The 144,179-nt window shown below is 40.3% G+C and overlaps 1 protein-coding gene across 1 annotated transcript; it reads right to left on the bottom strand.

Moving 5' to 3' along the window:
- Window positions 1-75,727: 75,727 nt before the first annotated feature.
- Window positions 75,728-127,813, bottom strand: LRIG3 (leucine rich repeats and immunoglobulin like domains 3). The gene is made up of 19 exons (XM_073327962.1): window positions 127,455-127,813; window positions 120,846-120,917; window positions 120,560-120,634; window positions 102,060-102,194; window positions 101,219-101,362; window positions 98,517-98,660; window positions 98,062-98,205; window positions 97,521-97,664; window positions 95,659-95,739; window positions 94,862-94,933; window positions 94,428-94,499; window positions 91,419-91,582; window positions 83,749-84,069; window positions 82,794-83,075; window positions 80,915-81,367; window positions 80,530-80,688; window positions 79,363-79,506; window positions 78,990-79,280; window positions 75,728-76,440 (listed from the first exon to the last, which is right to left on the bottom strand). Exons 1-19 carry the CDS (start codon window positions 127,670-127,672, stop codon window positions 76,193-76,195), a joined length of 3,363 nt encoding a protein of 1,120 aa, XP_073184063.1. The 5' UTR covers window positions 127,673-127,813; the 3' UTR covers window positions 75,728-76,192.
- Between the last annotated feature and the right edge of the window lie 16,366 nt (window positions 127,814-144,179).

The raw sequence follows: 144,179 nt of genomic DNA, 5'->3' as shown, positions 1-144,179 counted from the left end.
CCTCAGTGGTTAAGGAGAATAATTTATCACCCTTCTCTTTATAACAACCTTTTACATACTTGAAGACTGTTATGTCTTCCCCAGACTGAACAAACCCACTTTTTTCAATCTTTCCTCCTAGGTCATGTTTTCTAGACTCAATCATTGTTGTTGCTCTCCTGTGGACTTTCTCCAATTTGTCTACATCTTTCCTAAAGTATGGTGCCCAGAACGGGACACAATACTTCAGCTGAGGCCTTATCAGCACTGAGTAGAGTGGAAGAATTACTTCTTGCTTATAACACTCATGATAATACCTCCCACAATGATATTAGGTTTTTTTTGCAACAGTATTATATTGTTGACTCATATTTAGTTTGGGATCCATTATAACCCCCAGATCCTTTTCTGTGGTATTTTTTCCTATGCAGTCATTTCCCATTTTTTATTTTGCAATTGATTATTCCTTCCTAAGTGTACTACTTTGCATTTGTCCTTATTGAATTGCATTCTATTTATTTCAGACCATTTCTACAATTTATCAAGATCACTTTGAATTTTAATCCTGTTCTCCAAAGCACTTGCAACCCCTCCCAGCTTGGTATTATCCACAAACTTTATGAATGTACTCTCTATGCCATTATACGCATCATTTATGAAGCTGTTGGATAGAACTGGACCAAGGACAGATTCCTGTGTGATCGCACTCAATATGCCCTTTAAGCTTGATTGTGAAACATTGATAACTACTCTTTGAGTGTGCTTTTGTGCATCCAAACCAGTTGTGCATCCACCTTCTAGTAGGTACATCGAGGCTATATTTGTCTAGTTTGTTTACAAGTAGGTCATGTGAGAAGGTATCAAAAACCTTACTAAAGTCAAGATATATCACATCTCCTGCTTCCCCCATATCACAAGATTTGTTGCCCTGTCAAAGAAGGATATTAGGTTGGTTTGACATGATTTGTTCTTGACAAATCCATGTTGACAGTTACTTATTGTCTTCTAAGTGCTTACCCTATCTTTGGTCTTCCTCTTGCTTCTCATGTAATTAAATATATAATTTAATACTATTTCTACATTTGTTATAAGATTTGACCAAACATTCCTAATATTAGTACATTTCCAAATGATGCATGTGAAATTGCCATACTATTTCCATACAGCCAATGTACCTCATTGTGCAACAGACTACATTGAATAAGACTGCAGGAATCCAATACATTATTTTTATATTGTTTTTCTTAGATTATACAAACAAAGCTACGCTATCTGTTCCGAACACATCATACTGTTGGCCATACTTTCAAGCCCACTGTTGGCTGATAAAGGCAAAATAGAAATGAACAGAAATAGATAGATAGGACATAATTACTATTAAAAATATCAAAAATGTTATTAAATAAACCACAGCAATGGAGAAAAAGTAGTTTCCCAATAGATTTGTAGATTTAAAAAAACAAACAAAACAAAAAAAAACCTGCCAAAAATGTAACATGACACTTCACACATAATTCTTCCCCTGGGGAAAGGGTGAGAGAAGGAATGAACCACACATGTGACTATCCATTAGTCACATAGCTTAATGCACTACTGAAGGTGCTCAGATATTACGGTAATGACATGACAGAAGAACCTATTTAGAATAGAATAGAACCAACAAGCTTCCATTAGCAGGTCCTATTTTAGCCTCCTATAACTTTCACTGGGAAATTTAGCTTTGAATCACTCATTTAACTGAATATCTGATAACCCCATCTGATTCCATTTACTTACAAAATGGTATCTGTTTACTTGAAAAAAAGAGGACACAGAGTTCTCTTGCCTTCTTATTTAAATTTAGGTGGAAGAGTGACCTTCCCCTGAACGGTTTCAGAGTAGCAGCTGTGTTAGTCTGTATCCGCAAAAAGAAAAGGAGTACTTGTGGCAAAGTAAAAGAGAGAACCTGTTCATCACAGTTACTCTACTCACTGCTTCATCCCTAGAAATATTTTTAATGGGGGAGTGGAGGGGATTGTTTTTACAATATGAATTTTCCCCATTGGTGGGAAGCAACCACACTACAGGATCAGCGCAGAGCAAATAGATTTCTTTCCCCTCATCAAAAATATAATATATTATACACACACACACACACACACACACACACAGAGTGCCTCAATCCTCTATTGAGTGAATTTTCCAGCGCAGTCTCATACTGTCCTTAGGAAGTAAAGAGCAATCATTTTACAGTGCAATTATTACAGTTAATAAAAACACAGTGAGAAAGTACAATGTGATAAATATTTTAAACTCACTATATTTCCTGCAGGGTATTGAGCATTACATTATTTATAGGATATTTGTTTTAGAAAAAACAAACATCTAAATTACGGCTAGGAAAATCCCAGTCATTTAGTGTGCTGAGAGGTTTTCTTTTTACATTATTGCTTGAAAATGTACTAAAGTTCCTTTCTTGAATCTCTTGTAATGAACACCTGCTTCCAAGATTCCACAAGATATATTTTAACTTTGCAGCTGCCAGACAATCTGAATAGGTGACAATCAACATGTGGGTAAAATTCTACCTTACCTTGTTTGAGGGCAGCAATAGCTGAGTCAGGATGTTTGCGTACACTGGGGAGAATTCTCCAGTAATTCTAACCAGCTTTAAAACTCGTCTCACTAAACCAGTCTTAAAACTAGTGGGAGCCAAAGTCTAGATCAGGATTAGTGTAAGGACCAGGCCATGGGCCGTCTGGCCTAGTGCTCAGAACCAGGACCAAAGCCAGAGCTGGAGTGAATCAGCATCGTGCTATACACTAGGGCTGGAGTTGGTGTACCATTGGTTTGAGACTGGAGTCTAAGTCAGATAGCTGTGCCAACGGTCAAGCTGGCATCAGGAATCAGGGAAAGGTTCCAGGGATCAAGCTGCAGTCAGAATCAGATAGCAGTATCAAGGGTCAAGCAGGAGTCAGGGAATCAAGGTCCAGTAGAGCAGCAGCTCAGAAGTTCACTCAGTTTCTCAGACAATTCCTGTGCCTCTTTCTGGCTTAAGTAGTTTATCTGGGCCTACCAGTGGGGCTTTGTGGGCAAAGCCTCTTGTGGACCAGAGTTGCACCATCCCCCTCGCCTGCTGGTTCCAGAGAGCTGTTGAGTGGTGGTTGTAGTCTGGGTACTGGCTGGGGAGTTGTGATCCCTCCCAATTAGGCAGCCAGAACTGTTCCTACAGAACCAGTTACAAAAACAGACAGCAGAATCTAAGCCACTGTTGTTGGGTTTATTCATAAATAGATGAATAAAAAAACCTTTAATATATGTACAATGCATCATCATCTCTCATTTCAGAGGCCTGAGAATTGGGCGACTTACATGGCCTAGTCAACATTACAGGTCCTTTTCTCTCACACTTCGCTGACACAGGCCTCTTTTTTCACTCAAGCAACGTTCCCTCATTGACGACCACACGAGAACTAATTGTCTAACCAAAGAAACTACACTAAACTCTGAGCGCAATTTAACTCAAGAATTAGAATAAAGGAAAACTCCTGGCTCCCGAAGAAATATATGTCAGGGTACATTCATAATAATTAAGATCACACTACCTTCCTAAATTAAACAATAAACCAGTCACGGTAAACAATCCAGGCAGAAAACCAAAAAACAGTTTGGTGCTGCTCAGCACAATAAGCAATCTCTGCTCAAGAGAGATAGGGAAATGCAAAAGTGCAACAGGAACAGCTTTGGAACAGCTTTCACTTGATTTCATTTATTTATTTGTTTATTTATTTATGATTATAACAATTATTTTATAGAATCCTCAAGCATGGTAGTTGCTTTGCAGTACAAACGGGACATGGTCTTGCAGTCTTAATCTAGTATCAAAATCACCCTCCACAATTTAATTAATTCAGTGTAAAACTATTACGTCCGTGGAATCATGGCCTCTGCATTAGATTGTGTGGTAGATGCTTTTTGTTGTGTAGGCAAGCACCATGAAATGGAATGAAAACCTTCTATTCAGGAGCACCAGGCACCATTTCAAATTGTAATAGATCAGTTGTTATTTTCTTTGGGATATACAAAAAAATCAATATTACTATTATTTGTATTACAACAGAGCTGGCCTTAGAGACCCAGAGATCATACCTCTGTTGCACTAGGCACGCTACCTATACATTGTAAGAGACAGGCCCTGACACAAAGAGTTTATAATCTAAACAGATAAATCAGACAAAGTGTTGGCGAGATGAAGTATCATTATCCACATCTTGCAAGTGAAAAGACAAACGGGTTAAGGGACTTGCCCAACCAGTTCACACAGCAAGTCACAGCCACAGCTGTGGTCCTAACCCAGTGACGGGTAGTGCATTCTCATTTGAATGTAAGCTCCTTGGGGCCAAGGCTGTGAGCCAGGTTCTGCAGCTGCGTTTTGGAGCCCACTGCATTGCATTTGTGGCATAAAAGGGCTGTAATGTATCTGCATTGCTCAGATAGCAGAAAGAAACGTAATCCATCTGCCTAGATAGTTATGTGGCCCTTCTTACTGTAGTAGCAGAGCAACTGAATCATTAATGGATATTATTCTTACTTCGCACACCAGGAATCTGTCACTCATCTGGAAATGAGTCCCCATCTATTACCCTAAAACATTCCCACCCCTCTAATCCAACTGCAAATGCCTACCAGAAAACAGGTGAACTCCCTGCTGGTGTATCTGCATCACAGCTGTGCCATGTCTCCATCTTCTCCTCTCTCAACACAGTAGGATTGTTGGAGAAGGGAAGGGGGTGCGTCAGAGTGCCATTTCACTAGGGCAATCCTTCATTAGAGTAGGATTCATTAAAGACTCTTTGTTAGAGCTGTCCACAAGCAGCTCTCTGTCAAAGAAGCAGAGGGGCTGGCCCCATCAGAAAACCAGAACCAGCTCCCTGATTGCTCCTTTTCCAACCCCACCACTGCCCTGAGCAGATCTTTGGTGAAGAAGAGAATCAGTGTGTGTTCTGTATGGTTCTGAGCATGTTACTGGGGCCTAATAAATCACTGAAGAGTTGGGCTCAAATGTAAATGATTGTGCCTGTCTCATTTATGCACATCACAGAATCACCATATAGCTCAGTACAATTCGCGGCCTATGCTAAAAAAAAGAAAGATGCCCAGGATCTACAAGGTGACCTGCAATAGAGAAATTTGTACAGAACATGCCTACACTGCTCCTAGTATTAGCCAATACCATATTTCTGAGTTCTAAGAGCTAAATCCTCTTGCAACTGAAGTCAACGGGTGTTTCGCTACTGACTTCCGAAGGAACAGTGTGTCCCTAAAGGCATTTACAGATATGGAACAATAAAATAAAAGAACAAAACCACTAACCCACCAAGGACTAATAAGTAAGTGCCAAGCATCCAAAATAATTTTAAAAGAAGCTATTTTAGTTAAGCAGGACAAAACATTCGAAACTATGACAATATTATTGTTGATAGCTCTAGAAATAGAAGCAGCATAGCCAGCTGAACTCCTTTGTTATTCAGAGAAAACATTCGTCTGGGCTGCCAAACCATGGAAGAGGTTTCAGTGACATGGCCATAAAAATTAATCTCCCTAAGACCTCCTGAATCTGAGTTGTTTTTCCTTGGCATTTGTATTTGAACACTTTTCAGTATGGGCATGAAACAAGCAGATACAAATTCATCCAATACTATAATTTCTGATTCTACCATTGATAAAATATTTAAGCAGCTCCCTGTAGAGCAATAGGTTTGAGTACTCTGATTTTTAAGGAAATAAAACCTACTACTATACAGTACCCATGCAGAATGTTTGCCAAGACATACGAATCATTTCAAAGTGCTTAAATTAACCACCTTTTACTTTTTGTTATAATCACTCTATGTGTATTGTATCTGCTATGTACCCATTTTCAAGGAGTTTTTATAGTCAATGAAGCAAAGTTGTTCTTCCTATCACTGTGATGTCTGTAGGATGGCTGTCCTTGGTAAGCTCTCTAATGGGACAAAACAACAACAACAACAACAAAGGCCATCTGCCTTCGACAGCCCTTCTGATGACAGTTCTGGTGAAGTATGTTGTTACCATTTGCAGCCAGCTGGCCACTTGCATCATTATATGTTACAAATGCTTCATAGCAAGACAATGTAACATAAAATGACATTAAAAAAAAATCACAGGACGCTCATACTCTCAAAAGCACCAATATAGAGTACCATTGGCTGTGGTTCTCAAGCCATCTTGTCCAGTTTCATATTTGCTCATAAGTCTTCATAATCCTAAATTTGGAGAGATTTTCCAAAATGTAATGGTTCATTTCATGCATAGAATGACTGTGATGAAGAAAAGAATGGTCTAGCAGGACTTTACATTTTGGCTTTAAATACAAATCAAAGGACTATTACTCTTAGATCCTGGCTCTATGTTTCTGAGTTTCCTGTCTCTACATGCATCTTAGTTCCTTGTGTTTCCACGTTGCTGTTATAAAAAAAGGCAATATTGAATGAATAGAGGTTATGAACCTGTGCATAGCAAAGGAGAAGAGATCCTTAAAAACTAAGGGCTAAGGGACACTGTCTTAGACCTCCTTGTTATTACAAACATAAAGCAAAGAACAGGAAATATTGTATATGGGTATATTTAGTTTTCCTAGTCATCTCTTTGGGACACCACCAGACAAAACTAATAGAAATAGCAAAGAAATCCATGCCAAAATGTGATTTTTACATTAGTCTGAACATTGTCAGCTAAACAGGGAACAGTGAAGACCTAGGGATTTCCGTAGGAAAATTTCACGTATAGAAGGAAACCAAAGGAAACTGTAAGCAAGAGAATAGGGTAGAGTGTGTTGATTTGGAAGAAAAAAATTCAGTAAATCTTTTGTTAACTTTTTGTTACCTTGCTAACATTGCATCTTAAATCCTAGGTTAGACAAGGCTTTGGATGCTAATGGTGCTTGCCACGGTTCAAATCCTTTGATCTGAGGAACATACCATCCACATTAAAACAGGCAATTGTGCATCCGGCACTAAAGAAACTATTATCAATCCTAGAGAAAACACATATGTCCCTTTCCTAAGCAAACATATCAAGAATACAGCAAAACCCAGCCTCCAGAACCTCCTATAAGCTGCAAGTTGCAGGTGGAAGTGAATATTTTTGTCCCAAGAACTATTCGAACAACCAATAACACTGAGGACTTTGGTCCAATTTAACAATCTGAGGACAAAAGTCTGAGGAAAAAATCCCATTGACTTCAGCAGGACAAGGATCTGGCTTGAGCAAAATTCCCTTTGAAAACAACTGACTCACAACTACAGCAATGAACTTTAAGAAAATGAAGCTCAGTAAAAACAGCCTCTCAAAAGTAGATTTTTTTTCCCCAAGGAAGTTGTGGGTGGAGCACAGGAAATTAACAGGTGAGTCTGCATTCTGATCACTCCAACACCAATTAGCTTGCCTCTTCCCTACCTGGAAAAAACTGATTGGGGTAATCAGCTAATCAGGCTTGTGGGCTGGATAAGCTAACCAGCCAATTAGCCCATCAGCTTGTGTCTGATAAAGAGGCACAGGAAGGAAGCCTAAAGGATAGGGGAATAGGGCTGGCTGAGCATGCAGAGGGGATCTTGTAAATAGTACAGTTGTATGGGACTATGAATGTGTTGGTAGAGGGATCCCAAATAAATAGCATGGTGGATACACTACTAGCAGAGTCTGAGACAGTTTCTGTGGTGCAAAAGAGGCAGGAGCGGAGTGCATCCTGCTACAGAGAGTTATGTGGAAAAGGGTTTTAAATCCTTTTGGAAAAGGGTGAAAGTGAAGTTTGGAAACAGACATTCCCTTAGAGCTATGAATCTACTGCACAAAGGGGAAAGGAAAAGGATCTTTCAAGGATCTAAAGAGGATAATGCAACTATTAGTATCAAAACTATTAGAAAGAGTAATGAGAGTCTGTTTTGTTCCAGAAATAAGAATTTCTGAATGGGAAGCAAAGAGAGATTTTTCTGAATAATCCAAAGGATTTTTCTGAATTAAAAGGATGTTTAAATAGAACTGAAATGGGAGATGTACCCAGTACTCTGGCCTAGCTGCAGTCCTGTTTTGAATATGTGGCTAACCATCAGTTTCTGAGCAGTACCACTTTTGAACAGAGGGACGTACACTGGTGACTGACTACCCAACCAGTCAAACTACCCCTATGAGTGTCCGATGAATACCTGATTCATTAGTAAATATATTGATTGTGGTGGGTATATCAACTTGCTGTTCTTTCTGAACAGAAGCTATGTACCTTGAGGAGCAATATCACTTCATTAGTTATTACTATTATAATTATAATTCAACATTAATCTCATTCAATCAGAACAGTAGCAGCAACATCGCCATGGAGTAATCAATTTTACATGTCATCATCATTTATTTCTTTTTAGAAGCATCCCTCAGTGGGATAGGTGCTTTTCAAACATAAAAGAAGCACATTCCCTGTTCTTTTACATTCAAACAACGTCTATGGCTATCTCTGCGAGTAATGGCAGATGTAATGATGCTGGCTGCTCACTGAAAAATAGCTTGGCTAGGCAGAGATCTACTTTATTGTTATTTTTGTTTTGTTATTTATACAGTGCTGTCATTGCTAGTGGACGTAGGAAGAAAAAAGTAAGAGATTAGAAACCTCAGATAATAAAGAAAATAAGAACACACCATGTCAAGGAAATATCCAATGATCCAGACTCCGCTTGGAAAATATCCAAAAATATATTTAAAGGGGCACAGAAAAATAAACCAGTGGAAGTCACAAAAGCCTTTCAAATAAAAGAATTTTGGAAATACTATGATATTATGGCAGACTCTTTTACATTTTTATTGCTAGTAAAATTTGTAAGGAATGCAGAGCTCTCCCCGGGATGCCCCCAAACAACAAATTCCCCTGAAAAACATTCAGCATGAGATATTGGACATTATCAGATCACAGACCTGGACTCTCCACCATGTATATTCACTGAGGCTCCACTGTAATTTTCTGAATGACCTTTTCAACTGAAAGTTCACCAGGAATCTATGCTGGAAGCTGGCCTTTCGGGATTTCCTTTGCATGAAGCAGCAAGCAAATGTATGGTTGGTTTGCAATGCAGATGGAAGGTACAAAATAGCAGTGGAACTGTTACGGTTGCATGGATGTGCTGGAACTATAATCATTTCTGGCCCTTGCCTGGGCTGCACAGGGTAGTGGTGGGTAGCACAGAGGCTCCTTGTGCTAGGGTCAGGGACAATATGGCCCATATTCACTGTCCGTCAAATTCTGTATTATGTTCACAACTGTAAATAACCATTTATCGTTTGTATTACAGTACTAGTGCCAAGAGGCCCCAACTGAAATAGGGGCCCCATTGTGCTACATGTATACACATACATACACACAGTAAGAAACAGTCCCTGCCCCAAGGAGCTTATAATCATAACACAGGCAATCTAAGAATTTACAGCCAGTTTAGACACAATCTGAATAGTCACACTTCTTGTCTATAGCTGAACCAGAGCCATAACTAGGCATTTTAGCACCCAGGGCAAGCGAGCATATTTGCATCCCCTACCAGAGGCATGGGGAGCCATGTGGAATCATGTCCCCACCCCCCAGATTTTTTGGTTGTGCCTGCCCCCCCCAACCCAGATAGGCTGGGTGGCCCACTGAGGTGAGTCAGGGGATAGAGTGGTGCTCCTTAGAATCATAGAATCATAGAATATCAGGGTTGGAAGGGACCCCAGAAGGTCATCTAGTCCAACCCCCTGCTCAAAGCAGGACCAATTCCCAGTTAAATCATCCCAGCCAGGGCTTTGTCAAGCCTGACCTTAAAAACCTCTAAGGAAGGAGATTCTACCACCTCCCTAGGTAACGCATTCCAGTGTTTCACCACCCTCCTAGTGAAAAAGTTTTTCCTAATATCCAATCTAAACCTCCCCCACTGCAACTTGAGACCATTACTCCTCGTTCTGTCATCTGCTACCATTGAGAACAGTCTAGAGCCATCCTCTTTGGAACCCCCTTTCAGGTAGTTGAAAGCAGCTATCAAATCCCCCCTCATTCTTCTCTTCTGCAGGCTAAACAATCCCAGCTCCCTCAGCCTCTCCTCATAAGTCATGTGTTCCAGTCCCCTAATCATTTTTGTTGCCCTTCGCTGGACTCTCTCCAATTTATCCACATCCTTCTTGAAGTGTGGGGCCCAAAACTGGACACAGTACTCCAGATGAGGCCTCACCAATGTCGAATAGAGGGGAACGATCACGTCCCTCGATCTGCTCGCTATGCCCCTACTTATACATCCCAAAATGCCATTGGCCTTCTTGGCAACAAGGGCACACTGCTGACTCATATCCAGCTTCTCGTCCACTGTCACCCCTAGGTCCTTTTCTGCAGAACTGCTGCCTAGCCATTCGGTCCCTAGTCTGTAGCTGTGCATTGGGTTCTTCCGTCCTAAGTGCAGGACCCTGCACTTATCCTTATTGAACCTCATCAGATTCCTTTTGGCCCAATCTTCCAATTGGTCTAGGTCCTTCTGTATCCTATCCCTCCCCTCCAGCGTATCTACCACTCCTCCCAGTTTAGTATCATCCGCAAATTTGCTGAGAGTGCAATCCACACCATCCTCCAGATCATTTATGAAGATATTGAATAAAACCGGCCCCAGGACCGACCCTTGGGGCACTCCACTTGATACCGGCTGCCAACTAGACATGGAGCCATTGATCACTACCCGTTGAGCCCGACAATTTAGCCAGCTTTCTACCCACCTTATAGTGCATTCATCCAGCCCATACTTCCTTAACTTGCTGACAAGAATACTATGGGAGACCGTGTCAAAAGCTTTGCTAAAGTCAAGAAACAATACATCCACTGCTTTCCCTTCATCCACAGAACCAGTAATCTCATCATAAAAGGCGATTAGATTAGTCAGGCATGACCTTCCCTTGGTGAATCCATGCTGGCTGTTCCTGATCACTTTCCTCTCATGCAAGTGCTTCAGGATTGATTCTTTGAGGACCTGCTCCATGATTTTTCCAGGGACTGAGGTGAGGCTGACTGGCCTGTAGTTCCCAGGATCTTCCTTCTTCCCTTTTTTAAAGATTGGCACTACATTAGCCTTTTTCCAGTCATCCGGGACTTCCCCAGTTCGCCACGAGTTTTCAAAGATAATGGCCAGTGGCTCTGCAATCACAGCCGCCAATTCCTTCAGCACTCTCGGATGCAACTCGTCCGGCCCCATGGACTTGTGCACGTCCAGCTTTTCTAAATAGTCCCTAACCGCCTCTATCTCCACAGAGGGCTGGCCATCTCTTCCGCATTTTGTGATGCCCAGCGCAGCAGTCTGGGAGCTGACCTTGTTAGTGAAAACAGAGGCAAAAAAAGCATTGAGTACATTAGCTTTTTCCACATCCTCTGTCACTAGGTTGCCTCCCTCATTCAGTAAGGGGCCCACACTTTCCTTGGCTTTCTTCTTGTTGCCAACATACCTGAAGAAACCCTTCTTGTTACTCTTGACATCTCTGGCTAGCTGCAGCTCCAGGTGCGATTTGGCCCTCCTGATAACATTCCTACATGCCTGAGCAATATTTTTATACTCTTCCCTGGTCATATGTCCAACCTTCCACTTCTTGTAAGCTTCTTTTTTATGTTTAAGATCTGCTAGGATTTCACCATTAAGCCAAGTTGGTCGCCTGCCATATTTACTATTCTTTCGACTCATCGGGATGGTTTGTCCCTGTAACCTCAACAGGGATTCCTTGAAATACAGCCAGCTCTCCTGGACTCCTTTCCCCTTCAAGTTAGTCCCCCAGGGGATCCTGGCCATCCGTTCCCTAAGGGAGTCGAAGTCTGCTTTCCTGAAGTCCAGGGTCCGTATCCTGCTGCTTACCTTTGTTCCCTGCGTCAGGATCCTGAACTCAACCAACTCATGGTCACTGCCTCCCAGATTCCCATCCACTTTTGCTTCCCCCACTAATTCTACCCGGTTTGTGAGCAGCAGGTCAAGAAAAGCACCCCCCCTAGTTGGCTCCTCTAGCACTTGCGCCAGGAAATTGTCCCCTACGCTTTCCAAAAACTTCCTTCCCCGAACCCCACTGTGCGGGGCTATCCCCACCAAGCCCCGCTGCCCTGAGCTGCCTGGCATCATTGGCCTGAGCCACCCCCATGTCTTTGCCCCCTGGGTGGCTGCCCTGCTCACCCTGCCCTGGGAACAGCCCTGGCTTGAATCAGTAAAAGAACCCAGATCTCTGTCCTGAGGCTCAGTGCAGCCCCTTAACTACAAGAATGTCATCCTTCTCCATTTATCTCCATCATCTCTTATTTCTATTTTTGCATTTCTGATATTCTTCCTAAATACACATCTTAACTGATACTAAAATAGGTTTTGCTCATCTGGTAGGTTTTCCCAAAAATCTCATGACTATGGTATGGCTGAAAAAGTTCCTGACTCCCATTCAGCTTTCTCATTACTCTGCATAGATTTTTAAGTTTCATAGGAAATCAAAGGCTGTGAACACATGAATTACAAGCAGGGCTGTGTTTTTTATTCACAGTCATTATTATCATTATTATCACTATAGCACATCTTTCAGAAAGACATCACCTTCTGATTTGAAGACGTCAAATGATGGAGAACCCACCCCCATCTTTAGGTAAGTTGTTCCAATGGTTAATTATCCTCATTGTTAAACATTTGTAGTCTGAATTTCTAGTCTGAATTTATCTAGTTTCTGCTTCCAGCACTGGACTTCATTATGGTTTCTGTCTGCTGGATTAAAGAGACCACTACTATCAGAAATCTTTTCCCCATGTATATACATACATATCAACTCACCTTCTTTTGGATAACCTAAATAGACTGTCCTCCTTGAGTCTCACACTGTAGAGTCATTCTAGACCTTGAGTCATTCTCATGCTTTTTCCCCAAACCCTTTTCAGTTAGTTAGCAACCTTTTTGAAATGTGGACACTAGAACTGGGACACAGTATTCCAGTACTGGTCTTAATACCATATACAGAGGTAATATCACCTCCCCACTTCTATTTGATATTTCCCTATTTATTCATCCAGCTTGACACTAAGAATTCATGTTCACATGTTTCAGAGTAACAGCGGTGTTCGTCTGTATTCGCAAAAAGAAAAGGAGTACTTGTGGCACCTTAGAGACTAACCAATTTATTTGAGCATGTTCACATGGTTATCCACCAGGGTCACTAAGTCTTTCAGAGTCTTTGCTTTCTAGAATATAGTCCCCTATCCTGCCAGTGACCTAAATTGTTTGTTCCTTGTTGTATGACCTTGAATTTAACTGTACTAAAATGCATGTTGTTCACATGAGGTCAGATAACCAAGTGATTTGGATGACTGTAAAATCAACTTGTCTTTACCATTATTTACCACCCCACAATTTTTGTGACATTTGCAAGTTGTAGTAGCAATGATGTTATATTTTCTTAAAGATTATTGATACAGATATTGAATAGCAGGAACTAAGAACATTTCCAAGTGGGACCACATAAGTAAGACCACTATTGGATAATAATTCCTCATTTTACACTTACTTTTTGAGATCTATCAGTTAGCCAGTTTTTAATTCATTTCAATATGTGTTCCATCAATTTTGTGTACTGCTAGGTTTTTTTAATCAGAATGTTTGCAGTATGAAGCCAAATGACGTACAGAAATCTAAGTATATTATTTCAACACAATTACCTTTGTCAATCAAACATTATTCTTCAAAAAAAAAGGGCTGTCATTTAGACACAAAGGGGACGACAAAGCACTACACTGCCAACTATGTGATATACTCGTGAGGGGAAATAATCATTTTTTGTTCCTATGACAACACATATCCCATTCTTATCCACAAACATCCAAAAAGGTGGCCTTTAAGTTAGCAGAAATATTTACTTTCAAAATTGATTGATGTATCCAAGGCGATAATAATGAGCATTAATTTTGAGTATAACCCTGCTCACAACTTATGCGTTTGCAGCCTTTTGTTCCCATGAAACTAAAAACCTTGAAAATAGTGAATACAAGATATCACAAAAAGCTCCAGAGTAGATCAGAATACACGTTTGTATCATTCAAGATAATACACCCCTGCCATATCCATACTCAAAGTATTTGGAAAAAAACAACTTTAAAAAGCCACTCTCCTTATAACTAACTGTAGCTTGAACTCAAGTATCAGGGGGTAGCCATGTTAGTCTGTATCCACAAAAACAACAAGGAGTCCAGTGGCACCTTAAAGAAGAACAGATTTATTTGGGCATAAGCTTTCATGGGTAAAAAACCCACTTTTTCAGATGGCTGGAGTGAAAATTACAGATGCAGGCATTGTTATACTGACACATGAAGAGAAGGGAGTTACCTCACAAGTGGAGAACCAGTGTTGAAAGGGCCAATACGATCAGGGTGGATGTAGTTCACTCCCAATAATTGATGAGGAGGTGTCAATTCCAGAAGAGGAAAAGTCGTTTCTGTAATGAGCCAGCCACTCCGAGTCCCTATTCAAGCCCAAATTAATGGTGTTAATTTGCAAATGAATTTTAGTTCTGCAGTTTCTCTTTGAAGTCTGTTTCTGAAGTTTTTTGTTCAAGTATGGTTACTTTTAAATCTGTTATAGAAAGTCAAGAAAGATTGAAGTGTTCTTCTACTGGCTTTTGTATGTTACCATTCCTGATGTCCAATTTGTGTCCATTTATTTTTTTACATAGAGACTGTCCGGTCTGGCCAATGTACATGGCAGTGGGCCATTGCTGGCACATGATGGCATATATCACATAGGTAGATGTGCAGGTGAACGAGCCTCTGATAGTGTGGCTGATGTGGTTGGACCCTCTGATGGTGTCTCTAGAGTAGATATGAGGACAGAGTAGGCAATGAGGATTGTTACAGGATTTGGTTTCTGGGTTAGTGTTTCTGTGGAGTGGTGTGTAGTTGTGGTGAGAATTTGCTTCAGTTTCGGGGGCTGTCTGTAAGCGAGGACTGGCCTGCCTCCCAAGGTCTTTGAGAGTGAGGGATTGTTTTCCAGGATAGGTTGTAGATTGTTGATGATGTGCTGGAGAGATTTTAGCTGGGGGCTGTATGTGATGGCCAGTGGTGTTCTGTTGTTTTCCTTGTTGGGCCTGTCCTGTAGTAGGTGACTTCTGGGTTCCCATCTCGCTCTTTCAGTTTGTTTCCTCACTTCCCTAGGTGGGTACTGTAGAATGCTTGATAAAGATCTTGTAGGTGTTTGTCTCTGTCTGAGGGATTGGAGCAAATTCGGTTATATCTTAGGGTTTGGCTGTAGACAATGGATCGTGTGATGTGTCCTGAATGGAAGCTGGAGGCATGTAAGTAAGTGTAAGTGGTCAGTAGGTTTCTGGTATAGGGTGGTGTTTATGTGACCATCGCTTATTTGCACTGTAGTGGCCAAGAAGTGGATCTCTTGTGTGGATTGGTCCAGGCTGAGGTTGATGGTAGGGTGGAAATTCTTGAAATGCTTGAACTGTGTTTTTGAGGAAATCTATGCTTTTTTGTCATGTTTTCAATTATATATTTTGTAGTCTAAGACACATACATTTTTCTTGCACTCATATTGTTTTATGCCATATAATAGACCAGACTGACACAGTTTAACACACATTTCACCTGACATTTTTAATTTCAATAAACCTTGGTGCTAACAAAATGCACTAAAAAAGATTCACATCACGATCCGGTCAAAGTTCTGGATTGGTTGTACACTAGCTGAAACATTCTGATGTGAAGCAACTTTAGCTTTGTTTTTTCTCCACTAGTCATCGGTCCATCACAATCCTGGCACATCCATACTTAACACAGCTTTCAAGAGAAGAAATAGATCACTTCATTATTAGGGCCACATACATTAAGGCAGAGTCACTGAAATGGATGCATTGTCAAAAGAATGCCCTTAGCTGGATATGTGTACTTTATGACAGGATAAACATAGAATTAAGATTGTATTCTAATTGTGCTGAGTTTCTATATAGATGGAACAATTCTTTCTGAAAGACACACAAACTCTGCAAAGCGTACCGTAGGGTAAATATTACAATACCACTACTGATAGAAAGCATTTCATATTCCTATTGGGAGAGGATGATTTTTCTTACCAAATGTGATTCCAAATCACTCAAATGCCTTTTTCAGAACTAACTGAAATCAGGTTAATCCTTCCAACTAGATTAGCTGAAGGTGAGAGAATATAGCCAGGGAGGAGAAAAGGAGCGAAGGGCAAGAGAGGGGAAAGCAGCCAAATGGAGGGATGGAAAAGAGAGGTGGAGAAGCAGCCATGAAGGAAAGTATGCTGAAGGAGAATAAATGGTGGGAGAACAATGAGCCATGAGATCTTAGTGGGAACAATATGAGGGCTAGGAGGAGCAACAGAGACAGAAGGAAGCAATATTTTTATAAGCATGGTTTTCAAAAAATAGCAGGGCATTTGGGAGCTGCCAGATGGTTTCTTTTGCATTCTGCACATTTTAAGTTATTTTGCTCTCACTTTCAAAGAAAATATTACCTACAATTCACCAGAATGGAAACATCTCCATCCTCAAGTCTTTGGAAAGCTCTCCCTGTCAGATTTCTTCATACGTTGACAACGATGAATCCATTCCAAGCCATACGTTATTCTTTTCAGATTCCTACACCGCATGTGTCGCTATGATGTTTGAGCACCTCCCATTCCTAGAAGCCATGTCAAGGAATTGTTAATGGAAAATACCACTTTTATGTGATCACTTATGATAAATAGGTACAAATCCAGCTGGATGGTCAGTGAGCACAGGAACTACCCTGGACAGGTTGACAGCATTGGCATTTCTGACAAAAAAAAGTATCTAGCTATTATATATTTACATGTGTGTTTATTTTGATTTAAATAAGAACTAAACATTATGTGTATCCAAGCCTCTAACACACCATTAACATCACAATTAAATCTCAGCAGCACAGAAATAATTATTTCAGTGGGAACTCAGCCAGCCACCTGCAGGATACCCTCAGCCCTCTCAAAACCCCTCTCAAACTGGTGTCTTTTGCAGGATGCCGGAAAGATCACCAGATTCAGGCTACTTGAGACCAAGGTGGGGGCAAGTTCCAGAGTCTCAAGCTCTCACAGAGAATGCCCTCTGAGTCACTTCCACTCTTTTATAATGAGGGGTAATCAGCTTCAGCACTCTTAGGGTATGTCTACACTGCAATGTAAGCTCAGGCTCAGACTCAGGCTTGAGGCCCAATGCCGTTCCATCTATCCCCAAATCTCTCATACTCGGCCCTGGATCCAGGGTCCTAGAACCCTACAGGAGTGGAGGGTTCAAGCCCGAGTCAAGTTGGGATCCAGGGTTCAAGCCCTATTGCTTTGCAGTGTGGACATAGCCTTTCTGAGTTGGGTCCTGGGAGTCCACCAATGGTATCCCACAATCACATGGGCCAACTTCCTTTGTCCTCTCTAGCCCAAGAATCGCCAATCAACTCCAGGGAAATGGAAGCAACTCCCCTTGTTGTAGTGCAATAGGTCAGCAGTTCAGCGTTTAACGCTTCCATTGTTTTCTGACTGCCGAGCTGCAAACACACCATCAGAGAGCTTTCTGCATTTGTAGTGGAGACTGACTGGAAGAAGTCCTTGGCAAAGTGTGCTGCTTAATCTCTGGTGTGAGCCCAGAAGTACTGTGGACTTCAGTAATACTACTAGGAATGGCCACGCATACCAGCAAATAGCAAAGAAGGTGGCAGTATTGGAAATCTATCAGACCTGTGACTAGTGCAGGGAGCAAATTAAATGGCTAAAGAGCAAGTATGGAAAACCAGGGACCAGAATCAAATCTCGGGCAACTCATAGACATCATACCAGTTTTATGAAGAGTTGACCCAGTGCTCGGTACTGTGCTAAGCACAGAGCCAAGAATAGTGCACAATGACCTGGTCAGCAAACGTTCTGGCTCACTGCTGGTCATCCAGGTCTGCATGATGATGTAATCCCACCAGTCTGTGCTTGTGGCTCTGCACCGGGAGTGCTGGTCCACTAGGAGGAGTCAGCAGCCATACTGAGTGTCATAAGCTGTATCAGTCAATTCAAATCTGCCATGTCTGTGTCCTCCTCCTCCTCTTCCTATTCCCATGCCACCTTCTGCTCCATCATAAGCTCTGTCAGGTGCCTTTGGTGGTTCATAAAATACCACCAAAATGTCCACCACTGTCTCGTGGAAGCTCTGCCCGTTTCCTGAAACAGGAGTAAAAGTGCAGGTGAGATAAGCTCTTCAAATGGTGACTCTTCCACATTGCTGGCTCCAGGTGCTGAGAGCCTGAAATGACTGCTTGGCACGATATGATGGCAGGTTGTTCAAACTTCCTGTAACATTCAGGGTGGACAGTTAAGTTTTCCCACACTGTGCCATGGTCAAAAGGCTAGAGCAGGTTATGGGAGGGTGTGAGGAAGTCTGGGATATGGTTTGCTTGACTTAGGTCTGCATGCTGCAGCGTGGACCCCCAAAGTGCTGGGTTCACGCCTGATTTAGAACATTCTTAACCTAGGGCTGACAATCAGTGTAGATGCTCAAGCCCTGGGTTCCCTAACCCAATTTTAGCTGACTCAAGCCCGCTAACCGTGGGCATACATTGCAGTGTAGGCATGCCCTTGCTGACTGAAGCTGTGCCAACATGGCATGGGAGAAAGGCAGTCTCTGAGGTCGGCCCATCCCAGGCTATAGGGTATGTATAAAGTATATAAATTAATAGGTTTAAATGTATTATTTTTATTTGAGAAGTTCACACTTCTTTCAATGGTACCTTGATTCTTTCTGCTATGCTCTCCTTGAATTGCAATGTAAAATGAGCTCTCTATTATCCAACATAGCCTAAATCAGTAATGGAATTATCACAGAGCATATAATGGGATACTGAACTGAGATACTTCAAGGAACATGCCCAGTATCTGTCATGATGAGAGATAAAACACTGGCAAACTGAGGTCTCTCTCTCTCTCTCGATTGCCCCCCCTCCTCCCCCAAAACCCAAGTTTTGGCAGATTAATTCAAATAGTGGCTGAAATATTGGAAAAATAGTGAAATATCACCTGGGGAATTCTAGTTTTTATAAGTACATTTCCTGATTATGTATTTAGATTTTAACTCACTGAGAACACAAAGTTCTGCTTTATTGCTACATTTAACATTACCAGATAAGAAAACCTCAGTGATAAATATTCCTGAGCCTGTTTGTGTGTCGCTTCAAGGAAGTGGAATAATTTGTCACAGTATGTGACGCTTCAGCCTGATTTGATGGTTTTTATATCAATTTGCTAAATAATCTGATTAAATCCTTAGTCTATATGCATTGTGATATTTAATGGCATGTCTTGGTCAAAGCAGAATGCCACCTGAGAAAATTGTTATTAGGATTTTTGGTTCATTCTGGGTGGAAAATCTTGAAGTGTATTAGGTTATGCACTAATTAAATGAAGAACCATTATTTCAAATGCCATAGCTCATGGATAATGATAATCAAATAATTTGATATGTGTGTATGTTGTTATAACTATGAAGAGCTAAAGACACAGTTTTTCTAAAATATGTCATTTTAAAGGCAATGAATTCCAGAGTGGAAATGAAAGTTTCACCAACAAAACAGATACTACTACTAATAATCATAATAATTAATAAAAAGAAATACAAAGGGACAAATTCTGTTCTTACCTACACCCTGTGAGCCAGATCCACGAGCCCATTCCAGTGCCTTTTGTCAATGATGCAGCACAAATGGATTAAGAAGCTGCCTTAATAGCTACAGGAGAATCTCCAGAGATAGTAGAGTAGAGCTGGTCAGGGATTTTTTGACAAAAATGTTTTTTTCACTGGAAAATGCCAATTCATCAAAACCGAAACTGTTTGCGGGAAAGGGTAAGTCTTAATGAATTTCTCATTTAAACAAAAAATGTTGTTGAAGTTGTCTAAATGTCCCATTTTGGAATTTTTGAAACAAAATATTCTGGGTTTTTTTTTTTTTCAATTTGAATGACTCTGTTTTAAAATTTAAAGTAATGATAGTACACAATTTTAAAAACATTTTTAAAAGGTAGAAATTGAAATAAAGTGTTTCAAAATTATATAAACAAAACATTTTGACTGACATGAATTTTTTTCTTTTTTGGTTCACAATTTTTATTTATTTATTTTTTGAGATTTCAACTGTTTGTCCTGGTTCAGGATGGGAACACTTTCTGAAATCTCAAACATTTTCCTGGGATGGGAAAACTATTTCCCACCCAGCTTTAACACAGAGCAAATTAGAGACAAGAAGGGTACTTCCACAGCAATTGCACTCCAGCAATCCCCATCAGCCTAATGGCCCTAGGGGACTGTTAAAAGCCAGCACAGTGCTGGTCACTATCAGAAACAGGACAGTCGATTAGATGGTCTGAGCCAACATGGTAATTCCTACATGACTTTAATTAGAGCAGCCATGAGGCTGCTCCTGCTTCTAGCAGTACTGAAACTTTTGTGGAATTTTTAAAACATTGGCATCTTCCACCAGGAAACCTGTTCTCTGGGACCCAAAATATATTGTCCAATCCTGCAACACAGCTCTGTTGAAGCTAACGGTTATACTCAAAGACTTCCCATAAGTGTCCAATAAGCTCCAGGGGCAGTTACAGCATATGAAAATACTTGTCTGATCAAATTCTGTCTTGAATTAAAGCCTAAGCAACACAACTGAAATTACAGGCCCAGGTCTTTAGCTGATGTAATCCACTAGATCACATTACAGCTCTTCCCCTCCTATTTCCATGCCTGTACCAGACAGAAAATCCCCCCAAATGCTTTAGGGAAACTCACTGTGCTCGTTTCCTAATTTAACATGAATAGAAGTGTACAATGGTTTTCAATTTGTGAGCCTCCGTTTATTAAATAAGGATAGTGACATAGTACAAAGAGAATACAGCTTGAGGAAACAAAAGTTAAACAGTATAATTGTTTTCCCAAGGAAAAGTGATAGCAGCCCTTTTCTGAGATTGCTGAATGCAATAGAAACACCTCCAATACACAGTGAGAATGAAGAGAGGCAGGTTTGGACATTCTGCTTTCAGTAGTAATAATAATATTTAACATTTTTCTGGTACAAAATCATTAACTCTTTTAACCCTTGCAACACCAAGATAAGTATTATCATCTCCATTTTACAGTTGGTAAAATGGAGACAGAGAGAATTGCTCCAGGCCTCCAGAGTAAGAACCTGGATTAGAACTTGTTCACGGACTAGTGCTTTGAATCAGTGTGCCATGCTATGTCACATGATAATAAAATGTAAGTTCCACAGCTGATAAGTCTTAGACCTTAATATATACTCTGTAGTTTGTCTGTGCTTTTTTCAAAGGGAAAATTTTTACATTCTCACAAGAAATGGGAAATCAAAGAAAATTCAGCAGTATAATCTTCAATGTGCTTTGTTAAAAATGCTGATTAATAGAGATTTATAATAATAATCTTAACATTTATTTCTTAAACTAGTCTTTTGGAGCGGGGAGAGCAAAATTCTAGCTTCGTTTTCTCCATTTCTGGTTTCACTGAGTTGCTGCTATGCTTAGCTCTAATACTCAGGGGGCTTATTTTGGTGTGATCCTGTATCAGGTAACTGCCTCAAAGCAAATTGTAAAGGAAAGAAAACCTGAAACTTCCTGCAAAGAACCAATCTGTTAACATCTTAAACAGCTGCTGTGCTGTACTGGGTGTACTTATGTGGCCCAGATCCAGCATGCACAATATGGAAGATTTCATTGAAAAGAAAAGCCTCCCAAACACAAGACAAATGTAATGGATGCCGTGAGTCTTTCATGAGTCTGAAAACAGCCTGAAACAATGACTCAGAGTGGTGAATTCCTCCTCAGTTGCGTGATTGCTAGAGCTACTTAGACATTTTCTGATGGAACATTTTGCTCCTGGAAAATGCTGATTCATGAAACCAAAATGTTCAATAAGAAAATGTTGATATTGATGGAACAAGGCAGATTTCTGACAGAAGCCTGCCTGCCTGCCTGCCTCCCTGCTAGCTCACCCACCACCATGGTTCCTCAGCAGCTCACCTGGCAGCTGATGAGGATCTGACCCCCAGGGCTTCCCACCTCCTGAACAACTTATCTGGAAGCCTTTGGACCCTCAGCTCTTAGGCAGATTGCCAGGCAAGCTGCCATAGAGTTCAGGCTCCCAGGCTCCCAGCTCTACAATGGCCTGTCTGCCAGCAAGCTAGGCCTGGAGTTTTTAGAAAAATTTCATTTCATTTTTTCTATAGTGGATTTTTTTTTTAAATGTCCTGTTCCACCAGAAATTTTGCATTTCCAATTTTTTTTCCTGAACCAGAATGAGAATTTTTTTTTGAAATGTGAAATTTCCCATGGGATGGAAATTCCAGTTCCCACCCAGCTCTAGTGCTAACCCTGATGTGTAACGACAGCACTTTAATAGATGCATTAACTTTATTGCTGGTTGGCAGATTAAATGGGTGAGGAGGTGGGAGTAAAGCCCACAGAGTTTGGACTTGCTGCAACGAAGAAAATGCAGATGGATGAATAGAGAAGACAAACAGGGATGGGAGAGAGCAACAGAGAAAGGAGTATGTAGAAGGAAGAGAAACAAAGGGCAGAAATACTGATGATCCTAAAGGGCATATTTTTCCAGAGTTGATTGAATTATTTTAATTTTTCAAAAATTTCATTATTTAAAAAAAATCAATAAATTGTGTTGAGATTCCCCTTCTCCCATTATATAGAACTGGTAGAAATTTTGTGTTTTTCAAAAAAACATCAAAATGCTGAATAAACAGTCAAGATATTTGAAAAATATTCACTTTGCTTTTTACTTGTTTATTCAAACAATACTCCTGAGGGCATTCTGCGCCAAAAAAAAAAAATTCTGCACCAAAAAATTAAAAATTCTGCACACAATATTTTAAAGCTCTGCAAAATTCTGCAAGTTTTATTTGTCAATAAATAAATGCAGAGGCTCCAGCATGGCAGTGGGGAGCACAGGCCACTGGCTGCATGAAGGTGGGTGATCACCCTGCAGCCTCTCAACCCTCACTCCTGGGTTGAGACTGCACCCAACCCTGACATGGCACAAGGCCTGGGCCTGACCCAGAAACACCCTGGGGCCCTGCCCCTCTGCACTAGGTGAGGGGCAGGCAGGCAGGCTTAACCAGGCAGGATCCAATTGTGAAGGGACTCAGTGTGGGGGGGATCCAGGTGTGGGGTGAGTGGGTTCTGTGTGGGACAATCTGGGTGCAGGCGGATTGGGAGATCTGGATGCACAGAGGCTCATTGGGGGCGGTTCCAGGTGCAGGGGCAATGGGATTCTGCAGGGGCTTCCAGGTGAAGGTGGTGGGAGCTCAGCAGAGGAGTCTGGGTGCTGGAGGAGTGGGGCTTGGTGTGGTGGGGCGCTGGGTGCAGTTAGTTGGGGATCAGTGGTGTGAGTGTCTGGATGTGGGGGCTCAGGGTGGTGCAGGGATGGGGCTCATAAGGATGAGGGTTTGAGTGCAGGGAGCTCAGTGGGGGTGGTCTGAGGTGCAGGGGGTCCTGAGGCAAGGGGTCTGGGTGCAGGGGGACTCGAGATGCAGGGGTTGAGATTCAGTGGGGTGGGGTTCCAGTACGGAGTGCTAGAGGGTTTCTGGGTGTATGGGGTGAGGCTTGGCAGAGGTGTCTGGGTATGGAAGGTCCAGCTGCATGGGGGTTGGGAGGATGGGGGAGCAGCTCTCCATACAGTGACCCCTCCCCTCACAGTTGAGGAGTGATGGGGGCAGGAAGCAGGGGAGGATGTTGAGCTTCCTGCAGCTGGGGGAGGTTTCTGGAATTGGGTCTGACACAGAAAGCCACTCCTTGCTGGGGAAGAGGAAGTGCTGTCCTCTCTTGCCTCCAGCCCAGGAGGGACTAGCAGCTGATCCCAGCTCAGGGTAGGGGCCACTGGCTGGGGTATCCCCAGCATCGCAGTGATCTACCTCTCTGTTGATTGCTCCGGGTACCTGAAATGATTTACCTGCACAGCTAGGGAGTGGTGTGTGACTGCTCTTGTAGCTTCCCTTTGCTTCCATCAAAAAGTCGTTTTTCTGCAGAGAAGCAAAGAAATCTGCAGGGAGACATGAATTCTGCACATGCGCAGTGGCGCAGAATTCCCTGAGGAGTAAATCAACTCTAATGACTTTACCAGGGTCATTTTGCAGCATGCAAAAACTAACATACTGAATAAATAAATAAAAAAACTAAAAGTTTAGTTACTGCACAAAGGCTATAACCTTCATTTTTTGTACAAGTTGCATCTTGATATCTGTGGGAATTCTGATGTGGACTGAAGTTATTACAAAGTGTTAAATTTATACACTGACTCATAGGCCATAAATAAAAATGGAATTCTGTTGTCTCAAAAGAATAAGTTGACACCTCTGACAAAGAAAAGCAGGTGCAGCCAGTCTGTTAAACATCTAAGTGACATTGTCTGTGCCTGCAGATTGCGAATACATAAAAGGAGGTCATATTGTACAAATCTGACCTTGTGTAGTCTCTGGGCCAAAGTCTGAGCTCATTTATACCCTGTGGAACCCCTGGGCTGCCCACTGGCATGAAACAGCTCAGAATCTGATCAGCAAAAAGACTCCCCTCCCACCCTCAACCCCCAGTGAATTGCTGGTTTCAGCCTCTTGTGATTTCTTAATCCTAGTTTTCCAGCTGTCTACAGAGTTCCAGGGAGAAAATAAGTAGATTTTAAATAAATGTTCAGGCTTTCTTCAAACATCATAAAGGAGAAAAAAAAGGCACAACCCTATTTTTTCCTTTGCTAGTCAAAAAATTCTTTGTAATATTTTTATGCCATGTCTTTTGGTACATTCCAAGTTATTTTTGCATTTGCAGAACTCTGTGCACAACCAAGCATTGAATATCATGCAGTTATGGCATTATTCTGAACCAGTAAATGAATTTGGCCAGTACATTTTTTGATAGTGGGAGCTCTCTCTCTCTCTCTTAGGCAGAAGTTTAAAAATGGGCCAGATCCTCAGCCTGCAAGAATGGACATGGCTTGAATGACATCAAAGGAGCTGCAAACATTTACACCAGCTGAGGATCTGGCCCAGGGTTCTTAATATTTTTCTTAAAAAGCTTTGCAGAGAGAGTTTCTGTACTTCTCAAAGAATGTGACTCTGTTCCCTTGACTTGGCTTAATGTTACACACATGTTTTCTCACTTAAACTTTGCCTCACTTGGCTCTGTTTTTTTATGTAGCCTTTGAAACCATTTCTAATGGAAAAATGCAGCTGTTAGCAAGATTTCCTAAAATGTACATGGAACTAATTTTCCAGGCATTTCTCTCAAGGACTCTGATGTATCGAGAGAAGATATTATGCCAAAAGATTTTTAATGTAACCAAATGAAAAACAAAAGGACTGAGAGAAATCAGCCACTTGTAAGGCAAACATGAAGGAAAAATGGACTCTGAGCAGTTCACGTTTACACGTTTGCAATAAATTTATCCTTTATCAAATTTTTCATGAGATTCAGTCAGCAGCAAAATTATTTTGCATTAAATCAGTGATTTTTGCAGTCTGTGAATTTAAATGAACTAATCACAGACAAAAGTGCATATTAGTGGGAAAGAACATTGTTTTCATATGCAGCCTCTCAGAGTTGTGTTTTTTTATAGACACGACATGATTAAAACTATTGGACCCACAGTATATGAAATCACTAATGCGCAGTAGCCAATCATTATACATGTAGGGCTATTAAGATACAGGGCCAGGCCCCCAGCTGCTATACATCAGCACAGCTCCATAGAAGGCAAAGGAGTTATGGAGATTTATACCAGCTGATGATCTGGCCCACAAAATGGTGCCACCTCAGACACAGGTAAAGATTTATTTTCTTGATTCTTCCTGTCACACTCAAGTGATCCACACAAGTAGACCCTTGCACTGACACAGAGTCTCACTGAAGTCAGGGGGCATTGGCCTGCACAGAGCAGCTTGCAGAATTGGGGCCTTTTTTTACACGTGGCCAGATTCTAATACCCTTACTCAGACTGAGTAACACCTTACTTCATAAGTAGCTCCATGAATTTCAGTAAAACTATTCACGGACTAGCAGTGTCAGAATCTGGACCTTAATTAACAAGAGAGATGCCCCAATCCAGAATCCATAGGAGAAACAAAGGAGTGTTCAAGTTATCCCCTTCAAGGAGGCAGTGTGATCTAATTAAGGCCCAGGCCTGGTTTCAGGTTGAAAGAGCTTGGTTCTGTTCTTAACTCAGAAACTTTAAGGGGCTTTCCCAAGGTGACCCCTCAAGTCAGTTCAAACACTGTTGATATTGTGCATAGTAATTTACAGCTGTGAAAAGTAAATGCAAATGACTGTGAAAAGCTACTACAACCTAACAGTAGACTCTTACACTTATTTTGGACTAGGGTAAATGACTACCCAAAATGCAAAGCAGTGGAGAAGCATTCCCTCTGTGCTCCATTTTCCTTATTAGTATAATCTTATATGGCTCCCATCACAGTAATATAGGGTGACCAGACAGCAAGCGTAAAAAATTGGGACGGGGGTGGGGGGTAATAGGTGCCTATATAAGAAAAAGCCCCCAAAATCGGGACTGTCTCCATAAAATTGAGACGTCTGATCACCCTACTGTAATAGCTGAGCACCTTACAACTTTAACATATTTATCCTCACAATGCCCCCGTGAGGTAGGGCAGTGCTATTATCTCCATTTCACAGAGGGTAAACTGAGGCATGGGAAGGCTAATTTACTTGTGTAGGATCAAACAGGAAGTCTGTGAGAGCAGGAAATAAAATCAGGACTGGCTGGATCTCAAATGAGGGCCCTAACCACAGGGTTTTATCTTCTCTCTACTATGCCTACTTTGGGGATGCCATGATGGTTGATCAGTTAGGGTGAGATCCTGATGCCATTTTACAATGGTGAAACTCCCATTGACTTCTATGAAGGTGGGATTTATCCCTGTTGGAAAAACATGTGGTCTGTTAGAAGCAGGAGTAACACCGCTGAAGTCAAAGGAGTTACACCCATTTACACCAGGGCACATTTTGGCTATAACAGTTTTTTAAGTCCTTTTAGATACTTGGATGCCTTGATAGAGTAAAAATCCTATGTAGGACACATACTATAAGTGTGTATTTTTAATAATAAAACAGTACTGTTGGTAATACTGATGGTTATTGCCAGAAAAATGTACAAATAAAATATATGCAAAATATATTTAACAGTAAACAATTAAAATAATTATAGTTACATAAATTAACAAATGAAGTAGACAGGAGCCAGATAATATTTACTGGAACATATTGTGATATGCTTATAATATTTTCCCTATCATATGCTATTAAATGTATTCTTTCCAAATGGCAAAAGTTGCATAATTCCTACGGTACAACACACAGTAATTAAAACTTGCAAGTCATTATGAAAATTATAAGAATAAAATAAATGCTGCATTTAAATTGCCATTACATATTTATATTTGGGGTACATAATTTGTACTAATTTTCTTCATGAAAATGATTTTAAAAGATGATAGTGATACACAGTATATGCACAAGGATAGATGAACACAGATTAGTGAGTTGTGTTAAAAATATACTACTAAAAATCATAAAATTATCAAATGCCACTGAGTTGACCTGCATATTAAAAAGGTACAAACTTTTCAAAATACAATTTATGAACATTTATTTTGAACATGTTTTAATATCCTTTTGCATAATGTAAGTAAAAAAATAAAAGAAGAATACGTTTCCTTGCTATTTTAGAAGTTACAGTAAACTAGAGTTGGTTATACTGTATGGATCATTTACAGAAAGGGTTAGGTTATTTATGGTGAGGCCAAGAGGAGGCAGATATTCAGATTCTGAAGGGAGTAATTTGCAAAAAAGCTGTGTTTGCAGTGTGTGTTCTCCTTGGTATTAACTACTGAGAACCCACATGTTCCTGTGCGGCTCTCATCTATTGGTGAACAGAAACTATGTTCTCTATTTAATTTTCACAAAGAGATTTAGACATTATGGGGTCTGATTTATCATTGTGCTGCTCACTTTTTATCCTGGTGTAATTCCATTGATTTTGATGAGTTATACTGGTGTAAAAGTGGAGTAATGCAGTAGTAAATCAGTTCTGTGAAAACAAAGATATTCCCCCATCTATCCTTGATGAGTGAATCATAGACTTGTAGGAATGGAAGGAATTGCAGCTGGTCATCAAGTGCGGACCCCTGCACTTGTGGCAGGACTAAGTATTATCTAGCCCAGTGGTTCTCAACCCACGGCCCGTGGGCCACTTGCGGCCCAATCAACACACAGCTGTGGCCCATGCGACATCCTCAGGGCTATAAAACTATTATATATGTTGTGTGGATGTGGCCCGCATAACACACAGAGAGCTGCATATGCAGCCTACAATAGTAAATAGGTTGAGAACCGCTGATCTAGACCATCCCTGACAGGTGCTTGTCTAACCTGCTTTGAAAAACCTCCAATGATGGAGATTCCACAACCTCCCTAGGCAATTTAACAATTTATTCCAGTGCTTAACCACTCTGACAGGAAGTTTTTTCTAATGTCCAAATTAAACGACCCTTGCTGCAATTTAAGGCCCTTGCTTCTGGTACTGTCTTCAGAGGTTATGGAGAACAATTTTTCTCCCTCCTCCTTATAACAACCTTTTATGTACTTGAAAACTGTTATCATGTCTCCTCTCAGTCTTCTCTTTTCCAGACTAAACAAACCCAATTTTTTCAATCTTCCCTCATAGGTCAAGTTTTTTAGACCTTTAATCATTTTTGTTGTTCTTCTCTGGACTTGTTCCAATTTGTCCACATCTTTCCTGAAATGTGGCGCCCAGAACTGGACACAATGCTCCAGCTGAGGCCTAATCAGTGTGGAGTAGTGCAGAAGAATTACTTCTCATGTCTTGCTTACAACACTCCTGCTAATACATCCCAGAATGATGTTCCCTTTTTTTGCAATAGTGTTACACTGTTGACTCATATTTAGCTTGTGATCCACTATGCAGTACTCCTTCCTAGGCAATCATTTCCCATTTTGTATATGTTTCCCATTTTGTAAGGAACTGATTGTTCCTTCCTCAGTGGAGTACTTTGCATTTCTTCTTATTGAATTTCATCCTGTTTACTTGAGACCATTTCTCCAGTTTGTCCAGATGATTTTGAATTTTAATCCTATCCTCCAAAGCATTTGCAACCCCTCCCAGCTTGGTATCATCTGCAAACTTATAAGTGTACTCTCTATGCCATTATCTAAATCATTGATGAAGATATGGAACAGAACCAGACCCAGAACTGATCCCTGTAGGACCCCACTTGATATGTCCTTCCAGTTTGACTGATAACTATTTTCTAGGACTGGTTTTCCAATCAGTTACGCACCCACCTTATAGTAGCTCCATCTAGGTTGTATTTCCCTAATTTGTTTATGAGAAGGTCATATGAGACAGTATAAAAAGACATACTAAAGTCAATGAATATATATCACAGAATATATATCACATCTACAGGTCTCCCCCCCTCACCACCCCTGGCCCACAAGGCTTGTTACCCTGTCAAATAAAGCTATTCGGTTGGTTTGCAATGATTTGTTCTTGACAAATCCATGCTGACTGTTACCTATCACCTTATTATCTTTTGGGTGTCTGCAAATTGATTGCTTAATTATTTGCTCCATTATCTTTCCTGGTACTGCCATTAAGCTGACTGGTCTGTAACTCCCCGGGTTGTCCTTATTACCCTTTTTATAGAGGTAGGGCCTTTATTACCTTTATACCCTTTTTATGGCACAATATTTTCCCTTTTCCAGTCTTCTACAATCTCTCCCATCTTCCATGGATAACTTTGTTTCTTAATCCCTCACTCTCACTCCTTTCCCCCCCCAACCTAATCACACAGGGGTGATGAGGAGAAATGCATTCATGATTGTGAGGCTTTCAGATACTGCAATCATGGGGGCCACATAAGTAGACAGAAGGTAGACAGATTTTGTCCTATCAAAGAAAGAATTAATATTGTATCTTTTATCTTCTGAATCTAAATGTAATAACCGTGCAAGTTGCAACTGAAGTTTACATACTTTAGTTAACAAAACTAAGAGAATCTGTACTCGTGAACCCAGTAAAAAAAAACAAAAACAGTTGTTGACATTGGACCAAAACCTGTTCAACTTACCAATGTAGGCAAAAAGCAAAAGAGCAGCTATCATGCTGATGGCAGTGATAATAAATAGCAATGGACCATATAACGCTTCCCCTGAAAAAACAAACACGAATGTAATGGAGGGGACAGAACTCTCTATGAGGCTCATTCCCCTCACACTAGTTGTGTTTTGGAGCCTTTGGCGTAGGCAGAGTTGAACCCTGCCCCCACCCCCAACTTTATGGATCCTTACATTTACGTGGAAGCAAGCCGTAGCTCTGTGGATGCTGCAGGAATGTTGTCCCGCTCTCCCCCAGGTTGGGCTGCAGGCCTCTTTCACCACACTAATAAAAGCAGCCAGATTGACTTCACAGCCCAGACATAACTGAATTCAATTTACCACCCAGCAAAGAAATATCTGAATTCAATTCAAGACAAAAATGACGAGAGAGAAGAAAATCAGATGAAAGGCAGAATTTCTTTTTAAAAGAGAAACACTATTAGTAAAAAAAAGTAGAGAAAAGAACAGTAGAATTCTATACTATTTGATGAACACCAATAACATCCTTGATCTTGTGCATGACACAAAATACAGTCTCTGATCTGAAAAATTTACAGCGTAAAAGAGATGGATGCAGAATAGAAAGGATGCAGTGGGAAGAGGAGGAACCAGCTAGGATTTTACTGCATTAAAGAGATTGAAGTCAACAGAGCTACCCCAATTTATACCAGTTGAGGCCCTATCTCTATATTAATAATATTAAATTGGTGACTCTTCTTGTCAGTGTCATAGAAGATGCAAGTCTTTAAACAAAGATTTGAATGAAGACAGGAGTGGTGGCTTGATGGCCCAGAATACATTTTCACGTATAGGAAGAGCGTCATCCACAGTTGCATTAGGGCAGAGGTCAGCAATCCGCTGGCGGGCTGCAAGACATTTTGTTTACGTTGACGGTCTGCAGGCACGGCCCCCCACAATTCCCAGTGGCCGCGGTTTGCCGTGCCTGGCCACTGGGAGATGCGGGGGGCCATGCCTGCGGATGGTCAAGGGAAACAAAATGTCTCGTGGCCTGCAAGTGGATTACCCTGATGGGCCACGTGCCGAAGGTTGCCAACCCATGCGTTAGGGAGCATAAAACTATAGAAAGGCATCAAGCCTCAGTTAACCAACTGAGATGAGATGGGATGAGAAAAAAATTCCCTATTGAAAAATTGTCAATTATAAAGGTAGTTGGGGTTACCCCTTCCTTCAGAAACATCCAGTCAGAGTAAGAGACAGAATTCTCTCCTGGACTAGAGGGACCACCATCTTGAGCCAATATGGAAATTACTGTGTAGATGTTTTTAAAAGATTGTCTTCTATTTCTTAAAAGAAAGTGAACGTAAAGAAGACAAGGGAAAAGAGAGGTGTTGATCAGTTTCAAACACTTTACTGAAATGTTGGAATTAAAACACAGAAAACTTGGAACCAGATGATAGTATTATCTTTTTTAAAAATTGGATACACTCCTTTGACCTTAGTGAGTGACATTCTCCAGCATTGTTTTTAAGCTGACATCTGCATTTTTTGGCTCAAGTAATATAATTCAATAACTTTATTTTTAAAAACTATTTTCAGATTATTTCCATTCTACTCCAACCGATCACAATCCTCACCAGGCTTTTAAATAGTCTATAAACATGTGCAACATGATACCAAGTCTGTGGCCCAGGCCTCTAGCCATAGGCATATCCACTGTAACAATAGAAGTTAACTCTCCCTCCATCGGAAATATCATTTACCAGTGGCATTTCTCCAAAGGCAGAATCTGCTATCTGTGTTTGCACCAAGTGGGTTTTGCTCTTATCTACTAACCCCCATATGCAATGGTAATTCAGGGAATAAAATTCTGCTCCAAAATAAGTGTTCATATGGGGCTGGCTTGGCACCTTGCAATCCAGCCCAATGGACAAAATATAGCTGCACATTCCCAGGCAGGGCCCAAACTGTGACTCAGTCCTGCTTCTTCTGTGCTCCATGAGAGAGGTAAGCTACACTCGCCTTTTTCCAGGCACAGTCTATTTCCCTCTTTGCCCCAGCACAGCTGTGCCAGCCAGTACGTTGGGGACATGCCCATGTGGTGTATTAAGAACCGTATTGGAATCGCAAGCTAACACTTTAAGAGCAAGGGAGTGGGTGGGTGCGCGGGAGGTTTCCTGGTCCTGCTTCCAAGTTTGGGTGCTCTATCCTGCAGGGAAGCATGCAATCAGAATCAGTCTGCAAAGAACCAACCTAGAACAAGGTGGGGTGAGTTGTGCTTCTCTGCCTTAGAACAGCTTGCTTTGTCTCTTTGGATAACTGGCTTATTGTTCTGGATTCTAAGAAATAAAGTCATGTTATGTTGCAACCTTCCAGTAAGATTATTTGATGTTTTTTATTTAACTAATCATAGGAGCTGACTCCCTGGGTGCTTCGGGGCTGGAGCACCCATGGGGAGAAATTAGTCAGTGCTCTGCACCCACTGGCAGCCAAGCTCCCTGCCCCGCCCCACCCCACCCCACCCCACCCCACCTCACCTACTCCTCCACCTGTGCCTCTGCCTCCTCCCCTGAGCACGCCGCGTCCCTGCTTCTCCACCTGTCTCGCAGTGCTTGCCACTGCCAAACAGCTGTAGCAAGCTCCAGGAGGGAGGGGAGAGGAGCGGGAATGTGGTGCACTCAGGGGAGGAGGTGGGGAAGAGGCGGGGACGGGATTTGGGGAAGGAATCGAATAGGGGCAGGGAGGGGGTGGAGTTGGGGCAGGGACTTTGGGGAAGGGGTTGGAAAACCATCCTGGCTACCCTCTTGTGAGCCCAATGCACTGTGGAGTGCCTACAAATCCAGATATTGCATATGCTCTATGTAGAGCACATTGGGTTAGTTACGTTTTGGCATTTCCTGCTATCTTTTCTTTGGTGCAGACATAAGTTGTGTCACATCTTAATTTCCAGCATCCAGCTGCCTGCACCTGCTATGGGCCAAAGACAGAGCAGTCACCGACGTCGCTGCTCCCAGCCTGAAAAAATAAGCACTACATTTTAAGCCCATGGGATTTGCAAACACCTAAACACTTGAAAGCTCAGGTCTTGTGGGATTTTTTGGTGGGTGTTTGCTCTATAAAGTTTGCCACTGTGTATTCCACAGCAATTCTGACCTCCAACAGATCTAGGAAGAGAACCTTAGGCAAGGGATCTCTCCTTTTTCTTTTTCTTTTTCTTCCCTGGAATGAAAGTTGATTGGTGGGAAGGGTGAATATTTTATTCTATGTTTTAAATTTAAACTGAGTCATGGGTTAACCACATTTCTGCGCATGAGATTTGTTTTCACTGGATGTATCTGATACCTTTGATAAGTGTCAGAGTTACAGTCTTAAGCAAATAGTTTCCAGTTTTACTATTTTTATGTTGTTATGCTAAACTTAGTTTCAAGTTTTTAAGTCAATTTTGTTTGCTTAACATGTTCCTTTGAAAAGAAAAACTACAGTACCAACGCTGGGATATTTCCTCCCATCTTATTAAGTCTGATGGAAATGAATGAATTCACATGAGGTGGTGACAGAAGGTAACCAAATCCTGAGGTCTATTTTTAATGTGGGACAGAATGGTGTTCCTTCTGCTCTGCACTTGCCAGGGCAGAGAGAGATCATATAATGGTGTGGATAAGATCCCCCTTCCCACGTGTGCCACCCATGCTCAGCCACGAAAAACACATCCTTTGTTCAAAACACACAGCACAATGAAATCATGTTTCTGCTATTTGGGCAACTACTGGAATTGGCTCAAAAATAGTGATAAGGAATACGGGGGGTTGTTTGGTTCAAACATCCCCTAAAAAAAGTTGGGATTTTTATCCAAAGTTTCACTTGTAAACACATGGAAGTTCCACCAGAACTGCACAGCTCCCCCACTTCCCAGCAGTTCCGAGCCAGGCACTCTCCTTGCCCATTCCTCTTTTATAGAGGCGTAGACCACCTATTTTTATTCTGTCCTACTGCAGGATTGTTCCCTACCATTCATACATTTCAAAGTGTTGTGTCCGGTTTAGTTTTAATTGTGCTAAACACTAAGACTTCTACCACCTCCACTGGGAGATTACTTTGCAATATAGGTTTTCCTGATAGCTCAGCCTAAAGTGTTACCTTTCTTACTTTGATCACATTAATTCTGTTTATACCCATTAGTTATGCCAATTCTTGTCTCTCATTGGTATTTGCACCTTGCAGCTATTTATAGCTTCTTATCAGACCCAAGTATTGCAGTTGTAATGAAGAAGCTCATAGGTGTTAGACATGGAGGAATAATGGGGAAGAAATATTCCAAACAAATTTTAATTTGCTATGTTCACACCTTGTTTCCAGACACTTTTCATTACCATTCAGGTGAGCTAAGATTTGTTTAGATGAGTGGAAATGATTTTGGAGCTTATGGGCAAGACTCATTTCGGGTGGCTACAGATGCCTTGCAGGATTAGTGGCGGAGGAGCATAAGCAGCAGTGCAGAAGGAGTTGGGGGATGATATGAAGGATGATAAATAAAAGGAGAAAGTGGAGTAGGAGACAGAGATGGGCCGATGACACTCATCTATGTGAGTTCACAAAAGTTGCAGAGACAAATCACCCTCCCTGGGCCTCCTCTGAAAAGGCCCGGCCTGCCAAGAGGCCAAGGAAGATAGAGTGGGTCCGTCTGCTCTGCAGGCTCACTATCTACTCTCACCACATTTTCTATTTTACAGCATGGGAATTGGCAGATTGCATAAATCACAGAGCATGGTCACAAACGTACGTGGCATTGTTACCATTGCATTTGCCCAGGCTTGCTGCCAGGGCCCTGTTTACATTCTAGTGCATGATGCTGGGCACACCGATATAAGTGAACTCACTGCTCCCAATCGGCTTGCTAAATCTAGGAAATTGTCTTGTCGGTCCTGTGCAAATCTCTTTTGAGTCTCTGATGGAAGCTTGGCAGCTTCGGAGAGGAATCGGCAAAGGAGTTAGGAGAACAAAAACGAACCAGTACCAGCACTCGGGAGAAGGAGGAGACTTGGCAGCCAGGAAAGGGGGATTGATTGTGCCAGCAATAAAGGCTTTGCTCTGCCTGCCAGTGCTCTCTCTCTAAATCCCCGTTGGCACTTTGTCATTGGACTTTGCTTCCAGAAGCATTGCCCCACTTAGTCACCCTGAGTGCAGAGACGTGTCTAGGAGCCACAGTCTTGCACTTAATTAAATGCACATAACCCAAAAGGGCAAAAGAGAGTTGCTATTAGCTTGATTTCAAGTTTTATGCTTTTGCCTAAAGGAAAAGAGTAATATATTCAATAGAGAACCATCAGCTTAACTCTTCAGCAATCAGAAAAATTAGAATAAATGCTGCATTTTGAAACTTGAAATAACATGTGTAACTGCACATTCACTTTGAATTCTTCCCTAAATATGGGAAGAAGGGGTTGGAGGGAGTTAATCAAAGGATATTACTCCAATGTGAATCTGTCTAGGTTCTTATACTGAAACATCATCTATCAAGCAAAAGTTTGTTTTAGAATATTAGAAAAAAATAATTCTGAACAGTGCAATGAAAAACAGTTTCTGCATGAAATGTGCGGGCCAAAGCACCTGCATGATGAGCTGATCGTTGCCTAAGCACTACTGGGAGAATTATGAGCCCTTTAAATACAGCTTTGCTCCAGGCCTTTAATTAACACACAGTTCTGGTTGAAAGTATAACTGAAAGCTAATTAAAATTCAGATTGAAACTGAGATTACATTAAAAGCACTGAGCAATACCAAGAGTAATGCAATGTGTGTTTCCCTTGCAGGTACCTTAAGCAGCTGGTAAATGGTCAAAATGAACAACTTGCATTCTGTTCCTTTGTGAAATAGTTCTTGCATCCTTACTACTGAATGCCAGTGAAAGAGGCCCATTCAGGCTTAGGGGCGATCTGCACTGTAAGTACAACTGTGTTTTTATAATGAGACAGTGGCAGGCTCATCTGACTTGAGACCTCAAACATGATAGTTGTGTCTGCACAGCTGATTTTTTTTTTGTGTGCATCTGTACATTGTTGGACAATTTGGGTAGCAACTCATTACTGATCAAATCTGATTGAAAGTTGTAGCATAGACCAGTCTTAGATCAGTCAGCTTCCCACTGCTATTACTATTGTTTATTATTATTTGTATCACTGTAGCGCCTTGGAGCCCTAGTTATGGACCAAAACCCCAGTGTACCAGGCACTGTACAAACACAGACAGCTAGTACTGCCCATTAGAAATACTAGACCCAAACCACTCTTCTGCAGTTCCTAGTAACTAGGGTGGCCAGAGCTGTGGCAGCATCTGCATATGAGGATTACAAGCTTGAGTGGTAGCATGTGAGTTTAGATTTAAAGGATGGGATGAATGCTCAGGGTGTTTCAGGGCTGGTGGGGAAGGAAGAAGAGGAAAAAAGCATGTCAGTGTGCATGTGCACACTTGAGTGACTGTTTTGAAGGGGAAATAGATCAGCAATATGTTGGTGGGATGGAGGAAGTGTGCAGGCAGGAGACCAGTCTGCTGTCTGTCCCCAAGAGATAGTGGATGCACTAGTGCGGTGCAGTGTCCTTTGTGGAAGAGAATGAACGCGACCCAGCTGTGTTGAATACAAAGGGGACCGGGCACCACTGGTCAGGACCCTGTAGTTCTCTCTGGCTCTCTAGCTCATTAACTAAATCCTGCCTATGCTACCTAGTGGAATCTCACAGAGCCTGTCTAAATCCTAGCCTGAACCAGGTAGTCATGGAAGGTGCTACTGATTACAGCACACATAGAAAGAGAATCAAATATCAGGTTTCCTCTTTCCCCTGCCCCAAAGCACAAAACAAGGAACGGCTGGTGGAGCATTGCTTGAGCAGGAGCACGTATCGCCACAAAGCTAGCTCTGTTCATTGCATCCTTTATAAACAAACGTATAATTCAGTTCTGCCGTGATATAAGTCAATGGCAAAATACCCACCGTCTTCAATGGGAAAAGGAAGCTCAAGAAATCTCACAATAACTGTTAGGGATAGAAAAAGGAAATTGCAAAACAAGACAGAGACATATGGTCCAAATTGTACAAGGTGGGCTTAGATAGCAATATAAAATAATAACCTTCAAAATACATGGGATATAGTTTTCCAGTGGTAAAAAATGTATCCAGATCATTTCCCATGTAACATGTACAGACTTTAGCACAGTTTTCCAAGCATGGGATAGTTTTACTTCTAACTGAAAAAGTACCCCCGGAATAAGTTCTTTATTTGCAGCAATTTGCTTCCTGTAATAAATATCTTACGTCCTCACCCAGAGAAAGCATTTTCATTACATTATTTGATCACTAGGTTTGTATATATTTATTTCTCCAAAATCCCTTACACTGCTATATAAATCAATACAGTAATAATAGATACAGACACATTAAGGTGATATCACTCTCTATTACATGACCGCAACTCCCACTATACCTTGACACACAAACACACTTTTTAAATCTTCTTAGAAAAATCTTGTAGCTAGCATGCAGTGGGGTAGCTTATGTTTCAAAACTATTGTTTTCCAACACCTAAAGCTGGCTGGGGGACGACAATTCAATTTTGTGGCAACTGTCAAGGTTTCAAAATTTGTTTTCATTCTCCACTGGAAGAAAAATAAAACCTTTCCAATGTTTTCATGAAACAGAACTGTGCCAAAACAGCTGGTTTCTGATCAAAAAAGGTCAGATTTTTTTATTCAAGTATCTTTCTCTTCTCTCTGGTCAGAAGTGACCAGAGAGCCCAGGATCTCAGAAACCTTTCCATTGAAAACTTCGCCAAAATTGATACTTCTCCATAAAACATTTCAGGTTCAGTGAAATAGCACATTCTGATGACAATATATTTTATTGAAAGTATTCTGACCAGCTCTACAGACAACACAAATGGGCAGAAGAGACACTTTTTGCTAATCATTCACCCAGAAGAAAGATCACCTTGTGGTTAAGGTCATGGTATGAGACTAAGAAGATCTGACGTTCAATTTCCAACCCTGCCCTAGACTTCTTATGTGTCCTTAGGCCATGATTTTTGAAAGGTACTTAGGTGTTGCTCTATTCAGTGTTTCCCACCCTAAGATTTTCAATGATCTTAGGCCTGGGCTACATGGGGGGCGGGGGGGGCGGGGGGTTCGAACTAAGATACGCAACTTCAGCTACGCTATTTGCGTAGCTGAAGTCAAAGTATCTTAGTTCGACTTACCTGGCCATCCCCATGGCGGTGAGTCGACCGTGGCGGCTCCCCTGTTGACTCTGCTTACTTCTCCTGCCGAGGTGGAGTACAGGCATCTATTCGGGGATCGATTTATCGCGTCTAGACGAGAAGAGATAAGTCGATCCCCAATAGATCGATCCCCAAGAGACCGATCCGGCGGGTAGTGAAGACATTCCCTAAGGCTCCTTGGCCATTTAAATCACTTAGGCTTTACAACCTTGAGGGAAACAATGGCTAAATGCCTTTAAACATCTGTGCCTTAATCTGTCTGTGGCCAAGTTCCTGATCTGTGAAATGAGAATAATAATACCTGTCTCTTCTGCCTATTTAAACTTAAGCTCCTTGGGGCAAGGACTGTGTCTGACTATGTGTACACACAGCCTAATGCAAAGGGGCCACGATCTTGGCTGGGGCTTCTGGGAACTGCCATAATACAAATAATATCCCTTCCTTTTCTTTTTGCCCACCTTTTGCCCTGCCCCATCAGTCAGGACCCCACAACACATACACTTCTCAGACATGGAGGAGGGGATGTTGCACAGGACTGCAGCTCTCAAAGCCTTCATGTATTCACATTGAATGGCATAGAAGCCCTATGAATCTGTTCTGGAAACATGGACATATTGGGAATGCAGCTTTACCCAACCACCCTCTTTCAGTTTCAACATTATATTTATTTATTTATAACAGTGTAACAGGGAAAATGCCAAGACATTATCTAATACACAGATGGTGCCGCAACAGCTTTTCATCTTAGTCTGGGAACCATTAAGATAGTTTGCTACATAAATAACACAGTGGATTAAATATTCGTCTTGTATCAGCACCATATGTTAATAACAAACTTCTTTATAATGTTTATTTAAATAGCTTCAAAAAGGGATGTTCCAATAGATCAGTTGTACTGTAAATATTATTAAAAATACTTTAGAAACTTTATCAGAAGGGCCTTTTAATATATGGGAAACAACATTGGTAAGAAATTCTCTTCAGAAAGTACTGAAGAAAATATAACATCTCTAAAGCCTGGACATACATAAACTTTGAATTTCTAAATAACTTCAGTCGGTATGTAAATTGATCAATCTCACTAAAGTTTATGCATTGAATTTCTCTCTAAGACAAATAACAATAAATGCCAGACTGTATTACTAGTCAGTGGTCTTCCATCATTAAATAAAAACCTTCTGTATTGCAGCGAGCTGCAATTTAGCATTTACAAGTTTCTGTGTGATGAGTAAGGAAACCCATAAATACAGTTGATAGTGGAAGTTGATAGTTGAAGTGCAAATTAGACTAGTAAATCAAAAGTAAATATGCAAGTATTTCTTTTGAGGAAAAAACAGCAAATAAGCACATTATTTTATGCAACTTAACATTTCACAGAGAGATGTGAAATTCAAACTCATTTCTTCTGGTTCTCCTGTGTGTTAGAAACATTTCCATGAGCATTAGTGATGATGGGTCATAGAGTCATTAAGCAACTCATTGCACATTTCTGAAACAAACATAAAACAGGTCAGTTATACACTTATGTTCATTATTTTCTTCCAGATAGTTTTATGTATTAGCCTCAGTGGCTGTTCAGTCATTTAGGGCACTACTCTGTAGGAAAGAATCTGTGGCCTTCTAAAACACAGAAAGATGTTGATTTTGTGTCTGGATCCAGCAGGTTCAACAGCAGAAAACTTGGCTGTGACAGGGAAGTATCTTCAGGAGTTTTTAAAATGGGGTAGATATAAATAGATTGATGCATCCTCAACCTATAAAGTTAATGCAGTGAACTTTTTGATTGAATGTAAATCTCTTCGTAAGCTAGAAAAATGTAATGTGCCATGGCAAACATCTGCCTTCCGGTAGTTACATATAGTTAACCCTTATGTCCATAACCTTTCCTTCTGCTCACACTCTGCAGAAAAGGGTCCTGGAGTTTGGGTCCTCTTGGGTCTACTTCCCATACAGCTCTCTTCTTCGGTCTGAGTGTTTAGTCAGGTCATTGAAGTTGGATTCTTGTTCGATGACCTCTTACAGGCCATGTATTTGATTGGTTCAGTCCTCTTTCTCCCCCACTCTTGTTTGTGGCTAACAAAGCAAATAGTCTCTCATCCTAGAACTGAGCTCCAGGGATAGGTTTAGGGGCTGAGTGTCTGTCTGAGGAATTGAACTCATTGGGCCCATTTCTCCATTACTTCAACCCAGTGTTGTACCAGTGTAACTCAGAGTCACCAATACAGTGTACTTGTGAAATACAGTGCATTACAGTGAAACTGGTGTAGCTGGTTGGAGGATTGGGCCTATTATATTCGGACTGAGTTTGAAAGATGATGCAAATATAGTTTGTACTTGTATTTCTATCCAGAGCATTCAGCCATTCATGATTGGGAGGGAAAAATTAATCGGGTTTTCAAATCATCTAAATTTTATGGACCTGACGCAGTATGTTCTGTGGACTTGGTCCGCCTCTTACTTTCAGTAGCGTCACTCAGAAGTGACTCCTTTGATGTCAATGAAGTTATATTCTAGTGTAAAACCAGAGTAAGTGGGAGGACATCTAGGCCTTACATATTTTAGTTATGTACAAACAAACTGTATTAAAAGAATGTTAATGCTGCAAAATCAAGCTCTAGAAATTAGGAAATGCCAGGATTAGAACTGCCCATACCCTCTTAATTTCCTCCACTTATGTGTACACTTTATGACATATTATGTGATCATGTAATTAAAGACCATCTTTCTCCCACGGGACCCCTCCTCATTCAGTGCACAGGATGGCAGCAGATGTTATAGGGTAAAAAGGAATACTGAATGCTACTCATTTAGAGTGCAGCTTCCTCCCTGTGCACTGAATGAAGTAGATGAAAAAAGGCCTTTTTATGCTCTGCTTGTTTACTATATCTCCCTAAACTAGTCCTTTAACTCTTGGAACTGGTTTATTGTGTGCTTTTTGTCAAAGTTTTTTTAAAATACATGATATATGTTCCTGATATCACTGGTTTAGAGCAGGAAAAGCTAGCACCTGAAGCACCGTGATTACCCTAAAATCTCATTTGGCCTTTTGTCCACATCAGTGTTTGTTGTGTGAATATGATGCTATCCATAATGTTTCAGATCTTGTATGTATGGCTCCATATCACTGGTTGAGCTGCAGCTTTTGAGCATAATATTTGAGGTGGAACTTGGCAACATGAAACTGAGGGACTTGTGAATCTGATGCTAGAAACATCCATCAATATCAACACAATATATTGCTACTAAATCTGTAGAGATGAGTGATTAGCTTCCCATAGCCACTGTTTCATGCAGTTTAACTTGCCTTTCACTAGAAACTCATGCTACTTCAAAAGACTGCCATATTGCACCTAAAACCTGATTGTCCAAACTCTTGCTCCAGTGAGTAAGCCCAAAGATTTATTCCTCTCTGAATACAGTTCTGAGGGAAGCAAAACTGCCCAGAAAATCTGCCCAGTATCAGTGATCCTTGGGCTACGTGGAAAAAGCTAGCACAAGAAGTGGAACTGCAAGCTGCTCTGTAGAACACTTTGAAAGCTAATGACAAGCTAGTGACTCTCCACCAGTTTCCCATAGTGCAGCAGAGATCCATCCACTAATGGCAGCGTTGTTTTAGCTGCAAGGCCAACCACCACAAGAGTACCCACATGGCACTGACTGAGATCCATAAAGGTTGGGGTCCAGGACTCCACAGAGTATGGGAGAAAATAGGCAGATTCTGAGATGCTTTTGCAGCCCTGGGATTTTGATTCTAATTTGTTTGCCCCTCCCCTGCACTTTTGAACAGGGGAGCACATAGGCCATGACTGCAATGGGCTTACTCATTGGAGGAGTAGTTTGCAGGTTCAAGCTATTATTTTGCTGGCCCTCTTAGAAGTGCTACGAAGCACACAGGAGGGAAGGAATAGCAGAAAGGAGTCCTCTCACAGTCCTCTCAGGATTAGAAATGACATCACTCTGGCTTTCCATTACTTGATTCGGAAAATGGGACCAAGTATGTCTGAGTGCTTCATGAGACTGAAGCAAGTTCAAGTACCTTAGGGAAGCCCAAATTGTACATGGCCAACCCCTACAGAAGCAGAGTTTATAATGAATACAGCCCTGAAATATGATATTTTAATATTTTCCCATTATATTGTTTGAAGTGGAGCCACTCAGTCTGCCTCATACAGCCTGCCAATTTTTAATTATGAACTGAAATTTGAAATATTAATTTTATTAGAACAAAAAAGAACAACTGAAAACATAATTATTAATAAAAAATAATGTTTTAGTTACTTAACCTCAAAGAATGCAGTAAAGTCTTCAGCTCATAAATCTGGAAAGATTAAATGTATGCAACTTATTTGTTTTTGATTGTTTTGTTCAGTATGTAAGAAGTGGGTATTTGTAATAAAATCTTGGAAATTAAAGACAGAGTATATAGACAAACAGGCTATAACTACAAACACAGTGGATCTATGTATTATCCATTCTATGTTAACCTATTGCTTGGAAATATTTAAAGATTATTTGATCTTCATTTGTTGCTCTTCATAAAACCTACAGGACAATATTTCCTCCTTATAAATTCCTAGTTATCCAGGCATTTTCAGTACCCCCTTTTCTTCCTGTCCTTTTAAAAATTACTCCTTTTTCCAGTAATTGTTGATGTTTGGTAGCAGGCAAGCCAGTGAATGACCTCATTGCTTGATTTTGGCTTCACTATACATCTATATTCAGGCTTGAGACAAAAAACAAGTGAGAGGAGCTCAACTAATTTATCTTCAGGTCATAGTAACATTAGAAGTTATATTTTTCCCCTCCCTTTATCCACCACCCCTATTTTTCATGAAAATAGTCTGCTCCAATGACTTGTCTTTTTGTTCAGCTCCAATTGCTGAGTAAAATATCTGACTTGGTTTGCCCCACTGTCAAGCTTCCCAGCTTGCCAAATGTCTACTGGTGTGATGCCACTACCCACATTTCTTCAGTAAATGCTAAAAAACCTTGCAATTCCATGACAATTTAGACCATTCATTGGGGAGGCATGTGTTCCTACGGAAATATTGTAATGAGTCTTACAAAACTTTGCAACCACCTGAAAACCATCATCTGTCCAATAACAGGGTATGTATTTTCACCATGAATACTCAAAGTTCCAGCTTATTGTGTGAATTCTGCTCTTAAGGTTAGGTGAAGCACTATTACTTCAACACACTGCTGTTCATAATGGATTTCTTTATACAATTTCTTCCTAGCTTTCCAATCCTCTGCAAGAGAAAAACAAAAACAGGAAGTCTTTGACAGTTGGCATGGGAGAGGCAGAGTAAGAAGAGTTTATAAAAAGCTTACGAAACAGATTAACACCCTTTATGACAAAGGGTAATATATTCAACAGCATCCAAGTGATTTAGGAGCTTAAATCCCATTCACTTTCAATTTGATTAGGCTTCTAAGTGGCTAAGTCACCTCTGAAAATGGGAATCAGATGAAATGGTAGCATGCCCACATGATTTAGGGACTTCAGACCCATTCTCAAAATTACCTAGGCACCTGAGACCCTAAAACACTTAAAGTAATATTTTCCAAAGAGTCTAGGGGCTACATTTTTTTAAATCCCACTAGGCGGTCATCTTCATTCCTAGGTGCCTAAATACCTTTAAAATCTGGCCCTAGTAGCTCAGGGTACATGTATCTTAAGGTACATTTTTCACAAGTTTCTAAATTCCAAGTCACATGGACATTTTAAATGATTCAATGATTCCGAGAAGGTCAACTGCTCAAATAAAAGCAATATGATGCATCTATCCAGTATATGGAATATTAAAGGCAACATGGACTTCAAAAGCACATTTAATTTATGCAGCTTCTTAGAGATAATACTGTATCATAATACTGAATTCTACCAAATAGCATGCATATATTACATGTAACATACATACTTTCAAGGGTCTTTACACAGTCCTCACATGGTTAGTGCCACATTCATGGGCAACGAAGGATACATAATCAAAGCTAGTGTGGGCTTTTAACAAGAAATGAAGCCAGTTTTGTAAATCAAAATTGCATTCTTGTCCATGAACTAAACTAAATACAGAGCTGTCAGATTGATTTTTGAGTTTTGAGTCAAAAATTTGAAAAAAAGTAAAATATGAGAATTTTTGTCCTCTTCTAACGATGAATGTTTGGTTTGTTATATACTGTAGTGTTTCACTTTGGTTTTGTTTTTAGGGAGGGGGAAGGGATAGAGGTGATTTTTTTGTTTTGTTTTTTTGTTTCTCAAAGGATTGATTCTCTCCTTTCCATTCCAGATGTCATTTTATAGACACATGTTCTGCCTTTCCTTCCCCTTCTATTTCCCATTTTAAAAGAAAATAGAAACATATTTGTTCTAAATTAATAGAATGTTATGGTATGAGTTAGGTCTTACTTTCTGCCTCCTCTTAGCTTGTGAAAAACAACTCTTCATCAAAATTGTACCCATTACATTACAATACCATAAGAAGACCTTTCATTTACAGAGATGAAACAGTAGGCCTTCAAACTTATGTCTGATATTGTGGAAAAACTCCAAAAATCAGATCTTTGTGGTCTCAAGTCTAAGGGCATGTCCACACTAGAAACTTAAGTCAGCCTATATTAGATTGACTTACAACCACTTCAGTGGTTCATATCCACACTACCCTCCTTCTGTTGGTGGTGCGCTGCCACTGACTTGAGATGGGCAGTGTGGGAGGCTGAGAATCCAGGATCTCAGCTCCACATGCAGCTCCCTGCCACCGGGAGCCCAGCTGCCCCCCCAGGCTCTTGGCTTCCTGCTTCCCACTGCCAGGAGCCCAGCTGCCCTCCTGGGCTCCTGGTGGGGAACTCTGTGCCTGGAGTCCAGACTGCTCCCGGACTCCCCACGGAGCTCCCAGCGAGGAGTCGGGAGCCCAGGGCACAGCCTGCCTGGGAGAGCAGGGAGCATGGTGGGTGCAGCCCAGCTGGGAGTGGGGAGCCCAAGCAGCACCCAGGTTGGGAGAGCAGGGACGCGGGTGACAGCCAGCTCCAAGCAGGGTGGGTGGAATCTGGCTGGGAGTTGGGAGCTCAGGGATCAGCTGGGCTCTAGCTGGAGTCCCTGCCCACCCTGGGATGACAAGAATGACTGCCAACAGCCAATATAGGTAATACAGTGTCTACACGGACACCATGTTGCCCTAATGACAGCGACATAAGCCTTATGCCTCTCATGGAGGTGGAGGTATGATGTTGGTGTAGTAGGGCACTTATATCAGTGGGAGCTAGGCTGAAGTGTGTACCCTGACATAATTAGGTCGACATAAAGTAGCTTATGTCGACCTAACTCTGTCGTGTAGATCAAGCCTAAGAAAGTATGAATCCCACTCCAGATAACACCTTGGTACTTGACTGGCATGGTTATACTCATATAAGCAATCCAGACGGCTTCTTGTTGTTCTAGCAATAAATTGTTGTCAGACCCTGGAAATCTTCTGATGTGCCCTGTCTCCATAGTAATCTGAAATCAGGTATTTCTGAATCAGCAAAGCTAATCTGTGTGCAGGACAAGTGAAAAAAATACTCGCAATCAGCACTGTCTGAAGAAGCTGTCAACAGCATCTGTTCAGAAAGGTTAATAAGTTTCTTACTGATCGCAGTTCCTTAAGAAATTACCTTACTGTATCCTGCTGGAATAGTGGGGGACATTTTTAACCTTTCATCATCTGTAACACACAGAACTGTACTTTGTCAGAGTGAAATTCACCCCATGCAGACAGGCTACAAGAGTCTTTATTCCCTAACGCACCATTTTATCCCAGTGAAGGATAATTTCAGCCACAAAGGAAACAGTACAGAAAGTACAGAATCATAGCTGGAGTCCATTTCACTTGGAATAAAGAACTGTGGTAGACTCACTCTCTGCTACTTAAACTTCTGTGGGAAGGGCTTAAGAGCTGCAGATTAACTTCTACTGGCCCTCTGCCTGGTGGTGAATTTCACCATAGAGAAGAGAACACTCTAAATACAGCCATGTAGCTGCAAGCCATTTTATATGAACAAAAACTATGGTGTTTCTGATTCCCCTCTTCTATATACTGCATAAATAAAATCGGTGGAGCAATTGGTAAATTTAAGGGCAATACAGCTTTGACTACCAAAGCCCAGATTCAGGAAAGTAGTTAAGCACGTGTGACTGGGGTTCCCAGGGGCCACACTGCAATTGCTCAGTTAGGACAAACTGCAAAGAATGGGCAAGAAAATCCCCAAAATGGTGGTTATTCCAGTACTTGGATTTACCAAGCCAGAAACCTAAACAGTTTCTACCTTCTGGTTACACAGAAGCCAAAACGCAGTTCCCTTAAAGCAACCCAGCATTTGGGCTCCCTCCCAGACAGCCAAGTCAAATATGATGAAGATTATTGAAAATCTTGTTCATCATATAACAGATTCTACCAATCCCAAAGGATCGGACACATTAACGACCAAGCTAATCAGTATTTCAGATTTTACCCAAATACATGCTTACAGCCAAGCCTTTAGTATCTAACATCTAAAGGTTTATTTATAAAAAGAAAGACGTGAGAGTTAAAACTGGTTAAAGGAATCAAATACATACAATAATTGCAAAGTTTTTGGGATCAGGCTTAAAGCAGTGATGGCATAAACTGCTTACTGGTTAAGACTCTGGTTGCTCCCAATTAATTAGAAGGTCCTCAGTCCCTTGGTTAGAATCCTCCCATTAGTATAAGTCCATAGTCCAGAAATCAGAGCAGGAAAGAGGCCAAATGGAGATATTTCCAGGGCCTTTTATAACTTCTGCCATATGGAAGGAAACATATTGTCCCAAGCAAAGCCCTTAGCATAGTTTGTGGGAAAGTACAGGCACACACGATGCAGCTTAGTGTCACATGGTCTAATCACATGCCCTCGCATGCTTTGGTGAGTCAGGGCAGCCATTACCCATACTCTAGCTAAAACGTCCTCAAGAAGAGCCATCAGGTGTGGATAGGCTTATTTCATGCCCCATTGTGAGTTAAGTGTTCTTTGATGGGCCATTCAACTTGAATAATCCCTTCACCATGTGCGGGCTTGTTACATGTAAGTACCTTGTGGGTGTTACCACAGGAACAAACACATTTGAAATACAGGTATATAGTCAATATTCATAATTTAAGATACAAAAATGATGCATGCATACAAACAGGATAATCATATTGAGCAAATCATAACTTTTCCATAGACACCTTATATGACTGTCATAAATATAAAGGGAAGGGTAAACACCTTTAAATCCCTCCTGGCCAGAGGAAAAAGCCTTTCACCTGTAAAGGGTTAAGAAGCTAAGATAACCTCGCTGGCACCTGACTAAAATGACCAATGAGGAGACAAGATACTTTCAAAGCTGGGGGGGGGGGGGAGACAAAGGGTTTTCTCTGTGTGTGTGATGCTTTTGCCTGGACCAGAGCAGGAATGCAGGTCAGAATTCCTGTAAAAAGTCAGTAAGCAATCTAGTTAGATATGCGTTAGATTATGTTTTGTTTAAATGGATGATAAAATAAGCTGTGCTGAATGGAATGTATATTCCTTTTTTTGTATCTTTTTGTAACTTAAGGTTTTGCCTAGAGGGATTCTCTATGTTTTGAATCTGATTACCCTGTAAGGTATTTACCATCCTGATTTTACAGAGGTGATTCTTTTACTTTTTCTTTAATTAAAATTCTTCTTTTAAGAACCTGATTGCTTTTCATTGTTCTTAAGATCCAAGGGTTTGGATCTGTGTACACCTATGCAAATTAGTGAGGATTTTTATCAAGCCTTCACCAGGAAAGGGGATGTAGTGCTTGGGGGGACATTTTGGGGGGGAGGGGGGGACATTTCCAAGTGGGCACTTCCCCTGTTCTTTGTGTAGCACTTTGGTGGTGGCAGTGTTTAACCTAAGCTGGTAAGAATAAGCTTAGGGGGTCTTTCATGCAGGTCCCCACATCCGTACCCTAGAGTTCAGAGTGGGGAAGGAACCTTGACAATGACATACTTTGTACAAGATTTGTTGTGTTTATATAATAGTGATAGGAACAGTGATCTACATGGTCATATTTTAATCAGATAACATCACACATGTGTTTAAACTCCTTTGATATCAACAGGATTTAAGTGTTTTGTCAAATAGGAAAATTTGTTTCAAGTTATGCTTGTTCTTAAATGCTTTGCTGAATGGTGGCCCCAATATACAAATCTTCCAAAATATTTAGTCAGTGTCATGTTTTGCCTCCAAACCAGCTCTTTTTAATATTGGGGAAATCCCTCAGTGAGAATAACAACTCAAATATTGAAAGGAAACTAAAATAAAGGAACATATAATGTGATTAGAGCTGAGTGAATCATTTGTAATAAATATTTTATTTATTCACTGAATTTTGCATCTTTCTGTTAAGAGACTCCAGTTCTCAACATTATTAATTATTAAGAATGATTTAATCCTGAGACTATGGTTTATCCACCGCAGTTTATTGCAAGTAGTCAATTTTAAAAATATAAACTGTTTTGACTGGATCCAGAACTCTTGAATTTGAGCTGTACATAAGAACATCCTTCTCTTCCATCCTTGAAGTACTGTTCCATGCAATCGTTCAAGAAATACCTCTACTGCTCAAGCAAAAGCACTAAGTCCATTAGCTGAAGGAAGTAGTAGGCTAAAAGAACACACACAAAAACATTTACATGGTCCATCCAGTACAGGGGAACAAAGATCCATACTGGGGTAATATAGACTACGTTATCATGGGCATCAATATAATATGTAGTTTTGTTGTGTGGCAATAGGTATTGTAACACCACAGAATTTATACTAGTGTAGCACTCAATGAAATTGTTGTGGTTTAACATAATTGGACCTAAATAAAGTCACAACTAATACTGCAGCCACATTTACTTCACCTCTTTTATTTCTACAGCTCTAAGAAAAACAAGTCAGGGTACATTTCTGCTATAAAAGTACATTCAGTCCTCATCAGAGGCTCCTACATAGCATAGGCGCCAACTCCGTGGGTGCTCTGGGGCTCAAGCACCCACCAAAAAAAAAAAAAAAGGGTGTGTGCGCGCAGGGCTCGAATAATTTTTTGTGGGCCCTGTCACCTGGAGCATGGTCCCACCCTCTGCTCTGCCCGTGCTCCACCCTGAAAGCCCGCCCCCACTCAGCCTCTTCTCCCTGAGGGTCTGCCCACCACTCACACAGGGTGGCAGAGAGGAGCGAGCAGGGAGAAGGGAGAGGAGAGGAGAGGAATGGGTACGGCCTCATGGGGAAGCAGCTGAGAAGGGGCCGGGAAACGGGGCCATGGTCCAGGTGCTGGGGCCCCTTTTGCCTGTGAGCCTGTCGCAATGGCTCCATCATGAACCCTGTACTGAGCACCCACGAGCCTGGACAATGTTGCTGACAGTTTCACCAAGAAAGCTACAGTAAGACATAATGTCTTTAAATGGAGACATTAGTGAAGACAGCTTGTAGGTGAGTACAATGATTTTAATATACTGTCATCATGGTAAGGTCATTATGTAGTTCATTCCTATTTTAATAATGATTAAATTGTTAAGATACAAGTGATAGACACATTCAATAACTAGAATATGAAAAAAGTGTACAACTATACTGAAAATTGCCTCCCACCAAAACTGGCAGAGCTACTGCCCAAACACACACTGCTTCAAAAGTACCCATGGACAAAAACAAAAATTAGCGCCAGTGTACAATAGTGTTACTATTCTTGTACTCTGAACAATATTTGTAGTGCCCAAGTCACTCTACCAGTCAAATAGGCTCTTGAGAATAATTCTTTTATGTGGGTGGTGTGCTCTGTGAAATTAACACATGGTGTTTGTCACAGTGCTGTTGTAATAGAAATCTATTTTTCTGGTGTTGCCTGTGTAGACACAGTAAATCATTTCCCCCGGCTACTATTGCTTTTGTGAGAATGAAGCCAAGGGAAAACTTAAAGTTGTTATGGGGGTGACAGCTGCTGGCAAAGATAAGTTATAGTGCAGTAAACAGAGCCAAAGAGCAAGTTTTGGACTGCTCCTACTAGTGATGGATATTCTGCTCTAAGTCACATTTAGGGAATCTCTGAAGAGATGTAACTTTTTACCATTCCCCCCTTTTACTCCGTCCTCATTTGAAATCTCCTCTAAATTAAAACACACACACCCACCATATAATTAGTATGTATGGTATATGCATCAGTAAATATGTAATATAAAGCATCTGACACACAGTAAATATTAGTTTTATGTCTTTTCTTCTCTTTTGTCAGTTGAATATTTCCTAGTTTGCGTGTGATGTGGGACCGTATCATTTTTGTCTTACAATATTAGAAAAAGATAAGTCCCACTGTTATAGCTCTCTTCTTTTCAATGGTGAGCTCCCAGATGAAAACCAGTTGCTGCTGTTCAATCATCTCTCTCTGAGTGGTTATTTCCAGATGCCACCCATCTTACCTTGTACTTGGCAAAAAGAAGACAGACAGCGAGCAAACAATTCACCCAGCAGGGAGTGAAAAGGGTGATTAAAAGTCCTCTTAGAGACTTCAACCTCTTGAAGCAATTTAGCAGTCCTTGTACAAACTGACTGTAAGCCATCACTTGCAGATTACATTACACAGATAAATTTAACTTTGCATCACATGCACCCTCGATTTTTACCTGGGACAGTTTAAAAAAAAATTCAATCCTTTCTATCTGATTTCAGAAAATGGTACTGACCCACCTGAGCGCTGAAACTGTTGTAAAATCACAGACAGGAAGTGAAGTGATCAGATAATGTTTAAAACTACATGCTGTGCCATTTCATTACTACTGACGTAAAGGAAAACACATTACTTTGTCACAAAAATCACAATTTGCCCAAACAGTGTGCTCTAGACTCTTCTATGAGCCTTAAACTTTTTTTTTTTTAGTAGATATAAGACCACGGGAAAACCTTGGACACAAATACTATCCAAAATTTGGATCCAGATTCTGATCAGAATTCGACTGCTTTGACCCATCTCTAATTCTTAACATTCTTTCATTTTTAGGCTTTTTAAAAATTATTTTTCTGATATGAGTTAGAAAATCCAGATATTGGTTTTATCACTCTGCCTTCATACCAACTTATTTTTAACTTCCCAATGTACTTTAATTAAACTCTTGTTATACTTACAAGTTTGGAGAACTGTTATTCTCCAGCACATCATTAAGGATCTACAACCTATCCAGAAGGATGATCCCTCTCTCTCACAGATCTTGGGAGACAGGCCAGTCCTCACTTACAGACAGCCGCCCGAACCTGAAGCAAATACTCACCAGTAACTACACACCACACAACAAAAACACTAATCCAAGAACCAATCCCTGCAACAAATCCCGTTGCCAGCTCTATCCGCATATCTATTCAAGGGATACCATCATAGGACCAACCACACCACCAGGGTCTCGTTCACTTGCACATCTACCAATGTGATATATGCCATCATGTGCCAACAATGCCGCTCTGTCATGTACATTGGCCAGACCGGACAGTCTCTATGTAAAAGAATAAATGGACACAAATCAGACATCAAGAATTGTAACATTCAAAAACCGGTAGGAGAGCACTTCTACCTCCCTGGACACTCAATAACAGACTTAAAAGTGGCCATTCTTTAATAAAAAAAAATTCAAAAACAGACTTCAGAAAGAAACTGCAGAACTGGAATTAACTTGCAAACTTGACACCATCAAATTAGGCCTGAATAAAGACTGGAAGTGGCTAGGTCACTACAAAAAGTAATTTTCCCTCTGTTGATACTCACACCTTCTTGTTAACTGTTTGGGAATAGGCCACTTCCACCTTGATTGAATTGGCCTTGTTAGCACTGATCCCCCACTTGGTAAGGCAACTCCCATCTTTTCATGTGCTGTAATATATATATACACACCTGCCTACTGTATTTTTCACTCCATGCATCTGATGAAGTGGGTTTTAGCCCATGAAAGCTTATGCCCAAATAAATTGTTAGTCTCTAAGGTGCCACAAGGATTCCTCATTGTTTTTGCTGTTACAAGGGAGTTTACCACCAACTCAGTTGTTATTTTTGTTTGTTTCACTTACTCACAGCTCTTGTTTTATCATACTTCCTGGGGCAGTTAACATTCATAGAAAAATTTGTTTTTTCTAGAACTTTTATGAGATTAAATATACCTGCTTATAAATATCAAACATCCTCATAACACCCTCTTTTCAACCATTCTTTAACCAGGTTATGCTCAATTTGCACCTATTAGTGTCAATTGCCACCAGCATCAATGGAAGCAGGACTGAACCTATGGTTAGCTTATAATTTCCTCCAGAGAAAGACCAAATATGAATTCTGCTTCTCTGTGTCTTCCTTATGCTGTCAGACAACAGACTCTTGCAAAGTGAATCAGAGCTATCGTAAATGACCATTTCCTAATCTCAAACAGCCCTAGCACGCAGTTCCCCATGTTTTTCAATACGTAGATCATTATTAGCATAATTATAGACCAAATGCCAGCATGCACAACATTAACATGTGGAAGAAAACAGTCCTCACTCCAAAAAGCATCTCATATTTTTTCCCCAAATGCCTGGTTCTGTAACACTTATACATCTGAGTAGTCCTTTGAAGTCAATGGAATCACTAGAGTGACCACAGATAAATAAAATTTGCAGAATCAGGCCCTAAGTTAGACAAACAGTACAGTTCTATTATGCATCTGATAACTGCTGGATCTCATGGTGATATAATTTAGGCACTTTTTTTTTTGGTGTTGTCTCAGAAGAAGTGTATTTCAACAGACTAGTTGCTTGCTATACTAGGGAAAAGAGGGAGTTAAAAGTATGAGTGGCGGCATGAAGGAAAACCAATACAGATGAGAGTGGTAGAAGGATATAAAATGAGCATACAAGTGCCCACAGTGGAAGAGCAGACAATCAAACCATATAGAATTGTTCTGGGCTTTGAGGTTTGTATTCGAAGTCTAAACTTGATATAGAAGGCTAGAGGAATGCTGCAAAAAATTGAAAGTAGGAAGTAACATGGTCAGAGGGGCCAGAGAAAATGATTATTTTAGAAGAAAATTGTGGGTTCAGTAGGATGATATAGTTAGACCCTTAGGAAGGAATTGGTGGCAGTTGTCAAAGCAAGAGATGACCAAGAAGTGGACAAGGTTTTTTGTAGTGGGAACAGAGAAGAAAGGACAGAATTCAACTACGTTGTAAAGGAAGAACCAATAGGATTTGGTTGCAGTTGGAATTCAATGGGACTACTGGCTTGAAGAAAGCCTACTACTATGAATGTGGATTGCAGGATTGTGCCCGTAATCATAGGGTTTACTCTCAAGATTACAGTGTATAAACTGATTCTCCAAATCAGTCTTGCATTTATGTGGTCATGTTTGTTTTGGAACAGCCATATGCATACTGCATATTGCTGTCTTTAAGACCTCTCTGCAAATATATTATTGATGGCTTCTCTGCAATATTATTGTAAATGAGTCTAATTCTTTATTATAGTGTGCATTTCTTTATTATAACAATTTCTAGTTCTGTGATTTATCCATGCTATAAATTATGTTAATTAGTAGCAAAGGACACTGAAATTTCCATCTTGAAATAATTGATTCCTTTTATTCCTTTAGGCATTTTATTCAGTCACATGATTTTGTTGTCTATTTATAGAGCTGATGTATTCCATACTTATGGTCTATGTGTAAAACTGTTACTTTTAAAATCCTTGCTAAATTAAATCATATTTCTTGTAGCTTTATTGCATGTAATTGGGGATAAGAAGTGTTAGTGTCTTTTAAACTCATAACTAATGATCACAGAAGAAAACAGGGTTAACTTTCTAATTTAGTATCCAACTTGGGGTTTGTTTTAAAGTGTAAATCCAATCTGTAACAGTTTTATATAGTTAGTAAATGATACAGTTTGCTTTTAAAACATGCTACTGTTATTAGTTATACTGATAGTTTAGGCTTCCCTTTCCCTCAGCTGCTCAGATAAAAATCTGAAATATTTTGATATTAAAATACATTGATGTGTATTCAGTGAAATGTATTAATCTACTGCTGTAATTGCACAAGCCACAAACATGCAGGGTGAACTCTAAAACATGAAAATGCAGGTGAAAGCTCCCATACCTTTCAATGGCTCCCGAATTTCACTCAGCGTCTTTTGAATAACTTTTTCAGCAGTATACAGATTAGATATGATCCAAACATGACCACCAATCTATAACAATGTTAATAGGAGTCTTCTACCTACTCTAGAACTAAAAAATGGTTATTAATAAATGCTAATACTTTACAATCATGGCTTACATCTAAAGAAACTGAGGAACTCAAAGCTCTTTACAAACTTTTGTGAATTATTTTTATACTAATCATTTACATCTAAACACCCAGGATCTTGTGGGTATAACTCACCTAATCCTTCATACTATAATGAACTATGAATTGTACAGCACAAAAAAAATCTCATACTAAGCATCATATATACACTATTTGTCGTCTGTTATTTCAAACCAAATATAGTCTGAAATTTGTCTGTTCCTTGCAGGAATAGGGACTTATGTGAGATAAACTGTCAAAAACTCTGATTGCTCAAAAAAGATTATAAAAATAGACTTCCCAAAAAAATCTACTCTTGACTGAGATATGACTTATCTGAGAAGAAATGACAACTGAAGGATTAGCTAGGTTGCAAAAAGAATTATGCATATTACTTCACATCAGAACTTCAAATTGATATTTAATAAAAATCCTAGTATGAGCACTTGTCAGAAAATAGAGAAATCATCATCAAAGGTTTCAAATGTTCATTTCTGCTTTTCATCAACTTTTCATTTTAAATAAGTTTCCAAACCAGATCTAGCCAATACATTTTGTTTAAAGATAGTTAGAGATGAGCAAAATGGTTCAGTTAAAATAATAAACATATGAAGCTCTTATCCAAAAATATATTTAAAAGTCAGCTAGCTAGAACTTCATCCCCATATCCCAGTTAACAAGAAGACCACTATAATAATTTCTGTAGCACCAGAAGGTTAGAATACAAAACAAAACAATGATCTCTGCTCCAAAAAACTTTACCATCTAATTTTAAGGAAAGATATGAAGACAATTACAAACATCAGAGGGAACAGGTTGAGGAAGACCAGTATTTACAGTAACAAGATCACTTTTTGGTCAAATATACTGTAGTTACTTAGTTTATAGCGCGTGCACATCTCTGCCCAATGATAAGTTAACTCCTTGCAGGTAACAAGGAATATGTGTTTTTGCTTAGAAGTGAGCCCTTTAAGAGAAGTGTTAAGCCATGAGTCACTCTCATAGTTAGTCTCAGTTCTTCATGAACTTTTTCTTCCAAATGGCTGACCTGTATGAGTGGAGAACCAGTCAGAGATAGTTCCTGAGGAAATGTCACATCGATAGCGAGCTGCTGATTAGTTTGGGCTCTCTCGTAGGTGGGGAGAGACTAGAGGAAGAAGAAGGAGCAGATAAGTATTCAAACTTTTGAATACTTATCCAAGCCTCACTGGCCTGGAAGGAAGACTGGAAATAACTCAGAGGGTTTCTTGAAAGATTTCCAATACATATTGGTTTTGGCTGAGGGCAGTAATACAGCAAGAATAGCCTTTCTTGGGATATTTCATTATTGCTATTTCCTGTCACAGACAACACCAAAATCTTCAATCTTTTTCTTTACTTCTTTTCCTTGTCTTTTACTTATTTTATTTTAAATTTAACAAACTATTGTCATGTTTCTGAAAAGTTCAGGCTCGGGTTCAGTTCAAGGTTGGGGCAAAGGCTTGGTGCCATCCTTACTTGGTCAGAATGGGTTCACCCTAGGCACTGGGTGGCCTACAATTTTCGAGAACATTGCTGTACGCTAGTATTTCCAAAACTCCACACACAAACACTGGAAGAAGAAGAATGTTTGGTTCAACTGGAAGTAGGAAGCTAAAGAATATTTGATTCCATAGTCGATTTTTTTCTCTCCTCCTTACAACGCACACAGCCAAGTTCTGCCCTCACACGTGCACTCATAGCTCCCATGGAGGCATGAAAGCCACACACGTATCTGAGGGCAGAATGTGGACCTGACTGATTTTTTTTAAATATAGCCACTTTAATTACAAAGCTCACTGACCACTGTGTACAACAGAACCTGACCGCATATAGCGTAATGTAATTCTTGGTGCTGGTGTTGCGGCTGCTGTTCCTTTTCTGGCTAAATGGGCTACAAACAGCATTGTCAGAACAGGAGAGAGAGAGAGAGAGAGCACAATGCCAAAGATCCTTATTCTTTCATTGCATGCTAACATTGGCACCAGTTTTTCCCTTCACCAGGAACTAATTATTATACTCATGGCCACACAGAATGTGCCTGGCAGCTGAGGAGCTCATAAACCAAGCTCTTTATTCTAACATTTAGCTGGTAACATTTAGCTTGATGGTTATGATTGTGATGGTTCTGTTGCTGACTTGACTAGACTCTCACAGTCTCTGTTTACATGTAAAGGTTTGGCTGCCTTAGCTAGGCTCTCTTTTACTGGACTGTTTCAAGGGCCCAAGTGAGGCATAAATAGTCTGACAAATTAGACAACTCAAAATCCATTTAGAACACCCTACACTTAAAAACTAATTATTTCAAATTAATAAAAGTGAATGCACTTTTTTCTATTATCCAATATTAACCAAATGCTAATACAAAGCTTATGGTTCCATAAACACAGTAAGGGTTCTATATTGTTTGCAAGCTCTGCAAGGCTTTAGGAAACAATTGACTGAAAAATGAAATTTTCTTTTTGGCAAACGAAAGAACCTGAAGTTACACATACACTGGATTCTGGTACTACCTGCTGCTTCAGTGATTAATGATGACACAATGCGTCCATTCCAGTCTTAAGCCCGCTGGAGTTACACTAGGTCTGAATTTCGCCCATTGTGTTTTATTTACTACTTTTACTATTTCCTTTGATGTATTCACATTCATAAAAGGGCTCTATCCTTTGCAGTAGCTGCTCCTTAAAAATTAAAATCAAGTCTACCCTACAGCACTACATCATAGCTACACTGATGCAGCTGCGCCACTGTAGTGTGTCTGGTGAAGACGCGCTATTCTGATGGGAGAGAGCTCTTTCCTTGGCATAATTACTCCACCTCAGCAAGAAGCAGATGCTATGTTGGTAGGAGAGTGTCTCCCGCCAATATAGTGCTAGTGTGGATAGCGTGAAACTTGCATTGCTAATGGGGAGGGGCTTTCTACACCCCTGAGTGACGTAAGTTAAATCAACTTAAGTGGTAGCGTAGACCTGCCCATTGACTCCTCCTGGGACCATCTGTTATAATAACTGTAATCATTATCCATTAGCTGAAGACAGTTCCATTTTTGTTGTCCTTTACTCAGGGGTGCTGGAGCAATTTGTATAGTGGGGGTGCTGAGAGCCATTGAACCAAATTGTAAATCCTGTATATGATGGGAACCGCTTCAAGTTTATCAGTAAAAAAATGTATTCTATAAAATGTGCAAAACACAATCACATACTCAAAGTGAGAGTCAAGTGAGGAAAGAGCCTATGGTTTGCATGACAAGGATCCGTAACTGGTGCACTTTGTGCTATTGTAAGAATGTGATTGACTAATGGAGGATGGATAGAGAACATACAGGGACTGATAGATAAGACACGGGGAGACAAATGTATTAGGGCCCTTGGCTTTTCCATTTCTGTCCCCCTGATGGAAGTCTGGTGTTCCATGTACTGACAGTGCCTTTGATCCGCTTTCCCCCTATCCCGACTCAGCCTTTGCTCCCTCTGGGTCAAATGTACTTCACTTCTACAGTTCAGTCCTGGACATCGTCACTTCCACTTCACTGAGTTTCTCTCCTTTTCCCTCCTGAATCAGCAGCACTGGGGATGACCCCCTGAGATGCCCCAGTGTCTCAGAACCGACTTGCATGTGCATTAGGCAAAGACATTGTGTTTTCAGAATTTAATTGAGAATAAGACAACAGCCAAAAAGATTAGAATCTGCTCAGGGAATAGATTTCACAGGGCCCATCCCTATGACATCATTAATAGCATAGTGTATATTTTCCAAAAATACTGTTACATTTAAGGCAAATTGTAGAATTCTTTTCAGGAGTATTTGAGAGAGAAACAAGGAGCCAAACTACAGCCCATTATGGGAAGTATACTTTCCTTCAAATTACACATTCTGGGTTTTTTGGGCCCTTTGTTTCAATATTGGAGTCTTTGTCTCCACAATAGGTAATGGAGTGACTAATGACCAATCACTGATAGATATTGCAATGGCAATTCTCTCTCTTTCACTCACTCACTCTCACATACACAGAGAGTCATTAGCTGGCATAAGCTGGAATAGATCCACTGTACTTAACGTTGATGTTGAGGATTTGGTTTACACACTTTAAATGTACCTTTTTATGGCCTGGATCAAGTCTACCCTGCTTAATTTAGATTCAAACTGATTAAAATCATGATCACATGCGATAACCTAATGCAGGAGAAAGGTCACATCACTTTTAATGGGACACATGGGAGGATACTATCTGCCTTGCTCCCTGGTCTAGAATCTGAAGGAATGGATGCCCAGGAGATTTGTTACATTGGTAGTGAGAGATTGGAGAAAGATTAAATCCAAGCTAAACCCTTTATCTAAAACTAAATCTCTCCTCTGAACTCAACTGCCAGCAGCAATGAGATCATTTTATACCAAGTTTTTTTTGTTTTTTACTCCTGCCACCACTATTTCTAAAATTTGGCATTTATAAATAGATTTAACTGGTCAACTGTCTTTAAAAAATAAATAAACGTGGATTTGAGTCATTTTGGCTTGTCCCCAGTTGGGGGCAACAAGTTACAGTGGAGGAATCTGGAATTTGTACCCTCATTGGCTGTCTTTCCTGTCCTGCTAACAGTAACAATAGTGGTTGAGTGCCAGGACAAGAGAAATTTGATAGGGGATATAATAGAGATATATAAAATCATTAGTGGTGTGGAGAAAGTGACTAAAGAAAAGTTATTTACTTGTTCCCATAATGTAAGAACTAGGAGCCACCAAATGAAATTAATGGGCAGCAGGTTTAAAACAAATAAAAGGAAGTTCTTCTTCACACAGCACACAGTCAACCTGTGGAACTCCTTGCCTGAGGAGGTTGTGAAAGCTAGGACTATCACAGGGTTTAAAAGAAAACTGAATACATTCATGGAGGTTAAGTCCATTAATGGCTATTAGCCAGGATGGGTATGGAATGGTGTCCCTAGCCTCTGTTTGTCAGAGGGTGGAGATGGATGGCCGGAGAGAGAGCACTTGATCATTACCTGTTAGGTTCACTCCCTCTGGGGCACCTGGTATTGGCCACTGTCAGTAGACAGGATACTGGGCTGGATGGACCTTTGGTCTGATCCCGTATGGCCATTCTTATGTTCTTAAGACGTGGATATCAGATTGCAAAGTTAATAGAATTAGGGCAGGGAATAAAGGGTGAAGACCAACCAAGTTAAGTGGATTGTTCAACCTAGTAAAAACATCATGGGAGAAATCCCATACTCCAGTCAATCTTTTGGTAACTTTGCCTTCTCTAGTAAACAATAGTGTCTAGGCAACAAAGGTGGTGCTCATGTATGCTGGCTCCCACATTTGGAGTGGATCCATCACCATCCACAGTGAATCAGAAAGTAAATAGAGCACTGTGTGGTGAACCATCTCACCTCCACCCCATCACCTGACCCTCCTTTGCCAAGGAGTACGCACAGACTCCATGATACTGGCTTCCTGGTTCTTGGTGTGGTCCTCTCCAGTCTCCTGACAAGCGTTGATAACACATGTAACTCACTGTGACTTGTTTCCCAGCATTCCAGTTCCTCATAAGAGATAAATAATTCAGAAGATGCCAGACACACAATTGTTGACCCCATCTTTATTGTATTGCACTTTCAGCCTCTGGATCTTTTCTTAACAGTAATCAATGCCCACATCACCTCAGTGTAGATATGCTACATTGCAACTACAGGCAAACTCTGCTTCATCATTCTGGGTTCCTTCTAAAACTTTGACATGGATGAATGAAAATGGTACTGAAAATGAGTACATATAAGCATCTGAATGACCAATTCAATACAGTGTTGTACATAACTCAAACCTACCTGGCTAAACTGCAGATATGGAACCAAATTTGGTTTCAATATGTATTGCATTTGGCTCTCTAATAAAATGATGCATACAAAAATTGGTTCCAAAAAGGAAATGTAGCTGCCAACCATTGTTAATTACCTTTTTTCCCCTCACTGATCATGGAGCAGATGCTTCTGTAACTGATTCACTTACACAGATACTGTATAATATTGCACACACATTATTAAACTGCAGACGTCAACGCAAGCATCTGGGGGAAAAATTAGCTCTCTCTCCTTACAGGAAGTCTGAAGACTCATTTGTACAAGAAAACATTTCACTACCTGCCACTTTTCCAAAACAATGAGAACTGCCATGGTTTGTAACCTAATTAGAATGATACTAGCACCTCAAAGCAGTGTAAGCTTTCAGGTTGTCTGTCACTGTGACGTCTTTCTTTGAAATGCTATCCAGGGAAGAGAGCTCTTTTGAGACTGGGATAGTGTGTAATCTCAGCTTTTCGTCCAATACACTTCAAAGCATCAGGGCTATGTCTTTGCCATGGCTCTTCCCACTATAATTAATGCCCTCTATATCCCATCCCAACTATATCCCTAAGAAACTGCCAGTTACATGCCCATATGAGAGGACCAAAGGAAAGAAAATTAAATGTGTTGACAATTTTGTATGGCACTCAGACACTATGGTGATAAGCATGGTGTAAGTAACTAGATAGATGAATCAATTGATTGTACCTAATAGGCTAATTTTATGCAAACCACTGCCAGTGTATTATAGGCCAATAGTGAAACTTTCCAAAGAGAACAGCGTCTGCCCTGCTGCCTGCTAGGATGGAAGTTGCGAAGGAGAATACATTCATGAGATTTATGCTCAAAAAGGGACATCTGCTAGTTGAAAATGTATAATCCCAGTACTCAATGATACATGAAATGGCTCTTGTTAATTCCTCAGAAACTTGGCTTAAATACCTATGCCTGTAGCTTTTCCAAGGGATCCTACTAAGGTACTTACTCAGATCAAAAATAAAAGAAAAAAAGATCATAAAGAAATTACAATCCCAACAGCAGTTTGCTGAAACTCGGACGGTTGCAGCCGTACAAATTATGTGCATATCATCTACAAAAAGCATGGAAGAGATGCAAAAGATAACATATTTTGGTTTTGTTTGGGGTTTTTTGTATTTTGTTCATTATGTACAAAATTAAAGACCGAATGTACAGCCAAAAGCAGCAATACAATACAAAGGGTAATATAGAGCATAATCAGAATTGCTTGCTCCAAAACCAGAACAGGGTCAAAATAGAGGAAAGACCCAGTAAATAGAGCAAACAATCTTACTGATTATGGGGCCAGTAACATGAAATATTTTATATTATAAAAAATAAAACTGAACCAAACAAGTTTATATTTCAGTGTTCAAATCTCTCATCAGATTTTTCAGCCAAGTTCTACCAAAAACTTTCTTATGGGGTAACTAACATTGTGGGGTAAGGTATGTTCCTGGGCACCTCTTGCTCACCTCGCTTCATTTTACAACACAACCTTCCCTCTCCACATCCCCTCTACCTGCAGAGTCTGATGTCCGTGTCCCTGCCCCTGACAAAGACATGCAGCTTTGGTTGGAGCTGAGGATGACTGGGAAAGTGAAGAAGAAACCCAGCAGAGTGGTGGGTGAGCAGTTTTCCACTTTGACATGTAGTGGCCACTGGTAGGTATCTTGATGTGTTAGTGAGACTGCAGCTGACTGAGCCTGAGAGTTACATGGTAAAATGAAGATAATGACACAATATATGTTATAACAGGAGTGCCCAACCTACAGACTCTGGGTCATTCATGGCCCACCAGAGCATTTTATAAAGTCTGTCGCCTACTTCAACACAATATACTAATAGTAGATTTATTAGTGCTTTGCCATCATGTTTACATCATTTTAGTTTGCATAAGTGTGTAAACAGGCAATGCTGTACATAGAACAACTTATCTAAATACACACAACAAGCTGAACTCAAAATATAGATCAATACAGGTGATTTTAAATCTTATTAAAATACATAGAAATCCGTTTGGCTCACACAAGGTTGTACCTAGGTTTACGTGGCCCTTCTGTGTAATAAGGTTGGTCACCACTACATTACAGCACTGAATGCAGATACAGCATATAGCAGGACTTAACCAGCTAGCTGATATATGTGTTACAATGGATCAAATTCCCTTAAAAGTCCCATCAAGTAAGTTAGCGTACATGTGATGAAGAGTACTCAGATTCAAAATTTCAGGTACAAAAGTCTCATACTTAAACATAGAAATTTCAGAATTCAGCATGCGATGGCAGAAAAAAATCTCTAACAGATATAGAAAGGATTTTGCCTCAAACCTGGGAAACCCACCCACTACAGACTCTGCCTGTTGCAAGTAGATAACAGCTGAGAGATTCATTTGGGCCGGGTGGAAACTACCTCTAATAGCTACTAAAGATGGGGACACAGACACCCAAGCATTCCTGAAGAGACCAGCAATCTGACTACTTCCTGAAGATGGTTAGAGGGCTAGAGACAACAGTAATGAAGTAAACTGAGGCTTGGAGAAGATTTGAGGGATGGCCTCCTTAAGAAGTGGTTTCTTTCACCTGGTATCTCTGCTTTCTTTTCATCTATGCCCCCAAACTTGCACTTTATTCACATGTCCTCCATCCAAGCAACCACTACTACTCTGTTTCTCCTCACAAAATACTCCCATCTAGAACTGGCTAGGAAATCGAGGATTTTCCCCAGCGAAGAATTTCTCCAATTTCCCCCCCCCCAATTCTGTAGAAACATTTCTTGTTTTCATCAAAAACCTGAATTTAAACAAATTGACATTTTAATGAAACTTCCCATTCTATCTAAAACAGCCATTTTCCATTGAAAAATGTTTTGATGGAAAGTTTTCCCCAGCTCTCTTCCCATCATTACAACCACTGCTCTTTCCTGACTTTTTGTTAGTGCCCCTTTTCCCTTTGAATGCACCTGACCCCTTCTCAGCACCTGTGGCAGAAAGCACAATAAACTGAAAGACAGATGTTTGGTAAGTCCAGGAACCTCACCCAGAAGGGATAACACAAGCCAGACTCTTCTCTTTTTGATTCTAGGGATCACATTAGCTGTTGTGATAGAATAATCACATCCCTGAAAACGTTCCCCATGTCCCAGCCAGTTTTAGAAAATAAGTGTTTGCCAGGATTTATAAAAACAGGGCCAGATGGATCACCTGAAGGACACACCAACCTGATGAATCTGTGAAAGTTAGCAGCACAGTGGCCAAGCATGTGCATGCCTCAAGTACCATTCCTTAACTCGACTCTCACTTTGCCCTTCTTATCCCCCCCCCCCAAAAAAAAAACAAAACAAAACCCTAATCTTCCCACTGAACACCCCATAGGAGCTTATTTAGAATCAGATAGATGTAGGAATAGTTGTTTTTCCATCCAATGTGTATCCCTTTGCACTTACCAATATTGAATTTAATCTGCCATCGTGTTACTCATTTGCCTAGCTTGGTTAGATCCCTCAGAACTTCCTTGCATCCTCTCTGAATTTCACTTAGCTAATGAATCAGTAAGGAGGACAGTGTGGGCCTTTGTCCAGGGTAGGGCACTGGACAGAAATCAGGAGAACTGGATTTTTCCAACTTTGCCCCGATTTCTGTGTGACCTTTTTGTGTGCATAATGAAAGGACATCATTCTCTCAAGCTGCCACAGTGTCACCTTTTGTGAACTCTAAATTAATTAACATAAACAAATAAAAAGTTAGAACAAGGCATTTTGTTAACTTTTCCCAATATGGATTGCACTTCAAGCTTTGTTCTATTAGATTAGCACTTGACACACAAAAATTTAGAGTGATTGTTAAAGACTTTTAGGTTAAAACCATAAACAAACAAGTCAATCAATAATTCTAACATAGACCATCTTTTTCTTTTATCAGCCAAGTGTGAAACACAGGCTCAGCTATTGAACATGGGTTTAACTGAATCACAGTTGCTTAAGTGCTCTTAAGAAGGGATAAATTTAAAAGAGTTATGCGTAAAAGAAATAGATATCCACAAGTTTGAAAAGCAATATAGCATGAGCTCAGTAATAAATTGTTGGTTATTCAATAAAACCAAATTACTACCAATAAAAATTATCTGTGTACATTTTAAGAAAGAAGGAAGAACAAACAGAAGATTCTACCCTAGAGAGAAATTATTTCCACTTTCCTTATCAAATTAACTATAAGTTAACTATAGAGCTGGTCAAATTATTTCCTGGAGACAAGTTCCGCACTGAATTTCACTTTTTTGCATGTTCAAGAATTGTCCACCAACAGACAAAATACTGGTCCCACTGAAGTTAATTTCAAAACCTCCATTGATTTCAGTTCGACCAAGATTTTACCCTAGGTGCCCGATACATAAATTAGAAATACGACTAAAGATAAAATCAGCAGCTAGAAAATAACCAACCAGTAATCAAGGTCAAACCCAAACTATACCCTCTTGACCCATGTCATTCTGCCCTCCACCTCTTAAAAGCCTATGTCAATAGCAAGGCCTTGCAGCACACTCTACAGTCAAGAGTATTTGAGACCAAGCTGTGGGAGTGAATACCACATTGATGGCATCACATGGAAAATTTATGGTGCTAACAAAGCTCTCTCTCATGCTCCATTGCGCACTACAACTGCAAAGGTATCACACAGTAAGAGAGGCAAGGTATCAGGTAGGCATATCCAACCCTGAAGCTGAAGTCCTCCTCAGGCAGGATGTTCTCCATGTGGGGCCATGAATCTGGAATTCGTTTCCACTTCTGGTTCCATTAAGAGAACACTGATAGAAATCTAATCTGGAAAGGATTAGGGCATGGATGAAGGGGGAGAGGTTTGTGTCCAAGAAAAAGTGTTGACTTACCAACCAGAAAAAGTATAGCCTGGAGATGGCCAGAAAAAATGGAATGGGGGGTGGGGGTGGGTGGGAAGAGAATGAGAATTTTCACAATTTTTATGTTTTTTCATTTCTCATGTCACAGGTGACTACAAGACTGAAGCAGAGAGCACTGCCATGGCATTAGTTCCTCCACAGAACTGTTGTTGGATAGGTAAATAAAAAGGGCTGAAACCATGACCAAAAAAAAAATCTTTACAGCTATTCCCTCATCCCCTGCATATTTGTCCAGGTGTGGTCAATTAGCATATCTGTAACCTTTAAGGCAGGCCAAGATTTTACTGCAAGTAGATAACTCCTGAAGCATCAGGACACCAGGTATATCTATTTTAGCAAATAAGGAGATATTTTGGCTGTTGTAAAAGAACGTTAAGAGACTAGGCCCCTTAAGAGTTCACAGAAAGGAAACTAAGCCCTTTGCAAACATTCAGACCTTTTTCATTCTTAGCAGCAAAACAATATCTTGTTTTTAATTCCATCTTTTGCATCGTGCAACTGCCTCAATGTTACAGATCAGTATTTCAGGCTATTGATAGGGAGCAATATTTTCTATGTAAAGTGTTTGCCAGTCTCTATATGGTCTCCATATACAATATGAACCTTATCTTACTTGTTTCTGTGGGTGGTAGTATAAAGTCATAAGAGTTTCCAGCAGTTCAACGTAATTATCCCATTCAAACTTACAAAATGCTTACATAATGGAGCATTTTATAACAAACTGAATTAATTTCAATTACACCTCATGCTCCTTGGACTCTCCTCCCAAACTACATTGTAGAAAGAAATATATTATGCCTTTGGGGGAGTACTTGAAAAAGCATGCCTGTTTTCACATTCACATTAAATTTTTTTTTTTTTTGCAGTTTTAGCCAGTTTGATAATGAAATAAGAGCGGTTTAAAACTCAGTATATAATACTAATATTCCTGTATGTACATATAATATTATGAAAAAGCATTCTGTCCATCAGGTCTGAGGACAACTAAACAAGGCTAAGACTCAGTGGCAACTTCAAAACTTCTCTTCAAATTTATCTCATGGATTTATTTTCAAATGTTCTGTCCTTGATTTACAAGCTTATTTCTTTTCTTCTGTTAAAACAGTGTATAAAGGTATTGAAGACATTTTGTTGCAATATATTTAATCCATTTAGAGTGTGCCTATTGTGAAGAATCTAAGGGCAAGTGAAAATAACTAACATACTAAAAATGTACAAGTAGTAACAAATATCCAGTCAGTTAATTCAAGACCTAGCCTGACAATCACTCTGTAAAATCACAACTATTAGGAAGAAAACAGAAAAATAGGGTAGCTAATGCAAAAAATGATAAAAAAAATAAATTCGTCTGCTGGAATGTCATATAGACAGCCAGAGATATTCACCATCCTTGCTCTGTTAAAGAGATCCACAACAGAGGATCCTTGACAAAGAATGACCTGCTGTCATCTAGCCTTGATTTATATTTAGGACTGAGAACAGACCAACTGGATGTAGACAGAGGTACTTATACATGAGTACTTGAGTAATATCACATGGTATTCAATATATATAATATTTAAGGCCAATAACCCAGGGAATAACCCCCTGAAATAATCCCCAATAAGAAGAGTGATGGAGGAAAAGCTGAGGGACACCTCCCAATGTTTTGATGAACTCTGCAAAAGGATGTTGGAGGTGGGAGGAGGAGGGCCTCCTGGCACATGCAGCTATGAGGATGCAGACTGAGGAATAGGGATGTTCTTGACCCAAAGTTATAAATGGGTTCAAAAAAGAACTAGCTAAGGTTATGGAGGAGAGGTCCATCACAGAAAAGTACTAAAAGAAACACTGTATCACCTGTGTGCAAACCCTTTTCACGAGATCACTCTATACCTGACCTATCAGTCTTCATCCTGAAAGGAAACCTGCACTTCAAAAAACAAACCTGGGAACTTAAATTCATAACTGTGAATGGCTATTAGCCAAGATGGTCAGGGATGCACACCCTATGCTTGGGGCAACGCTAAACCTCTGACTGACAGAAGCTGGGAAGACAGGTGCAGACCACTCCAACTGCCCTGTTATATACACGCCCTCTGAAGCTCTGGTACTGGCCACTGTCAGAGACAAGATCCTGGGCTAGATGGACCATTGGTCTGACTTAGTATGGCTGTGCTTAGAGGAGATAAGACTCAATGAACACAAGGATAAGATCTTGTTGGGTAAACTTAATTTAACCATTTTTACTTAATTTTTTAAGAGGATTTTTTTAAAGAATGTTGGAAAACTAATTAAAAAGTGACATAGAAGCCACCAAGAGGACCCAAGTTAATTTAATGACACCTTTTTAAGAGTAGCTCAATCTTGAAGCCTGCTAAGGTTTAAGAATATTCCCTTAAAGGAGGTAAATTGCCAGTTGGGTGCCTAACTTTAGCCACTCCCCTTTTTTTGAAACATTGGCCTGATTTTTTTTGGTCTGTAACATTGATAACCAGTGTGACAGTAGAGAGAAGAGGTTCAACTACCTTTTTACTCTCTCAATTAGCAAGTGAGCAGGGGCATTATGCAATCTTTAAAGCCTATCAATCAATTTAAAATGAAGCCACAAGTCAGTAGATATATTCAGGATTATAAATAAAATGTGTTTAAGTTCATGAATGAACAATGGAGAAAAAAGCAAGATGTTACCTATGCATAGCTAAGGTTGTAGGAAACACTGTATTACACACATTTTTTCTATAGAAAAACCCTGATTTTACAAATGGTCGTTCGTAAGATTGATAGTTACATGAACTATTTTTCTGCCACCAAAGTCATCTTTCTGCTCCTGAATGTGACGTCAGTCCTTCAGCCAATATTCAAGTGGCTACACAGAAAAGATGCAGATCTCTTAAAGAAAAATCATGCACAGCCTATAGTTACCATTCATTCGGTACAGTATCCCTGAATGATTAATAAATTAACTTATGCACTGCAATTTTTGGATGTTCAATTTTATCGAGTCCTCAATCCTGAATTAGTCCATAAAATAGCATTCTACTGTATTTAAGAAATGGTATGTGATCATGCAATTGAAGACTTTAACATAATGCACACATACAAAAGGGCAAAGTTAAAACTGAAGACTTAGTTGTAACTTAAATAGAAATGTTGGCTCAGCTATTTAGACATATATTTCTTTAGTGACAATTGTAAGAAGGGACTGGGGGGAGTCTACGTCAGTAACCCAGACCCAACCTTCCTGTCCGTGGACTGGGGAAGTCCCATTTAGATCCAAAGTGAACATACTTCTCTCCTTATAACATTTTGAACCACATCCTGGCGAGTCACACATACTCAGACTCAGGGGAAGTTTTTATTTGGTTCCAAACTTCACAGCTGAAGTCAGTTTCCAATTCCTGTTTGATTGCTTAAAGTTACAGTAAGTGAGTAGAAAAGGAGTACTTGTGGCACCTTAGAGACTAACCAATTTATTTGAGCATAAGCTTTCATGAGCTACAGCTCACTTCATCGGATGCATACTGTGGAAAGTGTAGAAGATCTTTTTATATACACACAAAGCATGGAAAAATACCTCCCCCCACCCCAGTCTCCTGCTGGTAATAGCTTATCTAAAGTGATCACTCTCCTTACAATGTGTATGATAATCAAGTTGGGCCATTTCCAGCACAAATCCAGGTTTTCTCTTCCCCCCCCCCACAAACCCACTCTCCAGGGGGTAAGAGTTTGTGTGTGTGCACACAGTATGCATCCGATGAAGTGAGCTGTAGCTCACGAAAGCTTATGCTCAAATAAATTGGTTAGTCTCTAAGGTGCCACAAGTACTCCTTTTCTTTTTGTGAATACAGACTAACACGGCTGTTACTCTGAAACCTGAGATAAGTGAGTGTGGCAGCCCATCTCTGATAACATGAAATACACAAATCATTTACAATTCAAATTCCCAACTCATTAGGCAGCAGGGAAAACAAAAGATTTTCAGAAATCATTTACTGCCTATTCTAGGCCCCACCCCACCCCCAGACAGAAATCCACATCGATGGACCTTTACATCAGTGCATAGATGGATTAAAGTTAATGGGGGTTCACCTTCGCAGATCTAGCTGCAAGAACTGGCTTTATATTGAGACAAATGAGTTGACAAGAGAATTCCTATCATTAACCAATGTAAACCAATACAAACGTTAAGACAGCATTTTATTATTTATCATACTCCTTGCCATGCTGAAGTTCATTGCAGGTAACTGAAACGACTATACAATCGTTACCCAATATGTTTTCAGGAAGTTTAGCAAGGCTTAGCCTGGACCCATTCATCTCTATACACAAATAGGGTATGTCTGCAGCTGCTTGGGTTTGCACAGCACATTCTCTTTCTCAAACATTATTATTTTATCAAGGCTTTTTTTTTTTTTTTTTAAGTTTAAGTGGCTGAATTAAATCATGGAACTGGTCAACAGCTAGGGAACTCTTTAGGAATAGCACACAAACTTTATTTATGACTTCTTCTCCACCTGTGCTGACATGGCTGGGAATTTACAACTGGACTGAAAATGTTACACACACTACTTCAAAAATTCCACATTTTATTGAGCTGCATTATTATGGAACATTTGTCATGCAGCCAAACGCTATGTCAGTCCTGTAACTGATTTACTGCAACATCTGTAAGAATGGTGGGGGAAGCGAGAGAAACCAATGTCCACTTTAGACTCCACTGTTTCCAAATAGCATATGGCTGTGGAGGATTTACAAAGAATTGGAAATAAGCAACATGCTTAAAGATACAGATAAGACAAATGTTACACACAAAAAAGTTATTACTTTTCAGAAGGGACAGTAAATGTAACTTAGATGTATCTAGCACCTGGCCCTAGAAAAGCAGACTTTTTCCTGAGGAAATTATGAAACTTAAACAAGAAGCCCACATAGACTCAAAACTCCTCCTTTGTGAAAGGCCTCATTAAAAATAAATAAAAATAAAATGTCTCACCAGGTTTGTACAGTAGATTTTTTGTAATCTGAGAAACGTATCCACAAATCCATCTTTTCCATTTAAGAATGTTTTTGTCAGAGGAGAGAGGTCCAAGACTGTTGGACAGAGGGTGAAGATGGGGGGGGGGGCGGGAGAGGGGCGGGGAGGAGAGATACCCTTCCAGGACCTATTCACTTCAGTTTCTGTGAATCTCTCTTTCCCCGGAACTTAAATGTGAAGAAAATTTGGGGGGGGGGGAGAAGTAGGGGGGACACTGACAGATGGTGGTACTTGACAATGCTCAATCAGATTGCATCATCCCAGCAGTTTAGTACAAAACAAACACACAAAAAAGCAATTCAGGTAGATCAAGCTTTATGAAATTTATGTAGTTTCCTCAGCTGGCCAATTTGAGAGAGGACTGTGCAATATACCATTCTTACTTCAGTTCGGCTCTTATGTTTAAAACGGACCATTCTACCTATTTCCTGCAAGGCTGGAACAACTATAGCCACTCTAGGTTTAATTTAAAAGTATGAATATTATTCTAGATGAAGCTTCTGGAGAATGTTCTGGGTTAAGGATACACACAGGATACAACTATACTTAAAGTACATTAGAAATAAAAAAGAAAAACAACCACCATCCAGCGCATCACTTTATAGGACCATAAAGTCAAGATATTATTTTAGCCTTGGGGTTAATATTGTTTCTTGATTAGTCATATTTTCCATCATTGGCACCATTTCACTTTTCCACCTCCTGTGTGGCCACACTTATGTAAAATTAAACTCATTTTAAATGCCACTTTACACAGTTTTTGTCCTTCTGCCAAGGCAGAGTACACTAAATTTTCTCTGCTTACAGCAAATCTCTAGGAGACTGCTGGTGCTCTTACACAGCCCTGATGTTGAGGGCTACATTTCCCTTTTCCTGGGGGAAGGTTAATGGAAAAAGCAGTTTACACCAATAAAAAATAGCACTGGGATATGACAGAAGCCAGACTCTGGAACCTAAGACCATATTAACGATATTGGCATACAAGCACACAGGAGGTATCTGTACAAGTGCACTTCATTTTGATTAAGCCAACAAAGTAGCTAATTACAATGGAAAAAGAGAAACGAGGCTTGGCTTGTTTACAGGATTCTTCTGACATTTAACCAAGTAGAAGTGGTGTTAATGATCCACAATTAAACAAAATCTTAATGCCTCACCCTAAGAAATAACATTTATCGTTGTTACAAGGTACTGGATGATAAACATTAATATCCATTGTGCTAGACAAAATGTTGTCAGCAATGGAGCTAGTCATGGACATAGTTAATACAGTTATTAAAATCTTCATGGCAAAAGGCAGCTGGTAAAGATACTTCTGGCTATCTGGGATACCAGCAGGAAGAGGTGTTCCAGAAGTAACTAACACTGAACTTCAATCTTTGTTAGAACAAACCTCCTTCGACACAATCACTGCCCACAAGCTAGTTGTCTCCTGCCACCAAATCAGCATCACTCCGTCTCATCTAGACTGAGCCTCAGGCACCCATTCTCATCCAAGATCTGCTTTCAGCCATTACATTTTCTTCATTCAGCGAAAAACAGACAAATACATCATTTGCAGATTGATAGCAGTGCAGCCTCAATGGTCTGTCTCACACACTGGACAGGATGAAGAGAGAACAAAATTTGGCAGGAATTTGTACAAGAAGATCCCTTGGGGCAGATGAGCAATTACCCCAAATCAACCTCTTATCTTGCAGAGAAGGGGAAAAACCAAACCAAACCACACAATCATCATTATCTTCCCTTCCTGGGGACTGCGGGCAGGCCAACAAATAAGTCATGGTCAGATATTATCAACAGCTGCTGAAAAATCTAGAAGAAATCAGCATGGACACCTGACCTCTGTGCGTCACTAAGCTATGGAGACCACAAAGAATCTTTGTTCTATACCCAGGGCAAAAGCCACACCAATATAAAGGAAACCAGCTGAAATCAATGACTATTTTTCCACCACATCCTTCTCAACCCTTTTAATTGTGGGAAATTAAGACTGCAGACAGGATTATAATCCTCAGGACTCGCAATTAGACATACGTTATTTTGAAAGAAACTGAAACACTGCCCTGAATGGTGGTGCTAACTTTCTCAAATGACAATAGACTCAATCACTGCCGTTTGATTAGCCTGGAGAGGCAAGTTTTCCAAACCTCCTCCAAATGAATCCAGAACCTAAGTGGGTAAAATAAAATAAAAATAAAAAATAAAACCAGGCAGAATCTCAGAATGAACACTACATCTGAAGACACTGAATGCCCAGTTTGGTTACACCTCCAACATTAAAATCAATTAAAAATTGTATCTTGCTATTTACAAAAATGTCAGTATATCATGAGACGTTTCACTACACCACCATAAATATAGTCAACGTCCTAGACATTTAAACTCATGTGTCATTGGAAGACCAAAGACAAGGATTTTTATTCTGATGTCAGTGATATTTAAGTTACCGAGAAGGGGGAAAAAAAAAAAAAAAAAAGACACCACAAATACTGATACCTGTATTTTTAGGATACCATTTGAAATATCTTTACATCAGACGGGAGGCATTAAAATGTGGGCAGGGACCCGATAATGAGTTCTATGTTATTGCAAGATTGGGGCATTCATATATTCTAACCGTTCAATTCATAAAAATATTTGAAGTAGTGGAGAAGGAATGGAATATTGTCTTTTTCCCATTTTGTACATACCAAAAACAAACAAAAAATATGCTTCCAAACACTATTTTTAGTCACAGCCTTTTAACTTGGATTTTTAAACATAACATTTTGTTTTGTAATGAACAGCATTAAGAATAGTTTTCAGAGTAGCAGCCGTGTTAGTCTGTATCCGCAAAAAGAAAAGGAGGACTTGTGGCACCTTAGAGACTAACCAATTTATTTGAGCATAAGCTTTCGTGAGCTACAGCTCACTTTATTGGACGCATTCAGTGCAAAATACAGTGGGGAGATTTTATATACACTGAGAACATGAAACAATGGGTGTTACCATACACACTGTAACGAGAGTAATCAGGTAAGGTGAGCTATTACCAGCAGGAGAGAAAAAAAGCCTTTTGTGGTGATAATCAAGGTGGGCCATTTCCAGCATTGACAAGAAGGTGTCAGGAACAGTAGGGGGCGGAAAATAAACATAGGGAAATAGTTTTACTTGGTGTAATGACACACCCACTCCCAGTCTTTATTCAAGCCTAATTTAATGGTGTCCAGTTTGCAAATTAATTCAAATTCAGCAGTCTCCCATTGGAGTCTGATTTTGAAATTTTTTTTGAAATTGAAAAATTGCAACTTTTAGGTCTGTAATCGAGTGACCAGAGAGATTGAAGTGAAGTGTTCTCCGACTGATTTTTGAATGTTATAATTCTTGACGTCTGATTTGTGTTCATTTATTCTTTTACATAGAGACTGTCTGGTTTGGCAAATGTACATGGCAGAGGAGCGTTGCTGGCACATGATGGCATAATAGCTCATCTTATCTGATCACTCTCGTTACAGTGTGCATTGTAACACCCATTGTTTCATGTTCTCCGTGTATATAAAATCTCCCCACTGTATTTTGCACTGAATGCATACAATGAAGTGAGCTGTAGCTCACGAAAGCTTATGCTCAAATACATTTGTTAGTCTCTAAGGTGCCACAAGTACTCCTTTTCTTATTAAGAATACTTTGGTTTACTTTCTTTCTCTAGATATTCGGGAAATTATGTCTGGTTAGAGATCCAAGTTATGACACTTAGAGAAAAACTAGATAAGGGAAAAAACTATTGACTTAGTGAGTGAATCTACTTTAAGATTTTAAGCATTATTGACTTAGAGATTTGTGCTTAACTCAGGATAAATTAATATATTTAAAAATGCAGTTAATCATCATCAAATACCCATACCAACGTCTGTCACCACATCGCCACATCTGGCTGCAATGAAGGCAAATTAACAATCAGATTCAGAAATCTGGCAATATGATAAACTAAAGCATGCAAAATCCATTCTCTACATTCAGACCACCAGTGATTAAGGATGGATTAACTTCCTGTCTCTAATACTGGCGCCTAAATTAAAGGAGGGAAATTACTCTGCAATCTGCGTACCAGGTTTCTGGCTACAAACAACAAAAAGCCCTTAAGTCAGCTACTTTAGGCAGGGAAACCTTTTGCTCCAGACGTATCCTCTGAAAACCGTCTATGATGTTCTAGTCTAACAGCTGCTTTCAATTTGGTTTAAAAGTAAGTTTGACAACTATATAAATTTGCGCCTTCTAAGTGAGCAGATCTGAAAACGTAAGTCCTGTAGTAGTAAAACTTGGGGAGGCACATTGTTTTAATACATTGCTGACCAGAGAATTCACAGCTTTTTTAAATACTGGATATCAGTATCAAGGAAAACAAAAGGGAAAATTCTCATTTAGTCTTAATTGCCATCACATAGTAAGTGTCTTTCTTTGGTATAGGGTGGCTAATAATATTGGGCTCCTCAATTTAAATTTAATCTAGCAAGTATTTAAACTTATAACAACTGCTCAACTTGAGTGAGGAATGAAGTACAGTTCACATTTATCTATATGGAGAAGAGAGCAGACACAAATGGAAGAGCAGCAGAAGTTAAACCAAGGAAGAATTATCTTGTACATTGGTTACCTTTTTACGCTGGGTGTGGAAGTGATTGGAGGAGCAGTCGAGAAAACATAGGGGAAAACACAGACTCTGACCTGCACTGAATATTTGGGAAATAATTAATCTTCAAGCCATTTATTGAGAGGAGAATGATACTACCAGGCAAACGTCTAGGGTCTGATTTTTTCTTTTTTAAACTAGTTGCTCGCTGTGTATGTGTGTGTGTCCAATCTGCATATCCACCACCAGATGTGTACACTTAAGTTATTTGTATGCACCGTGGCTAGACAGCTGACTATACAGCCAGTCTTGTGCACATGTGGGACAATTTGGGGAAGCTGCATGACCAGAACCACTTCTAAGGACAGCAGGTATCTAGTACAGTGAATCCATATCCTTTACATTTTAGACAAACTGATGAGATAAGGGCCAGAGGCTTATATACACAACATATATTTTCAATTTCTATCAACATACCTCCACCTTGCATTTTTCATACTCTATTGTGTCTCAAGACCACAAGGCAGCATATTTTATTAAAAGTGATGTGCAAATAAGATGCATGGTACCTGCAAACAGCACGGAACGTCCATTCATAAAAAGGTACAGATATTGGTACAAGTTTAAGATGCTTTAGTACTCATTTCAATAAAATGAAGTCTGACAGGAAATATACATAGTATTATTTACATCATTAATTTACAAGAGATACCATTTGCATAAAACAAAGCTATAAAATAATTAGAAATATAGTACTTCTCTAAGGAATGTATTCCCTGTATAAAATTTTATAACATTTTGGCAATTATGTTTTATCTGTATAAAAACGTATTCATTCTTTCTGATTTCATAGCTCCATTAAAAACATGGATTCCCCCCACCCCTTTTAAATAAAGCTCCACATTGAGGTAGTATGTCAAAAATATTTCCTTTGGTTCCATCTATCAATGGCCAGTCCAAAAGCAGCTATGTATTCAGGTCACAAGACTGGAAAGTAGGAGTCCTAAAGTTTTCAAAGGCCTGTTTGTAAGTACAAATGCTGTTTTCCTCATAAGAAACCGTCCTGTCCTTTCCATCTTCCTCTGCCTCTGAGTCAAAGTCCAATGAGGCTTGAGAATTATTATTATGGAAGGTTTTGGGTTGACAACTTGCTGGCTGCATACAGCTTGAAAAAGAGTCTAGTTGAGGCCTCCATAGAGACTTTCCAAATGTTCCTGCAAGATAGAAATTTGTAAGGAAAGAAATGCTGGTGTTAACAGCTCTAAGTCTTACCAAGGGCTGTACACGAGAATACAAATCAAGGACACAGCTCAAGTTCTCTGAAATGAAATTTGGCTTTGTTTCTAAGTCATACTATTATTCCCCACCCAAAGGGAAAAAAGTCCTCTATACTCATATGTACCCATTTAAAACTCTTAGATGAGTTGTTAAAAGTGTTTCCAAAGTGAATAACTTGGTTGATAACCATTCAGAAGAACCCACCCCCTTTAATTTCCTTGTTTATGTTTCCATGAATTTCCTCATTCTCAAAACACAAAATACAAACAAAAACATGAAAACAAGTCGCAAAATCATTCTAATGCATAACCAAGAACAATCTTTTCAACATGCTTTTTGGACTGGTGTACTCTGAAAAGTGACTCAAACATTCACTCTGTTTAGCTAGACTGATATTAAGAGCTGTTTATAATTTTATATATATAAAAACTACACACCCTGCAATCTGAATGCCAGACAGTGTTCTTTCTGGCTTGTGTCACACATCAGTAACAAAGATCCTGCCAGTGAAATTCTGCCTTCATTTATACCCCATTTGCTCTCAGCTGGCTAGTACAGGAGTAACCCAAGTAGAATTTGGCATTCAACTGAATCTTCATTAAACAATTCTGTTGATGCACTAGCCAGAAAATACCACATTTTCTCGTCTCCCTTTTCCATGTGGAGACTCCACAGCTAACACCATTACACTGAAAGTCTTCACTTTTTTCACAGACAGAAAATATAATTAGATATGACTGACACATGGCATAGATCTGTTGATTAAGGTACCACACTTACACATACCACCCCCCAAAAAGTGGCTCCTAGTGACACTTGGCTTCAATAAGTTATGCTATGTAGACCTTTAAAAACATATGGCAGGTTTGAAGTAGGGTTGCAATCAGTTGCATTTTACCGAAGAAGGGTCTATCTTAAGTCATTACCAAACTCAGATCTTCTGGGAGGTAACTGAATGTTGCTTGTGACATATGGTCCTAAAAAGCGCACTCTCTTGTATTACAGTTGTGAACTGTTCATGCATGATTGTGTTTTACTCCATGGGGGAGGCTACCACAGGAACTAAAAACAGTGGGGGGTGATTAAGGTGAGTCACTGAAACTAAACAACTCCCGAGATGTTCCACCCCCTGGGGTGGTTTGTATATACTAGTTCATGCTGGGTTTTCCAGACGCTAGGAAACAACGGAGGAGCTTTTGATATAAAAGGATGAACCTAAACTGACTTATGGCTTCTTTCTGATGCAGCAAATGGACAAAGGGAGGCCCTCATGGAAGGGCTGGAAAGACACTAGCCTACTAGGGCCCCATAAGATTGATGGGTGATTCCTGGTATGCTAAGTGTGTGTTTAAATCTGTTTATTGTTTTATTATTTTTATTTTTTGTAATGCTTTTATCTTAAGAAAAAGTGTGCTTGCTTAGAAAGAGCTGCGTGATAGCTTGTAACCTTTGGCAATACACTTTTCATAGCCATTGGAAAGAAAGCAAAAGCTCAGGCACTAGTCTTTAAGCAGACTGGCTTGCTGGGAATATCATAGTGCAAGGTAGGGAGATGTGAAGCCTTAAAACTCCAGTCAGGAGGGAGACACACATGGGTCTTCACCCAAGAGAGGTGACAGCTGGGAGCAGAAAACCTTACGTGCGTGCCCTGAGGGACCATGGAGGGGGAATACAGGTGCAGTTACCCAGAAACTGTGATGTTATCAACTAAGCAATACATGCAGAAGTTATTCCCCTTGTATAGTAAAATATATTTTATAATGTACGGAATCTTTTTTTTAAATCCATCAGAAAAATTATTAATAATCAAGAAACTAAAGGCTTGTTCATAACTTCACCATATAGTCACACTGCTTTTTGTTTCTCCTTTGAGCAGGACCAGGTCTAGGCACCAGCAAAGCAAGAACGTACTTGGGGCAGCAGAATTCCAGGGGCAGCATTTCGGCCACCCTTTTTCTTTTTTATTGTTGCTTGGGCAGTTGCACTCTTGGAGCTTGGGGTGGCAAAAACCTAGAGCTGGCCCTGCCTTTGAGCCCCTCAAGTGTTGGTGCACTGTCTATTCAGAGGCCTTGTCTGAGTATGAAGTGCCCTGCATGCTCCTGGCACTACATAAATAATGGAGGAAAAGAGGTAATACTAAAGTTAGCTTTCACAAACTAAGGCCTTGCTTACATGGGAAAGTTTCATTGGTTAAATTGCCAAAATTTTCAAACAGTATATATTTGATAAACTGTAGTATCCCACTGAACTCAGGGGCAACTGCATGTGCTCAGTTTCTCTGAAAAAAAGGTAGGCTACTTATGTGACCAGCTTTTAGATACGTTTCTCACAATATGTAACAATCATATAAGCAATCACCGAGTATCACCCTGAACTACTGTTCTGACTAAAGGATAAACATGTTTTCTAGTACATGCAAGTCATAAGGAACATATGTATACAAATGATGTTTGCAGCTTTAAGAAATGCAGTAGCTGAAACATACCCATGAAAGTGCTACTAGTGGTAATAGCGGATGGTTCCTGATTTCTGTTCAAATCAAAGATGTCGGAGTTTAGAGTCAAGCTTTTCACTCCAATTCCTTCACTTGGCATGCAAGTAGAGTCAAGCAATTTGCTACTTGTAGCCTGCATTCCAATGCTGCCAACATACTGGTCAAAGGGATCTTCTGGTGAATGTGATAATGTTCCAAGTGAATATGGATAGCGTTCTTTTTTCTTTAAGTAAGTAGAGTCACATGGGTCCATACACACTGTTCTTTGGTCAGGGCTGCAGCCTTAATAAAAAGGAGAAATCAGGATTACTAGGAATCTTATAAGGCAAGACTGAAACAGGACTAAAATATTTATTTGACTTACTTGTATGGTATGCTTCAAAAACGTCAGAGCCATAAGCATTCCCTTTTAAATACACAGTCCCTGAAGTCCCCAGATAGTGGCATAAGAATGGATCTGTAACAACCTCCAGGTCTGTTTCACTGTCATTATCTAGATGACAAATGCCTTAAAAATAAAGACACGATGTATCAGCTAACAGACTCCTTTTTCTAGGCTTCATCCTGCACAATTAGTTTTACTAGTGGAGTTTTGTTCTTCTGCAAATAAAACAACTACAGCGATGAAACCTGCAATGGAATTTAAGAACACTTTTCCTGGAGGGGCAGGAGTTTGCAAGAGTTCAGTTAAACAGCTTTATAAGGCTGCTACACCTTAGCCCTAACCCTCTCCAGAATGGCGATGTCAAGATTTCTCAGCATGTCACCACTCTGTTGGTCTGCTTATCTTCTAGGAGTATAAAATAAATACCAGAAGAGCCAGGATTTCATTTAAAAAAAAAAAAAAATCACGCAATGAGTTCATTTGCAACCAAAGATTCTGCTCTGAATACTGAAGCCATGGTCCAAATAATGGCTACAAGTCATCAAGTGTTACAGAGTAGATTACTCCTCTAAAAACACAATGATCATTTTGAGATGCTTTCAGAAATTAAGGCCTTGCTTACACGGGAAAGTTTCATTGGTTAAATCATATAGTAAAACAATATAATGCCCCCTATGGACACTACTATTCCTGTATAAAAGAGTGCTTTTGGAGGATGAGGAGGGGTATAGCTTAAGTTATCTTTCAAGAGACCTAACTGAAACAACAAAAAAGGTACTCTAACACTCGTAGAGTTCATGTGTAGACTCATCTTGTTTTGGTGTAAGTATAATCAGTTTAAATTCATACTTGAGGTATATTGAAGAAGCTTCTCTATGTAGACAAGGCCATATGTCAAGTGGATCAGTAAAACCAAGTTTCTGTTATCAGCACAAGCATTTCTCATCCCTGTATTTCATAGTAAAATCTCAGCTTCAAATATTATTTTAATGGGTTGAAGCAATCAGTAAGTCAGTCACAGGGCCTACATGGTAACTAACGAAGATGCTTCACTGGTGTCATTGTCTTCCTAACTAACGTAATGAATTGTAGTATCTGATTTCTAGTAACCAAAACAGTGCCAAGTTTTATACCTAAAGTATTTACCATTACTATCTCTTTGCTGTAAAAAATATCCCCCCATTGAAGAAGTTATGAACTGATGATGACTTCCATTTTCTGATGACCCATACCCATCCTGCCTTTCAGCTAATGTTCCCTGGGATGACAGGTAACTTGGAATGTCAGCAGGCAAGTTGGTCTCATCTGTAATTTAAGAGGGGGGGGAGGGAAATATGCATAAAACCATCAGTATATTTTAGGTTTCTTTGAAATATTTTTAAACCAGCCAGCAACATGATGAAGGCAACAAATGATTCACCCTTCTGAATTTGAGTCAAAACACACAAACATTTCTGGACGAAAGTTACTGGAGAACAACCACAAACACATTTGAGGACTCCTTTGCACTGCCAAGCTTCAGTTTACACACCTGTATTTGTGATGCTGCAATCTTCATTTCTTCTCCTTGTGTGGTATATGATGACCACCCACACAAGGGAAGTGCCCACCACACAGCAAACCACTGCTATGATCACTACGCCGACTGTGGCCCATCCATCATCATCCAATGATGGAGCAATGTTTTGAGGAGAATCACAAGTGGGAGTGGGAATTACATTTAGACGAATGTTGCCTCTCTCTGTTCCAAGCGTATTAGACATTTCACAAGTGTATTTCCCAGCATCTTCAATGTCTGTGTCCACAATAATCAGTAACTGGTTGCCTGCAGCGAAGAAGTGCCTTTCTGTTACCACCAACGGGCTGTCATCCTTAGTCCAGTTCAACCGAGGCGGAGGGCTACCACCAGCAATGCATTGCAAGACTGCAGTTTCACCTTTTGTTACTGTTCGGTCTAGCAAGGGCCGCAAAAATGATGGTGTTTCTGGAAAAAAAAAATCTAAATTACCTTTATAAGAAAACATAGGTGGTTCCAACCCAATCCACAGAAAAACAAAAACAAAACAAAAAACAAATGAGTTGGGGTAATATTAAAATCACAAAATTTCTAACGTGTGTTTTTCTAAACATTAATCCTTAGAAAGATGGCATGTTTTAGACCGGGATGGCCAACCGGAGAAGGTGCCAGAATTTACCAATGTACATTGCCAAAGTAATACATCAGCAGCCCACATCACAGTCCCTCCCCCTCTACCCCGGTGCCCGCCGGCAGTCCCGCCGATCAGCACCTCCCCTCCCTCCCCACGCCTCCTGTCCGTCGCGATCAGCTGTTTTGCAGTAGGCTCTGGGATGGAGGGGGGAGGAGAAAGGGTGCAGCATGCTGAGGGAGCGGGCAGGGAGGGGCGGGGGCGTTGGGTAAGGGCTGGAGTGGAGGCAGGGCCTGGGGTTGAGCAGTGGAAAGTTGGCACCTGTAGCTCCAATCCCGGAGTCAGCACCTATGCAAGGAGCCACATATTAACTTCTGAAGAGCCACATGTGGCTCTGGAGCCACAGGTTGGCCACCCCTGTTTTAGACAAATGACTACACAGTTATGCATCTGCTAAATACACATGCTCTTTGCAATCACCCCAAAATGTTTAAGACAAAATATCTAGGTTGTTGCCACGCACCATTCTAGAAGCAAATTTCTACACAAACACTGAGGTAGCTAACAGTTTTGGGAAATGATTTAACTAAATTGAAAGCATCATTAAGGCCTAATTATACTTATAGTTTTTCTACTGGTGGGGGAGAAGGGGAGACATATTCCAGGAGCCTGAGCTAAAAGACTGGCGTCAGCTCATTTAGTGATCACAACTAGATGCTCACTAGCCCTACAAAAGAAAAAAACCCGAGGAAATAAGTTACATATTAGCATAGCGTTCTCTAGAATATATTATTAGTGGAGATGCCAACTCTGAATTTAAAAAAATAAAAATAAAAAAAACTTCGCTTTTTCCTTTTTTCTATTACTGAACTTCTCAGGAAAAAATCCCAGCAACCTCCTCCTTTCTCTGTGTATACTAAATCATTTCTATTTTAAACTACGCATTTAAATGGAAAATGTAACTCTATTTTATTATTTATTAGAACAATGATTGTGTATTAAAAATGATAAGTATGGATTTCTAACCAATGGCCATTGATTCACAAATGACGACTTCACGAAATACATTACCACAGAACTCATCTGAAAAGACATTTTTCAGCTAAACATGTGCCTCCAAAAGCACTCACTAGTAGTGAATTGATACATCTCCCTATTAAGCCCTATAACACATTTTATTAATAACATCTAAAAGTATGGCAAAACTTGTCACACCACTTCAATAGAAAAGACTTATATCATTACATATCAACAGTTTCTCACCTAGTACTGTCAGTGTTGCATTAGCTGAAATGCTCCCAGCAGTGTTTTGAGCTGTACAGCTATAAACTCCAGTGTCCTCAATTTTTACATCAACAATAAAGAACACATCATCCTCAGGCATGACATGCATACGTCTCTTGCGTGCTGCAGGAAAGTCTGTGCCACCATCTTTCTGCCAGGCAATCTGCGGTACTGGATGACCAACTGCAGCACATTCTAATCGTGCCGTTGCCCCAGCACGAATGGTTAGGTCCATGGGCATCTTTGTAAATGAAGGCAGCACTAAAGCAAAAAACAAAACAAAAAGTTTAACCAGATACAAGTAGGTTTGTTTCCAATTTTGGGGCAAATTATTTTTCCTCCTTTGCACAATATTTTCTCAATTTCAGTACACCCAACTCCAATAAGCATAAAACTTATACCAGTTTCAACAACAGCGATGTGCAAGGCTTTGCAGATAGGATCTGGTGCACAAAGGTCTGGAAAAAAACCTCACAAGACCGAAACTTGTATCTAGAGAAAAGATGGCCTTATGTTTAAATCAGGAGACATGGGTTTCATCCTCATTCAGGAAGCCTGTAGCAGAGTTGACCTCTGCCAAGTCACAGTCTGCGTACCTCAGTAGAGAAGGTCGTTGTCCCCTGTAAAAGGTGGACTGGGGTTCTTCTCTCTCCTATCCTTTCCCTAGTCTATTTAGATTGCAAGCTCTTCAGGACAGGGATTGTTTCTTAACTGTGTTTGTACAGCACCTCACACAATAGGGACAGATTCTGGTTGGGCCCTTTAGGTGCAGCTTTAATAATAAACATATCTTGGAAGCAGCATGCTTTCATGAGCTGAAATTAGGATATAAAGCATTTTCTAAAAATAATGCAGTGGGAAAAGAAAACTGTATATTTTAATTTGCTTTACACTGATTTCCTCTTCAAATGCACAGGTAAAACAGGATGCTTACTGTTAACTGTGAGTTTGGCTTTGACAGAGTAGGATGAACCAAAGTGATTTGAAATCACACACTGGTATTTTCCTTCGTTGCTGAATTCAACATTGCGTAGCCGAAGTATGGTAGTGTATTCCATCACTTCACCGCCCTGTGCACGGAGATGTGCATAATTCTCCATTTCAGCATCATGCAGTAATTCATTGTCCTTTTTCCATGCAAAAGTCATAGGGGAGTCACTGCTGCTGGCTGCCGAACATATGAAACTTAAATTGGAGCCTTTGATTGCTGACTGAGTTTCTGGCTGGACAGTGATCTGTGGTTTAGGAAAATCATCTGTAAAGATGGGAAAGGGGAAAAAATTGTGACACTGATGAAAAGAGGCAAATACCTGGGTCCCCAGGACTCTTCTTAGAAAAAGATTTTGTAAGCCTTTGTTTTATAGGTTTGAGAGAAGTCAGACAAGTATTTATAAAGCAGAGATATAGTGGTTTAGTTTTAGATTTCATTTATCTCCAGGCATTTAAAGATGTCATATTTATGAGTTTACTGTGCTAAGCCCTCTCTTAGTGAAGAGAAAGCACATCTAAAGCAGACTATGTGCTGTTTATATATAAAAAGGAGAGAACTACAGTTTAACATCTGTAAAAGCTACTTTGACTTTCAGTCACGAAGCCAAGACTCCTTTTTTCTACACCTAAGGCTGCAATAAGTTTTTCTTCACCAAAACATCGTTCTTTCTGCCACCAGAGATTGTCAGACACTCCAGGGTTCTCCCCCAACCCACACACAAGTTGTGGTTCCAGTGATTTGCAGTTCTTTGCTCCAATTTTCAAATGCAGCAGTGCTGAAAATCTGCTAAGCATACTATACAATGATCACATGTGGGGTTTTGTATGATGGGGGAGCACTTACCATTTGTATTTTGTGGGATTCCATGTTTATTGTCCTTCAATTATTTACAAGTAAAAACGCACTTAATTTTACAAGTAAAAATGTGTTCTACAGCCAGTCCTGCAAATACAACCTGGGATCTGAGAGTCTTGTTGGGTTATTTCTTTCTTGTGCATCATACCTATAATAAGTTCCACAAGCCAAATTATATCCTTGGTGACATCTACGTCACCACACTGTGTTCAGTGGTTTTGCATTGGTATAATTTACCGAAACATACTAAATGTTTATACTGATAATGTGAGAGGTGGAATAGGATGCAGCTCATTCTCTTGTGGCTGTGCTGTCTATGCTCTGCAGACAGACGTTAAAAGTATTAAAAACATTTGTTTGGGGGAGGGAGGGCACTAACATAAGCAGATGCGATACAATATACAAAAGGAACTGATCTGTTGAGTAAGATTCTGCCATTTTCACATAGCCCATTTTCAGAGTAGAACCACACTTTAAAATAAAATCCATAAAGGATATTTCTCATCATCTTCTTCAAGCCATTAACTTCAGCACTTGACTTATAAGCAAAGGAAAAAAGAGACAGCTATTAAGCGTGTTTTATTTGGTTACAAAATCACTATAGTAAGACTACTGTATAATTAAGCAGTCAATACAGGTCACTTCTGCACCTATTTTCAATTGTGAACAGTTTTCTCAAAAGTTTATTTTTGGCCTGAAATTGTTCATGCTTTCTTTCATCTTGAAAGGCATAATTTTAGAAAGTGTGAAGTACATCAATTTGGCCATGTTTGAGCTACACTATTATGGACCACTCATTCCATGTGTCCATCCCATTAACAAATTTTAAATTTTTTTCCTCTGAGTTGTTTTCAAAATTCCAACTTGGCACTGAAGATTTTAAATTAACATACAAAGTGTACATCATTCTAAAGTTAAAGAAAATAACTTCTTGTGTAACGAGCATTTCTTCAGATGTGTAATCATTCTATCTGAAATATACAAAAGGAGAAGAAAGAAGCACAGCTTGATAGAATACTAAGCACTGCAGAAATGCACCTTTTCCCACTGAGATGTTAATTTAACAAATATGCTCCGGAGCCAAACAAGGTGGCTTCTATTCAATTTGGAAATTGTATTCAGGGAAAGGACACTGCAACAATAACTCTTTCCTTTTAGTTCATCACCAGAAATTCATACAATTTTTAGAAAACAATATTACAGAATAGATAACAGAGCAGACACATAAATGCCATAAATTACGGGGGCCACAATGTGTTGCAACTTTCGGCCCAAGACCTGGATGGTGAAAGTGTAGGCCAATGGTACAAATGCATCTCCATTTCAACAGCCTCAATCACCAACTCCACGGGACAAGCCCCACCAATGCCACTGGCCTTGCCCTCTAAGTTAAGATTTCATCTGTGTGCTTTCACATGACAAGGCAGGACAGCAACGTACTAAAAGATTCATTTCTTTGCCCTTGCTTCTTTTTCCTGGTCCAATAAAGGCCAAGTTTATCAACCTTCTAGGCACAGTAAAAAACACCCTTCTGTTTAGCCAGACTTTTATCTGACATGTGAAAAGGGGTCTCTTTATTCCTATTAATAAATAATGTTGTGCAGTTAATATGTTGTTAATTTTATGTCTTTTTATGAACACATATCTAGAGACATTGTGATTGCTGCATTTTAAAGATTTAACTGGCACACACCACTTAATAGAGATAGAGACTAACCAATGTCTGTATCTGTACAAGTGCTGGAAATGGCCCACCTGATGATCACTTTAGATAAGCTATTACCAGCTGGACAGTGGGGTGGGAGGAGGTATTTTTTCATATTCTCTGTGTATATATAAAGTCTGCTGCAGTTTCCACGGCATGCATCCAATGAAGTGAGCTGTAGCTCATGAAAGCTCATGCTCAAATAAATTGGTTAGTCTCTAAGGTGCCACAAGTACTCCTTTTCTTTTTAGTAAATATAATGTATTTAGACTTTCAGAAAACCTTTGACAAGGTCCTACACCTACACCAAAGGCTCTGAAGTTAGTCATGGGATATAAAGGAATCATAGAATCATAGAATATCAGGGTTGGAAGGGACCCCAGAAGGTCATCTAGTCCAACCCCCTGCTCAAAGCAGGACCAATTCCCAGTTAAATCATCCCAGCCAGGGCTTTGTCAAGCCTGACCTTAAAAACCTCTAAGGAAGGAGATTCTACCACCTCCCTAGGTAACGCATTCCAGTGTTTCACCACCCTCTTAGTGAAAAAGTTTTTCCTAATATCCAATCTAAACCTCCCCCACTGCAACTTGAGACCATTACTCCTCGTTCTGTCATCTGCTACCATTGAGAACAGTCTAGAGCCAAGGTCCTCTTATGGATCAGTAACTGGTTAAAAGGTAGGAAACCAAGGACAGGAATAAATGATCAGTTTTCACAATGGAGAGTGGCAAATATCAGTGATCCCCAAGAACCTGTACTGGGATCTGAGCTGTTTAATCCATTCATAAATTATCTGGAAATGGGGGGTGAACAGTGAGGTGGCGAAGTTTGAAAATGATACAAAATTACTCAAGACAGTTAAGTCCACAGCTGAATCCAAGGAATTACAAAGGGATCCCACTAAACTGGGTGACTGGACAACAAAATGGCAGATGAAATTCAACTTGATAAATGCAAAGTAATTCACACTGGAACACACAATCCTAACTATACATACAAAATGATGGGTTCAAAATTAGCTGTTCCCACTCAAGAAAGTTCTTGAAATCATCGTAAACAGTTGTCTAATAACAATTTCTCAATGAGCAGTGAAAGTCAAAAAAGCTAACAGAATGTTAGGAATAGGACAGATAATAAGACAAAAAAAATATCATAATGCCACTCTGTCAATGCCTGGTACGCCCACACCTTGAATACTGCATGCAGTTATGAAAAGGTACAGAGAAGGGTAACCAAAATGATTAGGGCTATGGAACAGCTTCCATATGAAGAGAGATTGAAGAGACTGGGACTGTTCCGCTTAGAGCCAACTAAGAGGCAATATAATACAGGTCTCATCATGAATGGTGTGGAGAATGTGAAAAAGGAAGTGTTATTTACCCCTTCACATAACAAGAACCAGGGGTCACCCAACGAAAAACAGATTTAAACATAGATAAGGAAATATTTCTTCACACAACATGCAGTCAACCTGTGGAACTCATTACCAGGGGATGTTCTGAAGGCCAAAAGTAAAACTGGGTTCAAAAAAGAATTAAGTTCATGGAGGGTAAGTCCAATAATGGCTATTAGCCAAGCTAGCCAGTGATGCAACCCTATGCTCTGGGTGTCCCTAAGATGCTGACTGCCAGAAACTGGGACCGGATAACAGGGAATGGATCACTCAATAATTGCCCCTGTTCTACTCATTCCCTGTGGGGCACCTGGAACTGGCCACTGTTGGAAGACAGGATACTAGGCTAGATGGACCTTTGGTTTAACCCATTATGCTCATTCTTATGTTATGTTCTTAATAGATAGTGCTATTTTCAGATGTCAAATTCCTCACTGGAATGATTTCCTCATAAAGAAGGTATGTCCTTCATTAGCTCCCTATTAATTTCTTTACTTTATGTTCTGTCCACATCAGCTTTAGAAATTTATATATTAATATTTCAATATTAAATTAAGAGTAGCTAAACACTTTTATAAGACAGTAATGTTAATAGTTGCTATTAAAACAGCAACAAGACCATGACACCAAGCACATTCTGTGCTCCTTTATACCTAGGCAATCCCACCAAGACCTGTGAGGTTGTATAGGTATAAGGGTAGGATTAATAAAAATTAAGCAATGTTGAACTTGTTGTGGTAACAAAATTATAGTGAAGAAAGATGAAATTTCCATTTTACCTCTTTAAATCCAGGACAAAATAAAGTATTTTGTCAACTTTAATTTTTCCTCTATTAATGGAAATTGCAAGCAAATATATATATTAATGCCAGATTAAGTACCAAATTTTTATCTTAAAACAGTCAAGAAATTAAGAATTAAGGTTCCCACTTTGTACATTAGAATAGGGTCTTTCATTACATGATTAGACAACAAAGTGACAATATTTGACACGCAGTATTTAGCATCTGTGAACAGCACTTTTGTTGCAAATGCATATTAATACAAAATGTATGTGTTAAGCTATTGTATAATTTACATACTGAAAGACTATTATGAAGGGATACTTTCAACCCAAAGTTGACAGGAAACAATAAAAGCTACCCTGAAGTATTTGCAGCACTACAAACCTGAAAATAAAACGGATTCTAATTAGTATTCACTGTCTAACCTGTGAGAAATGCAAAAGGTAAAAACGTAACTACAGAAAAGTGAATTGGATTAATAGAATCACAGAATATCAGGGTTGGAAGGGACCTCAGGAAGTCATCTAGTCCAACCCCTTGCTCAAAGCACGACTGATCCCCAATTAAATCATCCGAGCCAGGGCTTTGTCAAGCCTGACCTTAAAAACTTCTAAGGAAGGAGATTCCACCATCTCCCTAGGTAACACATTCCAGTGTTTCACCACACCCCTAGTGAAAAAAAGTTTTTCCTAATATCCAACCAAAAACTCCCCAACTGCAACTTGAGACCATTACTCCTTGTTCTGTCATCAGCTACCACTGAGAACAGTCTAGAGCCATCCTCTTTGGAACCCCCTTTCAGGTAGTTGAAAGCAGTTATCAAATCCCCCCTCATTCTTCTCTTCCGTAGACTAAAAATCCCCAGTTCCCTCAGCCTCTCCTCATAACTCATGCGTTCCAGTCCCCTAATCATTTTTGTTGCCCTCCGCTGGACTCTTTCCAATTTTTCTACATCCTTCTTGTAGTGTGAGGCCCAAAACTGGACACAGTACTCCAGATGAGGCCTTACCAGTGTTGAATAGAGGGGAACAATCACATCCCTCGATCTGCTGGCAATGCCCCTACTTATACATCCCAAAATGCCATTGGCTGGCAACAAGGGTACACTGTTGACTCATATCCAGCTTCTCATCCACTGTAACCCCTAGGTCCTTTTATGCAGAACTGCTAACGAGCCTTGCAGTCCCTAGTCTGTAGCGGTGCATTGGATTCTTCTGTCCTAAGTGCAGCACTGTTCCTGATCACTTTCCTCTCCTCTAAGTGCTTCAGAATTGATTCCCTGAGGACCTGCTCCATGATTTTTCCAGACACTCAGGTGAGGCTGACTGGCCTGTAGTTCCCAGGATCCTCCTTCTTCCCTTTTTAAAAGATGGGCACTACATTAGCCTTTTTCCAGTCGTCCGGGACTTCCCTGGATCGCCATGAGTTTTCAAAGATAATGGCCAATGGCTCTGCAATCACATCCGCAAACTCCTTTAGCACTCTCGGATGCAATGCATCCGGTCCCACGGACTTGTGCACGTCCAGCTTTTCTAAATAGTCCCAAACCACTTCTTTCTCCACAGAGGACTGGTCACCTACTCCCCATGCTGTGCTGCCTAGTGCAGCAGTCTGGGAGCTGACCTCGTTCGTGAAGACAGAGGCAAAAAAAAGCATGGAGTACATTAGCTTTTTCCACATCCTCTGTCACTAGGTTGCCTCCCTCATTCAGTAAGGGGCCCACACTTTCCTTGACTTTCTTCTTGTTGTTAACATACCTGAAGAAACCCTTCTTGTTACTCTTAACATCTCTTGCTAGCTGCAACTCCAGGTGTGATTTGGCCTTCCTGATTTCACTCCTGCATGCCCGAGCAATATTTTTATACTCATCCCTGGTCATTTGTCCAATCTTGCACTTCTTGTAAGCTTCTTTTTTAAGAGCAGCACGGATTTCACTGTTAAGCCAAGCTGGTCGCCTGCCATATTTACTATTCTTTCTACATATCGGGATGGTTTGTCCCTGTAACCTCAATAAGGATTCTTTAAAATATAGCCAGCTCTCCTGGACTCCTTTCCCCCTCATGTTATTCTCCCAGGGGATCCTGCCCATCAGTTCCCTGAGGGAGTCAAAGTCTGCTTTTTTGAAGTCCAGGGTCCATATTCTGCTGCTTTCCTTTCTTCCTTGTGTCAGGATCCTTAACTCGACCATCTCATGGTTGCTGCCTCCCAGGTTCCCATCCATTTTTCCTTCCCTTACAAATTCAACCCGGTTTGTGAGCAGCAGGTCAAGAAGATAAATCAAAATCATTTATAAGAGTGAGGTGTTAGTAACGTAAACAAGAAATGTATATGCGGTCACAATGATTTTTAAAGTTGAAAATATTGTTTTAAAGCCCATATAGACAAGGTCAAGGTTACCATGGGAACTATACTTCAATATATAACTTTAGTGCAATTAATCTCAGATTTAATAAAGCACTAATGCAATTTGCATATATAATTAAATATATTGCATATATTAATGGGCATGTCAGTTAAAGTACATCAAGATGCACCACATTTTTTAAATGGTGCTTACCTAAACAGTATTCATATTTTAACTCTAGCAGCACGTAAATTTACCACCACAAACCACTGATCTTTCCTTTGTATGCAACATGCAAGTATGCAATACATGAAATTAAGTCAGAAAAATGTTACTCCCCATCTGGAATGAAACCACAAGCTCTGAGTACCTGCAGATAAAAAAGTCTGGGAAGCAGAGGACAAAACATTAAAAACAAAATATTAACCCTTCTCAGTCCAACAAGAGAAATCAAAACATGCCAGATAAAGCAGTGTAAAATAAATTCACTAAGCAAAACCTATGAAGGTGAGGAGAAGTGGTTATACTCACCACACACAAACTCATCTGGGCTAACAGCAAAGATACTTCTGCCTTTTAGCAGCTGAGGATGGGCACAATTGGCATTCACAAAGCTCTGAAAGTTGTTTTCCGATACCCACTGTGGTAGCCATTTTAGCTGGCAGTCACACAAAAGACTTGATGTATTTAAGTGCCTAAGGAAAACAATTACATTAAATGTTTTCTATACAAAATGCAGATCCACCCAAACAGTACAAGTCAATAGGATTTTTTGTAAAACTTAATTTTAAACACAAATGATTTATTATAAAAGAAACTAATGTCACCCAGTTCTCACATGACACCATTATTAGACTTCAGGTCTACAAAGCAAACATTTTCATTCTTATTCTGTTCTTTGAAAAGTCACATTTGTGTCTCTTTACAATTGCATGTCCCCATCTTGAGTCAGGACAAGGACAGTTACATAAAGGGGCAGGGCAGTGATGTAAAGAGGGTACCTGAGAGAACACTCAGACGAGAGGAGTTCCAAAACCTACATAATTCAAATACCCTCACAAAAGAAAAACTTTCTGGGGGAAGAAAAAAAGCTCAGCCCAACTACAAGTTGTATCCCAACTGAGGTCTGTTGGGGTACAGCTATCTAAAGAACTGTACAAGGACTGACAAAAGAAGGAGCATGAGTAAGGTAACAGTGGTATTTATGTGAGTAGTGGGTATACACCAATCCCTATGTTGTGATATGAACAGCAGAAATACTGATCCCCATGGCCTCAGGAAACCCGCTGCCAAGATGAAGACCAAAAGATCCACTTTGTAGTATCTTCTGATACTATGTATTATGAGACCACAAGTAAAATCCTGCCCCTGGGAATTTTGCCCCAGCTTCATTAGGCCTGGATTTTCACCTCAGAATCCTGGCTTTCAACCGAGTCTCCTGCCCTCTTTGCCTAAGATGTTGCTGGAGATCTTGTACTCTGAGTCTTAACGTTTGCTGGAGCTTAAACACCCAGTTTTGTAAGCATTTGAACTGCAAAGGCATCCAATTGCCGATAGTACATTACAAAATTTTGTTTAATCTCAGATCAAGGTCAGAAATAGCACTAAAAACTCACAGCTTCACATCAGTTCAAATAGCTAGAACCATAAATACTCAATTTATGTAATCTTTTCTCCACAGGATTAGCGCTAAAATACAGATCTCAAAACAACTGGAGTGATGGAAATTACAGTTCATCTTGGAAAGGAACTAGGAAGATATTTGAAGGACCACAAATGCAGACTTAGTCCTCCATTGAAAGTACTACCAAACCTAGGAGAATGGTAACATTCAAAAAGAAGAAATGCAAAGAAACCAAACTAATAGTTTCAAAAGAACATTCCGTGAATGAATATAGACCAACTTAAACTTCCACTAAAAATTTGAACTCTTCCTACTTGGAAGAGTAATTTTGAGACCTCTTACAAATCTGGAGCAAAAATAGCGAGAAATCAAACTTCTCCCTGAGGACTACTCATAAGTATTTGGATCTAGATAGAGCTAATGATAAAAGTCTTAAAAGTTACCTTGTTGGAGGAAAGACTGTAGTAATTTGTGCGTGTCCAGGGGGATAAATATATGTACTTGTAGTGAGTGAAACACCCATTTATTAGTATAGAAATTCTGTGCTAACTACTTTCCAGAAGAAAAAGGGAGGATGTTACCAGCTCTGAACATTCCTTTTCAAATCAAGTTTTTCCACACAAGTGCTCTGTGCTCAAAACCTAAAAATGCCAAATCATCAGGCAGAACTGGATCCAGAAGAAACAGGTCTTTTTTAAATGAAGAGTGGTCTTGTTGCTATTTTTAGGATGGAAGAAAACCATGGCCTTCTTGACCACCATGATGCAGTGAACATCAGTCATACCCTCACCATGCTAACCTTCTCTACGGTCCTTTGAATGGGTGAAATTGCTGGGAATGCATATTACAAGGATTTAATTCAGCCAATTTTGGGAAAGCATGTCCTATCATCTGCCCAGTTATTTACCAGCCATGAGAGATACACACTTGAGAACTCTGGGGAGTGGGCATGGGAGACATTAGAAAAAGCTCTATAAACAGAGGGAATGTCCACATCCCTGCAGGGCTCAGAACTTCCCTGAGCATGATGTAATTAAGCATCTTACTTCCCTTGGTGGATGCTACTGTCTGAAGGTTGCTGACTGCTTTCTCTCCGAGGCCTGAACATTGGGAAATGTTGTCAGGTATTGGGAAGGAAGAAGAGGGACAGCCTCTAAGCGGTTCTGCATCTGACCCAGAATAGCAATCTTGAGCCACAATGGAACACACATTTGTTCCCCAGCAAAGTTTCAGGTAGTTTCTCCTCACAGAAAGAGCAGCTTCTCTTTTTGACTTATCCGGTTTTGTCATGTTGCACAATCTTGTTTCCAGAGACTAGACTGGGCAGGGCTGAGACAAGAAAAGTTAGAGAAGGAATGAAACAGGAGCACCGGAGACAAGAGATTAGCTGTGACTCAAGGAAAGAAAACAAAGGCCTTTTCTGCTTCAGCAAGAGTTAGCTGTAACAGCTGTTGCACTTAGCTCAACAGAGAAAGAGCTTTTACAGCATTCCCTCAGAAAAGCACTTTTATGACTTTACTTTCAACTGCTCCTCCGCTGATTCAGGACAGAGGGAGCCAATAAGAAGGATCTGCAGATGGGTCTTTGCTAAAGAATTATGACATGCATTTTACTGGTACAGTAAGTGGTAGTTCAGTGATACCACTTTACAGTACATTAATAAGTCTTTCTTATCTCATGTATTAGGGATCAACCAGTTTAAACTCAGGACTCTAGGTACCAAATGGAATAGAAAATGAACACTTGCTGCCTGATGCTACCTAGCTCATATGCAGCTCCTACAGAGAAAATCTACTGATGAACCATTTGTTACATGACTTCAGAATTGTTGCAGTGAGAGATTAATACTGAATCTGTCGGTATCTTTTATGGCTTACATATTTTCTAATATGGAGATTTTGGAGGCAAGAACTTACAATTCTTCAAGTTTCTTCATTTGCGAAAATGCATTTCCTTGCACTGACATGATCGCATTGTTACTTAGATCCCTGGGGGAGGGAAAAAAATTTAGAAAAAAAAATCCATTTTATTAGCTCAAATAAAGGTTAAAATAAAGATTCAAGCTATACCTCTCTATATTATCAGTACAGAATGCAGCAATCAGCTCAGTAAACAAAAGAACAAAGACAAGTTTCTATAGTATCCTGATGTTCACTTAAAAATATAGCACTTGGAGCAGAATTCCTAGACAGAAAGTTCTTGTTAAGACGTACCACACTACTGATGAACAAGGTAAATCTGCTTCATTCAGACAGTCATGAGGTAAGCTTGGTAGTTTTATATTTGTTTTGGTTAATCTTGATATTTGCTTTGGTCACTGCTGGGTTAAATATGAATTTCAGCTACTTACAGGTGTTCAAGTGCATCCAAACCAGAAAATGCTTTCTTTGTAATGGACCTAATCCTGTTTCCTTGGAGTATTCTGGAAATATAAATACTTAATTGAAAACAGATGCAGTAAAATGGGGGCATTTTTTGGAACTATGAAGAAAATCTTATACAATTGCTTTTTTAGGCAATTACTAAACTGTGACTAACATTCTCCATTCTGCCTTTCTTGCTGCAACAAAATACCTCATCTCTAAAATATACCCATTTATTCTGCTTCAGTAACTATGTAGGTATGATTTTCAAAGATGTTTAATGTGTACAGTTCAGTAATGTAGAATTTTGTTTTTTTAAAATCTATAAATGTAAGCATCTTTTCATTCCATAGCTGTATATTTGGAATGACATCTTTGCATTATAGCAGAGCCATTGCCACTAGATGCTGGATTACTTTATCGAAGACTTCCCTTAGGCACTGTGCTTTTGTAATCTTTGAAAACACACCTCCCTTCATTTCCTATTATGAGCAATACTAATTCTGCGTGAAAGGTTTTTAAGCAGCAACTGCATGAATCTCCATATTGATAACATTCAAGAAGGATCATAGTCTTCAGATTTTGTTTGACTAAAGAGCTGGTGTTTTGTTTTCTAAAAAAGAAGGCTTCAATGAAGAGCAAAACAGTAAGGAAGTCACAAATTTAAGAGACTAATAAAATTGCCAAGGTTGGGCTCCCTCACAGTATGTATTATCTGAGCTCAGGCCAATATATATATTTTTAAGTAACTAAGAAAATCCAAAATCAGGTCAGTCATACTTACAGCATTCTAAGTTTGTCAAGTCCAGAGAATGCACCATTCATATCTTCAATAGTCCATGAGATTTCATTGTTCTTCAGATCCCTGGGTGAAGAGAGCAGACCCAATCACAAAAGGTATATATTTCTTCAGTAGTACATGGTATTTAAAGCAATTTCTAGAATGGTCTGTGTAAGGAACATTGTGCAATATTAATATCAATTTTAAAAGACGCTTGATCCAATTTGTTTCTTTTTCTGGAATGTCTGAAGTTCAAGGGCCTTTTTCACCACTACTTTAAAAGATGACAAGAATCAATTTATTTAAAAGAAATTCAAGAGCATCCAAATATATCAGAAGGGAAAAAGGAAAGTGGGGATGGTAAGAAATGAGGGGGCCAACAGTTGTCATATCAAAATAAAACCACACCTAAAGACAAAAGCTTTAAAGAGTGAGTTAAATATGACAACAGATGGATGTCAAAGGGAACAAGTTTTATACCCTTGGGCCATCACAGCAAAGGTGTGCGACCAGATTTGTGAAAGAGGAGTGGTGTCTGAGCAGAGAATCAGAATTCTGTAGGATAGGATTTTAGAAAAAAATCTCAGAACCATGCCACAGGAGAAGAATACACAGAAAGTCTGAATCCTAGAAGTAAAATTTTAATGTACGCTTTTCCAGCCCTTGGAATAAGCTCTAACTTACTGTTCTGGCCATTGGAAATGTCACTAATACACTGAGGCTGAACATCCTCCAGAGTATGACCATTTTAATTCATTCACACACTTCTCACCTCTCCCCCCCAATTCACAAAGTTAGTAAAACAGCATTATTTCTAGACAGTATTCAGACAAATGCTAAAGGATGACACAGCTAAATAACCCAAAGCCTTGATAATCATCAACCCCTAGTCTTTAATGACCCTCTGAATATATCTATGTCTGGGCTTAGGCTTCTACCCTCATGACATCTACCAAGAGGGAAACTCGTATTTAATTAGGAGAAACCTATAATCATGGTGCCTAAGCTGTCAGTGCTGTTTTAGCCTTTCTGCCACTCTCTCTTAGCTCCACTGGGATTTGCAAGAGTCTCTGGGGCATGGCAGGTTAATGCTTTAGATACAAATTATGACATTTAGCAGTTAGGGTATTCATCTCATTAGATTTAAAGGCAACTTTTTAAAAAGGACCGACACAGGACAGAGGGTGGTCAGATTGCAAAGTCAAGGGACCCAGGAGTTGACAGAACAGCTCCTCATAAATCCTTCCCTTAAAAAGGCATGATGTTGTGGGGATGGGACAGGGACTGGGAGCCATGTTGGCAGGGGGACAGTTTTACTGACCTCCACATTCCCCTATAAGCAGGGCCTGGAGAGGAATGTTTTTGGGTGCTACAAACTGGATGTGGGGGAGCGAGGAGGATTGAGTCCCCCGCCTCCAGTCTCCAGCCAATTACTAGGGCCACCCATGTGCCTATAGCTCGTTTGGGGTGCACATGTACAGCAGATGCCACGATGCCATGGCTGAAAGCTAGTATTGTGCTCCCTGCCATGAGAATAGAAACAGCCATTTATTAGTTTCCTTTTCTCCCTTCAGAGATTCTTTTAAGAAGCTTCCTTATGAAATCACTATGACAAATAGGAAGGTCTGGGAATGTATAAATTTGTACATAACCTGTACTGCACGAAAAAACAGATACTATTACCCTGGATGAAATCTTACCAAAAAAGAAACCATACTACTAAGGTCTAGGAAAGATTAGAACTACGAAGTTTGTTTTACACTTCCTTCAAAACAAAATTAATTCAAGAAAAAAATAAGGGGGGTGGGGGGGATATTTACGCACCACCTAGGTTTCTGACCTAAAAATAAATTATGTCAACTTACAAAGTCTGTAAACTGGAAAGTCCCCGGAAGGCACAATCAGCAATGTAGTTTACTTTGTTGTTCCCAATATACAGTCCAACTAGTAGGCTTAAACCAACGAAGCTTGAATCATCTAATCTTGCGAAGTGATTAAATGTTAAATCTCTGCAAGTTCAAGATGGAAAAATTTGTTTCAATGTTTGAGTATTTATTACTCATTTCTCCCTACCACTTCATTTTTTAAACAAAAAACCTTCTTAGTTGCAGCTATCACAAAGCCTCCACCACAATTTTTGATTATTATACAACTTGCGTATTATTTCCTGCTATTCACAAATGGATTTCTTTCATTCAAAAATTGCTGTGTCAAAGCCCTAGCACAACTGCAGGGGTCATGGTTGGCTTCAACTTTTCACAACAAAATAGGACTATCTTGCACACAAAAAAAAGCTGTTGTCACTTTGGAAACTTTGTTATGAAAAATTCACAGATCAGTGGTAAGCAGCTCATGCTTTGGCATGTACCCCGCTCTCAGAACTGGAATAGAATAAAAGCTACTCACAGCTTGCTGAGTTTCTGGCAAAATTCCCAGGCATCAGAGCTGATCCTGCTGATGGCGTTTTGGCTGAGATGGAGCTGCTGCAACATCAGCAAGCCATAAAGCCAGCCTTTGGTAATCTCTGTTAGGTTGTTATGGTCCAGCTGCCTACAAAACACACAGACAAAATTTAGGGTAAAAAAAAAATAATAATAAGTGAAGTGAAGTGCATGGTTCATCATGGATCAGAGATTGATTGTGAGATGTTACTGGCTAGATACCTGGTTTTCATAGAATGAATATATAAAAAAAGGCATGCAGAGTTGCGAGAACTGCATTTACATATTATTAATGCTCACTACTTGTCAAACCAAAATATTTTAATTTGAAAATATCTTCAAAATTTGATCAAGCATGTCTATTTATTTTGAATTACACAAATTATGTCTTTTCTGAAAAGACTGAAAGTTTATACTTACAAGACTTCCATGTTGGTTAGTCCCCAGAAAGCTCCATCCATGAGTCTATTTACCCCATTTCGTTGCATTTTTAGTGATTTCAAAGCAGTAAGTCCTTGGAAAGTAAGCCCATCTATTTTTTTTATTTTGTTGCGATTCAGCTCCCTGCATCAATAAATTTTACAGTTACAACAGAGTAAGTTTACCTGGATGCCTGTAACATTTCTTCATCATCAGACTTTAAACACCCACACTACACATGAAACAAAGTAAACAAGATAAATGAGACCTTTTTACTGTAACACAGAATAGTCCTAGCACAGTTAATCTTAATGTATTTCAACTATAGAAGGACATGTGTTTGCTATTACATTGATTTTTAAATTTAAAAGGTCCAAGCTGGTTTAGGAGATAATGAATCACCTTCTGAAGTTTACATTCATTTTTAAGTTCTTGATGTTTAGTCAGTAGCAATTAGTGTGTAATCAGGGGTTTAAATAAAGAAGGATCCTTATAAAGGGACCAAGATTGGTCTTCTGTTTTCTCCATAAGGACTACTGATCTGCCAAGCTGCCTTTCCCTCCCTAGGAGATTTCGGCTTCTACATCCTTCCCACTCAGGGGCACAAAACTCTACACCTCCAACCTAGTTCACTTTTCAAATTTTTAGCTTTTCAGGAACTAAACCACCAAACCTGTAAACCTGCTCTATCACCCACTTCTGCATAAGGGGTTAATATACAGAAGCCCTAATGGAGCCACACTTAATAGCAGACGCTGGTGTTTCCCTGTTCCTCCTCTGCCTAGCTTTGCAAGTCAAGGTGGGCATGATTATGAGATCACGCACAATCACATAATTCCTTTGCCTCGGTAGTGGTAAGTAAACACACTACCTAAGGTACTAAATCCACCTGCATAAGGATTGGCTTTCCATTCATCTGAATCCCTGCACATCAGAACAGGTAAGAATGACAGTTTCAGATGGATCTAAAGATTGAGAAGACCATGGAGATCATAAATACACCCTGAATTTTCAAGTCTACTCTCACTTCCATTGAGATCTGATTTAAACTGCTTTTCAATATGTCTGGATGGTATGCAACCACCTTCCTCAACAGTGTATCCTCCTGCCTAGCTACCTTTATTATTTATTACATACTTTTTCTTAAGAGTTAATCAAATGAAGTTTTGTCCCTTAAAGAGGCATTCTCAATTTGAAATCCAGTCAATTAAGAGTTATTTTGGGTATCACACTACAACTCCCCAAACTCATGTAAATCCCCCTGCCAATTTTTGTGGTTTCAAAGTCATATTTGCAAACTAAGACAGACATATAGGAGACCCACACAGCAGAGGAACTCTCTCTATACAAAAAGAAAAGGAGTACCTGTGGCACCTTAGAGACTAACCAATTTATTTGAGCATAAGCTTTCATGAGCTACAGCTCACTTCATCGGATGCATTCAGTGGAAAATACAGTGAGGAGATTTATATACACACAGAACATGAAAAAATGGGTGTTATCATACACACTGTAAGGAGAGTGACCACTTAAGATGAGCTATTACCAGCAGGAGAGCGGGGGGGGGGGGAGAAAACCTTTTGTAGTGATAATCAAGGTGGGCCATTTCCAGCAGTTTACTCCTGCTGGTAATAACTCCAATTGCCAGCTATTACTCCTGCCGATAACAGCTCATCTTAAGTGATCACTCTGGTTACAGTGTGTATGGTAACACCCATTGTTTCATGTTCTCTATGTATATAAATCTCCCCACTGTATTTTCCGCTGAATGCATCCGATGAAGTGAGCTGTAGCTCATGAAAGCTTATGCTCAAATAAATTGGTTAGTCTCTAAGGTGCCACTAGTACTCCTTTTCTTTTTGCGAATACAGACTAACATGGCTGCTACTCTGAAATCTCTCTATACAGGAGAAACAATGAAACTCCCTAGACACAAAGTACTATCAAATGCTCAGAGAAAACAAAAAAAGCCTCTTCTCCAATTCCTTTCATTTATAATAGTTTTAGATATTACTTAAAAGGTAAAAAAAAGTTCTGACAGAAGTGTATCATTAGTCAAGATGATGGCGTCTAACTTTAGGGTATTGCTCCCTGTCCTATCATTTTCTGAAAGCAAATGATTTCCCTGCATCTGTTTTTGCCAAGAAAATATGTAGAGGCTGATCTTGTCTCCTAATTATGTAGTTAGGGCTAGTCTACACTGGCAACACTAAAGCACAGCCTCAGCAGCGCTTGAACGTGGCTTGTGTGGTCGCGGCAGAGCGCTGGGAAAGAGCTCTCCCAGCGCTCTAAAAAACCAAAACCAAAACACACCACCTCCAGGAAGGGCGCGGCTCCCAGTGCTGGTGCACTGTCTATACGGATGCTTTACAGCACTGAAACTTGCTGCACTAAGGGGGGAGAGGGGGTGTTTTTTCACAAGCCCTTAGCTCACTTTGTATCTCCTCAGGTGTCTAATTCATGGAGTATTTTTGCTGCCCTTGTGTATTTTTCTTTATCAGGCAAATCCAATTTTAGCACAAAGACTATTCCCATCTCACCCATATGTGAGAGTGAGAGCATTTTCTTCACTATCAGGCTGCAGTTACTAGAAGCTGCAGTGCAGGTTCTCAGTGTCTGCCTCGCTTCGAGTCTGGTTACCCCCGCACTGCCAGCGCTTTGCAAGACCTGAAAACAATCAGCCAACTGTAGGTTGCACTTACAGGTGCTGCAAATGGGACAGCTTAAACATCTTTTGAGGGATGGCTGAAATTTTGTTCCTGTTCAGTTTCAATACTTGAAGTGTGCTAGACAAACTGTCAAAGGCACCTGGCTCCATGGAGGTTATTCGATTACTGTTAATATACCTGTTGAGAAAATGTATAGGAGGTTAGATATACAATTATTTAATGGAATTTTAATACCAAGTAGTATGATATAATTATCATACAGTGCCTATCTCAGGGTAAACAACACTTGAATTTAACAGATTAATTACTGATCTAACCACAGTCCTCACCAACGGGGAATTGGAGGGCCAAGAGTTATGTTCCATTCTGTAAGAGTTCGCTGCTGTCAGAAAACAGTGAGTTGGCAAGTATGTTATCAGCATATGCCCCTTAACTATGCTGACTAAATGCAGCTATGGATTAACTGAATTCTCAAATCAATTATACTGTAAAGATTCAAGAAATTAATAAAACTCCAAATGTAATTCAATATAACTAAACCCAATTGAAGATTTTTTTAACTTTATTTTGTAACATTTTTAGGCCTCAACAAGAGATATTTTGTTAACCAGTTTAGCCTTAGTACTTTGACTTTTTATTTTCTATGAACTAAACGCTCCATTGGAACAGTCTAGCTGGCTACACCAATGATCTATGTTGTGAACAGGTAAAGATGGGACTAAATATTTAAAGTTAGTATCAAGCTGAAAAAAAAATACCGCCTCGGCACAGAGGCAGGATAGGTATGGTCTGCAATGACAACTAAGATAATTTGATGGCATATTCAACATTTTGAAAGCACTTTGGAAAAATTTAAAAATGAAGGTTTGCTTACAGATACTTGAGCTGCAAAGAAGGAAACGATGCAGTTTTCAACTCTGAAATATTATTGTTGCTCAGGTCCAAAGTTTCTAGAGACTGAAATGGTTTCAGATGTTCAGGCAAGATGCTCCCAATCTTGTTACCGGTCCTGCAATTTTAGGATATTAGTCAAAGATTCTGCCATTCTGGTGATAAACATTTGCAAACTATACATCAACCTGGCAAAAACTAGTTCTCCACTCTCCCATAGAGAAATTAACTTTTCGGAGAAGAGATACTATTCAGCAAGTTCTCTTCAGTAAAATGATTAGCTAACATCATATACGAAGTTACAATTCTGCATGTTCTGAAGAAACTTGTTTATCCGTATTTCCTTAATCACACTGCCAAGACAGAAAAAGAATCTACTTGTATTACAATCTGATTACTGGGATTCATAGGTTTTAAGACCTAAAGGAACCACTGTGATCATCCACACTGGCCTCCACAGTGCAGGCTATATAGAATTTCATCCAGTAATTCCTGCATCATTTCCAAAAGACTTGTGATTGAACAAGAGCACATCTTTTTTTAAAGATATACAGTACTGTCACTGAGCAAAAGGACACTCAGCATTGCACGGAAATCATGCTAAGGCTTAACCAAGTCACACCACAATGCTGTTTTAAAATAAGTGTTACAAGAACGTTCATCCACCCAAACGGCCAAAAAAGGACAAGGAGCTAGATTAGAAGACAGATTGATCACTGTGCACCACCACTGAGAGAGCGCAGCTATTTTGTACGTGGAGTTGATATTTCACTTCATCTCAAATAATTAAGAAAGAAACTAGTACATGTCACCCATATAGGAGTGTCTGGGATTTTGTGTGTGGTCATCACAACTAATGGTATTTCCTGTCTCCATGCATACTACAACAGTAACTTTGCAACTGGTTAGAGACATTGGCATCAGAGCCTGTTACAAGAAACAGTTTTTCCTTTTATCATAACCATATTTCTGCATTCGTACCTGCCATTCTACCTAACCTTGTTTTTGTATTGGTTTATTCCAGGAAAATCTGAGCAGCAATCCTATACCGCTTCAGTGAGGGATAGCATGCCCAAGAGACATGCATAGAGATCAGAAGCAACAGTACACAGGATAATACATTCTGGGATATCCACTGTACAGAGCTGGGGAGGTAAAGTGGAGAATGGAGCTGAAATGGTTATAGGAACGTAACCATCTGCCAGCGTCTGCTCTTTGCTGGTTAGGTTCCAGTCTACCTCAATCAGATCTAGTTGAAGTAGTTCCTATACCTAGTTTTAGCAGTGTTCAAAAATTGGGATCTTTTTCCCCCACCATCTAGAGCAGGGATCTCAAACTAAAACCACCAGGAGGGCCACATGAGGACTAGTACATTGACCGGACACTGACAACCCCCGCTCCCTACCGCTGCCCCCAATCCACCCCTTCCATGAGGCCCTGTTCCTGCCCATCCCTTCCCCACCCCCATTCCAACCCCTTCCCGAAAGTCCCCATCCCAACTCTGCCCCCTCCCTGCCCCATTCCAACCCCTTCCCCAAATCCCCGTCCCCGCCTCCTCCCCTGAGCACACAGCTCCCTGTTCCTCCCCCCTCCCTGCTGAAAAGCGCTAAGCACCTGGAGGTAGGCAGGGGAACTGGGACACAGCGCGCTGGGGCGAAGGGGAGCTTGGCAGCCCACAGGAAATAACTCGGGGGAGCAAGCACAGGGGGTGGGGGGGGGCACAGGGAGCTTGGCGGGCCGCAGCAAATAACCCCGTGGGCCACATGTTTGAGACCCCCGATTTAGAGACTGCATGCCAAGTGGCTTAAGTTAAGATATGAACAAGAATATAGTTTCTGAAAATACATTAGCAATACTGGCCTTAAATCAAGTGGTAGGCCACAGATTCTGGGGTGGTTGCTTATGCACATGAGAAGGGGTTACTACTCATTAGGACAGAAAAATCCAGACTCAAAAACTTAATCAGAAGTAATAGATTAATAGGCCCTCCCATTAAGAGTAAATGATCCTGCAGTCTCTCCAACATTGCTCTCCTGTATCATGTTTCATTCCTCAGGCTGTCTGGTAAAGGTACACTGCATTTTTTTTTTAAACCTCTTAGCTGGAAGTATTTATAATAAATGGTAACAAATTACTTTAATAAAAAACAACAACAACCACAACCATCATGTGTCACTTTCACTGGCCAAATAAGGCTATGATTTAGATAACAGGTCATAGAGCCTTTCATTTATATATTAGTTTGTTTATAAGGTAATTACTAACTAGGTATTAAAACTGCCAATTACTTGAGTGATGAATAAAATTTTCCTTGCAGTAAAAGTGTGCTCCAGCAGAAGCCAGCAATTTCCTGAACTGCACGCCTCCTAAATTGCAGTGTGAAAGTGTTCAGTTATAGACATGGCTTACACAGTGCTGTCTTTGTGTCAGCATTGCTCATAAAACAGAAATTCCTTACAACTGGCAGGATAATAGCCCCTGTATCACAAAGTTCAGTCATTTCTAATAGAACTGAATAAAACCCAAATACTATCTTCAGATTACTGCCTTAACTACCTGGCCCATTACTTGACATAGACCAGCATACAGAAAGTCTGTTTGCTTGCTTTTTGGGGTGGGGGTGAGCGGCATGGTAGTGGAGTCACAAAAGAGGGAAAGAAAGCAAACTCATTTGTTCACGAAAATAGGGCTACACATCAGTGTTTTTATTACAACTCTTATGTGGGGTCAAAGACACAGTAATTAAGCCCTCACTGTGCATTACGTTGCCTCTTGACTGTGGAATATACTTTAAGATATATGAATGCTTTACTACTGACTGCCCCCACTTCTTAATCCAACTCCCTCTTCAAACAAACAAAACCCCACAGTGAATTAAAAACTACCTGAACAAATTACAGCAAAGGAATGGGGTTATATCTAGAAAAAAATGACTAAGCTAACTTAGACTGTAGCATAATAAAAACATTTTTTAAGCTGCTATTTCAAATGGTACTTCAAACCAGTCAGGTTATAGCTATAGATACACAGAGAGATTGAATGAGGATAAATGTTGGAGAAATTGTGGTCGAAGAAGATTTTATGCATATGTGGTAGACACATCCAGCCATTACTGTGATGAAGTTTGTAACCCCAAGTATCAGATATTTATTACCAAATGATCCTTTGGTAATCCCTCCTGGGGTTTCTTAGCAGGAACAATCATACAAAAGGAAATGAAGAATTAATCTTTCATCTGCTAATAGCTGCTAGGCTGATAGCTCCCCAGTGGGGGAAAAAAAAACAAAAACAAAACAGTCCAACTCTAGAGCAATGGTTCCAAAAAAAAATAAATATATATATGGAAGGCATTCTTTATGGAAAAAATGATGTGTCAATTACATACCAAGACAAAGGACTTAGGTATATTCACCTGCAAAAGAACCCCTGTACACCTGTCCACTTTTTTTAATATTGACATTTTATAGGCATGCCTGGTGTGTGACATGTGTATGTAATCAGAGATTTCACTCAATTTAAATAAAAAAAATCACTAGAAAAGACATGTAACGGGTAGTGTAAAGTCTGTAACACGGCAACATCTGTTAAATAGAGATCCAGTGATTATACTACTGTATAATGTCTCACTGTTGTAAGGATTACTGTATTGTCTCTAACATTTACCTGTTAAAACTTCTAAAATAAAGATATGGGGTGGCGGAAAGAGACTGACTATCCAGTGCTGGAAGCCTACTGAACCATTCTAATTTGATTTACTCTTTATAATCCTTGTAGCAAATTAAAAATAGTAAATTTTTTCAGACTCCTATCCTTCAAGTTATTTTTTATATTAGTCACAAAGAACATTTTTGAAAACACAAGCCTAGCTAACGTCTCAGAGGAGAACCAAACAATATCCTAACATAATGAAGTACTAAGAGTACAAGTTTGACATCTTTTGTGCAAAAGATTGCTTCCCAGCAGTCCACTGCAAAGTGCCATGTTACTGTGCTTAGACAAAGTAAGTTGTACATACACTGCCCTGGCTTCACTTACAGATCCTCAACAGAAGACCACAGTAACTAGAGTGTTTCTGGTAACAGCAGAACCAGAACATCAAGTTCCCACAAATGTATACCTGAACCAATCAGATTCAAACTTATTTATGTAGAATGATGTACTGTAAACCTAGTATAACTTCCCTGTGCCACAGACTTTTCTTGGGGTGGCTGAAGAAGAGGCAAAGATGCCAGGGGCTAGTCTATTTGCAAACACACCAAAATAACTAGCATTGATGTTTGAACGCATATCTTTTATTTAAGTGTACACACACAAGCTTGCACAAAAACAACAAAAGGTGAGAATTCAAACTGGATTTAGTTAGATCCATACAAGTTTGTGTGTAGACCAATGCTCAAAATATTAACATTAGTAACAGTTTAGAACGTGCAATGAATTAGTTTTAGGTTAGGATTATTAAAAAAAATGCACACTTATCCTCTCAGCATTCATGACTTTTACTACACCACTAATGTCCACAAAGTTTATAGCAACCCAATCAATCATGAAGTCAGGGGACATCCCATACAAAACAGCAGCTACAGCATATTCAACATATTGACTTGTACAGTTTCCTTGCCTCTGGGGGAAATAAAAAAATGGGACAGCAACTTCCATATCTGTCTTGTAACGCCATTACAAAAAGTATTTAAAAGATATATTTACAATGTAGCTGGGAGTTGTGTGTTTCCCAGGGCAGGTAGATAGACTTGAGCTAGTGTGCTAAAAATAGCACTGTGGGTGTTGAGTCAGTGGCAGCTAGAAGCCCATTTCCAAGCCTGGGCAGCTAGCATGAGTCATCTCCAATGCTGCAATGTCCACACTGCTATTTTTAGCAAGCTAGCTCACACTAAGCTAGTGTGAATCTGTCTACCTGCACTCGGAATCACACCTCTTAACTGCTGTGTCGATATATCCCAAATATGTTGAAGGAAACCACTACTTTTTATCCCAAAGACTGTATGTCTAAATACCTACTGAAATATTTTCAACCTGTGTGCCATATATTAAAGAAACACCTGTGGAATTTTGAACTCTTATCTAGGCTACAGACTCCTACTGCATGGAGGCTGACATTTACTACAACAGGGAGAGAATTGGTGTCCTCTTTTTCACCCTTGTGCTGAACTCTGTCCAATGTTCCAATATGCAACATATTACTGTTCCCCGTTCCATCAGTAAAGTTCTCCCTAGATCCTGTTCTTGGTCCTTGTCTTTTGCTACACTCCTAGTCAGGCCTTACTTCATGATCCTATTGAGAAGTGTGGAAGATGAGGAGGGGAGGCAGGCAGTGGGAGAAAAAGTGGTTAAAAAAAAATCTAGTCACATTCCACTTGGCACACAATCTCCCCTCTTGGTTCCCCCAGCCTCTTCTCCTCTCCACCTTCACTGGTGCCTGCTTCTTTCATTTTGGCTGTTACCCTGTTCCATGGTTGGTTTCTTCCTCCAAGTCTCCGAGTGATGGCTCCCACTATGCTATGAGATCTGGGGCCCATGATATGTCAGGGAATAATGGGAGGACAATAAAAAAAGAAAAAATTAAGCTGGAAAAAAAAGCAGGACAATTTCTGTGCAATAAACTCTCAAGTTAAGTGACTGGAGCCTGGTATTTTGTGGCAAATAGAACTGCACAAAATTACTGCAGTGTTTACTGTGGCAAACAATTCTCCAGTGGCCACAGGAGAGAAAGAGACAATGAACTACGATGTCTTTTCCACTGTTATAGGATTCAACTTAATAAGCACATTAGCTAGGATGTTTCTACTAAAATTATCAGTAGTGTAATTAACGATGTCATTTAAACTGTTATGTTTCAAAGTTAACACCCTACTGCCATAAATGGGACTGTGCACCTTTCTCACAACTGTGCACCTCACTGCAGTCTGAGACATTTATAGGTGAAACATTCTCTCTTCAGTCATTAAAATATTATGTTTATATCCTGAAGAGACACTCATATCCCAGAGAAGCACCTGCCAAAGTAGAGCCAGGACAGCATTCTGGCTCCCTTCAAGTCAGCTGATAAGTCTACAGGTCTGATGTCTGGTTCACACACAGGCACTTCACACTCCTTGAGCCACATTGCTGCTTCCCTTGTGAGGATCTCTTCCAACTTCACATTCTGTGATGTTCTTGACAGGCTTTCAGATCAGACTTCACAGCAGCCCTGGCTCTATGCATTTTTATTATGCCTATATTTGTGGTATCTAGGCACAAAAGTACAAAATTAACATTAAGTCCCCTCCTTTCTCATGCTAGTCCATTGAATGACCCTGGCTCCTTCTTAGGAAGGAAGGGGCAGAGAGGGTTGTATGTCATGTGAGTGGCCATGAATTTCTGGAAGGGAAAGGTTTACTGATGCCCAAGCCAGGCATGGATGAGGGGAGGAAGGGAAAGGAGCTATGAAATGACACATACCAGGAAAAGTGGCCAAAGAAAAAAGGATGAGGGGAAAACAAAAACAACCCCCCTATATTTTCACCCTATCAGAGAAAGCAATGCTTTACTACAATATTAACTTTTCCCTTGCTAAACTATAGTCTGGTGCCACCCTTTCCCCACTCCACTGAACCTGCTTTTGTCAGTCACCACTGACTTAGCACTAAGTAGCAACAGCTCTTCATTTCCCCACACAGTAGATTGCTCCCTTTCACAAACTATCCTCTCTCTGGGCTTCAAACGGTGTGCTTTTCTGGTTCTATGTCCACCTCATCTCCACCTGCTCCTTTAGTGTGTCTTGGGACTGCTTTTCTTCTCACTCCCTGTCAAGGTTTGTTAGGGCTGTATCTTCACTTCTCCTTTTAATGCCTTATTCCTGGATGACCATATCTACCATCTCACCCCGACCTTGCCCTGCTCCATTTGGGCTCATCTGACACTTCTTCCTAGATACCCCACCATCAAGTAAAATTTAACATGGCAGCAAATGAACTCATCACCTTTCCTCCCTTTTTATCACCACTGAAATTAATATCCTCCCCATTCCTTACAACTGCAGCCTCATTCTAATTTTTATATTCACTTTGTCCTCCAACACAAACACTCACTAAATCCTGACAGTTTTCCTCTATAATATCTCAGAAATCTATTTGATATTCTCTGTTCTCTTTGCAAAAGCCTTTGTTTTGGCTCTGTTTTATACCTCAGCTACAAGTTGTCATCTTCCAGACGCGTTTTCCTTCTCCTGCCATTCAATCTATCCAAATTGCTGCCACAAAAAAGTTTATCTTCCTTGTTTGCTGCTCTGATCACGCCCAGTTCCTCTTCAAATCTTTTTATTTCTTTTCCCTTGTTCGCCACATTGAATTTAAGTGACTGCAAAATCTAGCTCCTGTCTACCTCTTTGCTCACAACCTTTCCCATATCACTCACAGTTCACCACCACTCTCATTCTTGGGATTTTCTCCAAGTCACTCCATGCCCGAAACCCAGTCTGACATGGCTCTACCCTCTTCAAAACAAAGCTCTTCCAGAAAGCCTATGTATCCTAATCCTCTTCTTTCATCTGGCATTCTGGCTTTGAGACAATGCCATTATCTAGCAAACAGAGGAGGTTTAAGACACCAATTTCTACAGAATTTAAGATTTTATTTTAAGAAGTCATTTCTAGAACTCATACTTGTACAGATAACCTTTGGAATGTGAAATGATGCTGCTTCCATCCATGCCTTTGCTACTGCAAGATGGCAAAGAGCTGGGTTCCTGCCAGATTGTTGCCCTAGATCTCCCTGACACCTGTCCCCTCCAGACAATCATCTTTCGTGATTTTGTCCTCCTGCTTTAGGCATTTGTTAAGATTCCCTCATTAAAACTTAGCCAAAGATGCATCAAATTACCACCCTGATTCAAACTTTGCCCCTACACATTGCCCACTAAACTACATTTGAACAAGTGTGGAGGTAGACAAACTATTTTGTATGTTTCCTTAATTTAATTTGAGAATAAGATCTTGGAGCATAATGGCCATAGTCTCAAAACAAAATATTTAACTCACATTTTCATCTCTATTTATGAAATGGACATAGAGTAGTAGTATAAGATCATCTTCAAAAATATATCGGAGTTTACTTGGATTAGAGACACAGTTCAGCAAAGCACTTAAGCACACGATTTACTTTAAGCACATGAGAAATCTCACTGAAATTAGTAGGACTACCCAGGCATTTAAAGTTAGGCATGTGCTTAAGTATGCTGTGTTTCAGTGAATCAGGACCTGGATGAGACAATGCAAGTTCTAACATCTGAAGGATATTGTTCAGGTATTCCATCTAGGCAATCAGTAACACAAATACCTTGAAATTATGAGAACTTTTGATTGTTGATTGCCTTATGATTTTTAATGTGGAAGCAAGGATGAGAATAGCTAGCTAGTAAACCATCCAGTAATTTTTCATTCTTCCCAGTAATGGGACCTGGCCCTTCAAAATTCATTTTAGCCGGAAGAATTAAACCGACTAACACTGATCAATGTATGCACTTTTAGCTACACATCAGGCAACTTGGTTAACCAACAAAAAACTTCTTACAGATAAGAAACAGCTTTTCTTCTCCATTTTTAAGAGTTAAAAGGCTCACTATAGGATAAATACCTTTTTAGGTTAAGTGGCTAGGTTGGTAGCATCAGAGGCCCCAAGCACTCTAAAACCCCCATAAAACTTTGTTATACTTTTGCCCACTGACATATTTAAAATACCAAAGAATGTGGCAAAATTCATATTGCCAATAATACATTGTTAGGTCCTATCTACATCATATAGTGGAGCAATTGCTTTAACCATCACAAGAAACAATCATGTTGTAACTGGTTCCCTTGTCATCTGAATGTGTAATCCAAAAAGGACTGGAGTACCCTGCCCACTGATGAGACTTTGGTGATCGCCATTGATTCTGACTTTAGCTATGAAGCAAGATAGCAGAAAAACATCTAACATGCACAAAGATCAACCTTGGCTCCTCCTAGTCAAAGCTTAGTTTCCATGCTGATGGCAACTTATTTTTAAATTTCACAAAAAGTCACTCACCGGGCCTGATAAAGACTGAAACCTAAAGATGCCCTGAAAGTACACAGGCTGGATAAGCAATGAGAGAAAAAAAAACATTTGTAGAACTCATTATTTTGATCCATCACAGCTTTCTAGGATTTCTCTCTCTCTGAATATATATTTATAAAGCTGAGCAACAGACCGTATTTCTAAAAAAATCATTGAGTGCTGCAAAATTTTTGATTGCAATCAAAATAGAATCATTTTTACATTTTTCCAACAGAGCAATTGATTTTAGCTTTTAGGGTAACGTCACCATTACTAACAATTGCCCTATTAAACATAAAGGATTAATAATTAGAAGAATTTTAGAGCAGCTGACAAGAAAGTACAACTTTCGACTTGGTTGACAAAACTTTCTTGGCCCAGATCAACTTTAAATTTAAACCTTCTATCTCTCTCTGTGATCACTGTTGGTTGGGACTAAAAATAATAACATGCACAGTCGTACAAATTAGCAAAAGTTATTTTCCCAAAAGTACATAATATGCATAAAAATAAAATGTTTGTATTTAAATTCAATTTCAGTATATTCGGTAAACTGATCTAAAGCTCTCATTTTAATAATACTATCTGGAATGCAAAGGATTTTGTTTTAATACTAGGAGTACTTGTGGCAACTTAGAGACTAACAAATTTATTTGAGCATAAGCTTTCGTGAGCTACAGCTCACTTCATCGGATGCATTCAGTGGAAAATACAGTGGGGAGATTTATATACATAGAGAACATGAAACAATGGGTGTTACCATACATACTGTAATGAGAGTGATCACTTAAGGTGAGCTATTACCAGCAGGAGAGCAAGGTGGATGGGGGGGGGGGGCGGGACACCTTTTGTAGTGATAATCAAGGTGGGCCGTTGACAAGAACCTCTGAGAAACAGTGGGGGGTTGCAAATAAACATGGGGAAATAGTTTTACTTTCTGTAATGACCCATCCACTCCCAGTCTCTTTATTCAAGCCTAAGTTAATTGTATCCAGTTTGCAAATTAATTCCATTTCAGCAGTCTCTCATTGGAGTCTGTTTCTGAAGTTTTTTTGTTGAAGAATTGCCTCTTTTAGGTCTGTAATTGAGTGACCAAAGAGAGTGAAGTGTTCTCCAACTGGTTTTTGAATGTTATAATTCTTGACGTCTGGTCAAACTGGACAGTCTCTACGTAAAAGAATAAATGGTCACAAATCAATGTACATGGCAGAGGGGCATTGCTGCCACATGATGGCATATATCACATTGGTAGATGCGCAGGTGAATGAGCCTCTGATAGCGTGGCTGATGTGATTAGGCCCTATGATGGTGTCCCCTGAATAGATATGTGGACACAGTTGGCAACGGGCTTTGTTGCAAGAATAGGTTCCTGGGTTAGTGGTTCTGTTGTGTGGTATGTGGTTGCTGGTGAGTATTTGCTTCAGGTTGCGGGGCTGTCTGTAAGCAAGGACTGGCCTATCTCCCAAGATCTGTGAGAGTGATGGGTCGTCCTTCAGGATAGATTGTAGAAGTTTTAGTTGGGGGCTGAAGGTGATGGCTAGTGGGTTCTGTTATTTTCTTTGTTGGGCCTGTCCTGCAGCAGGTGACTTCTGGCTCTGTCAATCTGTTTCTTCACTTCAGCAGGTGGGTTGTGTAGTTGTAAGAATGCTTGTCCTCACCCATAATTATTTCACATTTGGGGACAATGTATACCTTCAAATCAGCAGCACTGCTATGGGTACCCGCATGGCCCCACAGTATGCCAACATTTTTATGGATGACTTAGAACAACGCTTCCTCAGCTCTCGTCCCCTAATGCCCCTACTCTACTTGTGCTACATTGATGACATCTTCATCATCTGAACCCATGGAAAAGAAGCCTTCAGGAATTCCATCATGATTTCAACAATTTCCATCCCATCATCAACCTCAGCCTGGACCAGTCCACACAAGAGATCCACTTCCTGGACACTATGGTGTTAATAAGCGATGGTCACATAACCACCACCCTATACTGGAAACCTACTGACCGCTATTCCTACCTACATGCCTCCAGCTTTCATCCAGACCAAACCACATGATCCACTGTCTACAGCCAAGCTCTACAATAGAACCACATTTGCTCCAACCCCTCAGACAGAGACAAACACCTACAAGATCTCTATCAAGCATTCTTACAACTACAATTCTTGCAACAAAGCCCCTTGCCACATATCTATTCAGGGGACACCATCATAAGGCCTAATCACATCAGCCACACTATCAGAGGCTCGTTCACCTGCGCATCTACCAACGTGATATATGCCATCATGTGCCAGCAATGCCCCTCTGCCATGTACATTGGTCAAACTGGACAGTCTCCACGTAAAAGAATAAATGGACACAAATCAGACGTCAAGAATTAGAACATTCAAAAACCAGTTGGAGAACACTTTAATCTCTTTGGTCACTCAATTACAGACCTAAAAGAGACAATTCTTCAACAAAAAAACTTCAGAAACAGACTCCAATGAGAGACTGCTGAAATGGAATTAATTTGCTAACTGGATACAATTAACTTAGGCTTGAATAAAGAGACTGGTAGTGGATGGGTCATTACAGAAAGTAAAACTATTTCCCCATGTTTATTCCCCCCTGCACTCCTGACTGTTCATTAGACGTTCTTGTCAACTGCTGGAAATGGCCCATCTTGATCATCACTGCAAAAAGCCCCCCCCCCCCCCTCCTGCTGTTAATAGCTCACCTTAAGTGATCACTCTCATTACGGTATGTATGGTAACACCCATTGTTTCATGTTCTCTATGTATATAAATCTCCCCACTGTATTTTCCACTGAATGCATCCGATGAAGTGAGCTGTAGCTCACGAAAGCTTATGCTCAAATAAATTTGTTAGTCTCCAAGGTGCCACAAGTACTCCTTTTCTTTTTGCGAATACAGACTAACAGGGCTACTACTCTGAAACCTGTTTTAATACTGAACATTGTCAAGCACATTGGTAATTGAGGCAATCTGTGGAGCACAATCTTTCAACGCTGGGTAAATCATTCAAAGTAATTGCAGTCTGTCTGATAACCTTCAGAAAAATGACCATGTTGTTCCAGTCTAGTGCCTAGTAAAAACAAGTAGCTACATCACAAGAACTTCCATCAATACTGACATCCTATTGGGCGACCACAAAGCTCAGAATTGAATGGCCATGGTATTTAATTGTTTGAACCTCCTCCTAAAGGTAGCCTGCCCAGAACACGATAAATGTTTTTAACATACTAGTCTGACAAATTGCATCACTGATCCAGTCCATGACGAACCTATCCTATGGATATAACAAAAAATTTCACTCTCTAGAGTTGTCATTATGCACTTTTCACAAGTTCTATATTATTCCACTTGAATCAAATATTTTCTGATTCCTGCCAATGCTATGGAGACACTAAAGACATAGAAAAGTCTACAAATTATTGCACATTTTGTCAGAACTTTTAATTTTCCAGTCTAGCTTTAGCCAAACTTAATTTTTGTTCGGTACAGGTAAGTGATTTACAATGGTTGTTTCAAGAATTTTCCCATCTGCTCTGTACAAATAAATATATAAATCTAAGCTTACTATTTAAAGAATTTCACTAAGATTTCAGACTTCACTATTTTAAGATATTCTAATTGTAGTCTTTCAAGCTATATACAATACACATCTCAGAATGTGCGGTTTCCTTATTTTGAGAGACGATAGCCCTTATACTTTAAGACCCAAAATGTGAAGGGTCTTTCAGGGACTTACAAGCCATTGATATATTGTATAATTCTGACGTTGATTTTTTTTTGAAGCTCGAAGTCCATTTGCAAGTTTACGTATAACAGGTTTAGGGCAAAAAACAAAACAAAACACCCTTGATATCCCAACACAATAAAGGTCTTTCAGGGTCTTCAAAGCCACTGATATCTGCCTTTCATTTTCAGAGGTACTGAAGGATGCCCTTTGCTGGTGACGTCACACGTGTAATGCCATAGGCTGTATTTTATGTGAATAAAGTAGACTCCAGTTTGGTCAATATTTTTGATATCTTCAAAGAAAACATAGGAGTTGCAGAAGTGTTTGTAATTTCACAGATGGCCCTCTTCCTTATGAGGGAATACTGAAACCAATGAAAGTTAATTTTTCAGACAATATTAATATATAAAGATAGAGGTCCCTAACCACTTGTGGTAATTAAATATCACATTATACTTTTTTCAAACACATGGAAATTATTATACCATGCTGCTGAGGCCAAATTATATCCTACATGCCTGGAGTTTCCCTACTATATAGTGTCCATTGTGTTGGATATGGTATACTTCCCTTCCTTTCCTGAACTGCTTTATAAAGTTGTTATGCACTGAAACATCGTATGTCACCCCAGAAGTAGCTTCTTAGCTACATCTTAAATAGTTTGTCATCCCTTGGGATTAAAGTTATACCAACCTAAGTAATCATTATGAACCATAAGGCTCTTCTAGAGCAGGGAGCCACGCTATGGAGGACAGTGGCCAAGTGACTTTTTAAAAACTGATTACCTCTATGTTTTTGCAGTTTTTAATTTCAAAGTTTCACACCCCATTAGGTACAGAATTGAGAATTAACAAGTAATGTTGCAAAATCATGCAAGACTCTGGCTACATAGTTACTGCAGAGTTAGCTCAAGTTATCGAGGCTCATATTACTTCTCTCCAGTTAACCTACCTCAGAAAAAATACAGATTGCTTGCTGCCCATCCTTACTATGAATTCTTTCCCAGTGAACTGTGGGAAAACATATCTGCCTTTCTGGGCACGGGGGGAAGGGGAATTGTGGGAAGACACTGGAGGACTTGAGTGTTGCTAGCCTGTGTCCACACAACAGAGTGGTTGTGTTAGCTGGCAAATTTTGTTCCCTTTAGTTTTAACCTTCACGCCCACTCAGGTCAACCAATACAAGTTAAAAGCATCACCACACTCATGTTAAGGTTTTTTGTATGTGGACAGAACTCAAGTTATCTTATCAAGTTACCGAGTCAGTGTGGGGCTGCAGGGGAGAGGCAGGGATGCTCTGGGGGCCGGTGGAGCTGCACAGGGGCAGCAAGTGGGGGCCGGGGACACTTGGGAGAGGTGCGGGGGGGTTGCAGGAGGGGCCGGGGAAGAGACCTGGCCCCAAGTAAATGTTGCAATGAAAACAAGCCCTAAAAGACATTTACCAGGTCCCTTCTCCCTCACTAAACAGACTGATTAATATGACACCACCAGTTTAGTCCACTTCAGGGTGCCACGTAGAGCAAGAACCAGCAGGACAGTATTTAGGCAATTCAGAACAAAAACTTGTTTAAATTTTATTCAGTGATGTCCCTAACTGTTGGGGCACTTAGCATTCACTTCTAAGCTTGACAAAATAGTATATAAAGTGATCAACAGCCAACAATAATTAAAATATACCTTGCTTTTTTTCCCCCCAGAATTTCAAAATTTTGTAACATGAAACTATCACAAGTTTTAAAAACAGTGCTATGTTAGTTGTAACTGGCTTTACAAGCATTTGAGGAATGCAAATAAGGAAATATCTAAAATATTTTAGTTCTAGGGATAGATAAATGAGGCTATATTACCATGTATAGCCAGTGTAAATATTTGTGGTAATTTAGTTGTTAAATCCAGTATACCCAAAAATGTTTACATTGTATTGAGTTAACATTACATATTTAATAATTAAATTCCAGTGACTAGCCGTAGGTGTTAGTTTTGGATTACCCAAATGTGCAGGAAACTAGGGACTGAATTGATGCAGAGCTCATTTTTCTCCTGCAGAAAAATAAATTATATTGTATGTATAATTTGAAGAGTCAGAAACAACCAACAGTAGGTCAAAGAAGCCAGTTCCATTTTTGGTTTAAACCATGGTCATTTTTTCAAAAACCAAACCTGAAACAATTGGGTTAAAGGGGTGCTACTGCTGATAAAAGGTCCCCTCAGGGATTTCTCAAGGAACATCACAGTATGCCAAGTAATGTCCTGTTATACCACACAAGGGCATTTACTACACATTTTCAGCATATTCTTCAGCAGTTACTTGAGTCAGTGTTAGTTAAGTCAAGCCTTACATTGCCTACCGAGCCCTTACAACTGTATGTGCCCTGCAGGTTAGGGAGCATCTGTCACTCAGGGATATGAATATTCCACCCCCTGAGCAACATGGTTACACCAACATAAGCACTTGTGTGCACAGCGCTAAATCAGTGGGAGAGCTTCTCCCACTGACATAGCTTCTGCAGCTCACAGAGGTGGGGTTTTTTTAGGCGAAGCATAGAGCATCTTCTCCACTTCGCCACTGCAGCACTGTACATAGACATACCCTCTGTGGAATTCACTCTGTAGATTTTTAAAGCTTCAGAACTGTACTAACAGCTGCTAGGGAGGAGAAGTTTTCACTGCTTGGAAGAGAGATCCTGGGCCACTAGAGTCTGGCAAGGAAAGAAAAGCATATCAGGGCACCCTACGCTGCATTCTTCAAAGACTTGTTGAACAAGATAGCTAGCTTTTGTGCGCATCTTGGGAGAAATGTAATCAAATCAGAAGGATAACTCCCATTAAGGTAAATTCACACACCCTTTTTTCTGCTATTGAGAAGAACCAAGACTCAGGAACACAATAGTTGCTTGCATTGGGAAGATTTCACAATCCCCTTTTTCCATGAAAGCTAAGCTCCTACAGAGTTCATCAGAAGTTTGCTTCAAGCAGTCACCCTCTGAAAACCATCTCTGAGAAAGCTGCATCATATTGCTGAATATTGTTCCCTTCCACTGACTTATATACGTCAAATTAGCTCAGTTTACAAAAAAAGAATTTTTAAACTGACAGCACTGCAAACTAAATTTAGGATCAGAAAAAAAAGTCTGTTTCTTTATCTCTGACAAAAATTATGCCATTAGACTGATATATGTGTTGATGTGTGACAATGATATATTGCACATTCTTGTACAGAACTACCAACCAGCTACAGCCATCCACTGCTGCAAAGAGCATGTTCATTCCTCTGTTTATTTACATACTAGTTTATTTAATGAAGTTGTGACCTCTGTGCCATTAACAATCCCTAGCTTGTGAGGTGTCTTTTGGGTGAAAACCCTTGGGGGCAAGAGAGTTTTTTCCCCTGAACCATGAAATACCGTTCTCTAGCTTTCTGTTCTGACTACCCATGCCCACTGAGCACTACATAATATGCTCCAAGAATTAGTCTTACACTGATAGTGGAATGCACTAGATGGCTTCATAGGTCTCTTCCATTTCTAATTCCAATGATTCTCCACAGTGGTCATGAGGTATATGGTAAACATTAGTAACTTTAATTGGGCTCCACTGAGCATACTCAGGAGTTTCCTGACATCATACATAGGCATGGCATGGGCTTCAAAGCAGAATGGCAACCAGCCAGCTCCCAAGGAATATCTTCAGTACATGGCAGTTGAACACTTTTCATAGACCTTGTTTTCATAGAATATCAGGGTTGGAAGGGACCTCAGAGGTCATCTAGTCCAACCCCCTGCTCAAAGCAGGACCAATCCCCAACTTTTGCCCCAGATCTCTAAATGGCCCCCTCAAGGATTGAACTCACAACCCTGGGTTTAGCAGGCCAATGCTCAAACCACTGAGCTATCAAAAGGTACTTTAAAAAAAAAAAATCAGAACACAGTGCACAAATCAAATCTAATAAAGATTTCTCCATGTTTGGCCAGCTGGGTAAACTAAACTAAGCTACTGATCCATGGGTGTGGGACAAATATCCAGCAGTGGCTGGATTAATTCATTTTATCAAAAATTTCTTTTCACAGCTGCAGAAGGATAATTTTAGGTTCCTCTGAACTAGAGTTTAATTTCCATGGAAAGAGGTTGAGGATGCTTTAGGACAAACTCTCAACTTTGCATACATTTCAAAACAAGACAGGGAAGATTTCTAATGCTTTATTATGCAAAGGTTTCTAATCTCATGGTAAACAGACCTTTAAAAAAAATGACACTTAATAGTTAAATGTATATTTGAGACTCACCACAATGATTAAACTATAGAATGATGTGTCACTATAAAAAAAAAGTGTTAACACTAATGTAATATGAAAGTAGATAGGGTGTTTAAATTCAGTAGTTCTTTGTCAGACACCATCTGCTTTTTCTTTCATTCTTTTCTCATTCTGATCTGTAGAAAAACCACATCAGTATCAAATGTCACCTAATTCTTATTCAAACAGAGCAGTGCAGACACAGCGGCTGCACCAGCTGACTTAGCTGACCTAGGATCAGAGTAAAAACAAACCCCCTATAAATCACCAGATGTAAGCAATTGAATAGTGATCAATTTAATTAATTGAACAGCTTCCCAAAATTTACTATATTGTTTTAACTCTTCAGAGGCCTCTTCTGCAAGGCAGCTTGCAATTTGTATTAAGAATAGGGCTAAATAATACTAGCTTTAACACGAAAAAATCCTGCTGGTAAACCCCACAGCTGAAAACCCATGTTTTAGTATTTAAGTATTTGACAGTTTATGAAAAAAAAAATTAAAATTTAGTTAAGACATTACTATTTTAAGTATCCTCATACACACACATTTTATGAAAGTTGATCAAAAGCCTCATGGTTGCATAAGCATTACACAAGTTTCCCATTAAAATGAAAATCAGGTCATCTCTGTTTTGAGTCCCTTTCGTTTTAACTTCATATCCACTTTTTCTGAATGTACAAATTCTGCCTTTGATCACAGGTGACATACTTTTAGTAATATGATGATTCATTATAAACATATTGCATGCAAACTAAACCAAACAAAAGCTTGTGTAACATCTGCAATAACAGGAAATAATTCTCTCTCTCTCTCTCACACACACACACACAAGATAGACCAAACAAGTTGTAGTAAAGTTACTGGCACATAATTTATTCTGAATCCTAGTCTACCTATCATATATGTGTCCTAAAATTAAGGGGTGAAATCCCTATTCCACTGTACTCCACTGAAGTCAATGGGAGTTTTGCCACAGACTTCAAGGAGGGCAGAATTTCAACCAAAATACACAAACTTGTTTTGAAGGCCTGCACTATACACATTTTTGCATAGTAGTTACTAGTGTTTGTACAGTGCCTAGCACAACAGAGTCCTGATTATGGTTGGGGCCTGCAGGCACTGCCACAATACAAACTAATAATAATACAGTCTGTCTATATCTTAGGGAAGCATCAGAAACACTACTAGATTAAGTTTAATTTTGCGTGTGTACACATACACACATTTTTAAACAACCTGATGCAACATCACATAAGCAACTGCCCAGCCACAATATGATAAACGTCCAGTTTTTTTTTAAACTAACATCAATGCACATTTCCACTATTTTTTTTCATCTTTACAGTTAGAAAGAGTGCCATCAAAATCTACTTACAAGGACAGAAGAGTAATATTTGCAGAGACTGGTCCCAGATTAGGTATGGTCTCCAATTCATTGTTGTTTAATTTTCTGTCAAGATCAAAAAAAGGAAGTCTGTTGCAATATAAACAAGGAGTGCATACACTATATATTTTAAATTGCTAAATACCCCATAAAATTCAAAGCTAATTATAAACTCACTTATTGCAGCACATCACTATAAGAGCACACACCTTTGTCTCTCAGACAGCCATCCTACAGACAAAACATTTTTATACCCCCAAAAAAACAAATCACTTACATTTCTCGAAGACTATGAAGGTGACTCAAGGAACTGGCCTTGATTGAAGATAATCTGTTGTGACTTAAGTCCCTATGAGATTACAAAAATAAATCAGATGTCACTTTTGAAATATCAGGTATATTTTTACTAGCTCTCATAATACATATTTAGACTGAACCTGCAATCTACATAGTCTCTAAATACATTAAAAAAATCTACATTATAGTTTTGCTATCAATAAAATTACAATAGAAACTCACTCAAGTATTGTTTTGTGAAAACAAGGAAGGTGATTTTAAATCCTTTGACCACTGCTAATAACTGGAAAGAAAGGTCTTTAGTTTATATGTGGTGTTTTGTGACTGAACAATCCCTTTTGTTTTTTAAAAAAACAATAGCACAAAAGAGTCTTAATATCTATGGGAAGCTTCATATATACACACATTGTCAAGGAAACCACGTCGTACCCAAAAAAAAAAAAAAAAGTAGTCTAGGTAAAGTAACCTCTTGGCTACTATAAGAGAAATTCACAGATAGAGCTGCACTTAAGTCTTAAATTCTAATATAGGCTCAAAAGAATAGGATGTGTTAGTTTCATTTATAGTTTTAAACCTAATAATCTAAAACAGTTTGCAAAGCCTAGATACAACAGGCAAGGAAGCATGAAAATAGAATTTAGGTTTTCATTTGATTTGGAACCCTATTCTCATGTATGCAAATTTAATACCGATCATATGTAGTAGCAGCAGCTGTGAATAGATAAATAGGCCTGAAACCAACCTACATTTAAAAGCCAGTCTATAGCTTACTCAGAACTTCAGCATAAAAACTTGTATTTAAGGAAACAACTTCATGCCATAAAGTTCAGCTCTCTCCATGCCAGACTGAGAACCCCAGAGGGCTACATGTTAGCATGGTTTATTAATCAGAAAGTGCAAATGATTTCAGTGAAGTTCTACATGTGTCCTCTTGGAGTGAGCAGTGTATGCTGTGTCCAGAGACAGCAAATGGACTAAGCACCTAAGGAGCTTCATCTGGAAGATGGGAAACCAGTTCAGTTCTAACATTTTCAAAAGCCTACAAATGTTAGTCTTATTAGCATGACTGAGTTCTCCTGTAAATAAAGGTTAGTCACACTTAAATTGAAAGATTAATTCTTTCACTGTTTAAAAATCCAGAGTAGCCATCCATCAGACCCTAGATCTGAGAAAAATCCATTTATTTTACATTTAAAAACTGCACATATATATTTAATTTGACATCTTCACCCCTACATTCGCAAACAAATCTTGAAGAAGTCTACTACAGCAAAGTAATAGATTTTAAAAGTGACCTAAATTAAACATTTTACTTTAAAAAAGTTATTAAGGACTCCCACCACCACCTTAAACTTAATTCAATATTTGGCTTTGGTTTGTCTGTAGGGATTATGAGAAGTATGCAAATAAACAGTCAAAATTCTATGAAGTCATGGCTGTTAGAGCCTAATATGTTACTGTTCATCATCATTAGACAAGAATTAGGAATCAGCAATTATTTCAACAAAGAGCTTTCAACATCACTGCTAAAAACCTGCGTTTCTTCGTTTCATCTAAAACACCCTGCAAAAGGTTTATTTAAAACATGTTTGCCTAAGGACCCACCAGACAGTAACAGACGTGAGTAGATTTGTTCTGCTAGAGTTATAACATGTAAAAAAAATTGGCAGAGTCTTTAAACTATAAAAATCCTGCAATTACAACCACTGCTGTGCATGATCACCACACTGGAGCCAGACACTTTCACTCATAGCTCAAGCTCACATCCATCTGGAGTCTATCAAGGCAACCGTGAGTGTAACAACTTAAATTTTGTTTGAAACAAAATTTAAGTCTTTAACGCTGCAGATACCACATGCAAAATTTGTGGGTATCTATTTTTTAAAATATATACATCCAGAGACTCCACATCGATTTACTTACTTTTATCTCCTATTTGAAAAAGAACAAACAAAAAAAAAAAGTTAATTCTGAGCCTTCTCTCTCAAACACACATACTTGTGTAATTTTTTTTGTTAACATTACATACAATAAAAGTAAAAAGTATTTAATAAGGCCACAGTTTCAATGTTAATCTTTTTTTAGAAATGTTATGGGGAAGTTTGTTCCTTGCAGGTGAACTATGAGTGAAGACAGAACTTCTCAATGTGAATCAACTACAGTTAGAAAAATCAGCAATTAGAAAATGTATTTTAAGTGAAATTTAAACCTATAGTTTCTCATGAGCCCTAGGTGTAAAAATTTAAGATACAGACTTTAAAAAACCCGACAAAATCCAACTACCGCCCTTGAATTAAAATCCACTTATAAGAAAGTGCAAGTGGACTGCGTTTGTTTGGGTTTTTTTTTTTTTTTTATTATTATTATTTCTACTTAGAAATAGGAGTGGGCAACACTAAATACTAAAAGAAAAGTAGTACTTGTGGCACCTTAGAGACTAAGGAATTTATTTGAGCATAAGCTTTCGTGAGCTACAGCTCACGTCATCGTAAACTTATGCTCAAATAAATTGGTTAGTCTCCAAGGTGCCACAAGTACGCCTTTTCTTTTTGCGAATACAGACTAACACGGCTGCTACTCTGAAAACTAAATACTAAGGTTGCAAAATATTTTCCACTTTTGATTCTCCCTCCCAAATCTAACTCCTCCGAACTAAAGCCATATTAAATGGAGAAAGAAAATCTCTCCTATGGTTACTTTTACTATTGGAGTTCTAAGAGCCAAGAAAGATATAATGGGGACTAAATTCAGACACTTTATGGACACCAAATTTACATGTAAGAAACTCTTACTAGACAGTAGAAACTATATAGTCCACTCTTCACTTAAAAATTTATACTGCAACAGAACAGTAATACTTATAATATGCTGCAGTGTTTCAAGCCTTTTTGACCCTGTCCTTTAGGAACCTATTTTATGAAACATCTGAAAGAAAAATTATTCATACTCAGTTACTTTTGCATTAACAATCTTTCATATGGTGCTTCTTCACTGAAAAGCTGAACTGCAGCTTTAAAGTGTTAATAGTTATGTAATAAAAAACCAAAGAGAAGGCCTAACACAGAAGAGGTGGTACCTCTCCATTTTCACACACTATATAAATACAATTTTTAGACCCTAACTTAATTTACAACTCTTAGTTGCAATTATCATCTTCTTCCCTTAGAGAACTCAGAAACCTGAGCCTCAAGTGCAATTTTAAAATGCAAATCCAGCAACAGCTTCTTAATCAATCCCACTGGGGCCTTTAGAGCTGCTAATTCAGCAGAAATCAGGAAAGCTAAAAAACAAAAAGCCAGGCTGTAGCTGTTTTAAGACACTGATCCAAAGTGACTCATAAATCAGCTTGCTATGTTAAAGTTTTAGTCTGGAAAATATTGAAAAACAGCTGTGAAAACCATAAGGAATTTTTTTCTGGCAATTCTGGTAAAGAACTAGAGTATTTATAAAATGTAAATACTAAAGATGCAGTACAAACACTAGCTGAAATCATCTTTTAGATGTTCCCTTCTGTCTCACGGACAGCTTTGGCATTCCTAGGTGAACCTGGTAAGACACATTCTAAAATTCCAATAGAATTTAAAAATACTGAAAGCACTGGCAAGTATTTGCTTTCCCTCCCCCAATTCTGGCTCTGAAACATTAATTCTAACAAAGCAACATTCTTTCAATCTCAGAGCACATATGCTAGAAGTAAACTGAAATCTAAGGATATTTATATACAAAGCCACTACAAATATTTATCAGTTTTCAGTTTTCAATGGACTTCCATTACATTATGTGAAGATGGCACTAAGGAAGATGCACTTTACTCTAAATCCCCAATAAAGCTGGTCAAAATTCCCTATTTACACTATATTTCATGAGACAGCTTCTGGATCAATGGAGCAACTACTGACAGCACTGTAACAGAATGCAAACACTCAACCTTCAAACAATGAAGCTCATTTTCTTAATTTCACTGTCTGTAGTCATAAGGCCTGCTCCGATCCAGCATTTTTTGCACACCCACAACATTCAATTAATTTTGTGAGAACTTTGAATGAGACAGGACCGAGCCATCACTTCATAATGCTAGATATTACTTTATATCAGACTTTTTGGAGGCACTGGGGGATAGGGAGACAGAAGAGAAGAGGAAAACATTCAAAATGGGCTTAGTCCTGAAGTTCTAACTCAAGCAAGAACTCCACCAAACCACAAGGGAGTTCTTGCCTTAGTAAGGTCTTGAGAATTGGGTCTAATGGATATTACAACATTTTCCAATAAGGCTTGGCAGTTTTTCAACTAAATTACTGCCTTTCAAGATTATATATATTTTCTTCTATTTGTCAACAAAATACACAAAATCTGTTACTATTTATAAGTAAATAGTTTGGAGTAACAATCACATTAACTCAAACTTTATTGACTACCTGAAGCTGAAAATCATTATCTTGCACCGTGAGCAGTCAAAATTCCAAATACTGAACAGGAGGAGGAAACAGACAATGCCACATGTTTCTGCACTCTCTTATTAAGGGGAAGGGAAGGAAGAAAGAAACATGGGTACTTCTAAGGCATTTCACACAAACAAAAGAAACATTTACACAAAAGCAGCCAAACCACATGGTTTGGTGACACCTACAAAGATGTACTCCTGTGAGTTTAAGACCAAATGACACAGCTGTCCAATGAGTGATCACAGCAGGATATCTTACAACAGGCCCAGTATTTATTTATACAAATGGAACTTATTTTCTCTCACTTCTTTAAAGGAATGTGAACTTACATAAAAACAATTTACACTTCCAATTGTGCTAAACAGAAAACCCTCTGTAATTTATTTTAGTGTCTATCACTAAAATAATTGCAAAAGGCAACACATTTGGTTATTTATGTTAAGACAACTTTTAGAAGTAAATTCCAGTTAAAGGTTCTATGCTTTCCCCTTAGTTTTAGTTTGTCATGGTGTTAAAGCTAAATGTTAAGTTAACAGCACTAAGGTAAAGGGATGTTAATTTTCTGACATATTGACAAGTTTTGTCAAAAGATTTATTTTATCTTACTGAGCAACTCAAAAGAACCAGAAAGATTAACATTCAACAGGAAGCACAATGAATTGCTGAATATGTATATCACTGAAACATCTTAACCATATCAACCAAAAGGAAAACTTAAGTTTCTTTTCTCTCACAGATACTTTCCAATACTACTCATGGAAAGAGTCACCTCCCAAAGTCATTCATATGTTCAGTTCCATATGTTGTCAATACAGCCATCCATGTTTCATGAATAAAGAAGCATGACCTCCAGATGAGGCAATTTAACAGAATTAGTCAAAACTAATTGAAAGCCTTCCTGTTTACGTTAGTCTTTATCTCTATCGGTTTTTGAAATTTAATAGAAAATTAATAAGACAAATATAGAAGTCAAATGTAAAAAAGTTCCAGATCGTACCAATTTTTTCTTTCTTTTAGGAAATTTCAATATCTTATGATTTGTTCAAAAATGTTTGTTACTAAAATTAAGTATTCTAAATATGACATTTTAATATTTGTTACTAAGCAGTCTTCAAGTTTGTCTTGCTAAATTAATTGATATATGCTGTCTTCTTAATACATTTCTTAAAACCACTAGAGGGAAAAAAAAGGATCAATAGGAAAGAAATACTAGTGAATATGGCAATTTGACACTACCTGCAAAGGACACACTATGCTTTGCAAAAATGTAATTGTAAAGAATATTCATTAGATAACGGGGTGTGGAGGGGGGGGAGTGCACTCTGGTGATGTTAACAGCAATATGCAACTTTTCTGGGCCCAATTATTTTCAATGCCTATCAGCCATCAGTTTTCTTAGAGAAGAGTTTTTGGGTTTTTTTTTTAATACTTAAAACAGAAACAGACATTCAATCTTAGCATCTTTCTTCCTCCTCAGCCCTCCCGCCAATATAACCTTCTACATTTCAGTTCAGTATCAGTTTTATTTCTTCCTATTGGCAGGATACCAGACTCTGCCCCAACTTGCGAACGAACAAGTCACTTCCAATAGCTTCCAGTTCCCCGCATTATTCGCCTCTCTAAAAACTTTCTCCCTCACTAAAAAAAAACAAACAAACACTCAGCCCCTCGTAAGTGACAAAAGGCCCTTGCACCCCTTCTCCTTTGGACAATTTTCTGATCAGGACCATGCCCCCCGTCCCGAGTCCCGACCCCCCCAAGACAGGACAAGTGCGTGGGAGGAGGCCGGCGGGGTGATGGGTAAGGGAGGCAGAAGTCACATATACGGGCTGAGACGCTCCCCTAGGTGACCCATGCCCCGGCTGAGCCGACGATGCCCAGATGGGCAGGGGGCTGCAGAGGGGGGCGCTGGGGACGCCACTCCCTACGGACGTGGAGGGCTGGAGGCAGCTCCCCTCCCCCCGCAGCTGCAGGGCCAGACCCTCCAAATCCAGCCCAGCAACAAGTCCCCGAGGGGGGACTCGGGGGCTGCTGCGCCGCCGCGCCCTGCCGGAGCCCGGAGCGGGCTGAGGGTCCCCCACTCCCGGCCATGCCCAGCCCCCTCCTTGCGCAGGAGCCGTGCGGGGGTCGCCCCGCGGGATACTCACAGCTGCACCACCCCTTGCGGGAGCCGCTCGGGCACCCGGCTCAGCTTGAGGCGGCTGCAGACCAGCAGGTCCCCCAAGCAGCGGCACGGAGCCGGGCAGGAGGGGGAGCCAGGGCCGCCGGCGGCCGAGCTCCCCGCCAGGCGGCCGAGCAGGAGCAGGAGCAGGAGCAGCAGCAAGCCCAGCGCGGCGGCTGGGGCAGCGCGGAGCGGGCAGCTCATGGCCGGGGCTCCCTGAGCCGCCGCCCCGCTCTCGCCCAGGCGCAACCTGCCGGCTCTCAGTGCGGTCGGCAGGTCCTGCTCATGCCCCGGGGCCGCCGGGCGAAGCAGACAGCGCCCAGCCCGCTGCAGTCTCCGCCAGCCCCAGCCGCTCCACCAACTTTCCGCCTCCTCCCGCTGAGCCCGGCCCGCCCCCCGGCCGGAGCCCCCTCCCCCGGCCACGTGACAACAACAAGCCTGGAGCTGGGGGACGTGCCCCGCGAAGGGGCCCAGCAGCCAGAGAGTAAATCCGCGAGGGGGGAAGGGTACTGCCAACAGAGCCACCGGGGGGTGGGGGGGCTCCAGGCTCTGACAGAAACCCGGCAAAGTCACCGCCACTTGTGTGATTTCACCTGAACCCGACCATTCCCACCCCACCCCACCCCACCCCAGCCCGTGTTAAGAATCCGGGCCACCCCAGCCCCGGGGAAATGCATTGCCACCCTTTGTTTTGGCTAGCACCCAGAGCCCTCCTGCCTCGATACCGAAAAGATAAAGGCTGCCCCATAATAATAATGCAGAGGAAGGGTATGATCAGGTAATGGGGCCAGATGCTTAGCCCCTGCTAAGACCCCTCTGTATCCTTCCAGAGGCTTAGGTCACCCCTTGACGATTTCCCCCCAGCCAAAGGAGAATCCCTGTTACACCAACCCTTCAGTCCCCAGCAGAGGGGTCCCGGGAAGGAGCCTGAACAGGCATAGTGCTGTGCTCCAGGACCTCCACATATTACACCAACTGGCACAGTTAGAGCCACTCTGAGGCTGCTCCAGCTTATGTCAGAGTCCAAACCATCTCTCAGTCAGTCCTAGGGTCAGACGAACTTAAAAGGTGGTGACAGGTCAGCTTTGTCCCATCCAGGTCCCGTGTAGCTGGGCCAGCCACAATGATCAGAGCTCCAAATTTCTTTCACTTTATTCACTGTTGGGGTTGGATGATACATGGAAATGAGACAGGGACAATATTTGCCCCATCTCTTTCCCGAGGCTGAGGTAGCCTATAATAAGTCAATCCTAATTATTGCACAGGAGTTCCACACACCCTGATCCTACAGCGGAATCTGTTACACCACATTCCACTCCTTGGAAGCAAAGTGCCAAGCAACTCCAGGTTGGAGGCCTCATGTAAATTATATGCTTCCTCTAGCACTCACCTGAGTAATAATATTCACCGGAATATAGAGTTGCCATCTCAGGAGCTGATTGCAGCTTTGCAGCTAGGAAACCAAGTGGGTCTTGTATGCTTGGTGGCTCCACTGCACAGCAGGGAAGGGCCAAGATTTGGCTCATTGTCTTTATTGTTTTTGCCTCCACCTATCGTACAAAAAGCAAGCGGTAGTCTCATTTGGAAAAATACTTTCTGTTGTCATGTTTTTTATGCCATTGTGAATGGGGCATAAATGTGTTAAAATGGTGGTGAAAAACTCTTTTCTAATACATAATACTACCCAAATTAGCACTTAAATCATATAAGCTGAAAACATTTCAAGTGCAAATTACTCTACAGACAGCTGTTTTGGAGTGTACCTGGTGTAATGGTAGCCAGCAGAGGCAGTAGGAAAAGGCTGACAGGACACCACAGGCAAGATTTTTAAAACCACTCACCACTGGCCTAATTCGGCTCCCACTGATGTCAGTGGTAAAATTTCCATTGACTTAATGGGGCCAGGATTTCACTGCACAGATTTGTGAAACTGGCATATTAAGATGTAAATACATCCACATATTCCATGGTTAACTACATAGTTTAATATTTGTCTCTTCGTCAAAGCAATCTAAATCTTGTTTAAAGAGGAAAATCTTTGTCTCTATCACAGTGAATTATCAAATGTATGTATTAAAAAATAAAATTGAATATGAACAGTTCGGTAACACACTTTATTACAATTCCCAGAATGAACAGCAAGTGCCTCTTTGTTTGGAATATGCGAGCTTGTCTTATCTTGAGTGTTGGCAAGGGCAGTGACTCAGAGATAAGTAGTAACAGAAGTGTTAAGCTGGCAGTTTTAACATCCAAGAGGAAATATAAAAGCAAAACATTCTGTACTTATTTTATCATAACACTGAATGATATATTTTGTGTGAGTGCAAACTGTTAAAAAGGAAAAGAGATAGTTGAATTCAGAAAGTAAAGCATAAAAAACACATCTTAAAATACTACACAGGGCAAGTGTTACTGTTTTATGTAACAGTTGTATGGGTCATTAAGCATAATTTTAAAAAACACTATTTCAGTGCATTGTTAAGAAAACTTTATACAGTTGAAGTGTTAAATAATGCATGAAATGTCTTTAATTTTCCTAATTTCTTTACCTTCTAATTTAATTATTCAGTTGGATTTTTTGTGGACTCTATTTTTCTTAATGCTCAATAAAGCATTTTAAAATTTAGCATATTATGTATTTTCTTGGCAGAGTTGTTATAGCTGTGTTTGTCTCTCTCATATTATGAATTGTAAAATAAAGTAATAATATCTAGCTTTTATCTGGCACATTTCATCAGTGGATCTCAAAGCCCTTGCATTTATTAATACAGAGCCTACTACTGCAAATCTTTGTTCACATAACTAGTTCCTACTCTTCAGTAGTCCCCAGAGCCAGTTCAGCCAGTGCTGTCAAACCTGCAAGAGCCTGGGACTCCACCAATAGGGACACATGGGGTTCTCTCACCAATGCTAGTTTCAAGTTTACTGCTCAGACTACACACGAGTAAATAAAAGAGAGGTGGGTTCATGGTGCACTTTAGTCATAGCTCTGATTGCAGTACATCTGAGTCTCTTCTTCCTGTCTAACAAGATGCATCTATTCCCCCCAAGCTGGGATCTAGTTTCAGGTGCTATGCCCCTCCCCAGTCTGATATGGCACAGGAGTCTGGGGTAGGTTGGAGCAAGGGAAAGAAAGTTGCATAGTGACTCTTGGGTCTTGCAGTTGGGAAGTCAAATGGCTTTGTACAGGCCATGATAATTTCATTTAAGTCTGAACAAGGATTTGCAGGCTTGGGTCCTTAATTTATATTTCTTGAAAGGTCCATTAACTTTTAGGCAGATTAACATCTACAAAGTGCTTAAGTAAAATTTTTTAGATAGCATTAATTAATTTAAATTAAGATACTGCTTTAACATAAACATAATTGAGCTGAGAGTCTAAATCAGACAGATGTCAGATATTTTCCTCTTTATTAATACTAAATGAAACCAAGTTAAAATACAGCACAATTTTTGCCTTTGACTGAATTGGCGGTATCCTCTGATGCAGTTGACATATATTTTACATAACTAATAATGGTTGATTCACATCTAAATTGAAATGTTCAGTCCATTTTCAAAGGGCTCTTTACTGCACCATCAGAAGCATAGTTATATCTGCTGGGATTTATGTCAGAACATCAAAAAGAATTACCAATTACATCCACCAAAGGTTATGTCCTGTATGGGAAAATAGGGGATAAGGCTTCCCCCACAAACTTGTATTAACAGCTAATCTCTACACTAGTCAAATATTTCAGATTTTCCACTCATCAATGCTTGACAAAATGATTTAGAGAATGAGTGACACTGTTATGAGAGGACATAGCTCCATTTATTAGTAGATATATAGATACTAGTATCTCTCTCTTTTATATATATATACACACACACACTAGTAAATGGAGCTATGTCCTCTCATAATCAATAGTGTCACTCATTTTCTAAATGATTGTGTGTGTGTGTGTGTGTGTGTGCCCTGGTCCACACTAGGACTTTAGGTCGAATTTAGCAGTGTTAAATCAATGTAAACCTGCACCCGTCCACACGATGAAGCCCTTTATTTCGACTTAAAGGGCTCTTAAAATCGATTTCCGTACTCCACCCCAACAAGTGGATTAGCGCTTAAATCGGCCTTGTCAAGTCGAATTTGGAGTACTGTGGACACAATTCGATGGTATTGGTCTCCGGGAGCTATCCCACAGTGCTCCATTGTGACCGCTCAGGACAGCACTCTCAACTCAGATGCACTGGCCAGGTAGACAGGAAAAGAACTGCGAACTTTTGAATCTCATTTCCTGTTTGGCCAGCATGGCAAGCTGCAGGTGACGATGCAGAGCTCATCAGCAGAGGTGACCATGATGGAGTCCCAGAATCGCAAAAGAGCTCCAGCATGGACTGAACGGGAGGTACGGGATCTGATCGCTGTATGGGGAGAGGAATCCGTGCTATCAGAACTCCGTTCCAGTTTTCGTAATGCCAAAACCTTTGTCAAAATCTCCCAGGGCATGAAGGACAGAGGCCATAACAGAGATCTGAAGCAGTGCCGCGTGAAACTTAAGGAGCTGAGGCAAGCCTACCAGAAAACCAGAGGGGCGAACGGCTGCTCCGGGTCAGAGCCCCAAACATGCCGCTTCTATGATGAGCTGCATGCCATTTTAGGGGGTTCAGCCACCACTACCCCAGCTGTGTTGTTTGACTCCTTCAATGGAGATGGAGGCAACACGGAAGCAAATTTTGGGGACGAAGAAGATGATGATGATGAGGTTGTAGATAGCTCACAGCAAGCAAGCGGAGAAACCGTTTTTCCCGGCAGTCAGGAACTGTTTCTCACCCTGGACCTGGAGCCAGTACTCCCTGAACCCACCCAAGGCTGCCTCCTGGACCCGGCAGGCGGAGAAGGGACCTCCGGTGAGTGTACCTTTTAAAATACTATACATGGTTTAAAAGCAAGCATGTGAAAGGATTAATTTGCCCTGGCATTCACGGCTCTCCTGGATGTACTCCCAAAGGCTTATTATTATTCGTCCTTATTGCGTCCTTCATGGTAGGACACTTTACCACTCCAGGCCAGTAACACGTACTTGGGAATCATTGTACAACAAAGCATTGCAGTGTATGTTTGCTGGCGTTCAAGCAACATCCGTTCTTTATCTCTCTGTGTTATCCTCAGGAGAGTGAGATATTATTCATGGTCTCCTGGTTGAAATAGGGTGCTTTTCTTCAGGGGACATTCAGAGGAGCCTGTTCCTGCTGAGCTGTTTGCCTGCGGCTGAACAGAAATGTTCCCCACTGTTAGCCACGGGGAGGGGGGAAGGTTGAGGGGGTAGCCACGTAGTGGGGGGAGGCAAAATGCGACCTTGTTATAAGAGCACGTGTGCTATGTACGTAATGTTAACAGCAAGGTTTACCCTGAAAGAGTGTAGCCACTGTTTATAAAATGTGTCTTTTTAAATACCGCTGTCCCTTTTTTTTTCTCCACCAGCTGCATGTGTTTCAATGATCACAGGATCTTCTCCTTCCCAGAGGCTAGTGAAGATTAGAAAGAAAAAAAAAACGCACTCGTGATGAAATGTTCTCTGAGCTCATGCTGTCCTCCCACACTGACAGAGCACAGACGAATGCATGGAGGCAATAATGTCAGAGTGCAGGAAAGCACAAAATGACCAGGAGGAGAGGTGGCGGGCTGAAGAGAGTAAGTGGTGGGCTGAAGAGAGTAAGTGGCGGGCTGAAGACAGGGCTGAAGCTCAAATGTGGCGGCAGCGTGATGAGAGGAGGCAGGATTCAATGCTGAGGCTGCTGGAGGACCAAACCAGTATGCTCCAGTGTATGGTTGAGCTGCAGCAAAGGCAGCTGGAGCACAGACTGCCACTACAGCCCCTGTGTAACCAACCGCCCTCCTCCCCAAGTTCCATAGCCTCCACACCCAGACGCCCAAGAACGCGGTGGGGGGGCCACTGGCCAACCAGCCACTCTGCCACAGAGGATTGCCCCAAAAAAAGAAGGCTGGCATTCAATAAATTTTAAAGTTGTAAACTTTTAAAGTTCTGTGTGGCATTTTCCTTCCCTCCTCCACCACCCCTCCTGGGCTACCTTGGTAGTCGTCCCCCTATTTGTGTGATGAATGAATAAAGAATGCATGAATGTGAAGCAACAATGACTTTATTGCCTCTGCAAGCAATGATTAAAGGGAGGAGGGGAGGGTGGTTAGCTTGCAGGGAAGTAGAGTGAACTAAGGGGCGGCGGGTTTCATCAAGGAGAAACAAAGAGAACTTTCACACCGTAGCCTGGCCAGTCATGAAACTGGTTTTCAAAGCTTCTCTGATGCGTACCGCGCCCTCCTGTGCTCTTCTAACCGCGCTGGTGTCTGGCTGCGCGTAACCAGCAGCTAGGCGATTTGCCTCAACCTCCCACCCCGCCATAAACGTCTTCCCCTTACTCTCACAGATATTGTGGAGCACACAGCAAGCAGTAATAACAGTGGGAATATTGGTTTCGCTGAGGTCTAAGCGAGTCAGTAAACTGCGCCAGCGCACCTTTAAACATCCAAATGCACATTCTACCACCATTCTGCACTTGCTCAGCCTGTAGTTGAACAGCTCCTGACTACTGTCCAGGCTGCCTGTGTACGGCTTCATGAGCCATGGCATTAAGGGGTAGGCTGGGTCCTCAAGGATACAATAGGCATTTCAGCGTCCCCAAAAGTTATTTTCTGGTCTGGGAATAAAGTCCCTTCCTGCAGCTTTTGAAACAGACCAGAGTTCCTGAAGATGCGAGCGTCATGTACCTTTCCCAGCCATCCCACGTTGATGTTGGTGAAACGTCCCTTGTGATCCACCAGAGCTTGCAGCACTATCGAAAAGTACCCCTTGCGGTTTATGTACTCGCCGGCTTGGTGCTCCGGTCCCAAGATAGGGATATGGGTTCCGTCTACGGCCCCACCACAGTTAGGGAATCCCATTGCAGCAAAGCCATCCGCTATGACCTGCACATTTCCCAGGGTCACTACCCTTGATATCAGCAGATCTTTGATTGCGTGGGCTACTTGCATCACAGCAGCCCCCACAGTAGATTTGCCCACTCCAAATTGATTCCCAACTGACCGGTAGCTGTCTGGCATTGCAAGCTTCCACAGGGCTATTGCCACTCGCTTCTCAACTGTGAGGGCTGCTCTCCTCTTGGTATTTCATGTGCTTCAGGGCAGGGGAAAGCAAGTCACAAAGTTCCATGAAAGTGCACTTACGCATGCAAAAGTTTCGCAGCCACTGGGAATCGTCCCAGACCTGCAACACTATGCGATCCCACCAGTCTGTGCTTGTTTCCCGAGCCCAGAATCAGTGTTCGACAGCATGAACCTGCCCCATTAGCACCATGATGCATGCATTGCCAGGGCCCATGCTTTCAGAGAAATCTGTGTCCATGTCCTGGTCACTCATGTGACCGTGCTAACGTTGTCTACTCGCCCAGTATTGCTCTGCCAGGTTCTGGTGCTGCATATACTGCAGGATAATGTGTGTGGTGTTTAATGTGCTCCTAATTGTCAAAGTGAGCTGAGCGGCCTCCATGCTTGCCTTGGTATGGCGTCCGCACAGAAAAAAGGCGCGGAATGATTGTCTGCCATTGCTCTGACAGAGGGAGGGGCGACTGATGACACAGCTTACAGGGAGCTAAAATCAACAAAGGGGGGGGGGTGGCTTTACATCAAGGAGTATTTCAGGCAGGACTTCACGGAGGGTTCCAATAAGAAATGGTGCACCTAAGTTATTGTTCTTATTGGAACAAGGAGGTTAGTCTGGCCTCTGATAGATACATAGCTAGATTTACCTCACTGCACCTTCTCTGTGAGTGACTGCAGTGTGACCTAGAGGAATGAGTCCCCTAGACAGGGGAGGGGGGGAAGCAAATGAGTGCAAAACAAATCTGGTCTATTTCTTGTTTTGATCCACTCCATCTATCTTTTACATCTTTGGCTGGCAGCAGATGGTGCAGAAGGACTGCATGCCATCCACATCTCATGGCTGCTCAGCAGAAGATGGTGCAATACGACTGCTAGCCATCCTCATCTCTTGCCTGCCCGGCAGAAGATGGTGCAATATGACTGCTATCCATCCTCATCTCTTGCCTGCCCGGCAGAAGATGGTACAGTACGACTGCTAGCAATCCGTATCGCCTGCCTGCTCACCATAAGACGGTTCAATAGGACTGACTGCAGGACTAAAGAGCATGACCTGGTCAAGTCACTCCAAATGTAGTCCCTGCGCCCATGTCTGCCCAGGTGCTCCTGGCCGCCGCGGCCAGGAGCACCTCAGACATGACAATGACGGCTACCAGTCATATTGCACCGTCTGCTGCCAGAAGGCAATGGGTTGCTGCTACTGTGTAGCAATGCAGTACCGTGTCTGCCAGCACCCAGGAGACATACAGTGACGGTTACCTGAGCGGGCTCCATGCTTGCCGTGGTATGATGTCTGCACAGGTAACTCAGGAAAAAAGGTGCGAAACGATTGTCTGCCCTTGCTTTCACGGAGGAAGGGAGGGAACGGGGGCCTGACGATATGTACCCAGAACCACTCGCGACAATGTTTTAGCCCCATCAGGCATTGGGATCTCAACCCAGAATTCCAATGGGCAGCGGAGACTGCGGGAACTGTGGGATAGCTACCCACAGTGCAACACTCCGGAAGTCGATGCTTGCCTCGATACTGTGGAAGCACTCCGCCGAGTTAATGCACTTAATGCACTTAGAGCATTTTCTGTGGGGCACACACACTCGATTATATAAAACCGATTTCTAAAAACCCGACTTCTATAAATTCGACCTAATTCCGTAGTGTAGACATACCCTGAATGTGTAAAAAAGGAATCGGGGCACAAAATTCCCAGGATGCATATACATGCTGACTGCACACATGGCCAACCTGTTTAAAAGAAGGTTGGCCCAACACAAGGAATAAAGAAAGCCAACTCTCTCCTCTGTACAGGGTTACCATGTGACTAGGCCAGGCCTGTCATGGATCCTGAAAGATCTGCCATCTTAGGGATGGATTTTCCAAGGGGAGTAAACTCTATATCCTTAATGTAATCATGCAAGGGAATCTTTGTAGTGAAATTCTCACTGCAGTTTCTTTGCAGAAAGCCTTTTCTGGTGGCTTTTAAAGCACAAAGGAAAATTTAGGGCTGGTTAGTAGAGTTGTTTGGGGTACAGGGCAGAGAACTCACACCCTGAAGAGTACTACAGGTAACACTCCTTATCTCGAGTCTCCCTCTCTCCTGGCTACTTAAGTTGTATGTAAAAAAACCCAGGAGTTCATAAAGCCCTAGAGCTAAAGCAACTACTTCTGTGGCCACAACTGGGGGAGAAAGAGCCCAGCAAAGTCCACATGCTGCTTCAGTTTTAAAACAAAAACATAATGTCTTCTTGCCGGTGGAGATGGAGAACTTTCACCTACACAAAATAGCTTGCAGCAGACAGTGGAGACTATTTGCCCCAGGCACCTGTCTGGAAACTAGAGACTCCCAGCAGAATGCCTTGTTGAACATAGAAGACTCCTCCCTCTCCTATTCCACTACCTCTTGGGACCTCAAGAATCCCATTTTGTGGAATCTTACTGTGGGAAATGACTGGGATTAAAAGGGTAATTCTCCCCCCATGGATATACGAATATCAACTGATACTAGTTTTAGTTTATAATAGCACTAAAACCTGATGACCATTTATTGCAGTTCCTGTGAATGCTCATTGCAATTTCACATGCCTTTGAGGGAAAACAATAAACATTCTTAAATAATTTCCTAGTACTGTACTGTAATTGTGAATCTCTTTCTGGTGTATCATAAGTCCATGGTGAATGTCCCAAAGTGCATGTAGAAGCTGCCTTTTTGGCAGTAATTATACTTGACTTTATGTGCTCCAAGACACAAACCATGAAAACCAAATTATACATAATTTGAGTGCATATTACTCATTACAACCAGCAAAAAGCTGGAAAGCTTTGCCTTGAGCAGAAAATGTTCAGCTTTTATAGAATTCATCCAAATGCAGAGTATTTGCCTCCATTACAAATAAACTTGAATCCTAAGGCAATCCACATGTAGTAATGATTGTTAATGTCTTCAAGTCATGTCCTGCATGTGCCTAAGTGGGAAGTTAAGTGCATGAATGGAGCATCAATTAAACAATCAACATTTACAATTGTGTAACTTCAAAGAAAAAAAGGTTTCGTTTTAGAAGTCTTTAAAGAACACTCAAGTTGAAATCTAGTCAATTTAAATAAAAATAAGTTAAAAGTAGTTTCAGGTAAGTGCTACCATAATACTGGAAACAAATAAATAAATAAATAATATGCCTACCCCTCCCCCCCACCAATTTCTTTTTTATGACGTTTTATTATTTTTATAAGTATGTTGCGATGTGAAAGACCACAAAAACTTCAGGAGAAATAGATTGACTGACAGTGAGAACAGTAAAGCTGACTAGACAATGCTTCTATCTCTTTCTCTAATCTCTTACAGTTACAATAATCTTAAATGCTATTTGTAACAGTAGCAGGTAAAATTTTCACAGAAGTGTGATTTTTTCTAAGTTGACAGTGTTCTTTAAACAGGTAGTTTTGTTGTTGAATGTCTACAATGGTAACAAATTCCATAAGGGATACTTATTAAATATATTACAAAAATAAGTAATAATGCCACATAATCCACTTTTACCTGTTATAAATATATCACACATGTATATAATATACACAAACAGTAAACCAGACTGTATAGATATGTTTAGATATAGTCTGTATATGCAAATTAGTGATATTGTGTTTTGACAATGCACTTCTGACTGTCTCACCTGTACAATAATCTATCTTCCTTGAGACTTATTCTACCATTTCAGACACCTGAGCTGCTTGAAACACTTGAAATATTATTTTATTTTATTTTATTAAAGTCAATCTGCTGGAGAAGTGTTTTCTACTTTTAACCCTAATTTTTCAATGTCTCCCCTAAAAATCACACTACCTTAAACACTAGAAATGGAAATACTCAGTCCTAATTGAAAGACTTGCCAGAAACAGCCAGGAGTGGAGGAGCTTCGTCACTGCCCTAAACGCCAGCAGCGTAATAGGAACCTGATGACGATGATGATCAATACCATTGCTGGGTTTGAGGTCCTGTATCTCACAATTCATCATGACTGTATGTGGGGATTCCCAGCTTTACAGTTGGAAAGCCACAGTGTTTGTCAATAGCCTGGGAAGTCCAGGGAGACTGGATTCTGAAGTATTGACTTTCTGCTGCATAGTAAAGTTATTTTATATCATGTTTTCACCCTCTGAGACAGCTGGTCTGATCTCATAATGCTTGATTCTCCACTGGCTTGCACCTTGTGTTGTTATTTGCACCTCTGCAAAGCATTTTACACCTAGGCCCAGACCATAAGAGGACTTAGGCACTTAACCCCCACTTTAGGTGCCTAAGTCCAAAATTTAGGCACATTGAACTCCTCAACCCTGCCACCAGCTGCCACCTAACCTTGTAGATGCCCAAGCTCCCTTGGTATCTCAATTTTCACTGTAAAAGCTCCTAGGTGCCTACATGAGGTTCTAGATGAGCACTGATGCCTTAGGCAAGTTCCTAGATGCCTATGTCCCAGTTTCAGAGTAACAGCTGTGGTAGTCTGTATTCGCAAAAAGAAAAGGAGTACTTGTGGCACCTTAGAGACTAATCAATTTATTTGAGCATAAGCTTTTGTGAGCTACAGCTCACCTCATCGGACGCATACCGTGGAAAATACAGAAGATGTTTCTATACATACAAACCATGAAAAAAATGGGTGTTTATCACTACAAAAGGTTTTCTCTCCCCCCACCCTACTCTCCTGCTGGTAATAGTCTATATAAAGTGATCACTCTCCTTACAATGTGTATGATAATCAAGGTTGGCCATTTCCAGCACAAATCCAGGTTTTCTTCCCCCCCACCCCCAACAAACCCACTCTCCTGTTGGTGATAGCTTATCTAAAGTGATCACTCTCCTTACAATAAATTGATTGTATGACAATCAAGGTGGGCCATTTCCAGCACAAATCCAGGGTTTAACAAGAATGTCTGAGGAACATTGGTGGGGGGGGGGGGGAGGAATAAACAAGAGGAAATAGGCCACTTTTTACAATGACTAGCAGAAGAGTAGGGTGGTGGGAGAGGAAACCTTTTGTAGTGATAAACACCCATTTTTTCATGGTTTGTGTGTATAGAAACATCTTATGTATTTTCCACGGTATGCGTCTGATGAGGTGAGCTGGAGCTCACGAAAGCTTATGCTCAAATAAATTGGTTAGTCTCTAAGGTGTCACAAGTACTCCTTTTCTATGTCCCAGTGTGATTCTCAAAACAGGTGAAAATAGGCATTCTCTCGGCTGCAAGGCCCGATATGGCAGGCATACTCTGAGTACTCCCAACTCCATACAAAACAACTGGCAGGGAAGTGCTCACTTATAATCTTTAGCCAGTGATTAAGGATACTGATGCAGAATGTGGGAGAAGCCAGTTCAATTCTCCCCTCTTCCTGATAAAAAGAGAGGATTTGAACATGAATCTCCCACATTTCAGAAGTGTGCACTAACCACTGAGCCATGGGATATTCTGATACATCAGGCCCCCCTTAGTCTCTTCTGTTAAAGCTGTTCCACTTTGTATAAATGAAATATGCATTGGGCCAGAGAGAGAATCAGAATGACACTATAGTCAAGTCAGGGCGCATCTTCTACTCTGTGTTTGTATAGCGCCTAGCACAATGGGGCCTCATTCTTTGTTGGTTCCTAGGCAATATCATAATAAAAATCATAAATAATAAATTCATTACCCCACAATATAAATAACTTATATAACCCCATTAGTTATTAATTGCAACTATTAGCTGCAGAGCAGATCCTCAATAGCCAAATGGGAGTGAGATGTGATCAAACAAGTGACTGTAAATGTGGCTAAGATAATTCTACAATATGATCCCCATTTTCATGAAACAAAAGCTAGTGGCTAAAGAATGTTCAATGAGGTTTAGTCAACATTTTCGATCAGAGCCACAAAGGACCTTAGGCATCGCTCAGTGTCGCAGCACCTAACAGAAACTCACAGGAGCAAAGCTGAGATACACAAAGCTGAGTAAGGAACCTAGGCTCACTATAAAATGAATAAGGAGATATAAACACCTAAGAATAGATTCCACAAAAGCCTGCATGTTAGTCAGGGAGCTGCCTAAACTAGCCAGTGGGAGATGCTGATGAGAGGCCTAAATCACGCCCCTCTCACAGAGATAGAACCTTATTCTGGGCTACAGTGTGGTGCCTATCTCTGTTCAGCAATCCACGAACAGGAACTCATCTCAGGAGCACACAGGGATCCCATGAGTTCACCAAAAGGAGTCATGTAAGATCTCTACTGAAAGTCTGTGTCACATTGGTCATTATAATCATTGTGAGATGTATGCATGGAAAATGTGAGGAGTTACGCATATATACAAAAAATATGTTCTCTAGGTCTGTAGTTAAAAGTAGATCACTCAAAAGTAACGTGTCTTAAGACAAACTTCTCCAGACAGAGTGTTGGAGACATTTATCTCCATGGGGAGCCACTGTGATACAGTAGGAGTCTATTAGCATATTAAGTCAAATGCTAATGAAGATCTGGCATAGACTTCAGAAGGAAATTAACAAAAAGAGGTACATAGTGGCGGTGAAAGGGGACCCTACTTTTAGGTGAACATCAAAGGTTTGTTCTGATATATTTGGAGGTACAAAGAGATTCCCTGGCATTCTTTTAATCTGTGACGACAAGCTACCAGCAGACTCGATTTTATGGGGTTTCAAAGAAACTGGTTGAAATGCTGGGGAAAGAACTTGGAGTAAGCTATCTGGTAGGAGATAGAGGAATGCCATGTTAGTTAAGATTAGTTTCTAGAATGTACATTATGATTTTGTTGTATACGTAACCATTTTTTCCCCAATATTCTCACACTGGAATCTCTGGTCTTTGATAATAAACGTATTCTTGTTTTCACTATGTGTGTGTGTGTATGTGTGTTAAGTAAAGGGTGATCCTGAGGTGAATGTTACAAGCTGGTGTGTACTGTTTCTTTGGGAAGAGCAGATCCAAGAGTTCTGAGAGTGTTCAGTTGAACAAGGGCTGAGCACTCCCAAGGAACACTCAGAGGACTCGCGGTTGGTGAGTCTATTGCTAACCTGTACAGACAGAGTGAGGCCTATGGAGGCCTGGAAGGTAGTGTTTTTGTTGACAGAGGCAACACATGGGTTCCCTAACCACTAGCTTACAGAATCATTCTCTCTCTCTTTATCCACAGTGGATCAGCCATTGGGCCAGAAAAAGTGGGACAGAGAGAGTGACTCTGCAGCCTGCTGGTTAAGGCACTCATCTAAGAAGTTGGGAGACCCAGGATCCCATGCCCCCGAGTCTCCCACATCCCAGGCAAGTTCTCTAACCACTGGGCTAAAAATCATAAGGTGAGCACCACCACCTTCTCCTCCAGTAGCTGGATTTTGAATGGAACCCAATTCTGTAGACAGTCTCTAAGCACACCTGCCAGGTTGCCTCCACAAGACAGGCATTCATCTGTCTATCTCCCCCAGTCCATGGATCATTCTGAAGCCTAGGCAGAGATGGTCATCTGGATGTCTAGTGTGGGAGAGCAGTGTGCATGCTCAGAGGAAGAAACATAGGCACTGAGGGAACTTTTACCCTGAAAAATTAGGTTAAATTAGGTGAGTTAAGGAGCCTATAGGATTCAGTGGGAGTTTTGCAGGTCACAATGAGCCCAAACCTGAGACTTAGGCCAGTGGGGTACCTGGAAGTAGGAATTTGGGGGGGGGGGGGCCCAACTTATGGTGGATGGGCAAGAACCTGTCCACAGGACAAGTCTGGGTGGGCTGGAGTTGTAAACTAAAGCTGTGGCTTGGCTGCACCCTGCATTTTGCGGCTAAGCAGATGCTGCATTATCCCCTACGCACAGGCCTGGGGCAGGACTCACCTGCGAGTTGGGTGTAGGAATTTTCCAGGTACCTGGAGTAGGAAACACCTCCCCTTTCCACCCTTGTTCTGCATCTTCCCTGCCAGCTGCATTCTGGAGCTGCCATAAGCCTGGCCAGGGGTGTCTGCCACGAGGAGAGTTCGGTGCTGGGATGGGAGCCCTAGCAGTCCAGCTCTGGCTGCATATGGGAGGGAACCAGGCATCCCTTCCTTTCTGCCTGGCAGAGGACACATGGGGAAGAGTAATGGGCAGCAGGCAGGGAGTGCAGGAGTGAGTGAAAATTGGGTGAGACTGGATTCTAACTGAGTGGGTCATGGCCCACCCAAGCCCACTTGAGGCTACGCCTGTGATATAAGCACCTCCACCTGCGATTTAGGCTATGTCTACACTGTACACCACTGGCAGTGGGGAGTCCTGTATGTGTAGCTACATGCTGCAGTGAAAAACAGGCTGTGTCCACAATGTGGTCTTTAGCTACACAGTACATATGTCAGTGAAAGACTCTGGTGGAGGGAGGCAGCGGGGAAAGGTTCCAACAGAGGGGAGCTGCCAGAACCTTTTCCTGCTGCCAGATCCTTTCCCCGCTACTGGAGCGTTTCCGATAGCACCCTGTGGCGGGGAAAGACTCTGGCAGTGGGAGTCTTCCCTGCTAAAAATAGCCGTGTAGACGAAGGAGGCACTTATTGAGCATGTAGACAGCCACATTGGGTACGTACCCAGAGTTCAGGTGTGTCTTTACTCGCTTAAGCAGTGCCTCACCATCTACACTGCTCTTATACCTGCAGCAGCGGGGCGTACAGTGTATGTACTCTACACACCACCATAAGGAGTGTGCAGTGTAGCCATACCCTGAGGTGCCTAACTACTTTTGCGGATTGTGGTCTTTAAAACTTTTGAAGAATTGCATCTTGTTTTAAATATCCAAAAAATATAAGCAACCTCATCCTAACCTTTTTCACTCTGAGCTTTTTAAAAAAACCTGCTAATGATAAACACAAAGTAATTGTTTCTAGATTTGTCTTTACTAGAGTTTTTCTTTGAGTGAGTCATTTTGATAATTTCACATACAGTCACTGCTTCCCACATGTGAGCAATATTTCAGCTACCCCAGCTATGTCACTGAGATGGAATTAAAAGTGCTGAGATTTTCAGTGATGGATATTTCACCGCAGCTATGAGCAGTGTGTTCCACAGAGATTATAATTCTCCCAAGGGTCATGTTAAACCCTTGGACTTGCATCTTTCTAGTTATATAATAGAATTTAAAAATAGAATCACAAAACAAAGTGAGCTTTTTCTATATTTCAGATAATATAGGAAACAATCCCTTAAATTACAATAAATAAATACATTTTATATAGCTGTATAAAATTAAACCATAGAAATATGTTAAAATAACCACCTGACTAAAACCAACAAAACAAGGGCATTCAGAGTTAAGGCTTAAAATGTAGGCTCTGACTCTGCCTTTGAACTCATCACCATTGCTTAAAAAAGAGGAGGGAAATGGCATGAGGTAAGGATGAAATAGTGGTTTAGACTTTTAAGTATTCCTGCCTGATTCTATTTTACTGGTTTTTTAAACAGATGGTTTTTGACTTACATGTATACTTCTGAGATTGCAATACATTCTTAGAAAGGTTCACAGAGGTGACAAATTGAACAGAAGCCATTACTGACTTTGGTGTAAATGCAAACAAGG

This window comes from Lepidochelys kempii, chromosome 1, assembly GCF_965140265.1.
Source record: "Lepidochelys kempii isolate rLepKem1 chromosome 1, rLepKem1.hap2, whole genome shotgun sequence".
In the NCBI taxonomy this organism is placed as follows: domain Eukaryota; kingdom Metazoa; phylum Chordata; order Testudines; family Cheloniidae; genus Lepidochelys; species Lepidochelys kempii.
This window is presented reverse-complemented; position numbering and strand designations above follow the sequence as displayed.

Coding starts and splice junctions, on each gene's coding strand:
- LRIG3 (XM_073327962.1), bottom strand. CDS start 127,672: ATGAGCTGCCCGCTCCGCGCTGCCCCAGCCGCCGCGCTGGGCTTGCTG. Junction 120,635..120,845: donor CTTCATAGTCTTCGAGAAAT/GTAAGTGATTTG, acceptor TGATCTTGACAG/AAAATTAAACAACAATGAAT. Junction 95,740..97,520: donor CTTTCCAGTTTACAGACTTT/GTAAGTTGACAT, acceptor CTCTTCACCCAG/GGATCTGAAGAACAATGAAA.